This window comes from Myotis myotis, unplaced genomic scaffold (assembly GCF_014108235.1).
Source record: "Myotis myotis isolate mMyoMyo1 unplaced genomic scaffold, mMyoMyo1.p scaffold_m19_p_3, whole genome shotgun sequence".
Taxonomy (NCBI): Eukaryota; Metazoa; Chordata; class Mammalia; order Chiroptera; family Vespertilionidae; genus Myotis; species Myotis myotis.
This window is the reverse complement of record NW_023416335.1, coordinates 206758760-206870949: the sequence shown is the minus strand read 5'-3', so window position 1 is coordinate 206870949 and position 112190 is coordinate 206758760. Positions and strand designations below refer to the sequence as shown.

General features: G+C 56.1%; 6 protein-coding genes and 1 non-coding gene across 15 annotated transcripts; 3 read left to right on the top strand and 4 right to left on the bottom strand.

Moving 5' to 3' along the window:
- Positions 1-436: 436 nt before the first annotated feature.
- LOC118650382 (pyridoxal phosphatase) lies at positions 437-6720 on the bottom strand. Its single transcript, XM_036298829.1, has 2 exons — positions 6077-6720; positions 437-1804 (listed from the first exon to the last, which is right to left on the bottom strand). The coding sequence occupies exons 1-2, from the start codon at positions 6636-6638 to the stop codon at positions 1488-1490; spliced, it is 879 nt and encodes a 292-aa protein (XP_036154722.1). The 5' UTR covers positions 6639-6720; the 3' UTR covers positions 437-1487.
- Positions 6721-8351: 1631 nt separating this feature from the next.
- On the bottom strand, positions 8352-21803 carry SH3BP1 (SH3 domain binding protein 1). Of its 6 annotated transcripts, none has more exons than XM_036298822.1 (18): positions 21472-21611; positions 20285-20333; positions 19952-20056; positions 18760-18836; positions 18347-18458; positions 18184-18260; positions 17554-17698; positions 17109-17177; positions 16889-16979; positions 16072-16217; positions 15286-15397; positions 14872-14953; positions 14711-14791; positions 13505-13621; positions 12578-12675; positions 12060-12213; positions 10766-10860; positions 8352-9203 (listed from the first exon to the last, which is right to left on the bottom strand). In XM_036298822.1, exons 1-18 carry the CDS (start codon positions 21528-21530, stop codon positions 8791-8793), a joined length of 2082 nt encoding a protein of 693 aa, XP_036154715.1. In that variant the 5' UTR covers positions 21531-21611; the 3' UTR covers positions 8352-8790. The 6 variants fall into 6 exon arrangements, with proteins under 6 accessions (XP_036154715.1, XP_036154718.1, XP_036154720.1 ...); XM_036298826.1 differs by lacking the exon at positions 21472-21611 and adding an exon at positions 20627-21415 and having other exon boundaries at positions 8791-9203; XM_036298825.1 differs by lacking the exon at positions 10766-10860.
- LOC118652265 lies at positions 14247-14350 on the top strand. Its single transcript, XR_004966530.1, has one exon. It is a non-coding gene; the product is annotated as a U6 spliceosomal RNA (small nuclear RNA).
- Positions 21478-23984, top strand: LOC118650383 (wiskott-Aldrich syndrome protein homolog 1-like). The gene is made up of 2 exons (XM_036298830.1): positions 21478-21877; positions 23208-23984. Exons 1-2 carry the CDS (start codon positions 21505-21507, stop codon positions 23369-23371), a joined length of 537 nt encoding a protein of 178 aa, XP_036154723.1. The 5' UTR covers positions 21478-21504; the 3' UTR covers positions 23372-23984.
- Positions 23985-28068: 4084 nt separating this feature from the next.
- On the bottom strand, positions 28069-46221 carry GGA1 (golgi associated, gamma adaptin ear containing, ARF binding protein 1). 4 transcript variants are annotated; one of them, XM_036299806.1, is made up of 18 exons: positions 45854-46034; positions 44898-45226; positions 42315-42399; positions 40935-41010; positions 39975-40073; positions 38875-38998; positions 38352-38452; positions 37593-37673; positions 35787-35927; positions 35630-35711; positions 34422-34529; positions 33605-33757; positions 31716-31780; positions 31105-31271; positions 30501-30691; positions 29484-29653; positions 29162-29272; positions 28069-29070 (listed from the first exon to the last, which is right to left on the bottom strand). In XM_036299806.1, exons 5-18 carry the CDS (start codon positions 40056-40058, stop codon positions 28960-28962), a joined length of 1689 nt encoding a protein of 562 aa, XP_036155699.1. In that variant the 5' UTR covers positions 40059-40073; positions 40935-41010; positions 42315-42399; positions 44898-45226; positions 45854-46034; the 3' UTR covers positions 28069-28959. The 4 variants fall into 4 exon arrangements, with proteins under 4 accessions (XP_036155699.1, XP_036155700.1, XP_036155698.1 ...); XM_036299807.1 differs by having other exon boundaries at positions 44898-45127; XM_036299805.1 differs by lacking the exon at positions 44898-45226 and having other exon boundaries at positions 33605-33706; positions 45854-46221.
- Positions 46222-63844: 17623 nt separating this feature from the next.
- On the top strand, positions 63845-65219 carry LGALS2 (galectin 2). Its single transcript, XM_036299048.1, is given in 4 exon segments — positions 63845-63915; positions 64731-64783; positions 64786-64859; positions 65015-65219. Coding segments are annotated over 4 exon segments (339 nt in total). The 3' UTR covers positions 65156-65219.
- Positions 65220-65979: 760 nt separating this feature from the next.
- On the bottom strand, positions 65980-74374 carry CDC42EP1 (CDC42 effector protein 1). Its single transcript, XM_036300052.1, has 3 exons — positions 73149-74374; positions 68078-68826; positions 65980-67181 (listed from the first exon to the last, which is right to left on the bottom strand). The coding sequence occupies exons 1-3, from the start codon at positions 73781-73783 to the stop codon at positions 66517-66519; spliced, it is 2049 nt and encodes a 682-aa protein (XP_036155945.1). The 5' UTR covers positions 73784-74374; the 3' UTR covers positions 65980-66516.
- Positions 74375-112190: the final 37816 nt, after the last annotated feature.

The window sequence follows — 112190 nt, the reverse complement described above, 5'->3', positions numbered from 1 at the left end:
AGCACCCTGGATGCCCGAAGGGGGGTGCCCTAGTATCTCACCCCAGCACCCAGAGGGTGGGGACCCTCAGTCTCTACCAAGAGGGGGCTGCAGCCTTCTGGAGTCAGCCACAAATTCAAACCCTGCCTCAGCTGATCTCCTTTCTAGACGTGCACTCTTGTGAAAGTTAGCATCGCATTTCCAACCTTCATCCCTAAGATCTTCCTAAGAGGGGACGCGTGATACAAGCTTGCTGGGTTTCTGAGGGACTGAAACAAATTCCTACGTAAGGACACAGCGGGGGATGAGCCCCACAGCGTAGGCACTAGGCAGAGAACACGCTGGAGCTGGGACGGCCCCCTTCGCCCAGGGAAGGCCGTGAGGGCGTTTTGGGGAGATGGGGCTCAGCCAGGGGCTCTGCCTCCCGGCCCACCTCGGACAGACATGAACCCACAGAGACACTCCCACTCGCACTTTATTAAGTCCGGGAGGACTAGTCACAACAGGGGTGGAGATGGCAGGGAAGGCCCAGCCCCCACCTCCACCATCACCAGCACATGATAATAAATAAATAACAGGCGGGCACAGGGGAGAAGTGGCACAGCAAACACTGACGGCACAGGGAGGGACACAGGCGTCCCCACTCGAGTTGTGGCCACCATGAACACTGGACCGTGATCAGCGGAGGGCGGGCTCTGGGCTACAGAAGCCCGCAGAGCCACTGAGTGGCCCCTGGTTAGCAGTCTTGATGGCGGGGAGGTGTCTTTAGTATGTGGACCTTATATCGACAGAAACCTGGACCCCTGCCTCATCCAGTCAGACCAAGATGGTCAAGAGACCACCGTCTCTGACGTCTGTTCTAACCAGGACCTAAAAGACCAATGGGTCATTATTACCTGCACTACTGGTCTACCCAGGGTCGAGGACGTGAGAGGGCCGTTACCATTTAGCCTTCTGATTGGTCCAGTCAGGCTCCAGAACATCAAAGGGTCATTGTTACCTGGGCTCCCAACTGGTCTACTCAGAACCCAACATCAATGAATCACTATGACTTAGCCTTCTGATTGGTCCATTCAGGGCTCGGGACAATACGGTTTGTGGTTCCCTAGACCTCTGATTGGTCAAGAGGAACCCAAGGCCAGGACACGGGGAGCAGGTAGAGCTCTGGAGGCCCCAGGGAGAGGTGAGGAAGTTAAGAGCTCAGGGTTGGGGGAGATCTTCAGTGGCCATCAGGGCCCAGATTTCAACAAGGGGAAGTCACAGGAAATAAGGCCACCTTGGCTGGGTCATGCCAGGGCAAACCAATGCGGCAAGGGCAGCAGCCAAGTGTGCTCAGCCACCCCTGGGGGTACAAGGGTTCTAAAACCTTCCCTGGGTCCCAGCCCTACCAGGGTGTGGAAACTGGGGCCGGAGAGCCAGTGGCAATTAATGCAGCTCCTGGCCCGTCACCTCCATCTATGGGATCAGGGTGGGGCAGGGGTGGGGCTGCGGTTACAGGTCAGGTGGGCTCAGTCCTCCAGCCCATCCATTAAGTCTGCGATGCTCTCCACATAGTAATGGGGCACCAGGTCATGCTTGCTGGCCGCCAGGTAAGCCTGGGCGTCCTCTAGGCGAGAGACGCCCGTGAGCGTGAGCACAGTGGTCATGCCACAGCGGTGGCCGAAGAGGATGTCGGTCTCCAGGCGGTCGCCCACCATGAGCATGCGGGCAGGGTCCAGGCTGAAGTGCTCCGTGATGCACTCGAACATGTAGGGGCTGGGCTTGCCCACCACCAGGGCCTGGCGTCCCGAGGCGGTCTCCACTGCAGCAGCCAGGCTCCCAGTGCCTGCAAGGAGACAGACTCGGTCAGTGTGGGGAGGCTGCCGGGAAGGAATCCAGGCCCTGAAACCGGAATCGGCAGGGAGGCCGCTTGGCATGGGGGTACAATTAGGCACTGGAGCCCTGGTGAGGTGCTCAGTTGGTTAGAGTGTTGTCCTGATCCGCTAAGGTTGCAGGTTCGATTTCTGGTCAGGGCATGTACAAGAATCAACCAATGAATGCACACATTAGTGGGACAGATCGACGTTTCTCTCTTTCTAAAATGAATTTTTGAAAAAAATTAGGCACTGGAGTCAAAAGGCCTGCTTCCAATCTTAGTGTAGTGGTGAAGAGGCCAGGCTCTGCAACCAGAATTCAGACTCATCTCCACCTTTCTCAGGCAGGCTGTTTCACCTGTGCCTCAGTTTCCCCCTTCCCTAATATGGCACTAATCTCCTGGGGGTATTGTAAGGAGCGAACGAGCCACTGCACGTAACAGAGGCTCACCGTTTTACCCTGGCAGCTGTGTGCCTTCGGAAAAGGAAGACCCAAGGAAGGCCTTCCTTCAAAGAGGCGCTAACGCAGCCTCACGGGGCAAGTGCTCTGGAAATGGAACAGCACTTCCCAGACAGCGTTGTGGTTATGGCGACAGGAATGTGCGCTCCTGGCATGGGAAACTGGCGCAACCCTTTTGGAACACAGCAGGGCAGAGAACCGCTCGCACCTCTGACCCAGTCAGCCTCCGCCTGGACAGCGGTCACAAGAAGAGAATTCAGGCTGGAGACAAAAAGCTACATGCCTGACGATGTCTGTGGCCACAGTAACTAGAATACCCAAAACTGTGGGCCACGCCCAAGTGTTTAACAATAGGGGGACTGTTTAGAAAAGGACAGACCCACTCCTGGCCATCTGCCCCACACAATGAGTCCACTGTGCCCCTCCCACAGGCACATCTTTGTGCCAGAATGTTCTGCCTTCACACTAATGTCCCTGAACAAATGAGGATGATGATGACAGTAATTACAATTTACTAAGCGCATTTTAAAGTGCTGGGGCTGGGCTGGTGCTCACGGAAGCCCATTTTACAGATGAGAAAGCCGATGCTCAGTGATGCTAAGTAACTGGTCCAGGGTTGCACAGCTTAAAAAGTGGCAGATAAATTGCTTTCAGGTGGGTATGCATGTGTTGGCTCAGCTTCTACACATTTGGGAGTCCCGAATGTTTCATTTTCAGGAATTCTGTCAGCTGGTGGTTAAACAAAGCCATTGTCTAAACTCCACTTATATAAAGTTACAATAAAACGAATGTTTGAAACAAAGGCAATTCTCAAAACTCATCACCTCCTAATGATTTTACCATTATCTGTGCTCCTAACATGATTTATAGCTGTACCAATGGAAATACGATGTAATGGTGTGCACACATCTTCCCAATTCCATGTTCAGTGACTTCACATTGGTAGCTTGAAAATCTGCCATGGTGGGAGTATTCACCCCATGGACACTGGCAAGTGGTATAAATCAGGGTGCTGCAGCCCTAGCCAATTTGGCTCAGTGGATAGAGCATTGGCCTGTGGACTAAAGGGTCCCAGGTTCGATTCTGGTCAGGCTCAATCCCCAGGAGGCAGCCGATCAATGATTCTCTCTCATCTTTTTTTTTTTTTTTTTTTAAATATATTTTATTGATTTTTTACAGAGAGGAAGGGAGAGATAGAGAGTTAGAAACATCGATGAGAGAGAAACATCGATCAGCTGCCTCCTGCACATCTCCCACTGGGGATGTGCCCACAACCCAGGTACATGCCCTTGACTGGAATCGAACCCGGGACCCTTGAGTCCGCAGGCCAATGCTCTATCCACTGAGCCAAACCGGTTTTGGCCTCTCTCATCTTTGATCTCTCTCTCTCTCTCTCTCTCTCTCTCTCTCACACTCTCTCACTCTCACAGACTCTCTGGAATAAAAAAAAAAAAAAATCAGCGTGCCCCAATTTACTACACATTATCAGTTGGTCTGACCCCAAGGCTCTGGCCGCCTACCTCCCTTCTCACAGTGAAGCCAAAGGCTCAGAAGGGTAAAGTGGCCCCAGACGAGGAGGAACTTCCCCTGTGTCACAGGACTGGGCACACTGGGAGGTGCTCCCTGACATCTGACTTAGAACTCGCCTGCTTGTTTTCATAAGAAGTGGGTAGGGAAGAAAAGCCATTTGCCCCCTGGGTGAGAGATTCCTTCTAGGATGGGAACGGCTCAGCTGAGTCACCCCAAACTATTTCTCTCGGCTCAAGAAAGTTCTCAGCTGCCGGCTTCTTCCTTTCCTACCAGGACAGAGCTGATCACCCTTGGTCCCCAGATCCCATTTCACCCACTCAGCTAATACTTACTGAGCCCAACTACACACCAGGCACTGTGCTAGGCACTGGGACGGAGCCGTGGACACAACAAAGAGCCCTACCCTGGGGGAGCGGGCTTCCTAGCTGGGGAGTCTATGAACTCAATTCTGTCCTCAGACCACTATGATCCTCTTCTCTCAACATCCTATAATCCAAGACTGTCACATGTTTTGGTGGTGACGTATTCCTAAAACAGCAGGCATTTCTATTTGGCAGCTGGAGTGGCTGCCACATGGTTACAAGGAGACCTATAGGGGGAGGAAGAATGGAGGTGAGAGATGGGCATTATTTCAGATTTTATGCATAACAGAGGCCTTCATTAATATTTACATACCACTGTCTCAAAGCTGCATCACTCAGTGTGCAAACGTGACAGCAGCGCTGTATTTCCTGTCTTTGTTAAGCCTCTGCCTCCCCCTCTAGGCTGTGAGAATGACCAGCAAGGCACGCCAAGTGGGTGTTGAGACGGAAGTGGCAGGCACGGGCAGGGCCTGGTCTCCTCCACGCCACCTTTCCTGAGTCCTGGGGGCCTCTTAACCCACAGCCTTAACCTGAGCCTTGAGGCCTCCGGGGAGAGATTCACTTTTCATAGCATGGCTTAGGGCCGGGGGGAGCTACTGGGGCGGGGCAGGGGGCGGCTCAGCTTGGATTTATGGGAAAACTGAGGCTGACGTGGCCATGCAGCAAGTAGGTGTGCAACAAAGACAGGGAGGTCTAGAACTACAGATCCCCAGCTTGGAACTGGTTCTGCCACGGCCCAGGCCCTAGTCCATGTTTCCTCCCCTAGCGCCGTCCTGTTCTGCAAGATGTCTCCTCTAGGAAGCCTTCCCAGACCCCTAAGCTCCAGGCTCTCCCTGCCACCCCATCATAACACACACCCTCCATGAGTACCATCCTTGCCCCGCCAGGATTTGGTACCAACAACTGCCAGGGTCAGTCACCAGCAAGGAGGAGGTGATGGGAGAGCTGTCCCTGCCCTCAGCCTACTGACTGATTGGGGTACTGACTTGTCCACATGCTCACTACTATCAGTTAGCCTCCGCTACCATCCGCTCTTACCTAACTGGAACCTTCCAAGATGCAGGACCCCCCGCCTGCTCCTGCCTCCTCTGCCGGTCTGAACACCCAGATGACAGCAGTGAAGAGCGCCTTGGATGGAGGGGGTGGGTGCTGGGTGGCCAAAGATCCAAGTTCTAGTTCCCTGAACTCCTGGGCAGCTCACTCCCCCTCTCTGAGCCTCAGTTCCTTTAACTGAGAAATGGGACAATAACCCCCATCTCCAGAATAATTTGGAAAGTAAATAAGAACAGATACGGAGATGCTGTGACATGACAGCTCTGGATACAACTTACATCATCTGAGCACCTCTGCCCACAGATCATTCTTCACTCTGATGAAACTGGCATGGTTAGCATTCCCATTTCACAGCCAGGAGAGCCGATCTGAGGTTATGTAACCGAAAAGATTACAGGGCCCTGGACTGGAGCTGGACTCAGGTCAAACTCCAACCACCTTCTGCGCTCCTGCACACCTGCCCCTGGACATGGTGTCCCAACTCTCCCACAGCAAGACGATCCTTCCGGGTTTTGTCCTCAAATCTCCGACCTCACCCCAATGGCGGGTGAGACAAAATGACAGGATTCCTCGGGGCTGGTTCAGGAAGGATAGGGCTGGGAGTAGGGGTACGTGGACTCCGTGTCTGTCACACAAGGACACCACTGCTGCCCCTTACCGTGTGGCGGCTGCAAGAATGACCAGACCTTGACACGAAAGCACCTTGGGCTCTTTCTGGCTTGTAGCTGCGCTAGCAATGCTCCAGTCCCCTGCCTGTCACCTGGAGACGCCCCTTCCCCGACCCTCACCTGCAGGCAGGGAGGTGAAAGCCCAGGTCGTCCACCCACCCTCGCGCTCACCAGGAGTCCGGCTGCCGTCGCTGAGCGGGTGCCACGGGTCGCGATCGGTGGCCACGAGCAGACAGTCGGGGTCGCGCAGGTGCGCGCACGCCTCCCGCAGCTTGGCGAAGGAAAAGTGCTCGTCGTAGCCCACGAGCACGGCACGTACGCGCGGGGCCGCGCCCGGGTCTTCGCCGGGGTCCCCGGACAAGCGCAGCCCGGCAGCGCGCAGCTCGGAGCGCAGCCCCTCGCCACCCAGCACGAACACTGAGCCAGGCGCGTCCAGGCGCTGGCACAGCAAGCGCGCAGCGCACAGCGCGGAGCTGAAGAGCTGCTCGGCGTGCAGCCCCCCAAAGCCGAGGCGCGCGAAGCGGAGGGCCAGCTCCGGCCGCGCGCGCCGGCTGTTGTTGCTCACGAACAGCGCCGCCTTGCCGGCCCGCGCCAGCCGCTCCACCAGCTCCGGGGCGCCCGGCACAACGCGCTCGCCGTTCCAGAGCACCCCGTCGCAGTCGAACAGGACCCCCTGCGCCCGGCCCAGCACGTCGCGCAGGGCCGGGCCGCACAGCCGCTCGCAGCGCGCCATGCAGCCAGCTGGCTGCCCGCACGCCCGCGCCGCGCCGCGCCGCGCCGCGCCGCTTTCTCTCCGCGGGCACGGTGCGCTCGCCCGCATCCCGCTAGCCCCTCGCACCTGCCAATAGGCGCGCAGGATGGGCCAGGGGGTGGGGTTACGGCCTGGCCCGCGGCCAATAGAGGCGAAAGTTAAGGAGCGAGGCCGCGAGCAGACAGAGCTTGGAGAGAAGGGCACCAAAGGGTGGGAGACTGACGCTCCTCTTGGCCAATAACGAGTTAGAAGTAGAAAATGTGGCGCGAATAAGCCCTGCGCCCCTCAGCCAATCAGAAGCTTAGGAGAGCGGGTTGCTAAGAGGAAAACAGATGCTAAAGGAGATGATACCTTTGGTCAAATCTCCTTGCCCTCTGAACTGGTAGGATGGGGAGAGAGACGCCTGGTGTCTTCTTGAGCGCTGGGGCCCTTGGCCTACACCAGTGATTCTCTAGGCTGGCTATACTGTAGAGTCGCCGGGGGCACTTATTATTTTTAGATATAATTTACCTACAGTAAGATGTATAGTTCTTATGTGTAAAGTTTGATGACTTTTGACAAATGCTTTTTAAAAATACCAATACGTGGTAGGAACCCAGAGAGTCTGCTTTAATTGTTTGGGGGGTAGCCTGGCATTTTTGGTTTTTGTTTTAATTATCAAGGATTCTACTGTGAAGGGTGAAGAGGCTCTGGGCTAGAGGCAGGCTGTCACCAAGCACTCCAAGGAGGGGAAGGAGCCAGAGCAGCAGTGGCCAGGCCCAGGGCAGTGATGGGGTGACCCAGCTGCCTAGGCCCCCCTCGGGGAGGGATGTCTGAGAAGGCTCTGAAGACCCGTTTCCCCTCCAGGAGCAACGGGTGCTCCAAAGACCTGGGAAGAGCCACGTCCTATAACCTAAGACGATATTTCCTGTTCCCCAATGTCCTGGCCTTTGTCACAGGTGCACAGGTGTCTCCATGGCTTGGAATGTTCTTCCGTGACTTTCCCACCTGGTCAGCCCTGGAAAGACTCCCCTTGGATATATCACTTCCTCTAGGAAGCTTTCCGGGACCTCCACCCTCCAGATACACACCAGTCCGGTTAATGGCTTGTGCCTAATTAGGCCAGTGTGGGCTTCCAGTGTCATGGCACTTGATTCAAGTCATCAGTTCTGCCTGTCTGTTCCCAGGAGCAGCTGGGGCTGTGTCAGGGACCTCGCCCAGGTCTGGCAGGGCAGCCTCTGGGAAGGTTTGCAGACAGATCCATCCCTGCTCCTGGGGGAACCTCTCCACCTTCCCTGGGAGCACCGCAGATCTGGGGGCCCGGCGTCAAGTGGGAGGGCGGTGCTCAGGCCTTTGCAGGCGTGTCTCATTTAGTCACCAAGACAACACTTCTGCGGTGGAAGCCGTCACCGGTTTCCCAGACGAGGAGACCAGAACACTGAGATATTAAGTCCATTGCCCGGGATGTGAGGGGCAGGCCCAGGCTCTGGAATCAGTCAGACCTGGGTCCTAATCCCAGGTCCATGCCTCACGCACCGTGACCGCGGCAGTCATGTTCTCAGCCTGTCTCCTCACCTGTAAGAGGTCATGGGATTTACTGTCCAGGGAGAGGGTTAAATGGAAACCATGCACAGAAAAGCAGTGTGCAGCCCAGAGTAAGTGCTGAAAAGCTCCAGCCATTATCCTTTCAGACAGGAAGAAGGAAAGGAGGCAAAGAATAGCTAAATTTCCCCTTTATGAAAGTGGCTTCTTTATTTCGAGTACAGAAAATAAAGCTATCTTTTGGGCAGCTGCTCCAGTTTTGTCCAAAATAATTTATTTACCTGCCTTACAAAAAAATATGTTGTCAAGAGAAAAAAATCGAAGTCCTAGTAGGAGCAGGCAAGCTCTCCTTCCTCCTGGTGCTCCCCTGGGACCTTGCCAGAGAGTGGGGGGTGGGCTGAGCCCAAGCCCAAGGTGGATCCAAGAGGAAAAGGACTGGAAGTGGAGGGCTGTCCTGAGCCCTCCTTGCCGTGGGGGCCGACCCAGCAGGCACCGAGGCACTTGTAGGCAAAGGCTGGAGGCCCCCACCTCTCGGGAGGGGTGAGGGCTGTGTCCTGGGAGGACAGGTTGGAAGGGAGGGGACACTGAGGGCTCTTGGGGAGGGGCCACCCGTTCAGTCGGTCTCTGAGGCAAGACTCCTGGGCCGAGGCTGAGGGGGCACAGCTGTGGGAGTGGGGGTGCCGTCTACAGCCTCAGGGCCCCCCGCATCCTCTGTGGCCTCCCCCAGGTCCACCTGGGCAGGCATGCTCAGAGAGACCGGGCTGGGGGAGGCTGGACCTGGGGAGGTCTGGCTGGGGGAGGCTGGTGAACGCCGGCTCTGGCGCCGGACAGGCTGGGGGGGCATGGGGGGCAGTGGGGGTGGCACTGTGGGGGCCCGGAGGCTGCTGCCAACCAGACGGCGAGGCAGAGCCCGAGGGATCACAGGACTGCCAGAGGCAGGGGACAGGGATGGGGCTGGAGGGGAGGAGCGGGTGCTGGAGACCTGGGGCGGTGGCATGGTGGGCCGGGCTGGTGCTGGGCGTTTGGCTGTGGAGGAAGGAAAGGGGCAGTGAGGTGTCCGTATGGCCTGTGGCAAAGCCCCCCAGCTCAGTCCCACCTCAGGACCTTTGCGTCTGCTGCTCCTTCTGCGGGAACACTGTGCATGCGGCTCCTCATCACAAGCCTCTCTACGAGTCCCTTCACTCCTTCAGCTAGAGAACTGCCCCCGACCCATCCCATTTTCCAGTTCTATTTTCTTCACAGAGCTTTTTACTCTGAAATGATCTTGCCTGTTTTTTATTTTACTTGACTATTGCTCGCCTCTCCCACTAGAACATACACGAAGTGCGGCCATCGGATGCGTGGCTGCCTAGCACAGTGCCGGGCACAGAGCAGGTGTTCCGCACAATCCTGTCGCATAAGGAAATGCTGCCTGTCCCCGGACACTTGGGTCTTGCTCACTTCCTCTCAGAAGCCACCAGAACGACCCGCCCCAGCGCACAGACCCCACTGCGCGGGTCTGACGTCCCACGGCAGCCAAAGGACTGGCTGGGCCAGGAGGTCTGGACTCTGGTCCTAGCTCTGCCTCCACCCACTGAGGGATTTGCACAAATCACTTGCCCTTGGGGCCTCAGTTGTCTCATCCGTAAGATGGGATGATTCTTCAACCTCCTAGGCCAGTGGTCGGCAAACTCATTAGTCAACAGAGCCAAATATCAACAGTATAACGATTGAAATTTCTTTTGAGGGCCACATTTTTTAAACTTAAACTATATAGGTAGGTACATTGTTATTAACTTAATTAGGGTACTCCTAAGGCTTAGGAAGAGCCACACTCAAGGGGCCAAAGGGCTGCATGTGGCTCGAGAGCCGCAGTTTGCCAACCACTGTCCTAGGCTGACGTGAGGGCCAGCTCAGGTGATGCTGACAGGCCTTTGGCTTGTGCTCCAGTGAGGAAATGTCTCATTGCCCCGCCTCCAGGAAAGGTGGCTAGACGCCCGCCTCCTGCAGGGAGGTTCCTGTGTGACCCACCGCTCCTGCTGGTCTAGAGGCTCTGCAGCTGCTCCACCTACTCCCGGCTCTACACTGTACCCCCGTGGAAAACTCTAGAACCTCCTGGGCTGGGCAGGGCCTCACAGGACTCTGCACCTGAACCTCACCTGCCTGGCTTTCAGCCAACTCAACAGGTGCGTATCCCAAAGCGCTCAGAAGGAGGCCCAGGTCTCCTCCCACACCAGCACTCCCCCTCACTGCGCCGAACACTGTTCTCCCTCTTCACCCTGTGACTTTGGGCTTCTTCAGGACCCCACTGCCCCCATGCTCACGATGGCCGACCTTTATGGAGTATTTACTGCATGAACCAGACAGCAGAATTTAATTCTCCAAAGAGCCCTACAAGGTAGGGACAGTTATTGTCCACGGAGGCGCAGGGAGCTGGAGTCATTTGCTCAAGGTCACCGAGCTGGATTCTGAACCCGGCGTGTTAGGCAACAGACTGGCTCTGAGCCCCCTGGCCTCCTGGCCTCCCCTCGATGCCTGAAAACAGGGGACGGTCTGGATTGCCCACCCCTGGCCACCCTCTGACCCTGCTCCTCCCACGGCCAACTCACTCCTCCGAGCCATGTCCTCCGCTGGGGCTGCTGCCTCCGGGGGGCTCCTGCTGACCTTGGGGGAGGCCGGTCTCGGGGGAACCTCGGACTCTGTCCTGTGAGGGAAGAGGAGGGTCAGGCGTGGGCTTGGCCATTTCCCAGCTTCTCCTGGAATCTCAGGAAGACTCCCAGCCCTCGGGCCGAGTGTGGGTCCTCCCGTGGCTGGGTCTGGGGCCCGTCCCCAGGCTGCCCCTGCCCCCGACGCCTCTGGCGTCGGGGGCAGGGTTTGCATCCAGAGCCCCTGGCTGCTGTGCGACTCAGCGCAGTGTCCGTGGTCCCCTGTGGGGCCAGGAGCGCGGGAGGAAGCAGGGCCTCCCCTCCGCTTCGGCTCTCAGCCTCCTTGTGATACTTTTTAAAAAACATACATTTTTGTTGATTTCAAAGAGGAAGGAAGAGGGAGAGGGAGAGATCAAACATCAATGAGAGTCATTGACCGGCTGCCTCCTGCACGCCCCACACTGGGGATTGAGCCCGCGACCTGGGCATGTGCCCTGACGGGGAATCACAGCGTGACCTCCTGGTTCATCGTTCGGCTCAATGGCTGAGCCACGCCAGCTGGCCTCTTTTTGATCTTTCGGATGTTCTGGCCACTGGAAGCCAGAGAGTGGACAAGAACAGAGGGGGGTCTCCTGCCTGCCTCCAGGTCTCTGCTCAGTCGGCTCCCCCTCAGGAGGCCTCTCCTGAGCCCGGGGCTGCAGCAGTCCCCCCCAGGTCCCCCCCCACACACACCCGGGCCCCTCTCCTGCTGCTCTCCGGTGCAGCACGCAGCCCTGCCTGACCTTGTTGACCTTTCCGGGTGCACTTGCTGATTCTCTCTCCGCCCCCGGAGCACAAGCTCTAAGGGCAGCTTTGTCTGTCTTGCTCACGGGAGGAAACTCACGGTTTGGGCCCAGCAGCCCGACAGCCGCACGATCCCTGCTTGGCAGGGAGGCACACGGGCCTTTCAGATTTCAGGGATCAGAGGGAAGGCGGAAGGTGCTTGCACATTCCACAGTGACCAGCTCTCTAGTCCCTACGTCCTCGTGGCCTGAAACAGTGCCTGGCACATAGGAGGTGCTCAGTAAACAGCCATACAACGAACGAGGAAACGTGTCAGAGGCCGAGAGGAATATCATCTCAGAGCCTCCACCCACCCACTCCAAACCGGGAAACCTGGTATTTGGGATAAAAATGCAACAATGACATTTCCTAAAACGCTGCTGGAAGCCGCGTTGGTGCCTTGGGACAGGGGCCGTTCATACCTGTGAGTCCTTACCTTTCCTTGAGAGGCACTGGGGCCAGGGTAGGAGCTGGGGCCGGGGCCGGGGCCGGCACGGCAATGGCTGGAAGCTCCTCAGAGGCGGGCCTATCGCTGACCTTGTCCTGGGGGGTGGGGGCTGGGAACAGGCCGGACACGTTGAAGTTGATGTCTGCAGACAGAAGGAGCAGGCCTTAGCTTTCAGGGTCTCCGCCAGCCCCCTTTTCCCCCACTCCCCCTTCGCCGCCCCCCCCGCCCCCCCCCATGCAGCCAGTGCCGGGGCCGCTTTCCCTATTCCCAGAAATTGTCTGGACCACGATTCGCCTTCCCACTCCCACAGGAGCCTCAGAGCACCAGGAAGCAGGCGGGATCACCCCCATTTTACAGATGAGAAACTGAGGCTCAGAGTGGAGAAATAACTTCCCCCAGGCCTCGTGGGGAGTGCATGGGGTTGCCAGGACAGAAGCTGGTCTGGAGGGCACCGAGCTGGGCACAGAGGGCACGGAGGGGCACAGGCACACAGCCAGGGGCTTCACCTCCAGGGAAGAGGGTGTCAGCGTTTTGTATCAGAGCTTCCACCACGCCCACCACCTGGATGGACGACACTGAGGCTGCATCCAGCTGGGCCTGGTCCCTGGGACAAAAGGGGGTGAAAGTGAGTCACCACTTAGCAAAGTCTCAGTGGCCCCCACTCTGCCTGGCCCGTGCTGGCCGCTGGGAGCACAGGACCAATCCGTCACATCCAGTCCCTGTTCCCAAAAGCTCACAGACACTGTGGACGCAAACATGTCGCTCACACACCGAACTCCCGTCCTTCACACACGACGGGCATCGCCAGTCGGTCCCGGCAGCTTTCCCCACTTCTTGGATCGAGGCAGCCTCGACCAAGGAACTGCATTCAGCAAATGAACGGCACCCTTTGCCCTCCACAGCCCTGGCACTGGCTGCGCGGGTGGAGGCGGGGGCGCTGGCGGAGACACTAAAAGTTAAGGCCTGCTCCTTCTGTCTGCAGACATCAACTTCAACGTGTCTGGCCAGGTGAACAGTCATGACCTCTCACATACAAGAGCACTTTACAATTCATACAGCATTCCTCCACTCATTACCCACTGAATTCCCACAGCCAGAGTCCTCGGGCTTTGCGTAATTTCTAATTTACAGATGAGGAAATGGAGGTGGAGAGAGGGTCTTACTAAGGCCTGTCTCGGGAAGGTGGAGGCAGGGCTAGAACCAAATCTCAGGCTCCCAGCCTCCCCAGCACACCATTACTGTCATTACCCAGAATGCTATCTCCAAAGCCCTGTGGGTCCAGGATCCCTTTGGGCTGCTCTTCATGGAGCCTTGAGAATAGGAGCTGCTCAACCCATTCCAAGGAGGAGGAAACCGAGGCCCAGGAGAAAGGCAAGCAGCAGGTTGTTGGGGGGGGAGGGGGCTGCCACCGTCCCTCTACCACGGCCGCTCACCCTTCTTTCTCTGGGGGCCACAGCAGGTTGGGCCCCAGGACGATGGCGATATTGCTGGGTGTCATCTTGTTCACCTCCTGATCCTCGGCCAGACGTGCCAGGAACTTCATCAGGTACCTGGGGAGACAGGAGATGGGCTGGGGCCCGGGCGGGGCAGGGGCTACCAACACCCATCAACGTCCCCCGAGACGGAGCCTTTCCCAGCATGGGGTTGCCAAAGTGTGGCCAAGGCAGCACACAGGCTGGTTAGAAATTTCTGATAGTTAAATTAGCTGACCTACTGCGCGCCACCTACGTGTCAGGCGCTGAGCTAAGTTGAGCATCTATGGGGTTGTTATGCATTCTCTAGCCCAGGCACCGAGAGGCCAGTTTGCCTGCTCAGGGCCACACAGCCACAGAGGTGGATTTGAAGCCAGGTGGTGTGGCTTCAAAGTGTGTGTTTAGTTCAGTGTCTAGTATTAAAAGTATGGTTAGTACAGCCTGGCTGGTGCTGCTCAGTGACTGAGTGTCAACCGATGGGTCAGGAGGGCTGCCGGGGTCCGAGGCTATAGTCTGCTTGAGACCCCAGCGGTTTGATTCCTGGCCAGGGCACAGGCCCAGGTTGGGAGCTCAATCCCCAGTAGGGGGCGTGGAGGAGGCAGCTGATCAATGATTCTCGTCATTGATGTCTCTGTCCCTCTCTCCCTCTCCCTCTCTGAGATCAATTAAAAATATATATATCTTAAAAAATCTGACTAGCACCGCGCTTGCTTCCCCAGCACATATGCTAAAACTGGAACAGCACAGAGATTAGCATGGCCCCCGCGCAAGGATGACACGCACATTTGTGAAGTGTTCCATGTTGAAAACAAAAAATAATAGAAGAATAAAAACATGACTAGTACATTTAAGCTGTGTTTTCAGAAATACAGTGGTTCTCAACCTTCTGTCCCTTTAAATACAGTTCCTCATGTTGTGACCCAACCATAAAATTGTTTTCGTTGCTACTTCATCACTGTAATGTTGTTACTGTTATGAATCGTCATGTAAATATCTGATATGCAGGATGGTCTTAGGCGACCCCTGGGAAAGGGTCGTTCGACCGCCAAAGGGGTCGCGACCCACAGGTTGAGAACCGCTGGCTTAGACCAAGGAGGTAGGACTCAAACCCAGGCCCCAGAGTCCCGCAGGGCCTGGCTTTGAGGGCCGGGGTGGACCTGGGCTCACCTGAGGTTACTGAAGTTCTCCGGGGGCAGGCGGCTGCACACCTCCTGGAGGGCCTCCAGCCGGGCTCTGGGCTCCTTCAGGCTGGGGAGGGGGACAGCCCAGGTGAGACAGCCCAGGGTGGCACCTCTACAGCCTCCTCTCCCCACACCCCCCCACCTCACCTGGCTGCCTTCATCCAATCGTCATAGAGGTCAAAGGTCATCAGGGGCTCGGGCAGCTCCCGCAGATAGGACTTGAGGGCACCTGAAGTGGTGGTGTGAGCTCAGAGGCAGCCCAGGGCTCCACCTTCACCCCAGTACCCAGCTCTCTCCATCTGTGAGGGCCTCTGGTCCTTGTGCATACTAACATGTGTAGGTCTATCACTTCTTGGGCCGTTTAGAGAAAATGATGAAGGCTAGTGATCTTGTTCTCAGAAAAGCGTACATACACTTCAGGGGGTTCATCACAAACCCCGCTTTCAGGACCCCTATGTTTTCTGGGCAGATTATCAGGCCTTAAAGCAAACTTTCATGGGATCATTTCAGGCAGCTGTGGCGAAGGGATATGGGGAAGGGGCCCACCCTTGGAGCAGGTACCTGCTACGGCATGGGGGTCAGAGCAGAACTCCTGCAGGTTGCGGGGGTCCGAGGCCATCGTCTGCTTGAGGCGCTTCAGCACCGAGGCCCCAGCGGCGAGACGGAAGAGGCCCTGGGGCGTGAGAGGGACCATGTAGGGTCACGGAGGGGTGGGTGGGACAGGACACCCTGGCTGGAAGGCCCTGTGTCACTCATGGCTTGGGGAAGGTGGCTGGCCCTCCCTGGCCCTGTGTCCCCACTGGTCTGGCAGGCAGAGTGGACACCAGGGCCCTTGGATTCTGAGCAAGGGGGAGGTTGGGAGGGGCTGGGGCAAGTCGTGGGGAGACAGGCGTCTGGTTAGGGGAGGAAGGGAGGCCCTGCAGGATGTGTGGAAGCCTGCCTTTGAGTAGTTCCACCTCCTAAGGGTCTGTCCTCGGGAAAAGAGCTGATGGACTAGCAGCACTGAGGTGCAAAGGACGGATGAGGGCCGGTGCAGCCATGACTTCACTGCCCCCTGCTCATGTGCTGCTGGGCACGTCTACCTCTTGATCGCCGCCTCCCCTTGTAAAATGGAGCCACTGAGGCCTCCTTCCAAGGGTTACTGGGATCATTAGTTCCTGGTGCTAAAGGCTTACAGCCTGACCACATGAGCATCACTAAGCGGGTGGTACCACGTCAGCAACAGGAGGCCATGCCTTCTCCCAGGGCCTGCTCTAAGGGCAGATGACGGGCACAGCAGCAGCGGGGGGAGGTTTGGGACAGGATGTGGCCCCGTTGCTCCACCCCACCTGCCCCAGTGGGTCCCACCTCTTCCTTCACGCCCTCAGAGAGCAGCATCAGGACGCAGGCCTCGATGGGCAGGGCGATGTCGCGGCCCAGCTCTTGCAGGTGAGCTCCCAGTGACACCCCATACACCCCGGAGAAGGGGGCGGCCGTCATCGAAGGGGAGGGCTCTGCAGGGACAAGATGGATCAGCGGCCCAGAGTCCTTCCACTCATAGGCAGCCAGGAGCACCCCCAGACATCCTTAAGTGACTGCTGCTTTGGCTAACGGTGCCACCTCCCACCCAGCCACCCAGCCACCCAGCCACACACCCTGAAGCCATCCCACACATCTCTCGAATCTGCCCACTTCCACTGCTTCCAACCAGTTCAGGCGCCATCAGTTCCCTTCTGCCTCTTAACAGGTCTCCTGGCTCCAGTTCTGCACCACCCCACCCCACCCCACCCTCCACCCTCCACCCTCCATGCAGCAATCTCTCCACCACAAATCTAATCGCGCCCTCCCCTGCTCAGAGCCATCTGTGGCTCCCTACTGCCTTTCAGGGATAGAGTGCAAGCTTCTTAACATGCCTGAGCCCGTGGGGGTCAGGGGTGTGGGGTCGGGGCTGTCTATGTCAGCCGTGGGCAAACTACGGCCCACGGGCCGGATCCGGCCCGTTTGAAATGAATAAAACTAAAAAAAAAAAAGACCCTACCCTTTTATGGAATGATGTTACTTTGAATTTATATTAGTTCACACAAACACTCCATCCGTGCTTTTGTTCCGGCCCTCCGGTCCAGTTGAAGAACCCACTGTGGCCCTCGAGTCAGAAAGTTTGCCCACCCCTGGTCTATGTCCTCACCTGCTTGGCTGTGGTTCTCCTTCAGCTCGGCCAGGGCCGTGTCCAGCGAGCTCAGAGACTTGCGATGGTAATCGGCCTGAATCTCCATGAGCTGCGGGGACAGCGGGGAGTGAGGGAAGCGGAGCCTACCTCCACCAGAGTAGCCCCTTCTCTCCCACTGGCTCCCAGGGGGCCTCGGTGGCCTCTGGCTCTGGGTGGCTGGAGCCCAGTCTGGACTCACGCTTATGAAGTAGTTGGCATAGGAGTCCTCCTTGGTGGCAAAGTGGTACAGGTCAGCCAAGTACTCGTCCTTGGAGACAGAGGGGGGAGGGCTTATGTCAGTGAGGCTGGGGCCCAGGGGTGCGGTGAGGCTCAGGGGGGCTAGTAATTTGCTCCAGCTGTGCGCGGAGGGTCCCAGCCAGCTCTCCGCTCTCTGCCAAGGTTAGCGTTGGGGACAGCCCACGGGAAACTCTTGGAACTCCTGAGCGGCTTTTGCAGCTTCCAGTCCTCACCTGAGTCCCCATACCCTCAGCACAGTGCCTTGTGTCAGGCACCATTCATTCACTCACTCCCTTAGCAAACACACCAAGACCTGGGTGAGCCCCCACTCTTTCCTCATCTATGAAATGAGAACAGTGCCCACCTGCCACCCCCACCCATCCAGGGAACCGCAAGTGCCCCCTCACCTTGCACTGCTCCACCTTCCTCTTCAGCTCCTCCTCCTCCTCCTTCAGCGTCTCCACCTTGTTGGCCGTGGTGGTGTGGCCGTAACTGCCTGGGCCTCCACCCAGGCCCTGACCGCTGCCTGAGTTCTTAGCTGCCTGGCTGAGCCTGGGGATGATCCCAAGGTGGAGTGGTCACTGTCCCCATCGCATGTCCAGAGTCAAGTGTCCCTTTCATGTGCGTGAACGCAGGATTTGGGGATTTATAGGTGCAAATCCCAGAGCTCCACTGGGCCTGGGCCATGAGTGCTCGGGGGCGCCACCTGGTGGTAGGCTTGGTGGTCACAACCATCCAACTCCAGAGTAGAAGGTTGGGGCCCTCCTGCCATCCAGGGATCCCCTGGGATTGTTTATGACTATCTTAGGCTTTGGGGTCACTGCAGCTGGCATAAGCACGTGCACACACACATGCACAGAGACACCCTTACATGTACCCTCACATATGTGTTCCTAGGACCAGGCGTGCACACCAGTACACACTCCGCACCCAGGGGCCCTGCATTGTCCTCTGTTATGGGAAGGGCCTCGGAGCCCTGTGGCCACCTCTGTGGGCCGACCTAGGCATGGGCCCCGCCCAGACGCTGGGGCTCCCACCTGCTCTTGAGGGCATTCCAGTCGGACACCAGCTTCTGCAGGCTTTTCTTGTGCTTGAGGATGGCTGGCAGCTCCTCCTAGGGCAGGCATGGGGGCGGGGATGAGTGGGCTGGGGAGGTGGGAGCTGGAGGCTGGGGAAGCTGCGGGCAGGGGTAGGGGTCACCTCACTCAGCCTGTTGAGTGGCTGCAGGACATCCCTCTCCAAGGTCATCTCAAACTCGGCCAGGATGCGAGCCAGCTGGTTCTGAATGGCACAGCTCATCTCCAAGGCCTTCCTGTGGACACAGCACCCAGTGGGCCCAGGCTCCCACAGCCCCTCTCCCCAATCTAGAAAGACTAGGTGGGGCTTCCTTCCTCCCCATCGCCTCCTGCCCCTTCGATCTCTCCTTCATCCTTCAGCCCAACACCCTCCCAGGCCTGGCTGCCCTCCCTGGCCTGGACTCTGTCCTCAGCCCAGACACTCCCCCTACCTAGTCATCCTTCCACTGTGGCTGCCCTCCCTGCCCCGGACCCCCTCCCAGCCCAGACCCTTCCCTGGCCTCTCCAGTGAGAGATGAGGCCTCTGTCCGTGCTCACCCCATGCTGGAGTCAGGGTCCAGCTCCTTGAAGCTCTCGGCCATCGTGGTGGACAGAGCCATGAGGGGAAGCTTCTTCTGCAGGGAGGAGCAGGGTGGCTGTGAGCATGAGTGTCTGTGCCGCCTACTGGGCCTCCCTTCACCCTCTCAGAGTGTCCCGGGGGGCAGAACCCCACCGAGGCACTGGGCTCGGAGGTGGGAGGAGGGAACCCAGGAGGGCCACAGTCACAGGTGAGAGTGGAAGCAGGGTGATGACAAGGCATGGTGGGGTGACCTCTCCTTGGGGCCATGGAAAGAGCTCCTATCCCATTCCCAGAAGCCACTTGAAGGGGGTGGAGGGAGGGACCAAATTCCATCACGGACTAGAAAACTAAGAACAGAGGCCACGGGCCTGCCAAGGTCACACAGTTGGAGGGAGCGTGGAGGAGCTGGAAACAGGCCTGAGTGGCTCTCCCCCGCCCCGGGCACAGGTGGCTGCTACGGCTACCATGACACGCAAACCCTCCACGCCCCTATGGCTCCCCTGTCCCCAGAGCTCTGGCTACACTCATTGTTGACTGATTCCAAATATGCCTGAGCCATTCCCACCTGGAGTTACAGGCAGCACCAGCTTTGGTCACGAGGGTCAGGGTTCAAATCTTAGTTTGGCCACTTACTGGCTTGGGTGGCCTTGCGGGAGCCTCTTTACCTCTGTAAGTCTCCATTTCCTCATCTGCACAAGAGCTTTAATTAGCAGCCTCCTCCTTCCATTGTCAGCATTGAGCAAGGCATTGCACTGACACATCTTAGCAACACACTAACAGTGACCAGTCCATAAATGCTGCTGCTGACAAATACCACTGAGTATCGCTCAAAATCCAGCTCAAATGCCACTTCCTTCAAGAAGCCCTCACAGATTGCCCCAGTTGAGAGGGCCTGCTCCATTCTAAGGCCTGATTGGACAAGGAGTTCAGGTGCAGTCAGAAATCTGGCTCTGGCTCAGGGGATTGGTGCAGACGGGGGCGGGGTCAAGAAGGGATGGGGAAGACAGAGGGCCTCACAAGTGGGGTGCCCAGGGGCCTTGGGAAAGAGCAGTCTTCACCCCCTTGGGGCCAGAGGCTCAGACCGGCAGGGAGACCCCAGCCCCCGACATCACTCCCCCATTGGACAGAGGTGTCTCAGCTAGGCCCCTCCTCCCTGGGACCCCCACTCACCACCCGCTTGTCCATATCCGACCCGCTCTGGCCCTGCAGACAGGCCTGCAGTCGCTTGTGGACATTGTGGGCTGCTCGCTTGGCTGGCTCCAGCCGCTGCTCCACCTGGGAGGGGCACGGGGTTATGGATCCCGGGGGGTTATTGCCCCCTCCCCACTGCCCTGTTCTTTCCCAGAGCAGGATCCCCTTTCCTCTTCCCTCCTCCTGGGGACCCTACGGCCCACAGGTTGGGGAATGACTCAACCGAGGCCCCCAACTGGCGTCCCTGCCCGGCCCTCTGGTGACAGCCTGCATGGACCTGCCTTGCTACCCGCAGCTGGCCCAGGCATGTACCTGCTGGAGGTCCTCACCCAGGAACTCGGCAGTCTCCGTCTCCGGGGTGCTGATGGAGGGTGGGGGTGGAGGGAGAGCTTCTGCTGAGCTGGCCCAGATTAGGACCCCCTTGCCCCCCCAACAGAGCACCTGAACCCCAGGTGCTTCCAGCACCCCTCCCAGTTGGGGCCCGCCCTGGGTGGCCCGCCTGCCTTATCCCAGTCAGAGCACATTCCATGGGGATAGCAATAGGATACATGGCTTTTCCTCCTCCGCCCAGGGCTGAGTCCCGAGAGAGGGCGGATGAAACCAAAGGGGAGACTGGGGGAGCCACCCAGAGCCCAGCCTCTCTCTTCTGCTGACCTGAGGAGAGGAGGCCTGGGCTGGCCCCAAGAACGGGAAGTGTGTGGGCTTGGGTTCTTGGGCTGTCAGTCACACAGGACTCTGGACTGTAGTAGTGGGCAGGCCCTGGGCCCCTGCCCGGGACACATGGGGACACAGGCCCAGCACAAGGTGGCCTGGCTGCCCAGGCCCACACAGGCATCCGGGTTGTGTGAGACTAGAACCAGGTCTCTGGGCACCCCGTCCCCTCCCCTGGGCCCAGAGATGGGAAGCACCCAATGCAGGGGGAAGAGGAGAGAAGACAGGCCAGGGGAGCTCCCCAAACTTCCGGCCACCACTCCACCAGCTCGGGGGTTGGGGTGGGAACAGGGCGGCCGGGCGCCGTTTCCACCTGAGGCTGGGAAAGCAGAAGCAGGACAGAGAAGCGGGCCTCCGGCTGGGGGAGTGGGGCACACGGAGGGACAGGAACAGGCTCTTCCCACCAGCCAGGGCCGTCTCCTCCCCTCCCCCAAGGTCTGGGGCCCTGACCGCCCCTCCCCCACCAGACAGCCAGAGACGGCTGTCCCCATTGCTCAGAAGGGACAAGTGAGACCAGGGAGGCGCGTTCACTCTGAGGCCCATGGAGGCAGAGGAGAGACTCAGCATCTCCGATCCTCCCTGCACCCCTCTCTAATGGGGGGTGCCCCTTCCCTCAAAAGCCAGCGCCTTTCCCTCTTGCTCTAGCTGGGAGGTGGGGTGACGTTCAGAGGGGAGGCGGGTGGCGGGGCTCTGGTTAGCAGAGGTCCAGCTGCCTCCCCCGCTCCTCCCCCTTCCCTCGGGTCCAGCGGGGGTGAGCGCGGGACAGGAGGGGACAGGCGCACACTCACCGTCCCAGACTGCCCGTGTGGGCCAGCTGCCGCATGCGATGCAGCTGCCGCTTCATCATCTTGGGGGCGGGCTGGCGGCGGCGGGGTCACCGCGGGGGTCGAGGGCCGGCAGCCCCCGGCCCAGCTGCCTGTGCCCGCAGCGCTCTCGCCGGGCGGGTGGGCGGCGCTCTGCGCTTCCTGGGCCAGCGCGCTCCCGCTCCGCTCGCGCCCGCCTCCCCGCTCGCGGCTCCGCCCTCGGCCCCCAGGTCACTCCTCTCTGCAAGTTTGGGTTCTCGCTCGCCCCGTCTGCCGGGCTCCCCGCGGCCCCTGGCCGTCCCGGAGAGTGTCGGTCCGCCGTCCGCCCCGTCCACAGGTGTGTGCGCGGCTCCGCCTGGGCCGCCTCACCCAGTCCCGTGGCGGGAAGCAGGTAAGCCGGCTCCTGCCACCGCGCCCGCCCCAGGTTCCTGCCCCACCCACCGGCCCGCCCGCCCCGGGTATGAATAACCTTTGCACCCCACTCAAAGGGAAAAAGGGTTCCATGCTTAGGAGACGAGGCCTCTCTGACCTCTGGTGTGGCTGGACCTGCCCAAGGATGCTGCCCTGGACTCCCCCCCCACCCCCAAGGACCTCCCACCAGCCAGGACTCAGTCCCCTCCCCTCCCCCAGGGTCTGTGGCCCAGACTGCTCCTTCCCTGCTGGGCAATCGGCTGGGGTCATCTGGCTGCTGCGTGCCCTTGGATAAGTCCCTGGAACTCTGGCCTTGATGTCTCTGGTGGCCTGATGAGCCAGCTGTCCTGGCCCAGTCTGATAACACAAGATATCTCTGCCCGCTCCTCCAGCATCCATGCTCCTGCTCCCCTCACCCCTTTAAAGGGGATGTGTGCCCCTCCAGCCACAGCCAACACTCCCAGAGTGCTTGCCACCAACAGTTTTCCTCCATCTGCCCTTCTCTCTGGTACGGGCAGTGATATGGTTGCTGCTCTGCCCCTCCAAACACAGTAGCAGTTACTAGTATATCTGGTTCTGCACACGAAACAGTTGGGCACACAGTAGGTGCCCCATAGCTACCTGCTAGTTAACACAAGATGAGAGCCTTTGGGAAACAGTGGGCCCTCCTTACTCGGAGCCTCTGCACCCCTTAGACATCAGGAGCTGGGGGGGGGGAGGGGGGGGAGAAGGGATAGGCGTAGGGGAGAACCCTGCACTTTGATCTGCTGGAGTTTCAGTTCAGTTTGAGGATTACTTGAGCACCTACTTGTGTGAGTGGGCAGACTGGGCACTTCTCCAGGGCAGGACCTCAGCCTCAGGCATCTCAGTGCCCAGCACGGGGCCTGGCTCCCAGTGGGCACTTGCTGGACTCTGGCTGCCTCTCCACTCCTCAGAGGGACAGCCAGGTAGGCCTGGGGGTGGGGGGTGGGGGGAGGTGGGACACGGAGAAGGAAACCCTCAGCTGTTGCTGCTTGAACCAGAGGCTCCCACCTGAGTGAGAGAAGCTGGAGGCCCCTGGATCAAAGGCTCAGGCCAGGATGAGGAGATGTCACCTGCCTTGCCCCAACTGGAAGCCCCTGGAGGGGATTCTGGAAAGGGAGCAGAGCTTGAAGAATGCCTTCATGAAGGGAGACGTGAGTCCAGTGTAGACCTGGCTTCTTAAAATGTGGGGCTGGGTTGCAATGTCTGGGTTCTAGTCCTGTCCTTTCCACCTTCCTCACTGGCCAGAACCCAGAACTTGGTGGTGGCTGTTTTCCCTCTCTCTGCAGCGGGCACAACCTACTGTGTGCAGAACTGGGGAACTGAAGACTCCCGAGCCAGCAGCTTGACACCAGGTTACCACCGTCCTGCCGTCTGGGAGGTCTACAGGCTACCTGGTGTCCCCACCCTGTTTCAGCTCCATCTGCAGCCTGGACCACACTGGGGTCCCTGAGGAGAAGGCCTGGCTTCGACTGCTGTCCCTCCTAGACTTGCCCAGGCCTGAGCCCCAGCTCCAGCCTGGGGAGCCAGTCCATTGGGCTGTAGCAGCAGCTGCTGGGGAAACACCCTGAGCCGTGTATAATCAGGCCACGTGAGCACCAGGCTTCCCTCCCATCCAGTCTCCACAGGAACGGCACTTGGCTCTTCTCTGTGCAGCCTGGGTGGGGTGCCGTGCCTTTTGGCTAGGCGAGGGGTACAGTTTAGGGTATATTTAAGTTCAAGCACACTTGGATGTTGCATCACAAAAGGTTGGAAGCCCCAAAAGTTGAAGGATCACAGGCTGTTCCTTCAAAGGATGTTGTAACCAGAGATCTTTGGACTCAGAAGTTTCCATCAGTGGGTGTTGAAGTTGTAGTTTTAGAACTGCAGGTACAGAAGGGGACCTGAGGTTGCCAGCCCACCCCTATTCCAATCACAGGACCTTTCACATTGCACTGCAAGGGTTTTTGTTGCTGTTAATCTTCACCTAAGGATATTTTCCACTGATTTTTAGAGAGAGTGGAAGGGAGGGGGAGAGGAGAGAAACATCGATGTGAGAGAGACACATAGATTGGTTGCCTCTCACACATGCCCTGACCAAGGCCAGGGATCAGCTTGCAACTATAGTATGTGCCCTTGACCGGAATCAAACCCTGGACCCTGCAGTCCTCGGGCCAATGCTCTATCCACTGAGCCAAACTAAACTAGCGAGGGCTGCAAGGGTGTGTTGACCTTGCTGGGTCTCCTCTCCAGGAACCTGAGTCCTGTCTGGCTCCTGCTGAAGCCTCCGCAATCTGCTCAAAAAACACAGCTGACTCGAATCACAGATGAAGATTCTGCATCAATGGACACTTATTTCCAGCCCAGCAGACAGCAAGAACTGAACTTAAGGGTGTGCATGGAGCCAGCCGGCTGGGCTCGGCCTCTCACTAGCTGGGTGGCCTTGGGTGAGGTGGCTTACCTCTCTGAGCCTCAATGCCCTTGGTAAAGTGGGACTTACAACAGCAGCTACCTGCTGAGGAGTGAAAGAGTTAATATGTTAAGTGCTTAGGACGGTGCCTGGCCCTGTTTCCCATTCAGCCTGCAGAGCCGGGAATGCCAAGACCCTGTACCCCCATTCCTGCCTCAGTTGCCCCTAAACGTGTCCTGCTGCCCTGGGACAATGGCACTTATTGTCATGTACAGTGGGGTCTTGACTTACGAGTTTAATTTGTTCCAAGACTGAGCTCGTTAACTCAAATTACTCTATCAACTCAATGCAAAAAATCGGCCCAGAGACAGCTGGTATCTCAAAAAACTCGTTAGTCGGGACACTCGTAAGTCAAGGCCCCACTGTACTTAGCCCATCTTCCAGTGAGGTTGGTACTGCCCCCATTTTACAGGTGAGCAGACTGAGGTTCTTGTCCCAAGGTTCCTAGCTGGGTAAGTGGTAGAGACCAAGTTAGAAAGCAGACCAGACACCAGATCTCCAAAGCCCCCATGTGCTCTCCTGCTGTGTTAGAGGGACCACCTGGAGACCCAGAAATGCTGGCCCCTGCCCCCACCTGAATCCCTGTGGCTGCTTTGAGCCCAGAGGCTCAGTACAGGCTGAGAAAATGTGACAGCCTGGGAAGTGTCTGCTGTGAAGCTAGAGCAGGATGTGGGCAGGATGGCGAGTGGCTGGGGCAGTGCAGTGGTGGTAGCAGGGGTCATCTGTGGGGCCGCAGGACTGAGCAAGAATCTCTCATTTTAGACACTTTGACATATTGTTTGTTTGGCCAGATCAGTGCTGCCCTCTGAGTGGAGGCTTCCACCCAGAGCAGTGAGGCATGTGGTATGATTGCTGGGGCTCCAGAAACTTCCTTGCCTCCCAGGAAACACTGGGGTGGGGCTGGGGCACAAGGCCTCCAGCACAACTCGATGGCCCTAGAGCCTGCACCTTAACCCCAGCCGCAGAGGACAGCAGCCGACAGAGGTGTGTAGGCTCAGAAGGCAGGTGGCCATGGTGTGGGCCCTAAATGGGGACACCAATGTCCCTGGAGGATGTGCTAAATAAAGTACATGACAACGTGTGGCCTTTATTCATTCCGAGCCTGTTTCCCATTTCACAGGGCAGCTGTGAGGACTGAGGGAGAGGCTGCTTGCAGCAGGTCTAGTTTGCCGCCAGGCCTCGGGCTGGCCCGTCACCTGCCTGCTGTGCCTGTGCCCTGGCCAGGAGGCCCGCAGCGGCTGGGGGCAGGTTCCCCAGGCGAGCAGCAGCCTGTTTCTCTTGGCTGCCGTGAGCGGATGAGCAGTGTGCTGCGGTTGCTAAAAAAAAAAAAACACACGAGCTGCTGCCTCCAGCCCCACAAATAGAAGTGGAAGTGTGGCTTCAGGTCTGGGAAGCCCCACTGCTCCTGGGGTGGCGGTGGGGTCACCCTTCAAGAGGCAGAGCCCACTCCCTTCCTGTGCCCCCCATTCCAGCCCACGGACTCCAAAGGCTCTGGGTTTCCTGCGCTGGGCTCCCCGCCTCTGTCTGAATTGACACACGGAACTTGGGGAATGATTGCTCCAGGGAGTAGAAGCCAAGGGTCCCCTCCTCTGACTAGGACACCCGCCCCCCCCACCCACACACACACAGACTCGGGCCTTGCTGGGCATCTCACATCCCCTCCCGGCTCTCAGCATGTCATGCTGAGCTCCTGGCTCACAGGTTCCATGCCAGGCTGTGAGCTGAGGACAGGGCAGTGCCTGGCACAGGGGCTACTCAAGAGGCACTTGCAGGACGGACAGACATTTGGATGAATAGACTACAAATGAGGGAAGGTGGGAGGTCTGAACGACTGAAGGGATCTCCCTGTCCCTAGAACATCTGGGTCATCCCAAGCTGACAGTCTGGGATATGGGTTTTTTTTGGTTAATCGAGGATATCTTTCCATTGATTTTTAGAGTGGAAGGAGGGGGAGAGACAGAAACAGCGATGTGAGAGACACATCAGTTGGATGCCTCTTGCAGGTGTCCCAACTGGGGCCAGTGATTGAGCCTGCAACCGAAGTACATGCCCTTGACAAGAATCGGACCCACAACCTTCAGCCCACTGAGCCCAGCCCTAATTAGTTGGGCTGCTTGTGCATGCAATCTTCTTTTGCCCAGACTATTCAGGGTCCTTACAGCTCACAGGGTCCCTCTCACTTCCTTTTAAAGCAGGGGCGGGGAACCTGTTTTTCTGCCAGGGGCCATCTGGATATTTATAACATCTTTCGCGGCCATACACAATTATCAACTTAAAAATTAGCCTGCTATATTTGGTCAAACACTTAATTAACTCGCCCCTAACGTTTTGGCAGGGCCAGACCTAATGATTTCTTGGGCCTTCTATGGCCCGCAGGCCGGACGTTCCCCACCACTATTTTAAAGCAAGGAACCTAAAGACCAGGGAAGCAAGGGCCTTGCTCAAAGTAACACAGCGAGCCAGGGAACCCACCGGAAGCAGCCCCCGGCGCCAGCTGCAGTCACACACATCCCCGCAGCCCGCAGCCTTCCTGGGCCAGCAGGAGACTCAGCTCCAGATGGTGCCTCTGGGACCCCGGGGCCTTGCAGGAAATAGGGTTGTTTCATTTAGAAGGAAGGACCTTCCAACTAGACTGTCTTGGAGACATCACAAGTCAGGAGCTCTGCCCGGGTTGGGGGCAGGAGGAGGAGGGGGGGGGACGGGGGGGGGGGCAGCTGGGAGGGCATGTCCAGGGGATGCTGGAAGGCTCTAGCAGGTGAGTGGAAGTGCCACTTTTGTCCCCTCGGCAGCATGGCAGGTGAGGATTGCCCCTCTGCCCTTCAGTGTCCCTGCCACAGGAGCGCCCCCCTGCCCAAGCGTTGCTGGGGAGAAGCTGGGGAGTCGGATGTGCAGGGCTCTGAAAACCAGCGGGCTGGGCTGTTCTCCAGCACATTTCAATAGTATCTAAGGAAGGGGCTCGGTGGCCAAGTTCAGACTGGGGAACACTAGGTTAGACAAAGTGAAACTGGTTGCTTAAAGCAGGGCTTCCCATCATCTGCTAGGAGCAGAAATGGCGGGCAGCCTTCCCCAGACTACTGAACAGGAACTCTCTCCTGCAGAGCAGCGTGGAGCTACTAACCCCTCCCGCTCAGCTCAGCACCGGCTCTCTCAGCCGCAGCCTCTAAGCCACTCCCGGGGCCTGGACCCCAGCCTCCCAGTGAAGAGAAACTGCTAACAGCAGGGGAAGTGCGCTGCAGCGGGGAGTGGCAGGGGGCCAGTGCAGGGTCCCTGGGCCTCTCCAGAAACAAGCTGCAACTGGCGCTTTGCTTCCTGGGAGCAGCGTCTGGGGAAAGGGAGAAGCAAGGCCGAGGCGGACCTCCGGGGCGGGGCTGCAGCACAGTTGTGTTATGAGAGCTGAGTGCAGCAGGAGGAAGTTGTGAGCAGCCAGGGCTCCTGGCAGGCCCGGAGCAAGCAGAGTGAGGGCTGCTCCTTTCCAGCTGGGACGGCTCTGCGCCCGCCGGCCACAGCCCTGAGCCCTCTCTGGTGACTCAGCACTGGCCACAGGCCCGTAAGCAGGGCCTCTTCCTGTGCAGGGCTCAGGGATGGTGGGGAGAGGAACCATGGCCTGAGCGCCAAACGCAGAGGCCGAGAGGCCTGCCGGGTAGCCCTGGGACCCCTCCTGTCTCCGTTTCCCGTCACCTCAGAAGGGCTACGAGAGCTGGTCCAGGAAAAAGGACATTTTATTTCCATAAATACTCCTGCTCTCACTCACACACTGACCACTCCTGCCCATAAACAGATGGACAGAGGCGAGACACCCACAGGAGGCCCAGCAGAGGCCCAGGAATGAAGGGGACTCTGAGAACCAGTGCAGGCCCTCCCTGGGCCAGAGTCCTGGGGCCCCCAGTGGGGCCACCTGCCTCTGGCATTACCCTTGGGCCAGCAGTTGCACGGCCCCCACAGCTCCTCAGGAGGCCTGAGAGCAAAGGGGCCAGGCCTGTAGAGGGAGACCCCCAGGAGGAGGAGGAGACAGGTGGGGCTCCCCCAACTGGGCCCCCTGAGATGGTGACCACAGGGCCACTCAGAAATAAAAGCTGAGTCAAACCACACACCAGAGAGTGCAAACAGCTGGGGGTGCAGGCCTCACCACCCACAGTTACCCAGTTCCTATGGAGGAGGCCTAAGCTGGTTCCTGGCTCCAGCGTGGCTCCCAGTTATGGCTGGGCCTTCCCATAAGGCATAAGAGACGGGCGGGGATGACCCCCCCCCCTAGGCTGGGGTCGGGCTGGGCCTGAGGTCCCGGCCCCTGCCCGGCAGCCATGCTTCACCCAAGGACCCCAAGTCCTTCCAGGGCCACAGCGCTCCCCTGCGGCAGGCTCCCACCTGTGGTGAAGTCCCCAGCAGTGCAAACCCAGGCCCAGCCTCCTGCTGGGTTTGGCTCAGCAGGGGAGGGGTTACGGAAGGAGGGGGGCACAGGGGTGAGGGATGAAGCACCAGGCACAGGGGATATGGCCATGGGGACAAAGGGTGTCCTCGGCCACCACAGCCTCCTGCCCAGGCTAGCCAGTGGCCAGTCCCGTTGCCCCCTCCTCCTCTCCCCTCCCCTCTCTGTTCTAGAGGCTCCCCCAGGTCTCGGGCGGGGGGAACTGGTCCACATCCCCCATCTCGTTGTAGGTCTGGTCGCCCATGGTGAAGAGGAGCTTGTAGCGGAGGCGAACCTTCTCCTGGGGCAGAGACGGTGAAGGCAGAGGGTCAGAGGTGGAGAGGAGGCTGCCCCCACCCCACAGCAGTGCCCCATCCCAGCTGGGCCCTCACCTTCTGGGGGTTGGCGAGGAGCAGGACCTGGGTGATAGCTGAGGGGTGGACGATGGGGTTGAACGCCGGCAGCTCTGTGCCTGAGGGTGGCTGCAGCTTCACTTTCATGACCTGTGGACAGGAGGGCAGGACGGGCCCAGCTAGCCCTGGCTTCTCCTCTCCATCCCGAGGAGCCAAGCCCAGCCTGCCCGCCAGCTCCTCTTCGGGGGGTCCTGGGGCTCTGTCCTTTGGTTCCTTTTTACCCCGAGTCCCCACTCCCAGCTGGCCCCCGTCTAGCCTGGAGCCACCCGGCCTTGAGAGGAGGGAGGTATGACAGTGTCACCTTGGGGACAGCTGACTGGAAAACGATGTTGCGGATGGGCTGGGGGGCGGTGCTCAGCATAGAAACCACCACCACCAGCACGTCGGAGCGCCCAGGCAGCGGGTCTCGGGCGAAGTGGAAGAGGACCCGGAAGCCATGCTGGTCGTACACGGTCACCGGCAAGATGCTGCCTGCAGGGGAGAGGGGCAGAGGGCAATGGGTGGTGCTGGGCCCGAGCCCAAGCACATCGACCAGCTCCCCACACCCGGCTCACATCAGGTCTTCCTGCTCAGCTGGGAATGAACCCACAAACTTAGGTCCTCGCCTCGACCCTGGGCAGCAGTGCAGCCAGGGGTATAGACTGATGCCCAGGAAGGCAGGTGAACGTGCCGTGTCATGGCGGAGGCAAGACACCCAGCCGGGAACGGAGCCCCATGCAGGGCTCTGCCAGTCCGTGCACGGCTGCTGGCTGGCATGCTGGGGTGAAGTGGGGTCCTGTCTCACTGTGTGACCCTGGTCTAGCCACTCCGCTGCTCAGGGCCTCCCTACTGGTAAGATGGGGCATCACTACCTACCTCCCGGGACACAGGAAGTGTGACGCCCTTGGCCACGGATGGACGAGGCTGGGCATCTTTATCTGTCTGTGCAGGGCCTGTGCTGCTGGGGGCCCCTTATTGCTCCCAGGCGGGAGAAGCCCAGACCCAGACCTGGATCTTTATCTCAGTTTGGTTTTGTGATCTTGGGGAGACCCCAAACCTGTGTCCCGGGGGCCAGCCATCGGAAGTCTGCTGCCTGGGTGAGCCTGGAGTTTATATGGCTGTTCTGGGCCACTCTGGGATGGATGAGGAGACGGCTGCGCAGGGTCCTGCCCAGAGCTCCTTGCTGAGCCAGGCAGGGCAGAAAGGACTGGGAAGAAAGGCCCACTTTCCCACCTGTCCCCCAGAAAGAGCTCCTGGAGGGGCGACGCGGTGGGTGGTGCTGCTGGGCCGTGAGCTGACCTGGCCCAGCCTGCACCCGCACGTGCCCCGCCCTACTCACTGGGTTTGATGGACTCCAGGGGCACAGTGATGTTGGCCAACGAGAGCTCAGTCTGTGTGGGCTGCTGCAGAGGCCCCAGGGGCTCAGGGGACGTGCTGTGGAGGCTGGCGGCACTGGCGCTGGGTGAGCTGCCGCTGCTTTTATTCTGCAGGTCCCGGAGTGTGAGCCGGGGGGCGGGCTGCTGCTTCTCCCTTATTGGAGGGCGGTGCATTGAGAGGTGACTCTTCGGTGACCAAGAGACCAGGGGCCCAGGGAAGATGGGCTTCCTGACTGTCCCTGACACCTCCCTGTCTCTCTGGCCCTGGTTTCCTCACCTTAAAATGGGCAGCTCTCCCAGCCCTCCCCCTCCCGTCCTCCTCACTGTTGGCCCTCCATCTTTCTCAGGTGCTGGGACGCCTGAGTGGGGCACAGGTCCCCTTTCTCTCATAAACTCCATGCCCTGGGACGGGCCCAGTACCACCCTTGCACCCAGTGCAGTGCTTGGCACAAGGCGGTGCTCTGCAGCCACTGCTCACAGGAACGCACTGGCACTGGGCCTCTCCCTGCCGGGTCTGGTTGTGGGACAGAGAGGGCTCCCCCCATGCCAGCCAGGGTGTGCCCTCACCACCGCACTTGTTGGGACTCCGGGGGCAGTGACTGCTGTAGCAGGGTCTTCCCCAGGAGGTCCAGGTCATCCAGACCACTGCTCGCTGGCAGGGATGTCTGAACGGGGTGCCAACTGTCCGTGCTGGGTGCTGGAGCGGGGGCGGGGGGTTCAGCGTCATTAGATGACTGTCGGGCATACAAAGGACGCAGGTGGGTGAGGTGGTGCTGAAAAGGAGGCCCCTTCCCCTCCCTGCAGGTGACGTCTGGGGAAGAAGCAGCAGGGATGGGACCACCTTCCTGCCAGGCCTGACCCCTCTCACTGCAGGGTCACTAGTGGGTCAGGCCTGGTCTGGGTTCTACTCTAGAAGCCTTCACATTCCAGGGACCTCAAAATCACCCTCAAGAGAACAGGAATAAGGAGCCCCCACCTCAACCCAAGGGAGGCCCAAGGCTGAGACTGGCAGGGAGGGGAACCGGAGGTAAGAGGACCGCCTGCCGTTCTCCACCTGGGGATGGAGGCCTCAGGCCCTGGGCCGTCCCTCCCGCTCATCTCCTCTCATTGCTCTCCTGGCTGCCTGACCCAGGTGCTCTGCTGCCAGGAAGGGTCAGGCTAGTTCCGGGCCCTCCTACCTGGAAGCTGTTCCATCCAGCACCCTCCAAGCTTGGGCCTGAAGGTGGTGTGGGGTCACTCAGGCCTGCAGGGAAGCAAGAGGGAGATAAAGGAGTTGGATCCCTGAGCAGAGGCGAGAGACATGGGGCTCCGGTGTGATAGGTTGGGGTCCCTGGCTCCTACCCTCCCCGCTGCACTCCTTCCTCCGAGAAGCTCAGCTCAAAGGGGAAAAGCCCACGTCAGCACTCTCACAGGGAGCCAGCCACAGAGCAGAAGGAGAAGCTAACATCCCACAGCCTGTTCCCGGCCACACATGCTTCCTCTGCTGCTGCTCAGAAGCCCAGCCAACTACAGATGTCAGGACTTCCATTTGCACCACCAGCTGGCAGCTGCTGCTGGTGGTGGGGAGCAGTGCAGGAGGTGGGAGACACCAAGTGGGGTTCCTGACCTCAAGGTCCAGATGGCCAGGGGGCAGCACCCTGCCGACCGACTGCAGGGATGCCCTCTGAGTGTCCGAAGGGCGCTGTGGGACAGTGAACGGGGCCTGGGGCCCTGGGCCTAGCCCAGAGTCGGAGCAGCCGGGGCAAGGTGCTGGCTGGGCAGTAGTGGCCCATGGGCACAATGCAGGTGGGCTGGGGCAGACTGTGAAGGCCCCATCCGCCATGGCACATGCCAGCAAGGCTGGCTTGCTGGTGCCAGAGAGCTGTGGGCGCTGTGAAGGCTGCTGATCGGTAGAAGGCAGCAGGTCCCCAACCAGTCTGACCTCTGCCTGCCCTGGAGCCCACTCTGGCCAGGTTCACCCAGACTTCACCGACAGAAGACAAGTTATCCTGTTTCTAGCAAATCCTGAACAAGTGAGGGCCGGCCTGTGACAGGCAAAGGCAAGCGCAGGAAGCTGTGGCTATCGGCTCCCTTCCGCAGGCCACACCTCTGACACCACGGTGGTAACTGGTAACGTTTCCTACACCCCCTGATGTGTCAGGCACTTCAGCCCTGGGTCTCACTTAATGCTTAACCCAGCTTACAAGGCAGGAATGTGGTTCTCATCCCTCTTTTAGGGATGAGAAAACAGGTGCTCGGAGGGGCTAAGTAATCTGTCCAAGGCCACAGAGCTGGAAAGTGGCCGAGTCTAGACTTGGCCAGAGCACGGTCTACTGGCTGGAGTTTGAGTACAGCTCTGCCACTCAGCTGTGTGACCCCTCGCTGGTGACAACCGCCCTGTGCCCACAGCAGCAGCACCCACATCGGAGGACTGTTGTAATAAATGCGATGCACGCTGTCTGACACACAGGAAGTCCCCACTGCCTAGCCTGGCCCCCCTCACCCTTCCTGCTGCAGAACCGTTTAGGAAAAGCCCCCTTTGTGGTCCCAGAGCTGGGCGGGGGCCGCCCTGGCACTGCTGGTTCCTGTTCCTACATTTCCTTTGCCTTTGAGAAGAAACCAGAGGAAGCTGGAGGCTCAGGCCTCTGCTGAAGCGACGCGGGGACAGGAAGTGCACAGCACACCTCGCTTCTCCAGAGGTGGCTTGCCACAGCCACTCACTGGGGGTTCGGCCACCCACAAGCGGGGCCGTCAGTGGCTGCCGCCCACCCCGCTCTGTGAGACAGGGCAGGGCCTCTGGCTCTGAATGAGAGGGGCAGGTGGGTGTGTAAGCGGCCCTGTGGGCAGACCCTCCCAGGAAGGGTACGCTGACATGCCCAGAGAGGGGAACTGAACCTGGCCCACTGTCCCCCTCGTCTCACTCCTCACCCCAAGTCCCCATTCCCTTTCCTGGCTGGGGAGCTCCACAGCGTTCAGGGGAGGACTCACACGCTGACCTGACCAGGCTCTGCAAGCAGCTCGTGCACAGGCACCAGCCCCGCCTGCAGCTGAGCCTGCCCCCCCCCCCCCGGGCCCGGCCCATCCTCACCCAGAGACATGAGCTCATCATCAAGCAGGGAAATGGAGGCGCTGGGCTGCTCGGAGCTGCCCTGGGTGACAGGGCAGGTGGGCACGGCTGGGTAGGTGGTGCCTGAAGGAGGGAGATCCAGGCCTGAGAGGTCCAACAGGGCCGAGGTGCTCCCTGGGTGGGAAAGGAGAGTCAGGCAAGTCCTGGGGAGGACGCTCAGGTTCTCAGAGTCCATGGGGGTTGAGGGGCAGCTGTCCCCCCCCGCCTAATGATTCCCCTGCTTCCCACTCCTTGGCCACACGGCCCCTGCCCCTAAATCTGCCCACCGAGCCCTTTCCTCAGCACATGCTATTCCTTCTGTCTGGAACAGATTTGCTTCTACTTGGTGAACTGCCTCCCACCCTTAAGGCCCTGCTTAAACTCTACTGCTTCTGCATAGTGCCTCCCCCTCCCCCTCTTCTGTGGGTCCCAGAGCTGGCGTTTTACCCTTATTCAATCAGCCTGTTTGTGTGTCAGACCCTCCTACCACTTCTGATGATGAGACTAAGCCTTGGGGTGTCATCCAGCCCTGCACAGAGGTGTCCGAGTTGTCAAAAGGTCTTCCTCCTTCTGCCTGTCCTCGCCAAACCCTCGGCTCCCTCCCGCTTCGTCCCACATCCAGACTTCCATTCCCACAGCTGCAGGCGTGGCACAGACTCTCTCCCTGGGGGCCTTCCCCATCTTAAGGGGCCAGGGTCACCCTGGTGGTCACTGCTAGCGGCTCTGGGACCAGTGCACCACCCTAGACGCTGTCCCCTCCAGCCTGGGGGCCCCTTCCCAATCTCCTGCGCCTCCTCACCAGGGATGGAGCCGGCAGCAGCATCTCCGTTGACCTCCTCGCCCCGCACCAGCTGCTTGTAGAGGTTGATCACCTGGGTGAGGTTGTCGTTGGCCTGCAGGATCTCCGCTGGAATGGGCAGAAAGGGAGAGGCCAGTGTGAAGGAATGTGGGGCCTCTGTGGGGAGATGAGCAGCCCTCGTGAGGGAGTGGGGCGGCGGGCATCCCATCTCATCTACTCAGACTCAGGCCCTCGGTCACCCTTGTCCACTGCTCCCTCCACACTGCCCCGTGCCAGCCCCTGCACTCAGTGCACGGCCCCGCTCCAGGCCTCCACACGGCTCTGCTGTCGATGCCCCAGATCTCGGCGTGCTTCCTCCCTTCCTGCCTTCAGGTCTTCACCCAGGTCACCTTGGGGGGGCCTCCTCTAATCCCACTTGTTTTTCTCCATGTCTCTCAGCACCACCTGACAAACTGCCACTGCTCACGTGGGCTTACTGTCTGTCTCCTCTCATTAGGCTACAAGCTCCATGAGGTGGTGGCGTGTGTCCATTTTGATCACTGCCACATCCCCGAGGGCCTAGAGCAGTGTCTGGCACACAGTAGGCCCTTGTCAGTATCACCGCCTGGGGAGCCAGGGCTTTGAGGGATCTGGACAGCGAGCCTCTTGGTGGAGACCAGGTCCCCGGCCCATGGGAGGCGCTGAGAGGGTACCCAGACCGCCGCCCAAGAGGCCCTGCTGATGTGGTAGCAGAGAATAGGATGAGAACCTGATTACGTGGCCCTAGCAGAAGCCACAGGCTCAGCTCTGGAACTGCCCAGCCTGTGGGATCCGCTCTCAGTTTGTAGCCCTTACCAGGGAGGCAGTGTCTGCAGGGAGAACCCTGTTCCACCCTGGTTCTGCCTCTGTTCTGTGATCTGGGCAAGTCACATCCCCCCCTCCCAACCTCCTCCCCCGGCCCAGCGCTAGCTGTGAGATGGCGGCAATTTTCCCTCCTGTGAGGCTTGTGGGCAGTAAATGAGGTGTCTGTGAAGGGGCTTGGCCCAGGGTCTCTCAGGATATCAGATCAGCTCCCCGCTTCCTTCTTCCTCAGCTAGGAGAAACCCAAGGTCAATGCTGGAGAAAGGGGCCCCCTGGTGGTAGCTCCTGCTAACTGCAGGTACTCAGCAGGCCCTGGGAGAGGTGGGGGAAGTAGATAAAGGGATGAGCCAGCTCTGCCTGGGGCTCACCTAAGGCCTCGTCATTGTCCTCTGTGTCACTGGCCAGTCGGAAGAGTGTGGGTCGCATCCGCTCACAGCGCTGGTAGAGTTCCTGGGGGCAGTAGGGTGGGCAGGTCAGGGCTGCAGGCTGGCTGAGTGGACTGGGACAGGGTGGAGACAGGCACACCTTCATAAGGTCCTCACTGCTCTGGGCTGCAGCACCGCCCTGGCTGTGGCTCATCACCATCTCCGTCAGCAGTTTCACATTGTTGTTCACCTCCTCAATGGCACTCACCCGCTTCGAGATCTTCTCCATCCGCTTCTGGTCCTAGGGAGGCATCGGCAAACGCCCCTGAGAGCTGGGTCAGGCCTAGCCCCGAGCCAAGCACTGCCCACACCACTCTGTTCCCAGGGCCTGCTGGCTGGGTGTCAAGGCAGACACTGCTAAGAGCCCCTCATGCCCGGAGTAGGGGACTCTGGTCCAAGAAGCCCTCAGCCAACCCTCCTCGTTTCCTCTCCTCCTGCCAGTGCCCCCTGGACCCAGGTGTCTGCATGGGCCCCTAAGAACGTCCTAGGCCCTCAGCCAGTCTCCAGGGATGGCCCAGGAATCTGGGTCTCTAACACACTTGCCAGGTGATTCTGGAGGACCAGGGCCCAGACCTACTACACCTGTGGTTCTACATGAGCCTTGCCTTCCTCGTGTTTGTCTCTTGAAAGGAGGTTCTGGTACCTGAGAGTGAAAGACCTTAATGGCCATCAAGTGCAACCTGGAAGCCAGTGCAGTGACCCCTGCCAATGTCGTTAGTCCTGGCAAATGGATGGGCACTCATCCTTGAAAGGCGCTGCAGGAAGTGCCCCTGCTACCCAGGCCAACTCTCCTTACTACACACGTTCCTCCCTTGTGGCACGAAAGGAGGGCTTGTGCCGTGCCGTCTTGGGATACGTCACTCTCCTTGGAGGGGCCACCCTGCACTTGCTCTTGGCTGTCAGAGCAGCCTGACTTTAAGAGACAACCCAGAGCTTCTGCCCTCTGAGTCTCCAGACTGCAAACTTTTTTGAGAACTTGTCTTTATCAATAAAAAAATGTTTCAGCATGCACCCATGGTACATGTATACAGATGGTCCCCAACTTATAATGGTTCAGCTTACAACTTTTTTACTTTATGATGGTGTGAAAACGATATGCATAAATTACATGGTAGTCAAAAATAGGCTTTGTGTTAGATGATTTTGCCCAACTGTAGGCTAATGTGTGCTGTGAGCATATTTAACCCTTTGAGTGCCAACCAATATCCTAGGAACTATGCTAAAATTGCCAAGGCATTTTTGCTGATTTTACAGCAGTTTAGGAAAAAAATTATGAATCGCAAGTAAATGAAGTTACATATTCAATATCTTCCACAAAATCGTCATCTTCATAGCAAGAAATGACATATTTAGCGATATCATCATCAGTAATAAAAGCAGACTTAGAACTGGACACTGCAGGAGGAGCGAGGTCGCGCTCCCTGGCACTTTTGGCGAAAGACAGGAGGAGCGCGGTCGCGCTCCCGGCACTCTAGGGGTTAAGATAGGCTAGGCTAAGCTATACTGTTTGGTAGCTTAGGTGTATTAAACACTTTTTTGATTTAAAACATTTTCAACTTACAATGGATTTATGGGATGTAACCCCATTGTAAGTCAAGGAGCATCTGTATTTATTTATAAATTAAACATACATTATTCTCTCTCTCTCTAAATGTAGTAAAGCTTAATTTATTCCTAATTTTTATGGAAAAGATCCAGGGAAGGTGAACTTGGCTGCTGGGAATTCTTCCCCCTACAGTGGTCCTGGTTCAGCCCACTGGGGTCCCGCGGTCAGCCAGCTCCTCCACTGCTGTGACGGCCCTTCGGCTGGGTCACTACGGAATCCCTCCTCGGCACATGCACCCCCCTCGCAGCCCCGCCGGACAGCCCCACGCCCCTCCTCCCCGTGCTCTGGCTCGGCCATCACCTCCTGCACCATCTCCTTGATGAGTTTGTTGGCCGCCCGGAGGTCCTCCGGGTGGGAGCTCTTCAGCAGGCGGGCCAGCATCTGCGAAGACAGGAGGGCATGGCCACGATGGCAGGGAGTGGGCCTGGGGTCACGTGCTGGCTCCCCACTTCCCGGCTGTGGGATGTTACCTAAGCTCTCATGACATGGCGAGAATCTACTGACACCTGATGGGGTGGCCACAGGACAACTGCGACACTGCGCATAAGTGGTCACCACAGTTCCCGGCAGAAATAAGTTCTCAACAAATGGCGCAAAGCCTCCTATTACCGCTGTTAGCGAGCCTTTCTGGGATGGTGTACAAGAAGCTTAGCTGTGGTTACCCTCTGGGGCTGGGCGAGGTAGGCAGGAGCTTTTACTGTGCATCTTACCTCCTGTGCAGTTTCATTTCTTGCCCATGAACACATGCTTCTTTTACAAACAACGAATGAAATTACGTTCAAAGGGTGAATGACATAAAGACATGCAAACTCCTGGGCAACCTATGAAATGCCCTCAAACCAACCCCACGGACACCAGACACTCTTGTGTTCACTAATGCAGGGCACCGTATGGGGAGTACTCAGCATGCAGGAAGTGCTCGAGAAACAGTGCCTGTCACCCACCACAGCGGATGCTCATCTTCAGCCTCTGCTTCAAGGGCAGGGCAGCCAGGGGTTGGAATTCACTGACCCCCAAGTGGGCCCTAGAGCCCTCGTCTACCCCTCCTTGGAGCCTCACCTTGGATTTCTCCTCATCTTCGAAGATTACATTCTTGGACCGAGGAGGAGGATGGGGAAAGATGGCATCATCTGGAAGCTTGGGGTCGGACTTCACTATCCCTAGAGTAGATGGGTGGTGGGAAGGCTGTCGGAAGGGCCCAGGCCCAGGGGCAGGGGTGCGATGGGGCCGTGGCCAGGTAAGCACAGAAAGGACGGGGGAGGCAGTCCTTCGCCAGCATGCTGGCTCTAGCCTGGTGGGCCAAGGCCTGCTCCTGACCTACCGTTGAACTGCACGGGGAAGAGTGGGCACCCATATTTTGAGGCCACTCCATGGGAGCCACTCTCTGAAGGGAAGCCTGACCCAAACCCACCTTCTCTCCACCCAAGCTAGCCTCAGGCAGGGCAACAAAAAGGCCTCACTGGCTATGTTCTGGGGGAGTTAAAGGGCAGACCCATGACCTTGCTGCCAGAGCTCCAAAGTAGCGGGCGCCCAGGAGGGGAGGAGTGGGAGGGGTGGCCAAGCCCCGGCTCCGGGGCCTCACCCTGCTTCTTGAGCATCTGGTAGGCCTCGGCAATCTTCACTTCCTCGGGCAGGCCGACCGTCCAGCTGTAGAGCAGCTCTAAGATCTTGTTCTTCACCTTCTCTGATGTCCGAGAGCCCAGGTACTTCAAAGACCAAGGGGAGGGGAAGCCCTTGACGTTGGCTGGCTGTCTTCTCCGAACTCCCTCGGAAAGCTGGGCTCTAAGGCCCTCACATCCCACCCAAGCAGCCTGGCACAGACAGACTTCACCTGCTAGCTCTGTCACTCGCTAGCTGTGCTAACGCTGCATGCCTGTTTCCCCACTGTTAAGTGTGGATGGTAACAGTGGCACCACAATGAGGATGCAGAGCTTATATGGCTAAGGCACAGAGCCCAGGGCCTGCTCATGTAAGGTTTAACTCTGTGACCTCAGGAAGGAGCTGCCACCGGACTGACTAGGGCAGGGGCAGCTGTGGACACGCTCGGCCGTGGACCCCACGCAGCCCCCCAGAAGTACACTAGGCTAAGGGAACTGGCTCTCACACGAGTCACCTTCTGGGAGGAGAATAGGGGGGCCAGCCGGATCATTTAGCCACTCAGGACAGCAGGTCTGAGTGAGGACGGGCGAAGGGGGTAGGGGCACCAAACATGTTCATGACCCATGGGAGGACTCCTCGGGCAAGCTGGGGGCGTGGCCCATCTGGAGCCAGCAGGCTCTATCACTCAGGTTTGGGGTCTCAGCATCCTAGGCCTCAAGGGAGCCACTCTTGTGAAGTGGGGACAGGTGGGGCGCCATGGCCAGGTCTGCAGGGAGATCTCAGAGCCAGAGCAGCTCGTGCTGGAGCAGCTGTGTGCACTCCCTGCAGCTGTCTGCCCCTAAGTACCAAGCAGCTCCCGGGCCAGCCGCCATGTCAGCGGAAGCACTCTGCCTAGGAATCAGCTGCCCCGACTCGGCGGTGTGAGGGGGACCAGGAGAGAGGGTCTGTGCTCCTGCCGGTGAGATTGCTAATGGGGGCTGAGGCAGGAGGAGGAGCGTGAGCCCCAGGAGGAGGCCCCAGGATGAGGTGCAGTCCGTCACCCATCAGACGGCACAGGGCTGAGCTTGGGCTGGGAGCACCCACCTTGGGAGACACAACCTTGATGAGCTCGTTGAGAAAGCGGAACTTGCCCACCTCATCGTGGAACCTCTTGCCGCAGCTCTTCATGCACGTTTCCAGCACCTGGGGGAGGCAGCCCAGAAGTCCCGGGTTTGTAAGGGAGAAAGTGACTTGTGAGGACAAGAGGGTTCGGAGGTTAAGAGGCCCTGAGACTGATCGCCACCTCCTGGCTTGGCCATCTCCATACCATTTGTAAATTATTCTCTTACTATATTCCTTTGATTGTTTTTTTAAACTTAAATAGGCACCATCTACCTTAGCCTTATTCTAAGCTATATGTCTGTGAAATCATAGGACTAGTGTGTATTTGAGAAACAAAACAAAAAACTTAATGTGTTAAAAATAAAGACATAACTATTAAAAGAAAACCTGTTTATTACTACCACCTAAAATCAGTGTGGGTACATAGTCAGTTGCTACATGGCCCATGCTCGGGGGCTGCAGTGCACCCCGTACTCTTCTGCTATTGGCAAGAAACCTCGGGCCCGAGCCCAGGCATCACTCCTTGTACTCCTGTGTCTGGAGATCACTGAGGAGCTGGGCTGGCTCCGCAGTGCACCTGGGAGCTTGCGGATTCCTGGATGCAGGTACTGTAGTTCTGACCCAGCAGCTCTGGGTGGTATGTTTAACCAGCCTCCGGGAGAGCTGAGGCACAGCTCGGGCGGAACCTCTGGACCAGACGACCCTAGGGGGCTTCCTCCCCACAAGAGACCTACCTGTGCAGGGTCTGGGACAGGAGGCCAGCCCACTGGTTGCTGTGGGACCCTCAGGGGATGGCCCAGACCCCCATTCTAGGCCATCTTGGCACAACGCCCTTGGGCCCTGAAGAGTCTGATGGGACCCCAAAAACCCCAGTCTTGGCCTCCCCTGGTGCTATCCATGTGGTTGGCAGTTGACCAGCACCCTCTTTCCCCTTCTCCTCACCGTCAGGGCCTGAATCGCCTCCCACTCCTGCGGGGACTGGATCTTGTGGGCCAATAGCCGGGTGGCAAGTGGAGGCCTGGGTGAGAGGAAGAGACAGAGCTAGAATAGCCACACAGCTCAGGCGCCCGGGGGGGCAGGGGGCTGCCTCACTCCCTAAGGCCGTAGCCCTCGGTGGCTCCTGCAGGGCAGATGCAGAGGCCCAGCTCCCTCTCTGGATCAAGGGCAGGGCTGGAGACTGTGGCGTGATGGGGTAGGGCCAGGCAGGGAGTGCAGGCTGGGACCTTCAAAAGGCATGAGCTCAGCCCCTTGGCCAGCTTTACAAGAACTATGACCTGCCGTGTCCTTGGCTCAGCATAGACACAAGTATGGAGAGATGACACAGCCTTCAAGGGCCCAGGCTGGGAGCAGAACAAGACAATGTACCAGGAGAGATGGGCAGACATAGCTCCCTGGGAACTCAAGGACATTCTAGGGGCAATCAGAGCAGCTTCATGGCGGAGGCGGTGGTATCGGCTACCAGATCCTAAAAGACCTGTCACTAGTGACAGTAACAGCTACCACACACTGAGTGCTTATGGTGTGCGCGGTGCCGCACAAGCACTTTCCTGCCCAAGCTTCACCAGGGCCCTCTGAGGTGGGCGGCACCTGCGCCCCACTTTACAGTTGAAGGAATGGAAGCTCAGAAGCATTTAATTACCTGCCCCACTAACAGGGGAGGGGAGTCGCCCCCAAGCAGTCGTCATGCTGTCTGCATAGCCTCCCCGAGTGGAGTGCTGCACTGGGGGAGGAGCACATTGAGCTGTGCTCCCCAAACTTCAGCATCACCTGGGAACCCACTAACATATCTATCCTAAGACCCCCGCCCGGCATCTAGTCCAAGTCTGGGGCAGCCCCAAAATGTGCATTTTCACAAGCTCAGGACTACCATTTTCTCTCTGTGAGATCTTGGGGCAACTGCTGAATCCCCATAGCCTCAGTTTCTTCACCTGTAAAATGGGTCCAGCAAGGCTGACCTCAGAGATTGGCTCCTAAGCAGCACTCAGTACCGAGTGCCCACTACTGTCATTAATTTGTGAGCACATTAGCCCTGGCCGGGTAGCTCAGTTGGTTAGAGCATCATCCCAATACACCAAGTTCGAATCCTGGTCAGAGCACATATAAGAATCAACCAGTGAATGCATAAATAAGCGGAACACCAAATCGTTGATTCTCTCTCCCCCCGCGCCCCCTCCCCCAAATCAACCACTAAATAAAAAAAAATATTTGTGAGAGCATTAAGAATGGAAACGTCTCTGCCCGAGGCTAGCGTCTGCGGTGTGCACAGCAGGTACACAGCGGATTCTGCTGAGCGTGAGCAAAACAGGGAGAGAGACCACCTACCCCTCAAAGTCCTGGTTGAGCTGCTCACAGAAGCCGTTGATGCTGGCCCAGTTCAGCTCCTTGTTGAGGGGGTTCGTGGCTCTGTCTGTAGGAGGAGAGAGGGCCAGTGTGGCTAGCAAAGGGATCCCTGCCTCTCACTCCCTGCCCCAGCAGCGGGGATTGGTCAGTGGGGGGCAGGGTGTATGACTGAGCACACAAAAAGGCCAGTTGCCACAACTTCAAGGCCGGAGGGCTGATGTCTCAGTCCGGTCCATGGACAGAAGGCTGCCTGTCCACTGGCTTCCCCTTTCGGCTTCTCCCTGAAGGGCCCCGCTTTTAGAGACTCTCCCACTCCCCACTGCCCGCCCCTACAGCGGTATGATGCCATGCCCACCACTCCTCTGTTCTGCTCCTGGAAATAGTGGCCCCACGATTCTCACGAAATTTATGCTCAGAGGAGACCCAGAAGCAGGAGAAAAATAAACGTCTAGTTCCTCCCTCAGGAGTCCGCCTGGCTGGCAAGTGGGCCAAAGGAAGTAGGTTCTCAATACAAGGAGACAGAGGGAGGCAAAGGAGCCCCAGGAACTGGAGAGGGGACTCAGTTGAGCCCGGGGCCAGGGGCCAGGGGAGGCTGCCTGGAAGAGGCAACGCCAGCAGGGAGTGGAGGGAGTTACAGGCTGGGTATGCATGCCTCTGAACAGCCCCAGGCTGTGGGAGAAGAGACGGAGATAGCTGAGCACCGGGCACAGTGTGACGGGCCTTGGTGAGGAGTATGGCTGAGGCATCCCCTCCTCCAGGAAGTCCTTGCTAGCTCCCACCCATCCTCAAGTTGGTATTGCTGCCTCGGCTCTTTCTTCTGTGTCCCTCAGCCCTGACCTTCACCACAGGCCCAAGCTGCTACGGCACACATCCAGCTGCTTGTGTACCTGCCCATCTCCCCTGGCAAACGAATGAATGAGGGCTCAGCTGTAGGCAGGCAGGAGTGGTAAGGAGGGGGTGGTAAACAAGGCTCCCCGTCACCTCCCTTAACTCCCACATCGGTTAAACCACCGCCAAGTAGGTCACAGCTTCCCCAGGCCTCCGTTTCCCCATTTGTAAAGCTGGCTGGAAATACAGACTGGGTTGGGATGACGAAATGCTTCACACAGGACAGAGCTGTGGGGCAGGCAGAGGCAGATCCGCGCTACTTCCCCAGAGCCTGTCTCCGAGCCTGAGCCAGAGCCAGCGCTGTGGAGGGAACACAGCCCGAGAGGTGGGACAGGGCAGGATCTGGGGGCAGGAGGCGGCTGGAGACCCGCCCGCGGCAGCTGCCCACCTGGGCTCCTGGGCTGTGGGAGGCCCGGAGCCCTGGGAGCCTAGTGACTGGCAGCCATTCATTCAATTCATATTTATTCGATAAACACTCTGAGTGCTGGGGCCACAGCAGTGAACAAGACACAATTCCTGCCCTCCTGGAGTTCACAGGCCAGCAAGAGACACTGACTGCTCAGATAAACACCCCACACAGAATACTGTACGCTGCTGTGAGGTGCTATAAGGAAAAACAGCAAGGAGAAGGCAGAGAAGGTGGGGGGCGGGGGGCAGGCTACTCTCTGGTACAGCTGAGCAGATATCTGAATGAAGCATTTTCTCTCTGGGTATAAATCTGTTCCAGGAGTCCTCCAGTCCCTTAGAGAAATGAAGTCCTGCTGACCACCCAGCGTACCAGGAAGAGACACCCCCCATAAGCGTGGTCATCTACTCCCCCTCCTAGCCCCCCAACATGGCCAGAGGCTGGGGAACACCAGCCTGAGAGAATTGGGCTATTACCCATTCAATGACACCCGCCTGGGGGAGGGGGGGGGGGACCCTGAAACAGGAAGTCCCTTCCAGTGTCAGACATGTGAGTCTGAGTGTGGACAGAGAGGCTGGTTCTAGAGACGGCTCCTGAGTCAGAACCCAGCAAGGAAGCTGCGCAATCATGAGCCATCAGCGTTCTCCCCTGCATCCCTCTCAGAGTGAGGGCCTCTGGGTCCCAGGAGATTGGACCAAATTCTCCGGCCCTGGCCCCAAGCCCCAGGCCTATTACCTCTGGGAGGAAGGAGAGGGCACCTTCCCGGGCAGGACGCAGGGAAGAACACCTCCAGGGAGGTGTGACTTTACCCTGTCACTCCAGTGGTGACAAACGTCATCGTTTACCCATCAGAGGCTACTTTTAACCTCTAACCAGCAAGGGAAGAGCTTGCAATTTTGCTAGGGCACAAAGGGAAAGAAAGAGAGAAAAAAATGTTGGTCCCAATTTATTGGGGCCCAGCCTACTGCCCAACCAGGAGTCCTGATTCCCCTCTGTTTCTTAGGCCACACTCTTTGGTCTCCCAGAAAGTTCCCATTGTTGCTAAACCTGACACTGTTTCCTATCAACAGACCTCAGGTCCTTCAGCTTCGCGTCACATCTGTCAGCCAGGGACCTGCCCATCCCCCCAAGTTGCTGCTGCGACCTGGACACTTGTGGCGTGCTGGAGCAGTCTCCATGGCGGCCGAGCGCCTCCTTTCCACTCCCTCCCTCTCCCCCTGCCAGAGGACGGTGTGGTTCTGGGCTAACCTCAGGGGGTCAACCCTGCTCACCCCTCGAAGCTTCCTGCTGTGCCCGAGGCCGAGGTGCTGAGCTGAGCGTAGACCCAGAGGCCTCCCCGAGGCCCTGGCACAGGCATGGGTCCAACACTAGCCCAGGGAGAAGCAACCCACAGCTTTCTGGGGCAGAGTCCGGGAGCGGGCTGTGAGAGCCAGGAATGTCAGCACTGCAGGGCAGGGAGCTCGGTGGAGGGCTCAGGAGCCTGGGCGGTAGGAAGCAGTGTCTGAAGATTCGGAGAAAGGGGTTCAGGGGCCTTTGGAGGAAGTTCGGCAACGGCTGGGAAAGGAGCCTTGGGTGGAGGTGCAGAGGCTGAGGGGCTGGGCTGAGGGGAGTGATAGAAAACTTGAAATTACTTCTGGAGTTAGAGATGGGCCCTTTCAAGCCTGTAGGGTTTGGGGGTTTTTTACTGTGTGGCCAGAGCTTGGGGGATCAGATGGATCAGGGGGTCCTCCCTTCCTAGGCGGGGGAACCAGCAAATCTGAGAAGTTGCAAGCTCAAGGGAAAGGACAGGAGGGAGTCAGGACGTGCAGGACCAGGGAGTGGAGGACTCGGGCCCCACAGGGAGCAGGGTCCTTCCCTCCGGGGCCTGAGGTGCAGCCCTGCGCTCGCTTGCTCCTTCCCGGGACCCCAGGAGAGGACTCGGTGGAGAAGTCGGGGCCCGAGTGGGTCGGAGGCTGCTTTCTCCGTCCCGGGGCTGCTGGGTGCAGAGTCGGGCGCAGCTCACTCTTCCCTGAGGGTTGCTGCCCCGGGATCGGATGGGCAGTCCACCCAGTTGGTGGGTCTCCCTTCATCTCAGGGTCGCAGGTACCAACTCGGGGCACCGCCCCTCCCGGGACCGGGGCGGGGCGTGAGGAGGGGGCGCCCCGTACCCCGCCCCCGCCGGGAAGGGACCCGCCTCGGGCCCCCGGTTCCGGTTCCGGCCCGGCCCGCGCCCCTCCCGGACACTCACTGATTCGCGCCTCCAGAGTCTCCGGCTCCATCTCGGCCTCCATCCGCCACGGGCCCCCAGCCTCGGCACCGCCCCCCGCCCCCCTCGACTCTCGCGGGACCTCCTCGGTACCACCCTCCGCCGATTAAAGGGGCAACGTCCGCCCCGACGCGCAGGAGCGGCGCACACGAGCGCTCGGGAGCATAGAGATCCGCGCGAGCTCCGCTAGAGCGTCACCTGCTCCCTAGCCCCACCCCCAAGCGGCGTGACGTCACGGGCGGACCTGCCGCCTGACTTCTTGTTCGCGCGGCGCTCAGGCGGGAGAGAAAGCGGAGGAACTAGGGGCTGAGGGGGGCACCATGGAAACCTCACGGTACGCTCTAACTCGTCCTGCGTCACGGAGACGCCCGTGACCGCGTCCAAAACAACGTCCTGGGGCCATGTTTCTGAGGGGCTCCGAGGTCACTTCCGGGACTCTGAAGTCACAGCCGGAGCCCTGAGCGTGTACTTCCGCTTACTGCCAAAGTGGGCGTGTCCCTTAAAGGGGCCATGACGTTCGTTGGCTGCCTGACTACTGTGAAAATCGGGAGAAAGCCAAGTTTGTTGATTGCTTGCAGTGGTCCAGGCATTGTTCTAAGCGTTTTTTTGCACACGAATGCATTCACTTCTCACAACAAACTCATGAGCCAGATAGTTTGCCTGCGATCTCACAAGTGGCAGAGCCTGACCTCAGCACTATTTCCTGCATTAATTCTGCAATCATTTGTTGCACTCTGCATTTCCTTTGCTCTGTGACGGACGTTGGAAAGGCCAGGCCAGGTATTTATTACAGTGTGATGGAGGAAGCCCACGAGGTATAGATAACACCGGAGGAGCCTCTATCCCAACGGGGGTGGGGGATGAGGGGAGTCTTGTCTGGGGAGGGTTCACAGAGAAGCTGATAAATTTAACTTCAAGACAGATTTCTCCACGTAAACCTGGTGCAAAAAGATATTCAGGTAGACCAACCCAAACGTTTCAGGGCACACAGGGAGAAAGAGTATGGCTAGTTCAGGGAATTGAAACTATTGCAATACGGCTCCAAAGGATGTTGGCCCGGAATTAGGCCGGGGCGAGATCGCGCAGGTCCTGTGTTTAGCTTTTTTTTTTTTTTTTTTTTTGGTAAGCTATGTGGAGGTGTCACGGGTGGTGACAAAATCAGGCTTTCGTTTTAGAGATGTCCTTGCGGCAACAGTGAGCGGAAGACACTGGAGGGAGCTAGTCTGAAATCAGGGCGGCAGAATGACAGACTTCCCAGCCTTTTCTCCCTCCACTGACGACCCTCCTCACCTGCTCTTCCCACCCGAGGCGGGGACGTGCGGTGACGTCACGCCCAGGGGGCATCCGGTGCCTGGCTCTCCTGGGTCTGTTGCAGCTGGTCGCCCCCTAGCGGCCCAGCGGGGAAGCGGCCCGGCCCGCGATGCCCTCTGCAGCCACCCTGTGCTCGGGAGGGTTAGAGCGCACGGGGACGAGGGAAGCTGGCCAATCCAGTTCTGCTCGGCTGCGGCTTTGAGAACGACCTCGAGTCACCTTGCAGAACGGCAGAGACCTCAGATGGGAGACCAGGAAGCGGGGGGTGGCGGGGGGCCGGGAAGGGGGGGTCGCGGGAAGGTGGCGGGGGGGGGGCGTTGTGCTGGGTCAGTTTTTTCCCTAAACTCAACCATTCAGCTGACCAGGATGATTTTCTCAATCTCCTCAGGCCATTGAAGTTACACAGGAAAGTGCTATGTAAGTTTATTGCATTTCTCAATAGAAGTTGTAGCATCATATGAACCTAGAGCGCTTTTCGTTTGTTTCTTTTTTTAAAAAAGTATATTTTTATTGATTTCAGAGAGGAAGGAAGAGGGAGAGATAGAAACATCAATGATGGGAGAGAATCACTGATTGGCTGTCTCCTGCACGCCCCCTACTGCGCAATCCCGGCATGTGCCCTGATCAGGAATCCAACCGTGGGCGACCTCCTGGTTCATAGGTCCATGCTCAACCACTGAGCTCACCAGCCAGGCATCGTTTTTTCTTCTTCTTCTTCTTTTATTTATTTATTTTTATTTATTTATTTTTTTAATATATTTTATTGATTTTTTTACAGAGAGGAAGGGAGAGGGATAGAGAGAGAAACATCGATCAGCTGCCTCCTGCACACCCCTACTGGGGATGTGCCTGCAACCAAGGTACATGCCTTTGACTGGAATCGAACCTGGGACCCTTCAGTTCACAGGCTGACGCTCTATCCACTGAGCCAAACCAGTTAGGGCTTCTTCTTCTTTTATTGCTAAAATGAATTATCACAGAAATAAAACAACCGCATTTACCGCATTGGTTTGGGGCATCTACACAGCCAGGAGTCACTTTTTGAAGACAGCGGAGATTTCATTTCACCTGGTTTCACATGCTGCCTTCACTGCTTTCTCAATCAAATGGTCCAGGGCAGTGGTCGGCAAACTGCGGCTCGCGAGCCACATGCGTCTCTTTGGCCCCTTGAGTGTGGCTCTTCCACAAAATACTGACTTCTGCGCATGGGCCACGAAGTTTCAATCGCACTGTCCATGCGCGCCCGCCCGTGGTATTTTGTGGAAGAGCCACATTCGAGGGGCCAAAGAGCCGCATGTGGCTCGCGAGCCGCAGTTTGCCAACCACTGGCTCAGGGCAAGTCACTCACCCGCCCTGTTTCTCAAGCTTCTTATCTGAAACCTGGTTGTGAGAACTCAGTGGGAGGGTGTCTGCAACACATGACCCGGACTCACTTTCTCTGCTGAACTTCTCCACTTTCATCTTCGTGTTTTTGTCTCTCTCCCCAACCAGAATGAAAGCTCCATGAAGATAAGGCATTTCATCTGTTTGGTTCACTGATGTATCTTCTTTTTTCTTTTTCTTTAATTGTTATTTATTGATGAGAGAGAGAGAGATATCAATTTCATGTTCCACTTATGTATGCATTCATTGGTTGATTCTTGAATGTGCCCTGACCGAGGGTCGAACCTCAACCTTGGCATAACGGACCACACTCTAACCGACTGAACCACCTGGCCAGGGCCCGTACAGGTGTATTCTAAGTGCTGCAGAGGAGGGCAAGATCAATCACCGCTGGGGCAGAGGGAGGGGTGAGAGAGAGGAGGCGCCCTGGAGCAGGGAACTAAAGAGGAAGGAAGAGGAATTTGCTCCCTAAGATGAGGGGACAGTGTGTGGGAAGTCAGATCTTTAGGAACCCAGGAAGTATGGCACACTGGAGGGAAAGGTGTGCATGGCAGGAGAGAGCAGAACTCGGTGACCGTGGGCAAGTCACTTCACCTCTTGTCTTAGTTGGCGGAGGATTAGGGATAACATGTAGAACACCTAGTATACAGGTGCGGAAAGATATCTATAGCTTTTACTGGTATACAGTAAGCGCTCAATACAGGCTAAATAAAGAAAGCTCCAAATGGTAATTACTATTGTTATATTGGGAGGGGCCCTCAAGCCTATTCCCTAGGTTTGGGGCTTTGGTTCGACTCCTTTCTCTGTCCTTTCCCCCGAAGCTTATGCCTGCATGGCTCCTGTCCTCACGTCTCCCCTGGGAACTCTGCACACTAGTGCTTTGTCTTCCGCTCTTCCCAAGGGAGAAGGACTCTGCGTCCAGCAGGAAAGACTTGGATCAGCGCCAAGGAAGGACTTCCTTGGGAGGAAGGGGACAGGGCGTGTTTCCCGAAGTTCTGAGAATTCCGGAGCTGGAAGGAGTCTTTGCGATCACTTATCTAGTCCAGAGCTTCTCATTGCACAGGCTTCCAATGTAAGACAGTGCTTTACATCTCAAGCAGGGAAACTCATGTTTCCTGGGGCCTGAATTAATCACACAGGCAAAGTCCCATATTTATTTACAGTGGGAAAATAAATTCCTGTAAATTACAAACTTTAAAAAGCTGACATGTACCACAATCATAACATCAGAACAATAAGACAATTTTACTTATCTAGCTGACAAGCCACTAGAATGCATTTCCCCCTGCAATTTGGGCTGCATACTCTTCATATAGCAGTGATTATATTATCTTTTCTCTAGGAGAAAAAAAAAGTCAGACTTCTAGTCTGGTTAATCAAAAAATGTTTTCTATGCCCTAGTCAGTTTGGTTTAGTGGATGGAGTGTGGGCCTGTAAACTGAAGGGTCCCAGGTTCAATTCCAGTCAAGGGCACAGGCCCGGGTTGAAGGCTCGATCCCCAGTGGGGGGTGTGCAGGAGGCAGCCGATCAATGATTCTCTCTCATCATTGGTGTTTCTATTTCCCTCTCCCTGTCCCTTTCTCTCTGAAATAAAAAACAACAACAACAACATACATACATATATGTATGTTATATTTTTAAAATGCTTTCAACTTTAGAAAGGTTTTTCTCAGCTTCATAATCTGTTACTGATAATGTCATGTGAACCTTAAATTTTTAATGTCAAATTGGGGAAAGCCACATTCTCTGTGCGGTTTCCCCAGGAGCTGCCGATTTTGTCAAGACAGAATGTGTTGTGCGCTGACACACAACCCCGCGTCCTGACCTAGAAAACGTTTGACGTCACGCACAGGTATACTTTCTCTTTGCGGTACTGCTGCCGGTCTCTGTCGCTCAGTTGTTCTGCACACGATTCCCAACAAAAAGAACCTGCTGTGTGGTGCATTGGTAACTGCATGTGCTGTGTTACTGATCGTCTTCCCAGTGGCGAGGAGTTCCGTGGTAACTAGGCGCCAGTGGGAACTGAATCCTCCACCTGTCGTTTTCCGCGTCTGAGACTAGCTTCCGGCTCCGTGCAATGCGGACCTTGGTTCTCCTCCATTGGCCACATCCTTCCCATGTCGGGAGCCTGGGGCGTATGATGTGCCGACATAGTGACGTGACCTCTGTCCCTGCACCTTTATGTCAGGACACCAGGTGAACCAGCAGAGGGGGTGCGAGTGATAAGAGTATTTCTGGAAACCATTCTTTATTATTTTTAAAAAATCTATTTTTATTGATGTCAGAGAGGAAGGGAGAGGGAGAGAGAAACATCAATGAGGAGAGAGTCATTGATGGGCTGCCTCCTGCACACTCCCTACTGGGGATCGAGTCCGCAACCAGGGCATGTGCCCTGATGGGGAATCGAACCATGACCTTCTGGTTCATAGGTCAGTGCTCGACCATTGAGCAACACCGGCCAGGCTGGAAACTATTCTTTAGATTAGGAACCACCTAACTATTCCTAGAAGTAACTACACCCCAAACTCAAACTAAATGATTGTCCAATTCCACTCCCCATTCAATGGATCTCAGATCAGTGGGACCCAGGCTTCAGAAAGACAAAAGATCTTTGCTGACACGGAACAGCCTCCGAGATATACGGGTCCGAGACTGAAACACGGCGCAGAAGGAGCCATGTGCTGGGCACGCTCTCACCGTGCGGCACAGAGAATGCTTGGAACGAAGCGTGAGGCAGGGCTTGCCTCTTGTGGCGTGGCGGCCGGGGAGACTAGCTGTTCCTGCAAAAGCCTTCTGACTTTTGTGAAGTGTGTTTTAGTCACATGCATCTTAATTTTTCACTTTTTTGAGGTAGATGCCTAGCAATTGACAAGCAATTTTTCTTCCTGATTTAGACTGTCCTCTTAGTGGCCAGCAGGAGGCAGCAAAGGCCCTCTCTCTCTCTCTCTCTCTCTCTCTCTCTCTCTCTCTCTCCTCTCTCTCTCTCTCTCTCTCTCTCTCTCTCTCTCTCTCTCTCTCTCTCTCTCTCCCTGTAAACTCGGTGACCGCACCTGTGGCTGGCACCTGACCCCAGAAGGGGGCTTACGGAAAACAAGTGAAATCAGTTGGCGTAGGAACTCCAGGGAGGCTCTGACTTTTAAAATAGCTTTAATGAAATATAATTCACGCATTTGAAGCGTACAATTCAATGTTTCTTGGTAAGTGTGTGTGAGGTGCCTTTGAGTCAGCCCCCACTCCTGCCCACCCTATGAACGAGTGACGTCCCCCATGGCCAGTCCTCAGCAGCCCTGCTCAGCGCTGAGGACGCCTGCCTGTGGCTTCTCTGATGGAGCCAGTCATCTCATCCCTGGTCTCCCTCTGTTCCTGCCGCCTCCTGTTTTTCCCGGCGTTATTTCCCTCGCCAAAGAACCCCGCCTGCTCAGGATGTGGCCGAAGTAGGGCAGCTTCAGTTCTGTCGTTTTTGTCTCCACGATGTTTCAGGCTCAGGTTGCTCTGGGACCCACCTGTCCATCTTCCTGCCAGTCCAGGGTACCAGTGGAGCTCTCCTCCAACACTATCTACTCAAATGAGCAGTCTTTTTCTATCAGCCTTCTTCACTGTCCTGGTATCCATACATGGTCATTAGGAATATGTATATCACACTATTAATTTTTCACAGTTGTAGCAAAATTAAATGGCATAAAATTTTGTTTTAACCATTTTAAGTGCACTATTCAGTGGCATTAATTACATTCACACTCTTGTGCAACCATCACCATCTATTTCCAAAGTTTTTCATCATCCCAAACAGAACGTCTGTGCCCATAAGACAATAGCTCCCCATTGCATCACCCCCAGCCCCCGGTAACCTCTAATTTATTTTCTGTCCCTATGAATATTTCTGTTGTAGATATTTCATGAACGTGGGATCATACAGTAGGTGGCTTTTTGTGTCTTCCTTCATCCACTGAGCATACTGTTTTCAGTGGCAGGCGTCAGCGCTTCATGCCTTGTTAGGGCTGCACACTATTCCATCGTGTGTATATACCAATTTTGTTTATGGATTCACCTGTTGGCAGACACTGTTCCCACCTTGTGCCATTGTGAATAACGATGCGATGGACACTGGTGTACAAGTATTTGTTCGAGTCCCTGTTTTCAATTCCGTGTGACTCCCTTTAGGAGGGAAAGTGCTGGGTCCTATCGTAATTCTAAGTTTAGCTTTCTGAGGAACTGGCAGATGACTCTCCATAGTGGCCGCATCATTGGACATCCCACCAGCAAGGTATGAGGGTTGAGAAACCTAGCAGGTGTCAGCTGCTTGCCAGGAACTGGACACCCTCTGGTAAGCCGATGGTGCGACCTCTTATTCTTGTGGGCTGGGCTGAGGACATCAGGGCTGAAGAATGGGGAGGGAGAGGGGGAGGGGCCTCACAAGGGCCCAATGCTTGGGAAACGTCCAGCAAATGCCAGTCGTTAGCCATGAACGACAGAATAATGATACGTGAGCACCTGCCATGTGCCAGGTTCTGTATGCCAAGCCCAGAAGAGACCCTAATGTTCTGTGTTCTGCTTTTTATAAGTGGCAAGAGGAATGTTTCCCATAGAAAGCACCTCTCTAAAAATTAAACAAATAAAGCAAGCCCTTTTAAAAAATATGTTTTTATTGACTTCAGAGAGGAAGGGAGAGGGAGAGAAAGAAGGAAACATCAATGATGAGAGAGAAGCATTGATCAGCTGCCTCCTGCACGCCCCCTACTGGGGATCGAGCCCCCAACCCAGGCATGTGACCTGACCAAGAATTGAATGGTGACCTTCTTCCGGGTTCATAGGTCGATGCTCAACCACTGAGCCACACCAGCCGGGCAAGCAAGATCTTTCTCTTTTGTGATGGCCCTGGAGTGCCCTTCCTCGGGAGGGCAGACCCCAGCCCTGAGCCTGGTCCCTCCTCCCAGGCCTGGGCCACCCAATCTTCCTGTGGGCAACAAAGTCTGCCGCACCTTCATCGCCTGCTCACAGTTGATGGGCTAATCTATTGGGGTGGAAACATCTGGATTGCAACCCAAGGGCAGGACCATGTCCGCCTCAGGGCACAGGGTGTCTCTTCTGCACATCACCCAGCCTGAGTGTGTGTGCGGGCAGGTGTGACCCTGAGAAGGAGACTCCTGGTTCAAAGGGCCCAGATAATATGCTGGGGGAGGGGGAGGTTGGGAGGGGGCGAGAAGAAGTGATGGGGCTCCGAGTCCTTAGATTAGAGCCTCTGAAAATACCCACCCTTCCGGGCTCTATGATGAGTGCTCCCTGCTGCTGATCTCAATGCAACCACCCAGGCATCCATCCATCCATCCATCCATCCATCCATCCATCCATCTATCCATCCATCCATCCACCCATCCATCCACCCATCCATCCATCCATCCATCCATCCATCCATCCATCCATCCATCCATCCATCCACCCATCCATCCATCCACCCATCCATCTATCCATTCATCCATCCATCCATCCATCCATCCATCCATCCATCCACCCATCCATCCATCCGCCCATCCATCCATCTACCCACACACCTTTGCGTTAGAACCAACATGAGAAGGTCTAGCCAAGAACTGGGGATGAGTTCTCAGTGGAGAGGACAAGGACACAGATTTGAAACTGGAATGAACTTGGTGAATTCAAGGGACAGAGAGCAGCTTGGTTAGGGGGCAGGTGGGGTAAGAGGCTGCAAGGCGGACAGGGCAGGATTAGGTGGGCCCTGTCAGACCAATGGGGAGTTTGGATTCTATTCTAAGGAGAGAAGAAGTTACTGGAGGGTTTAGAGCAGGAGAGCAGGTGTTGACGTTTCCATTTTACAAAGATCTCAGGTGGTGGAAGGATTGTGGGAGCAGGAGTGGAGAAGGGACAGCTAAGTGGCTGTGGCCCAGCCCCCCCCCCCCCTCCAAATTCCTTCCTCCCCCAAGGCCTCCCTCCAGGCCTAGGTAAGGTGAGGATGACCCAAGAGCTCCAGGGGACCTACTGATACTGGAGAAACACCAGCTGGGAGTGCAGCCAGCAGCTAGGGTTCAAAGTGGGGCCACTGAACTTGGAGATCAGGTTCAACAAGGAAGATCCCTGGGCTGCGGGAAGCAAGGGCTCTGTGGAAGCGTCCAGGACAGATGGTCATCTGGGCAGAGCTGCAGAAGCAGGGCTGGGCATCCGCTCTGGCGGACTGAACATTCACCCAGGCTTAACAATAATATTTAATGACAGCGAACATTTATTCAGCACTGAACATGGGTCGGCAGTGTGCTCAGAGCCGCACACACATTCTCCCTTAAGGTTCACATCTGCCCCGTCTGGTGTGACAGCTCCAGTCCCAGTTCCCAGTTTACAGGCGGCAAATGGAAGCCCAGAGAGGTTAGGACTCAGTGGTTCTCAACCCTCCTAATGCCACGACCCTTTAATACAGTTCCTTATGTTGTGGTGACCCCCAATTTCATTGTTACAAATTGAACATACTTAAAGCATAGTGATGAATCACAAAAACTATGTAATTATATATGTGTTTTCTGATGGTCTTAGGCGACCCCTGTGAAAGGGTCGTTCGACCCCCAAAGGGGTCTCGACCCACAAGTTGAGAACGCTGGGTTAGGTGAATTGCCCTAGAGAACCCCCTCTCCCCCCGCCCCCCCGGGCCTGAGGCTAACACCCCCGAAGAAAGACTCTGGGGACAGGAGGGATTTGACCTGCACGGAGACTGGACAGCGCAGATCACGAGCCCCAGCTCTGTCCAGGAGAGACAGGGCCCCGAACTGGCTGGTGTGAGTATCTGGCCCCCTTGCGCTGGAACATCTGGCTGTCACCAGCATCTTTCTTCTCTCTCCCCCATGACCTGGTCCCAGGCCCCCCAGGCTCTGGGAAGGTGGACGCTGGCTTCCCAAGAAGACTTGTCCTCCAGGGGCAGGGGCAGGGGCAGGGGCAGGAGTGTGCTCACGGCCAGAGCTCAGGCCATTGGATGCTGGTCCCGTCTGCTGCTCATTGCAAACTCATCTGGGTGTCCGCATGGAACCTGCCTTCACATCTCAGGTTACCCATTTAGAAATTCTCTCCCCAAAGAAGGAAGCAAAGAATAACACATTTTATTTATTGTTGAGAATCTATTATGCGCCCCTAGGTTACATAAGTTAACTTTTTAAATAAAAAAAAGTACCCCCTCCCAAGGAAGGTACTATTATTAGCTCCCTTTCACAGATGAAGACACCAGGTTCCAAGTGACTTGCCATGGCTCCTCAGCTTGTAGGCAACAGAGCCAGGACTTGACAGTCACCATTCTGATGCCCCAAACTCAGTGCTTGCTTCCTTTCTTTTTTATAAATCTATTTTTATTGATTTCAGAGAGGAAGGGAGAGGAAGAGAGAGAGAGAAACATCAATGATGAGAGAGAATCACTGATTGGCTGCCTCCCGCACGCCCCCTACTGGGGAACGAGCCCACGACCCGGGCATGTGCCCTGACCGGGAATCGAACCCTGACCTCCTGGTTCATAGGTTGACGCTCAACCACTGAGCCACACCGGCCAGGCAAAACTCAGCGCTTCCCATGCCCCGCTGTTCCCTGTCATCTCTGAAAGAGGATGTTGGGGAGGGGTGAGCTGGGGTTTGCAGGGAGGGGTGGGCAGAGAGGGAAGCGGATGCGACTGATGTGTTGATCTGCTTGTTCTTTGGAAGGAAAAGGACAGGAGAGGAGATAGGCAGGGATCTGAGAGACCTCAGGACCAAATCCCCCAACAGCAGGAGGCCAGTGGGCAACAGAGACCAGAAACCACAGCCTGACGTACCCACTAGGCACAGCGGGTGGGCACAATACCTGGGACCCAGGACACTTTAGGGGCCAATGAAGTGTTTTAAGGTCTCATAAAATCGGAAGAAGGAAATGAACTGAACTTCGAGGTTGAAGAAAATGTCCTAATATGTAACCATAACATATTCATTCGATGCAGGTGTAAAATACAATTACATACATGTGTGTGCATGTATGTGTATGTAGAATATATAAATAGTTTTGAATGCCGGGAGGCCCCCAAACGCAGAAGTACCTCTCCAGGCACAAGAAAGCCATCATGGGAGGTTGTGAGAAGAACATGCCACAGGCCCGAGGGCTCGGATGCAGTGCCGGGTGGGGGTGCTGCCTCCCTCCCAGCAAGCACAGCGGGGACAGGGGGTCCTGATAGTGACAACAAATAATATCTGTTAACCAGTGACCAAAGGCCAGGCCTTATCTCCCTCAGCCCTCACCACACTCACTGTTCTCAGTGGAAGCTGGAGGAGACCGGACTCAGAGAGGTTAACTAACTGGGCCTGAGGTCACCCAGCTGGTGCCTGGAGGAGCCAAGATTCCGGTCCGATTTCCTCCACTCGAGGCCTCCCTCCTGCCCTGGGAGCCTGGTGCTTTCTGAAGCCTTCCACTGGGGTGCAGGAAATTGTTTTCTAGTTGATTCCTGTGCCCACGCTTGTCTGCCCCGCTGGACTTGGTCTCTTTAAGGCGTGCCTGCCTATATTTTATACTTTTTTACTATGGCGGCCCTCACACCCATGCATTTGAATAAAGTCATACGTGTCTGTGTTACACGAGGGAGACCCGGTGTGGCCAGCTAGGGGATGCCTTTCCTGGCACCCAGAGGCGTTCACACCAGCAGCTTTGTTATGGCTGCTCCTCACCATTGCCTCTTAGTGCAGCCTGGCGGCTCATGGACAGTCAGTGAGGGCCCAGCATGAAGTCCTGCTTCTGTAGCTGCTTTATTCACTTAACACTGTACCATGAGCAAGCAACACGACCATGGAGGGCAAAAAATGTGACTAAAAATTGTATTATTTATTGATTTTTTTAAAAGAGAGAGAGGAAGGGAAAGAAAGAGAAACACTGATTTGTTGTTCCACTTATCTACCCATTCATTGGTTGCCTAGTGCATGGGACCTGACCAGAGATCGAACCCACAACCTTGGTGTATCAGGACGATGCTCCAACCAACTGAACTACCTGGCTAGGGCCCCCAAAATGTGATTTTTGATGGCTGCATAATAGTTCATTTATATTTTTGTAGTATTATTAGCTTAGCTAATCCTGTATTATTGATGTTTCATTTTCCAACTTTCCCCCAAAGACTACTAATACTATTATTTTTGCTAGTTAACATTGATTTATTAAGCACTTACTATGTTCTGAGAACAATTTTCTGATCATCTGGCTTGATTCAAGGGTAACGTTTGGAATACTGATTAGAACATCCCAAAACCTATCAGAAGTGGCCAAGGTGGTAGTCAGAGGAAAATTGATAGCCTTAAATGTATTTATTAGAAAATAGAGAAGAGGAAACATGAATGAACAAAACATTCAGCTTGAGAAACTAGAAAAAGAGCAATAAAATAAATGAAACACTAAGAGAAAAAGTTAATGAGCATAAAGGAAGGAAATAAAACCAACAGTTAGTTCTTTTAAAAGATCAATAGAGTAGCATGTCTAAGGACATGCCCAGATCGCACATTCTCTAGTCAAGAGGGCTTCGTGAATATTATTTAGTGTATTGGTTATTTGCTGCCGTGGAACGAACTAACCAGAACATAGGGACTTAAAATAAGAAACATGTTTCTCACAGTTTCTGTGGGTTAGCAATCCAGGTGGGACTTAGCTGGGTGTCTTCTGGCTCAGAGTCTCCATAAGACTGCAATCATGGTGTTGGCTACACCAGTCACCCCAAGGCTTACTTATGTGTGGGCGATCCATTGCCAAGTTCATCACATGGCTGTTGGCAGGCGTTAGGTTCACTCACATGGCTGCTGGCAGGCCTCAGGTTTTCATTGGCAATTGGCTGGAGACATCAGTTCCTTGGCACATGGATCTCTCCATAGCACTATTCATGACATGGCTTGCTTCCTCCAGAGAGAGAGAAAGAGAGAGAGGGGGAGAGAGAGAGAGAGAGAGAGAGAGAGAGAGAGAGAGAGCGCCTTTTCATCACCTAATCTCAGAAGGGTCATCCCATCACTTTTGCCATATTCTGGTATTCTGTTCGTTAGAATAGAGTCATTGAGTCCAGCCACACTCAGGGGGAGCCAGTCATACAAGGGTGTGAACACCAGGGGGCATCTCAGAGGCTGCCACTACCCAAAAGGCTTAAGGTCCTTTCACTAAGTGAGGGCAGTGCTACATGCCTTGATAGTCATCTGAGCAATGGGCGGTAGACAAGGCAGGTTCTGCTACTTACTAGTGTATACGTCCTGGGAACCTCTGTTCCCCATCTGAGAAATGGAGTCATAATAAAGACCACCTTGAGACTGTGTTGAGCCTGTGATGAGGGCTGGAAAAGTGCTGTACATGGTTCAGAGGGAGGCATTAGGCATTGCTAAGAGAATAGGGTTGGAGATGTGAGGGTAGGTGATTTTCTTTTAAAAAAAAATATTTTTATTGATTTTTTACAGAGAGGAACGGAGAGGGATAGAGTTACAAACATCGATGGGAAAGAAACATCGATCAGCTGCTTCCTGCACATCTCCTACTGGGGATGTGCCCGCAACCCAGGTACATGCCCTTGGCCGGAATCGAACCTGGGACCTTTCAGTCCGCAGGCCGACGCTCTATCCACTGAGCCAAACCGGCAGGGCGATTTTCTTTCTTTTTTAAAAAAGTATTTTTATTGATTTCAGAGAGGAAGGGAGTGGGAGAGAGAGATAGAAACATCAATGATGAGAGAGAATCATGGATTGGCTGCCCACTGCACACCCCCCACTGGGGATCGAGCCCGCAACCCAGGCGTGTGCCCTGACCAGGAATCAAACTGTGACCTCCTGGCTCATAGGTCGACACTCAACCACTGAGCCACGCCGGCCGGGCTAGAAAATGATTTCCCTTCCTTCTTCCTCCTCCCTTCTCCTTCCTCCTCCCTTATTCCTCCTGCCTGTCCTCCTCCCTCCTCCCTCTTCCTCCCCTCTTCCTCCCTCCTCCCTCCCTCCTCCTCCTCTTCCCTCCTCCGCCCTCCCTCCGCCCCTCCTTCCCTCCCTCCCTTCCTTCCTCCTTCCTCCTCCCTTCCTCCTTCCTCCCTCCCTCCCTCCCTCCTCCCTCCTTCCTTCCTTCCTTCCTCCCTTCCTCCTCCCTCCTCCCTCCCTCCTTCCTTCCTCCCTCCCTCCCTCCCTCCCTTCCTCCCTCCCTTTCTCTCTCTCTCTCTCTCTCTCTCTCTCTCTCTCTCTTCCTTTCTTTCTTCCTAAATACCATTCATTGATGTAAAACTTACACACAGAAAAGTACACAATTCAGAAATGTGTCCCTTGTCTTTAAACATTTTTTTTTGAAAACAAGTGAACTTCTAAGTTTTTTCACTTTGTGCGCTTTCCCAAACCTTCTCCAGGGAGCTAGAATTACTCTTGTAATCAGAAAAAGACCAGCTTTACAAGGTGTAGTTTCTGTTGATCGGAGAGTTTCTGTGTGTAAAGCATTTGAACACTCCTTATCTTGCTTGGGCCTCCCCGTGGCCCTGGGAGAAAGGCCGAGAAGGAATTCATTTCCTTGTGGAGAAAACGAGGAAACGGCTCTCCTCTCGGGGTGGGGGTGGGGGTGGGGCGGGCAGGGGACTGCAGGTGGTGTCCTGTGTAAGCACCGGGCAGCGAGCCACCCTGCAGCTCCTGGCACAGGAGGGCCCTGAGTGGGCCAGCCTCCCGGCACCGCCCAGGGCCCCCGCCAGCTCCAATGGAAAAGGCTCCGGCTCGCCAAACCAGGGCTCTCGAAAAACCCTACTCTGGGAACCCGCCCTGAATAAGTTGTCAGATGCAGCCAACCTTTCTGTGCAAATAGATTTAATGCAGCAGCCGATGTAATAGCAGACATTTAGGATTAATGTAAGTATTGAGCAGAAGGAAACGGGTTGAATAAATCTAGGCCTTGGAAGGTGCCATGAACATACAGCTCTGAAATACAGATTTGTGGGCGTTCACGTTTGCTGAATGAAGGAGGCTCAGCTACAGGGGGGTCGAGGATATCAATCCATGAAAAACCACCAATGCCAGCAGCGTAAGCAGGTTTTTCCTGACGGTGGGGTGATCAGCGCTGTTTTTCCCCTTAATTGATGGCTCTTATTGCCTGTGGTGAGCATGTCGATAAGCAATAGAAGTTAAAAAAAACAAGAATAGAAGTAGAGAGCCAAGCATGTAAAGCCCTAGCAACCCCAGCCTCAGCCCTCTCACTCCCTTCTCCACTTTTTAACACTTTGTTGTAGATACTTCTAGATGAGTGTGTGGGGTTTTTCTCCCATCCACTGGGTACTGCTTTTATTTTATTTATTTTTAAATATACTTTTATTGATTTCAGAGAGGAAGGGAGAGGGAGAGAGAGATAGAAACATCAATGATGAAAGAATCATTGATTGGCTGCTTCCTGCCCGCCCCCTACTGAGGATTGAGCTTGCAACCCAGGCATGTGCTCTTAACCGGAATCGAACCCGAGACCCTTCAGTCCGCAGGCTGATGCTCTATCTACTGAGCCACACTGGCCAGGGCCACTGGGCATTGCTTGCAAATGTGCAGCCCCGGCCGGTGTGGCCCTGGTGGTGGAGTGCACCAGGAGGCTGCAGGTTCTATTCCTGGTCAGGGCACATGCCCCGGGTTGTGGGCTTGATCCCCAGTAGGGGGGTGCAGGAGGGAGCCTATTGATGTTTCTCTCCCCCACCCCTCCTCTCTCTAACAAAATCAATAAAAACATTTTTAAAAACTTCCATGTACAATCAGAAAAGTCATGGGGTAAGGGGAGGAAACAGAACAAAAGACTTTAAAGTGAATTTTGACATCATAGACAATGAGCAACATAGAGCGTCTTTACAAAGCGCGTAGCTCTGTAGCTCTGTGTGAGGACGAGGACGCAGGGCTCAGGGACGCTGGGGGGCCTGCCAAGCTCACAGCGTGTGTGACTGCCTCCTGACACCCAGTCCCGCTCTGTCCCCGCTGGGGGAGCCTGGAGGATGCTCTGGGCTGGGTGGGCTGGGCCCGGTGAGGAGCCTTCTGGCTGCTTGTTCTGGGGACCTGGGAAGAGGGGACCAAAGTCCCCATTTATGGCCTTGGGGGAGTTAATGTGTAATATTCTAGGAGATAAGCTGGACCGGGAGGTGAGACCCTGAGCCCAGGCCTCCAGGCACTGCGAGTGGCCTTTGGGAGCCGCTGCCATGTCGGTGAGAATGCTGGCTTCTCCGCCATCCACACCTTCACCTGAATGGGGATGGGGAGGGGGTTGCGAGGGGAAAGTGCCACTGTCTCTCTCCAGGCCTCAGTTGCCCCGCCTGTCCGTCCTTCCGTCCGTATAGTGAGGAAGTTGGGCAGATGGTCTCCCAGCCCTTCAGCATCCAGGCCCTCTGCTTCCTCCACCACCGCGCCCAGCCTGTCTCTTCCCCTCTCTGGCCTTAGTTTGCTCATCAGTAATACATTTCTTTTAAAAATATATTTTTATTGATTTCAGAGCAGAAGGGAGAGGGAGAGAGAGATAGAAACATCAATGATGAGAGAGAATCATTGATTGTTGGCCCCTACGGGGGACCAAGCCTGCAACCCAGGCATGTGCCCTTGACTGGAATCAAACCTGGGACCCTTCAGTCAGCAGGCCGACACTCTATCCACTGAGCCAAACCAGCTAGATCCAGTAATACATTTTTTCATTTTCTTTAAATTTTATTTATTGATTTGAGGGGGGGGTGAAGGGAAGAGAGAGAGAGAAAGATTTGCTGTTCCACTTATTTATCCATTTATGCATTCGTTGGTTGCTCCTTGTTTGTGCCCTGACAGGGGACCGAACCGGCAACCTTGGCATACCAGGACGATGCTCTAACCAACTGAGCTACCTGGCTAGGGCTGCTCATCAGTCATATTAATAGCAGTGACAATAATAACTGCTAACACCTATTGAGCTTTATGAAGACGAAGAACCGGAGGCTCGGAGATTAAATTGTCCAAGGTTATAATCTGTCAATCGCAGGGGGTGAGTGGAGGAACAGTGAGGTTCCTGATCTTTTGATTTCAAGCCTGGCGGTGCCTTAGCTTGCTGTGTGGCCTGGATGAGTCACTGCCCTCTCGGAGCTGCAGAACCCTGTGTTTGGGGACTTGGATCGCAGACCACCCTTTCTGAGCACTGGGTGGTGTGTCAGTTTCCGTGTCGGCCATAACGAATGTCTTCTTTGACAGTTTTGGAGGCCGGAGGTCTGACGTGGAGGTGTGGGCAGGGCCGCACTCGCCCTGAGGTCTCTAGAGGGGGACCCTTTCTGATCTCTTCCAGCTTCTGGTGGGGGCGTCCTTGGCTTGTGGCTAAGCTCTCAGTCTGTGCCTCCGTCTTCACGTGGCTTTCTCCTCCGCCTGTGTTTCTGGCTCCAAATTTCCCTCCTTTTATAAGGTCACCAGTCCTATTGGATTTAGGGCCCACCCTAGCCAATCGCACTTGATCTTAACCTGCTTACATCAGCAAAGACCCAATTTCCAAATAGGCTCCATTCACAGGGTCCAGCTGGACCTGATTTTTGGGAAACCCATTCAAGCCAGTACAGGTGGGGTGAGAGTGTGGTGTGATGGAGGGTCCAGGGCGGGAGGGATGCTCTCTGCCTCTCAGGGAGGACCCTTGGGCCCAGACGCTTTCCCGACTTTCTTCTTCTCCTGGTCATCTCACCCGTCCCCTCTCTTTCCTCCCTCTCCAAAGACCATCTAGGCCAAGTCTCATATATTATAGACTAGAGGCCCGGTGCACAAAATTTGTGCATGGGGGTATGGTCCCCTCAGCCCAGCCTGCATCCTCTCCAATCCGGGACCCCTTGGGGGGACACAATCCTGGACCACTGGTTCCTAATCGCTCACCTGCCTGCCTGGTCGCCCCTAACTGCTCCCCCGCACCTCTCCGGTCACCCCACGCAGCCTGCTGTTCAGTCGTTTGGTCGTCCCTCACTAACCCCCCTGCCGACCTGGTCGTAGGCAGCCATCTTGTGAGGGTGTGAGGGTTAATTTGCATATTACCTTTTCATTATATAGGATGGGGCAACCGAGGACCAGAAAGGGGCACAGCTGGCCTCAGGTCACTCAGCCAGTTAGGGACAAAGCGGGCACTAGGCCTGGACCACCCACACCCCACCCCAGCTTTGCCTCCCATTCTCTCTCCGGGCCTCAGACTTTGTTGAGGGGAGACAGGGATGCTGGGCCTGTACAATCCCACAGCACCCCTATTGCCCAGCTGCACCCCCTGAGCCTGGCTCACGGTAAGTAACCAGAATGAAGGTCGCCCCTCAGTTTGCTGAGTCTGTGCCAGGCCTTGTCTATGCGTGCGGCTTCACGCACACGGTCTCGAAATCTCCCAACCAGCTTGAAGGTGGATGCGCTGCCCAGCCCGTGAGCCAGGTGTCTCTACTGAAAGCTAAACCCCAGGACCCACCCTCTTCACCCAGCTGAGGGGCAGGCCAGCCTTTAGCCACGTTAAACCAGAGGCAGCCACCAGGGGGCGCCAAGTGGCTTCGTTCGCATCCTCTCCATCAGAAGCAGATGTTTATCCACCTGGAGGGTTACAGCTCAGCACCAGGCTCCTGTGTGTGTAGAACGTCAGCACTTCTTGGAACTGACCACCATCACCTTTCGGTTGGGGAGGGGACAGGCAGGTGCACGGGAAAGGGGCCGAGAGAAAACGCACCCCTTTTCCCTACTTGGGTCCCTCCAGGTTGCAGGGAAGTGGGATACCGCTGGCCTGAGACCTCCCACGCCCAGGGACTCCGAAGGTCTAACCCCGGCTTCTGTAGTGACTGCCCCCAGGAGTCACACAACCCTGATCGCATACTTCTCGGGACAGGGAGCTCCCCGCCTTGCTTGACAACTGTTTATGGTCAAACTTGATAGGTCTTCAGTAGCAAGGACAATTCTCTCCCCCACGATGGACACTCTCAGCTGCAGACACCGGCCCTGCCAGTTACCCGTCCGTACTGCAGTCCTGTGCTTCTAGTGCCATGTGACACCCACTGCCAAGTCGGACCGAGTTGGCACCTCCCTTGTTTTAAGGCACAGACCTCCATAAACAACTTTCTTCGGTGACTCTTCCAGCTTGTGGTTTACTAAGATCCTGCAACGCAAGCTGTGTTACCCAGGACTGGCCCCTAATCCTCCCCCAGCCCCTCTGTCTCCCTCCGTGCCCTCCCCCGTCCCCCCATCCACCGCAGCTTTGTGACTAATCCGGGCCAGGGCACAGAGAAGCTGGACCTGCATTTCAACCCACCATTGTCTGCAACTCACTGGAGGGCAGCAACTGGGAAGATCACTTGTGCTTCAGCCCAGGGTCAGAGGTCAAGGTGAGGTCACAGGGGAAAGGGGCCTGAGGACAGTGCCAAAGGGAGAGCCCAGATGGTAGGGAGCCCTGGGCTAGACCGTGCTTGAGCCACCGCGCCCTGCCTTGGCCCATCTCCAGGGTGCCTCCTGCCTCCCCGACACCTGTCCTCCCCTGCAGTTCACCGTGACCTTCGAGAGTGACAGATTCAAGGTGAAGCTGCCAGACAGGCACCGGTTGGCCTTTCCCGACAGGCTGGGCCACGGCCACCTGAGCTCCCTGAGTGCCGAGTGGGTTCAACATCTCCTCCTCCAAGCTTGACTGAGTGGGCGGGCGCTCACGGGAACGACAGAACCCTCGCCCCGACTTCCCATCCTGAGCTCCTTCCCAGTCACACGGGCTCAGCAGCCCCTGGGTCCTGGCTCCCCACCTGCACTCCCTGCCCCTCTGACCCCTCTCCTCCCCCAAGGCTAAGGCCAATTTAAGAATCCACCTTTGTCCAGCTGGTGTGGCTCAGTGGCATGAACCAGGCGGTCACTGGTTCAGGGCACATGCCCAGTTGCAGGCTCAATCCCCAGTAGGGGGTGTGCAAGAGGCAGCCGATTGGATGTTTCTCTCCCTCTCCCTTCCTCTCTCTAAAAAAAAAAAAAAAATCGAAAAAAAAGAGAATACCATATTTAAAAAAAGAAAAGAAGAATCCACCTTTCTCCAGTCTTTCTGTGGCAGAAACTGGTTAGTGTTCCCCATGCATTTTAATGATAGAGGAGGAAACTGAGGCACCAGGGCATAGGACTGCCCCGCCGGAGTTGGGACACCCTTCCGAACACCTCTGAGCACCCACTGCCGCCTGCCCGCCCGCCCTGTTATCACCAGGGCAAGTGCCGAGCTGCCCCGTGGGATTAGAGGCAGGGACGGATCCAGGCACCTGGGCCAGGGGCTGTTCCCGGAACTGCAGATAAGGGCTCCCACCTGGGCCTCTTATCGCAGGAACATTCCTTCCAGCCTGGTTACTCATTACCCTCTCGGCCCCTGAGTGCGCTGGGGCCCTAGGGGGTCCTTGGCTTCCAAACCCAATGCTGAGGGCATGGAAGCAGGTGGAGCCGACACCGTACTCCCAGGTCCCCAAACATCGCGCAGGAACCGGGTCTCACAAAGCCTTTTTAATCGGAACCCGGAGGCAGGTCTGGGGTGCACAAGAAGGTGGGGTCACACCTGATTTCACCTCGAGGCTTCTGGGACAAGGGGGGCTTGGGGTGGGCACGTTGGGGAAGCTCCAGGATGAGTGGGCAGGCGGCCCCTTTGGGAGGAGACAGAGGCCCTGTGTGGTATGCTCCCTACCCCCCACCCAGCAAGGACAGCTTCCCCACACAAAGGCGGCTCTGTGAGGCCGGCCCTCCAGCCGGTGGGGGCGGGGCCGGAGGCAGGGCCACGGGGTCCAGAGCGGCAGTGGGGGGAAGCAGGTCAGCCCGGCAGGGTCCTCGGGAACACCCAGGTCCCAGCACCGGCCTGGCCTCGCTCCCATGTCTGTCCAGCAGAGGCGTGGAGGGTTTGGGGGCAGTGTGGGCTCTCCATCCCTCATCAGCAGGACCCAGGTGTCAGGTGAGGGCGAGCTCTGCACCTGGGCTCTTGAGGGCAGTGAGTGGCCGGAGGCTGGGCGGGGTCCTGAGCCCACGCTCAGCTGCTCACACCTTGACCTCATCGTCCTCCTCAGCGTCGGCGAACTCGAAGGTGTTGGCTTGCACCGTGCTGGGCACAGGGGCCCGGCTGCCTGCCTGGGGTGCTCCCCACTCTTCATCCAGGCTCTCCCAAGAGGCCCGACCCTGGGGCAGCACCTTCACCAGCTCCTGCCGAGCATCCATCTCAGTGTAGTGGCGGCTGCCCCGGCTGCCACTCCAGCCGGCTCCCCAGTGCCTGCCAGGGGCCATGTCAGCAGGCGCCCGGGGACACTCACCTACGGGGCTGGCCCTCGCCTCAGCCACTGGGCCAAACCCAGCAGTTACCCCATTGGGGCAGCGTCCACGGGGTGGAGGGCTTGCGGCAGGGGCTGGGGGGCTTGCGGCAGGGGGTGGGGGGCTTGAGGCAGGGGCTGGGGGGCTTGAGGCAGGGGCTGGGGGGTTTGCAGCAGGGGCTGGGGCTGGAGTCTCAGCTGCAGAGCCTTCTGAGAGGCTCATGACCCCCAGCAGCTCACTGAGGAGAGATGGCCCAAGGTCGAGGTCCAGGCGGAAGGACTGGAGGGAGTCAGAGCGGCGAAGCTCAGGTTCGGAGGGGAAGGCACTGTCATGGTCTCGGTCACGAGGCTTTTCCGGGCGAGCCACGCGGGAGATAGTGCAGAACCCAGAGTCCAGACCTAGAAGGGAAATGGGAAGCGGGGTCAGGGCTGGGGTCCCTGACCAGCACCCGGGGAGGGGAGAGCCAGGAGCCACCCCGCTTGCTATGCGCCCTCTGTCTAGCAAGTCCCTCCCCGCTCTGGACTCAGTTCCTCCCATCTTTCCAATACAGGGAGCCCAGTAGTCGCTCATGTGGTCCTGGAAGCTGACAACGGACACGATCCTCATTCCCATTTTGCAGATGAAGAAAGTGAGGCTCCGAGGGGAAGGGCTTGCCCGGGGCCACAGTCTGAGGCGGCAGAACCCAGCCTGAAGCTCAGATCTCCCCCAGTCTCAGTTCCCACTGTGACCTCGGCCGTGTCCCTGCTCTCCTGGCGTGTGGCTGATGCTGAAGGTGGGCTGGTCACAGTGATGAAACCAGCAGCCAGGGTCTGACTGCCTAGAAGTCACAGACTCAACGGATGCCTCGGGAAGTCCAGCCCCTGGCTCCAGCCCTGAGTGGGGTTCTGAGCAGAGACCCGCAGCGCAGCGGGAGCACTGGAGGCAACCGCTGGCGGTGGGGCAAGGCTGCGGGGCAGGGAATGGCCACGAGGTGGCAGCAGGAACCAGAACCCTGGTTCCCAGGTGAGCTGCCCAGTGGCACCAAGACAGCATCTGCCTCTCCCTCCCCACCAAGCAGGAAGGGCCTCTGGCGTCTGTCCACATGAGTGGTTGTCCAGGTTTGTCTGTGTATTTTGGGGAGACGGCTGGTTCCCACCCTCTGACCCCTCCCCCTCCACGGTCTGGGGTTTGGGCCTGACCTCCATGGTGAGACCGCACGACTATGGGGAAAAGAGCTCACTTGGAGGCTTGGTTGAACCATTCAACCCTCTGGGTCTCAGCGTCGGGAAAACAGGCAGATCGCCCAGGCGCTCACCATAACTGGAGTGGCCGTCCGCGGCGCTGGCGGGGCTGCTGTTGAAGCTGAGCTTGCTCACCATGAGGCTGTCGAGGCTGTCGTAGGCGGCCTGGTTGAGCTGGGGCAGGGAGATGGCGTTCTTGATGATGGGGGAGACGGCGGGCGGAGCAGGCGAGGCCGACGGCGGGGAAGCTATCCGCCGGGGCAGGGCCCCCACCCTGCGCACCTGCTGCAGCTTCTTGGCCAGGAAGCTGCGGGGCGAACGGTGGGTGCCCCCGGAGCTGCCCCCGTGGTTGCTGAGGAAGGAGGTGTCGCCAAAGACGTCCCCGCCTCGGCCTACGTGCATGGTGTGCCGGAAGTCCCCGAGTGGGGGGCTGATCATGTCTGCAGTCAGCCGCCTCTTCCCGTGCGAGCTGGACACCCAGCCGACGGGTGAGAGCTTGCCCAGGCTCATGGTGGGGGTCCCTCTGCCCCCCTGGGGGCCCGGCATCAGCTCTGGCAGGTCACAGGTGCTGGTCCATGCCCAGCTGGGGCCCGGGACAGGCGGTGGGTCCGTGGCAGGTCCCTTCTTCTCGGTGTAAAGGGTGGACGGAGGCTGCTCCTGTTTTCCTAAGGTGCTGCTCCCAAATGCTGAGGCTGTGGGGGGCCCATGGCTGGTCTCTCCCTGAGGCCTGGCTCCTGGCCCCGTGGAATCAGCTGTCAATGTTCTGTCCAAGGACAGGGTAGGCACGCCTAGTGGACAGCCCCTCTCCCGTCCAGCTGGAGACCTGAGAGAAAGACAGAGAGGTGATGGGAGGCCTGGGGACCCTGGGGCCAAATAAGAACCGCCAAAGAGAACACGCTGACCGCTGACAACAGGTGTGGGGAGCACCGACGAAGTGCTGACCCTCACAGAGGAGGACACACGGTGTGAGCCCATGGACAGGAAACGGAAGAGCAGGCAAAACTGGGCAACGGAGGCAGACATCAGAGTTGGGGTTGCTTTTGAGCAGGTATTGACTGGGAGCACAAAAACTCACAGGGCTGTACACCTCCACTGTGTGTGGTCATTACACAGGGCCCATTGATAAAGCACCTACTAAGTGCCCATGACATGTTCATCACTCATTTAACTCACACAACAGCCCCCAGGGAGCACTCTATTAGAGGGGAGAAATGAAGGCAAAGAAGTGAAATGACTTGCCTGAGGCTACACAGGAGGAAATGGTGAAGCAGGACCCCCTCCACCCAGATCCCTTGAACCCCAAGCTACACTGCCTCCCGCGGGCGGGTTGAGCAAGTCCCCCGCTTCTCTGTAGGTTAAATTGTCTGCCAGTCCGAGTGGTCAGGAGGGAGGGGGTGCCTGTCAAAGCCTTTGTGAATGGCTGTGTAAACAGCCCACGCAGAGGTTCCGAAGGACCCTCCGCCTTCAAGGTGCTTCCTGAGAAAAGGATCCTGTGGTCAGAAGTGGCTTTTTCCAGATGTCTCCTGCCTCTGAGGCTCTGGGAAGGCCGGCAGGAAAGGACTTGGTCATAGTTTGTCTCAGTGATGTAGGAGTCTTGTCATCAGGGAACGAGTTTAGGAAAAGCTCAGCTGGCACCAAAAGCCATTATCCCTTACCCACTGCCTCCCCTCCTGATGGCACCACAGCCCCAATCTTCTCTGAACTCCTCTTGGTCTGACCCTATCCCTTCTAGTATCTTAGAAAGCGGCGGCTGAAGGACACCTACGGGCCTCTGTCTGGTCCGACCTCTGTCTTCCGGGGGCCCAGAGAAGGCCAAGCTTGCTCAAGGTCACATGGAGAGAGCTAGTCGAGACTTGAACTCGGAGCCTCTGACTCACAGAGCCTTTGACGGGCTCCCGGAGCCCAGTCTTGTCTCTCCCCAGATTGGCAGCGCACGCGGAGGGTGGGGCACCTGTCTGGATTTTCCTGCCTTCCTCCTTCCCAGCACCCAGCTTGGTCTCCGCACGTGGCAAGCGCTAAACCAATACCGGTTTCATCAGGAGATCTTTGTGCCACAGGATAACCTTCGTGCTGAAAGATCACCCCTTGCTCCCTTCCGAGTGAGGGTGGGTGGGGGGTTCCGTGGCCTCACCATGCGACCTTGGGCAAGTCACTTACCTCCAGGTGCCTGGGACTCCAGCTGGCAAACACTGATAATAGTCTTTAACAAGAACACCTAGATCCCGGTCTCAACTTTTTTTTTTTTATAACTTTGCTGCCACCTCCAAGCATAAAAATCTCAATACTGCCCTTTGAATGTTATTTGAAATTCAAAATAGGTTAAATAACAAGATAAAAACAAAGGCGGCAATAAAACAAAGCTTGCTTTGTTTTCTGACTACATTCTCTTTCCTTCCCACCATCTGATCCTCCCCCAACCCTAACTCCTCCCCTGGGGGGGCGGGTTGTTCTGAATCATCCCTTTCCCTGGCACCACTGGCACCAAGAAGTCCGCGTGGAATGTTTGCTGTGGTTGTGAGGCGCGCTGCCGTTGGCCAACCATTACGTGATGTCATCTGATTCCCCGAGGGCTGGAGGGTCAGCCCACCTCACAGGGAGAGCCGAGGTTCGAGGGAAGGGGCTTGGCGCAGGTCACAGGGCAGGTACATGGCATAGGCCAGGTTTGCCTGCTCTGCAGACGAGGGATGAATGTCTGGAAGAAGACACTGGGGTGGGGGGATCACTTTGAAATGTCATGTGGAGGGCTTACTGTGTCTGCTATGTGGCCACACACACTTCTCTCCTAGCCCCCCAGCTTCCTGGCTTCTTTTTTTCCTATTTAAATATATTTTTATTGATTTCAGAGAGGAAGGAAGAGGGAGGGAGAGAAACATCAATGATGAGAAAGAATCATTGATCAGCTGCCTCCTGCACGCCCCCTACTGGGGATTGAGCCCAAAACCCAGGCATGTGCCCTTGGCCAGAATCGAACCTGGGACCCTTCAGTCTGGGGGCTGACGCTCTATCCACTGAGACAATCCGGCTAGGGCCTTCCTGGCTTCTTGAAGCAGCTGCTCCTCTCAGCCAGAGGGGCTCCTGCCAAACCCCCATGGCCACTGGGACTTACGTGGGAGACCAGCTTGTGCCCCGATCTGGTGATGATCCCACCTCCCAAGTGCCTCTGGGCACCTCCTGCCACTGCAGTAGAGAGACCCTGCCATGCTGTGGGGCCAAGGGCAGGACACCGATACCGGAGACCTGTATTTCCCACGTGGAAAACAAGACCAGCACTGAGGCTGGCCCCTCCTGGGAGCCTGTAAGAGGGGAAGGTGTAGTAATCAAACCCCAGACGCTGGGCCAGGGTAGCTCTAGGTTCAGATCCAACATCCTATACCAACTTCTCTCATTTCAGGGACTCGTGGTGGCAGCTGTTGGGCACTCGACGCTGACCACAGGGCATTGCTGGCGCTCGGGCGCCCCGCCTGGCCCGGGAGTAAGCAGGGCTCTGGGTGTCCTGGTACAAGTGCTACCTGCTTTCCTGAGCCTTGGAATACTACCTGCTAATGGTCACAACATCCATTTCAGATGAAGAAACAAGACACAGAAGGGAATTAGCTTGCCCAGGGCCACAGGCAGAAAAAGCGGAGTGGCTGGGAGCGTCCCAGGATTCACCCAACATCCGCAGTAAGTGCCAGGGGAGGGTGTGAGGGGGAATTGGAGGGGACCCTGGCCAGCCGCCCAGCCTGGGAAGGGCATGCCGGGGAGGCAGGTGGTGCAGCTCTATACATTCAGGCAAGACTGGTCACCAGCAGCCTCCGGGGCCCAGGAATCCTTACATTTACCCACAGAGGAGAGTCAGGCCCTAGCACATGGCAGGCGTTTACTCAATGGTGGTAAAGACCGCAAAGACCAGGTCTGAGGCCCCAGGCGGGGACCGTGTACTAGGAGCGGCCAACAGGGGCCGCTGCGGAGACACATGTGGTGGAAGGGAGGCCGGGCGCGCGTCTGGATGCGGGGGTGGCCCAGGCGCGCTCGGGGGCGGCCGCGCTCAGCTCGCCTAGGAGTCACCCAGGCTGCGCCGTCTACCTCGCATCCTGGAGGCCAGTCGCGTGCACCAGCCCCCTCCCTGCTGGGTGACACGACCCCAACCGATGGGCAGCGGGACCCTACCTTGGTTAGGGCCCCTGGAATAGGGGGTCAACTCCGGGGGGGGGGGGGGTAGTTGGCTTCTCAAAGGCCAGCCGCTTCAAGGTGGACAGACGTGGAAACTGAGGCCAGAAAAGAGTAGCAAGCTGTCTGAAGTCTCAGCGGGGACCCGGGCTGGGAGCGGGGTGTGTGTGTGTGTAGGGGAGTCGCTTCCAGCCCCCTCCACCCCAAGTTAGAGCCAAGTCAGTCCTCCCTGGGCGAGGGGAGGCTGCGGGCCGAGCCCCACAGGCCGGGTGCATCCCCGCGCGCTCCGGGCCGCGGTGGCCCCGGGTCAGCCCCTGGGCCTCCCTGAGCCACAGTTTCCCCGTCTAGACCGCGGGCTTCAGACTTCGCGCGTCTTGCGCGGTTGGGACGGGAATAGACTATGTCGAGGGCAGCGGGATTGGAAGTCCGGGAGAGACTTCAGACATAAAACATGCCCCGGGGCAGCGGTTAGAACGCGGAGGGTCGCTCCCGGGGGTGGGCAGGGGACAGCCGGCTGCTTGGCCCGAGGGGAACCGGACGGGATGACCTCATCCGCTGCTCGGCCTGGAATGCAGCGGCTGGGGAGGGGGCAGGGTGCTCCGTCCATCTCCCCAGCGCTCCCCCCATTTCCCGCTCTCCGCGCCGGCCTCCAGGAGCCCGGCATTCCGACACACGGCCCCCTCCCCGTCCCTCCCCTTCCCAGGCAGGAAGGAGCTTAGACGGCGCTCTGCTCGCCCCCTCCTCCTGCCACCCCGTGTGCCGTTCCCCCCAAATCTCTGCCCCCCTCTCCTCCAGGCGGGAACATGGCAAAACCACCCCAAATTTGAAGTGTCCCCGCGCTGCTCCATGCCCAGCGCTCCAGGCCTTCCTTTTGGCACCCGGGCGCCCTCACCGCCCCGGCCCGGAGAGCCTAGGAGGGTGCAGAGGCTCCGGGGCGCCGGGTCCCCCCGCCGCGTCCCCGCCCACCCCGGGACCTGCGGGCCGGCTCGCGGTTACCTTCTCTCCGCGCCCCGGGGCTGCGGGTGGGAGCGGACGCGGTGGCGGTGGCGGTGGCGGTGGCGGTGGCGGCAGCGCGTCCCGGCGCGCAGCTGGGGCGAGTCGCTGGGCCGGTCTGCGCCGCCCTGGCTGCGGGCTCCTCGGGCAGGCTCCGGGGCGGGGGCGGGGTGTGGGCGCGCGCCCTCCTCCCGCTCCCTCCTCCCGCCCGCGGGCGGGGCCGGCCCCCTCGGGGCCCCTCCCGGGCACCCAGCACGCCGCCCCGGCGGCGGCCAGAGCTGGAGGGGGAGTGGCGGGGGCGCCAGGCCGGCCGCCCGGGCAGGAGGAGCCGGGGAATGTGCGGGTTGTCCGGGCTGGGCGACTCGGGGCGTCTGCAGCCAAGCCCTCCCTGCCGCTCTGTGCGTGACCCAGGGGCGCTCTGCCCTCGGCGACTCCCTCCTGGGCTCTGCAGCCACTTCCTGCGGGGCGTTGGGGGAACTGGGATGCCTGACCTCGGAGGCCTTGAATGCCAGAGACCAGCTTAGGCCTTGAGTTCTGCCAGCTGGGGTGGCCACTCCCTTTCTCCCATTCCTTTCAATCCTATAGAGGCCCCGCAGGTGCCAGGGCACGGACTTGAGCCCGACTGGGGGACAGGCCATGGCAGGCCGCTGAGAGTGGTGTGGTCTGGGGTGGTGGTCTCAATGACATGGACCCTGAAACCCAGCGGCGTGCCTGCCTATTCTGCCCTGGCCATGGCTGACCTTTTCAGAGCCTCTGTTTCCCTACCTGTAAAATGGGCTGATTAAAGCAGGCATCAGCTGTTATGTTACTAAGGGCTCTGCCCTGTCAGCACCTGGGAGTCTTGCGGAACAGGTAAATGAGATCACACCTCAGATGGATGGGTCAGAAAGCTGGACTGAGCACCCTCCCCCGCCCCTGAGGTCAGGGAATCTGCTGTGCATCCGCCGGTGCCTTACTCAAGGAGGGAGATAGATCTCCGACTCCCGCTTCATGTTTTTTTGTTCCCCGCTGCTGCTCCCCGGGACTGTGAGCTCCAAGGACAGGCAGGAAGTCCTGGGCACCGTCCTTGCACAGAGACCCCACCAGGCTCTCGGGAGAGGGGAGGGCTCACTGAGGTCACCAGAGGAGGTAATACCCCAGTTGTAAGGGATACATGGGCAGAGGGAAGGGCAGTGAAGTGCCCACACACCTGGCAGGAGAGAGCAGCAGCCAAGGGTTGGAGCCAAGGATCCCCAGGAAGGAGGCAGGCGTGGCTGGAGGAAGCGGTCTGAGCACCGACCTGGCTGGGGCCGAGGAGCCCTGTTTACCCACAGGTGGAGGGTGGAGGAGACACGGTGCGTGCAGAGTGCTGGGCTTTGTCATTGTCTTCCTGAATCCTCCCGCTGGCCGCCAGGGGAGGGGGTTATTTGCACAACTGGAAAACGGGGAAACCGAGGCACAGAGAATTCCAGCACTTGCTTAAGTGGCACAGGGGTACGACTGAGACTCCTGTCCGTGCGCTCTTTTCCTGGGGTCAGGCTTTGTCTCAGGAAGGATCGGGATAGTCTCAGAGGTGCCGAAGAGGAGGGTGAGGGAGGAGGGGGGTTGCCCCGAGGGCCAGTGGTGGTGGGCACAGTCAAGGGCAGGGGTCCTCAAACTTTTTAAACAGGGGGCCAGTTCACTGTCCCTCAGACTGTTGGAGGGCCGGACTATATTTTAAAAAAACAAACTATGAACAAATTCCTATGCACACAGCGGCGGCAAAAGCACCCGGCGGGCCGGAGAAATGTTTTTGGCGGGCCGCATGTGGCCCGCGGGCCGTAGTTTGAGGACCCCTGGTCAAGGGCTGGGAGAGAAACTGGGCCAGGTCTGAGGGGTTAACGTTGGGCCAGGTGTGCAGCCTCACTCACCGAGGCAGGGATGGGACCAGCAGGCAGCGTGATCACGTGTGCGGGTTTTTTTGTTTTGTTTGTTTTTTTAAATCCTCACCCTCCGATATATTTCCATTGCTTTTTAGAGCGAGTGGAAGAGAGAAGGAAAGACAGAGAGAAATATGGATGTGAGAGAAACATATCGATGGGTTTGCCTCCTGCACTCACCCTGACCAGGGCCCAGGCTGGGGAGAAGCCTGCAACCGAGGTACGTGCCCTTGACCATACTCGAACCCGGGACCTTTCGGTTCACAGGCTGATGCTCTATCCACTGAGCCAAACCGGCTAGGGCAGGTGTGCGTTTGAAAGCTCTTGTGTGAGCACAGAATGGACTGGACGGACGGTGACGGAAGCATGCCGGGAGCCGGTCCACCCTTGCTGCTTGACGCAGTCGCTGCAGGGAAGAAACATCTGCACAGCTTATGTTTCAAGGGACCTGGCGTATATAACATATGTTTGCTCCCCCTCGTAGCGCTATGTGTTTTAACCAGGACCACCTCCCCAAGAAAGGTTGTTTCCCCAGGTTAGGGGTTAACAGGACTAAGGAAGAGAATAAATCAGTAAATCCCCCTAGTGTTACAGAAATACCATGTACTACTGATGAAGAACTTGGACTAAGACTGTTGGCAATAAATTTGGGACTTGTTGGGCCCACATCCCCAGGGGTCTGCCCACCAGGGAAAGCACCAAAGCCTATACCCCTGGAGACCCACGGACACAGGGCAGTCCCAGGGAAGGCAAGCAGCGAGGCTGGGAGGACATAACCTTTACTGGGTAGGAGAATCTCCTTCAGTCACTTCCTTGTAGCCTATTAGTAGAGCAGTGACCTTGGAATAGCCCTTGTAATGGAACACAGAGATTAACCTAGACAAGATTAAAATCAACAGAACTAGATAGAGACAGGATTTTTGGCTAAGGTCAGATAAGAAACTATGGAAATGAAATAAGGAACTGTAGAAGGTTACCCAAAACATACCATGATGTGATTATAGAGGCATGCTTATGGGATCAAATGGTATAAATATAGATGTAACAGGACAATAAAGAAAGAACCTCGCCATGATGATCACCTGAACACTGTCTCCATGTCCTTCATTCTTCGCCAACTCCGTCCACACCTTTGGGGACCCCTGGACCTGCTGGGGCTGGACCCCAACAGAAGCAGGGACTACTAATAGCAGGAGTAATGCCAGCGTTTGTTGAGCATCAGTGCGTACCTGGCCCTACAGCCTCTCCTGTGCGTCACCACACTGAATCCTCATGGAGCCCATCGGGACGGTACCGCCTGCCATCATGTCCCTTTTGCAGAGAAATTAAGTGACTCGCCCAAAGCCGCTCGCTGTGGCAGGATGTCCATACTTCCTGGTGTGCTCAGTACAGTTCCAGATGATGCCTACTGTCCCAGCGAGATTATTAATAGCACTTCCTTTCCCTCTCAAAAGGTGATCTGGTCAGACAATAAATTAATGTCACTCTAGTCAGAGGGTCCTCAGAGCAGCTGGCAAAGCAAGCGTGTGCTGTGATGCCAGAGGCTCAGCACCCAATCCTGGCCGTTGGCTCCCCAGCCGTTGTGTGACCCTGGGCAAGGCACTTAGCCTCTCTGAGCCTCAGGTTTCTGGTCTATAAAATGGGTATAATTCCAGTGCAGATATTGGCTACTTGTGGGTATTTACTACTTCTTGCGAGCCCCAGAGAGACAGCTGAGAAAGTGGTCTTAACGAAAATGGTTACAACCTGCCACAGACGCACTCCGTCCTCTTTAGCTCTGGTCCGGGGGTGGGCAGGGGACCTTCTACTATGTGTCAGATGCTTGTCTGTTAGCTCACCGTGAGGCAAGCTGTGAGTCAGGAATCCTTTGCCCCACTTTACAGATGGGTAAACTGAGGCTGAGAGGAGCGCTCATCCCTGGTTTCCGGATAGGAGTATCTCTCCATGCAGGCTGCGTTCCTGTTCCTGGCTACACTCTTTTTTTTTTTTTTTATAATATATTTTATTGATTTTTTACAGAGAGGAAGGGAGAGGGATAGAGAGTTAGAAACATCGATAAGAGAGAAGCATCGATCAGCTGCCTCCTGCACACCCCCTAGTGGGGATGTGCCCACAACCAGGGTACATGCCCTTGACCGGAATCGAACCCGGGACTCTTCAGTCCCCAGGCCGATGCTCTATCCAGTGAGCCAAACCGGCGAGGGCCTGGCTACACTCTTGATTTAAGGATCCAACTCAGTTTTTCCCTCTGGAAAATGGGAGAACGGGAGGGTCTGGGCATCCCTATGAAGGCTGTAGGATGGGCAATTCCCATTTTCCATGGTTTCCTCCTCCCCCAATTTCCTGTGGTCGCCCTCCTTCCTCTGAGGCTGTGCACAGGAACGCAGGGGTTAACCCTGGCAGAGCTGTAATCACAGTGCAGAATGCAGAACAAATGCCTGCCAGCTGGGGACTGGGAGCTGAGAGGTGGGACTGGCTGCCTGGAGCCAGGAGCCCCCATCTCCTCCCCTGTCCAGGAGGAACAAGGCCCCTCAGGCCATAGTCACAGAACTCAGCTGCCCCCTCAACTCTCCCTTGAGGCTGGGTGGGCCGAGGCCTGGGGCTTATGGGAAGGAGTCCTCTGTGGAGCTGAGATGAAGGGGGCAGGGCACAGCTAGAGAGAGGAACTTCCCCCTTGGGGACCCAGAATGCCAGTGGCTGCCCACCAGGCTGCAGTGAGGTTTGGAGTGGGGGCCTTGAGCTGAGCGAGTTGTCTTGGCCACATCCACCAGCCCCCAGCCCAGCCCTAGGGAGCATGTACCCTTTCCACCCCAAAGCCTGGCTGTGCTTTTGGTCAGTTTATGCATCTTGCCATTGATTTCTCTGCCCAGTCCTCTATCTCATAAGTGTCCATCCACCCCCAGATGCAATTGCTAATCCATCCATCTACCCTGCCCACATGCCTATGTATTCATCTACCCGCCCCTCTACCCATCCCTTTAGCCACCCCCTTACCCATCCATCTATTGACCTATGACCCACCCATTCAATCATCTACCCACTTACCCACCCCTCAGCTCACCCACTGTTGACACCCCTGTCCATCCATCCATTCACTCCCACCCACCCATCACCTACACACCCATGTATCCTTCCACCCTCATCCATTTTACCTACCTATAGATCCACCCACCCACCCACCCACTCTCCCCATTCGGCATTCCTCGAGCTACTGCCCACACCTGCCCACCTAACCCCCTTCCTGACCCCCGCCATTCACCCACTCACTTCCCTGTCCATCCCGTAATGCTCTTCCGTGGACTCACCTGGCCTCTGCTGACCCACGCTCCGTGCCCTCACTTTTCTCACGGGCGGACACCTCGCTCACCTGCATCGGTGGCTCACCCTTGGGCAGAACATCCTTGAAGGCTGTTTTGAAAGGTCACCTCCTCCTGGAGGCCCTCCTTCAGAGGGAGCCTCTCACCAGCACCAGTCCATTCTCTCTATTGGCACCTGTTGCCTGTGCAGGCGTCAACGAGACAGTGATGCCTGTGCTCCGGGCACATCTGGGGAATGAATGGTCACAGCCAGCAGAGGAAGGGGGTCCTTGTCCCCTAAACTGACTGCACCCACCACGAGGGCAGGTGCGTTCCTCCTGGGACCCCTCCATGGACATGCTGCATGGGCTGGACTCCTGGCAGAGGCTCAGCCAGGCCTGGGCATTGCAGCGGGAGGGGGCAGTGCCGGTTTCTCCGCGAGGGTTGTGCTGCGGTCGAGTTCCCCAGCTGGGGGAGACAGGCAGTGGGCTAGGGGGGCTACCCCTCATGCTCCCACCTCTACGACCCAACATGCATTTGCAGTCAGACAACCCCAAGTTCAAACCCTGGCTTTGCCTCTCATTAGCGGCGTGACCCCTGGACAAGCCACTTCCTTGCCTGGGCCTCGTTTGCATCGTCTGTGATGAGCCATGAAGTTCACTGCCTGACCTGTGGTTAACGATCAAGGAAGGGTAGCTATTATTATTACTATTGTTATCATTTTCCTTCCCCCAGGAGCTGAGTTCACTTCACACACATTAAGTAAGTGCTGTGGGCCAGGGCTGGGCTGGGTACCTTGTGAGGAGGCAGCGGTAAGAAATGCAGTCCCCGCTTGCAAGACAGAGGCCAGGATATTGGTGGAGATGAAGGGCCAAAATAGTGGTAGAAGGGGCCGGGAGGCAAGGGACACTGAGGAGATCCAGAGAGGCTTCCTGGAGGAGGTGGCATTTGAGTTGGGCCTTGTGTCTTGAGGTGAGATTGTTCACAGGTAGAGCAGGCTTCAGGAAGATGATCTGGGCCAGCTGGCGTGGCTTAGCAGTTGAGCATTGACCTCTGGACCAGGAGGTCACGGTTTGATTCCCTGTCAGGGCACATACCGGGGTTGCGGGTTCGTTCTCCAGTGTGGGGTGTGCAGAAGGCAGCCGATCAATGATTCTCTCTCATCATTGATGTTTCTCTCCCTCCCTCTCCCTCCTTCTCTGAAATCAATAAAAATATATATTAAACAAAAGATGATCTGGGAAGTGTCTTCTGTGGAGGAGGGGAAGAGGCCTTGAACATGGTCCTCTGGGAGGTGGGGTGTGGGGGCGCTCTCTGTGACATGGACTAGGCTGGGTCACTGTCCTGCCCCCAGTGATGGCTGCCCTTAGCGGCCACAGACCCTGGGGTGCCTCAGGGTCCTTGGTAGGGGTTTCCTCATTAGCAGAGGCCAGGCAGCACCCTGACTTTGAGAACAGGACCATGCTCTGAGGGAGCTAGGGATGGAGCCCAGGAGCCCCTACAGTCAGCCCCTGCGATGTGACCTGGGCAAGTTATTAACTCCCCTAGTCGGCCTCTACCAGTAAAATGGGGCCAAAGACAGGACCTGCCTCAGAGGGCTGTTGGGGGTGGAAGGTGTGCCAACTGCTTGGTGGGCAGTTTCAGGGCCTCAGAGGGCTTCGGGGGACATGGAGGCCCAGAGAGGGTAACACTTGCGAGGGTAGCACAGCGAGTCTGCAGTGGAGCTGGGAGCCCTCAGCTGCTGCCACACCCCAGGGTGGCCTTCGGTGTGGGTGCACATCTGTTGAGTGCCTACTGTGTGCCAGCTCCCAGCCTAACAGGACAAAGCAGTCTCGCAGTTGAGGCTCAGACAGAGCATGGACAGAGCATGGCAGGGCTTCCGGGAGGGCTGCCTGAAGGAGGCTTCGCAAACCAGAAGCTGTGAAAGCCAGGCCGGCACAACCAGTGTGTGTGCCTGGCATAAGGGTGTGTGTGCCCTGGCGAGTCGGCCAGAGTGGTGACAGACACTGGGAGTCTGGGCCCTGCCCGGGGCTGACTGGGGTCCTGGAGGCCAGGTGATGGCAGATTAGTCCTGGCTGTCCAGTCCGGCTGTTTCTCGAGGTGCTGCCTGGGTGTGAATGGGTTCTTGGGAGGTGTGGGGTCAAGATGGGAGTTAATCCCAAGGGTATTTTGGAGGGTGTGGCCACAGGCCCGCAGGGAGAGCCTGGCTCCCCGAGGCAGGCAGCTGTCGGGCGCCTGATGCCTGAATTGCCTCTGGAATTCCAGGCTCTGGGAAGAGGGCTGGCCGCCTGGAAGTTTTCTCAGCGAGCCTTCCAGCTTCCAGCGGCCTGGGCTCTGGTTGCCTCACTGCTCCACAGGGAAATGGGGGTGGGGGAGGGCCCCCCAAACCCGTCAGGCTCTTTCTCCTGGAGAACAGGACAAGAAGTTGGGTGGGGGCCGAGGAAGGATGCGGGGTGACCCTCCAGGACAGTCAGATGGATAGATGGAGGGGAGTTGGGGGTCTGAGGCCTGACGCTACAGGGGTGGGAAGGGATAGTGCAAGGGGCAGGGCCAGGGGACCCTGTCACCGCAGGGTGATGGGGCCGGGTGCTCCGGAGCTGGGCCTGGCGTCCAGGAGCCTGGATGGAAGGGTGGTGGGGAGGGTCCTCCAGATCTTTGTCCTCAACGTGAGGGGAGCGGGGTGGAGAGAGGAGGGGCGAGGGGGGGACAGGAAAAGTGTGTGAGGAGCAGAAACAATGGCCTATTCTCTGCCGTCCAGCCTGGCTCCAGAGATAGGCCTGTGGGCTGGAGGCCAGCCCTGCCTTGCCCTGACCATCTCCAGTGTGGCCTCCTCCAGCAGCCCAGCCCCTGGGGCTTCACTTGGTCATCTCTGGGTGGGGTGGGGGCTCCTTCCTCTCCCCCCTGACCATGGGCTCATTCCTGGGCACGCGGGGCCATCTGTTTGTTTTCTTCTCACAAAAGCCAGACCACTTTGGTTGAAGGTTTTCACAAACATGATCTCCTTCGTGTGGTGAACACAGAAATAGCCTGCCTGCAGCTCCTGCCCGCTGTTCACAGAGTGGGGCCCATCCCGGAGCTCCTGCCCGAGTCCCGGGCCCATCCCGGAGCTCCTGCCCGAGTCCTGGGCCCATCCCGGAGCTCCTGCCCGAGTCCTGGGCCCATCCCGGAGCTCCTGCCGGAGTCCTGGGCCCATCCCGGAGCTCCTGCCCGAGTCCTGGGCCCATCCCGGAGCTCCTGCCGGAGTCCTGGGCCCATCCCGGAGCTCCTGCCCGAGTCCTGGGCCCATCCCGGAGCTCCTGCCCGAGTCCCGGGCCCATCCCGGAGCTCCTGCCGGAGTCCTGGGCCCATCCCGGAGCTCCTGCCCGAGTCCCGGGCCCATCCCGGAGCTCCTGCTGGAGTCCTGGGCCCATCCCGGAGCTCCTGCCGGAGTCCTGGGCCCATTCCCAGTCACCTGGCTGAGTCCTGGGTCCATCCGGGTCGCCTGGCTGAGTCCTGGGTGCACCCCACTAAACCTAACTCCTAGCCCCGCCCCCCTTCCTGGATTGATGAGAAGAGGAAGGTTATAGAAGTGAGGGGAGCTGATGCTTAAATAACACTCAGCATTTCCTAAGTGCCAGACCAGAGCTTGGGCTCAGGGCTCCTTCTATACTTGCGTTGGTCTAACCCTCACCGCACCATTGTGCAGATGAGGAAACTGAGGCCGGAGAGGTAACGTGACTTCCTCAGCCTCTCACAGCCGGAGTGGTCCTCCTGGACTGCAGCCCAGGCCTGTGTTGCCCACAGTGGCCGCTGCCTGGAGGGCAAAGGCTTGGAGGTCACGAAGGGGCCATGATCCCCGTCTCAGGATGTGGGGGGGACCCCACACCTTGCACTCACATCCCCCTGGGGCCAGAATGGCTCAGAAGCATCCCTGACTGAGGGGTGTTGCCTCTACTTACACCTCTGTAGTTTATTTATTTTCTTATACCTCTTTTTTAAAAAAATATTTTTATTGATTTCAGAGAGGAAGGGAGAGGGAGAGAGAGAGATAGAAACATCAATGATGAGAGAGAATCATCGATTGGCTGCTTTCTGCACGCCCCACACTGGCAATTGAGCCCGCAACTGTGGTATGTGCCCTTGACCGGAATCGAACCCAGGACCCTTCAGTCCACAGGCTGACGCTCTATCCACTGAGCCAAATGGGCTAGGGCTTCTTACACCTCTTTAGAGATGGGGCGCTCACCCCCAGAGGACAGCCCTGCCAGCCAAGAATATGTCTCTGCAATGGAGCAGAAATCAACTCATCGGCTCTGCTCACCGCTCCACCTTCCACCTGCCGGGGCTGCACAGATGGCCCCAGCTGTCCCCCCTTTCCAAGTGTCTGTGCCGGGGTCAGAAGGCCTGGTCCCCGCTAGTCCCTGCTGTGGGTCTTAAGCAGGTTTCGAAGCCTCGCTGTACCTCATCTGTAAAACGGGAAAGATCGCGCCTGAGACCAAGGGCAGCCTGGGAAGGAGCGCCACAAACCCGGGGGGGGGGCCAGGTGTTCAGACTCCTCGTACTTTTCTAAGCTGTTTCACGAACTGTCACCTCACAGCAAGCACTCCTCGGCCCCTGGCCACAGGGCACAGCTCTTGCCTTTGGACTCGGGAATCTGAGCCCCAGCTCGCAGAGGGGGACGCAATGGCTTGTACCATTTCACGTGTGGAGACGTGACTCCGGCCACCCTCCGTGGGTAAGTGGACCACCTCACAGGCCAGGAAACCGTCGCAGAGGGGCGGAGTGGCCCAGGCAGCACCTTTCCGCAGGGTGATTGACCAACCACTCCTACCAGGCCATTCATTCCCCTGTCAGACCTGCAGGGGTTAACCCAGCTGCCTGGTGCCCAGACAAGCAGGAGGGAGGGTCTCGTGGTGAGGGGTGGGGAGCGGGCCGCCCCCCTCTGGGTCTGACTCCAGCTCGGTGAGCCTGGCCGGTGGGCCTGGGCCGGCCGGCCGCTTGAGCCCCTGCCAGCCTGGTGTTGACTCAGCCGCCTCTCCTCGGCCAAGGCCCGCCTGGCCAGAGCTCCCACAGGGAGGGTCAGCGCATTCTTCTCTGGCTGGAGCTGGGGGTGGCTGGCACCTTCTGGTGCAGTGTGGGGGACAGGTGCTGGGGTGAGGCTGGGAAGCTTTTTGGGGGGGGGGTCAAGGTGGGGAGCACCACAGGGTAGAAGGATTAGCCTGGGAACTAGGCTACTTCAGCATCGGCTCAGCTTTCTGTTAATGAGCTTGGCGATCTCAGTAAGACACCACCACATCTTGTGTCCATCCGCCTCCCTGCCTCAGTTTCCCTGACCATCAAGCGGATACGATGATAATAAGCCTGGCCCACCCTGCCCCATAGCTTTTGGGAGGATCAAAGGAGAAGAACGAGTTGGGCAGGAGTGAACACCCTTTGTAGTTCAAGGACCCACACACAGGGGCTGGCCAGCCGGCCTGGCCTTCTCCAGGTGGAGTAAGGGAAGGGGAAGGGATGCAGGGGCAGCTCTCAGCCGTGACATCCCTGCCTCCTCCCTAGGCTTACACAGTGACAACAACAATAAGAGTCTGATGGAGATGGCAGGGGTGGGGAGATCGACTGGGGAACTTACATGCACATATGCACAGCCCATGGACACAGACACTAGTGTGGTGAAGACTTGGGAGGGGCTGGTGTGGGGAAGAGGGGGTCAATGGGAGGGCAAGGGGGAAAATAAAAAAACCCACAAGGGGACATTTGTAATACTTTCAACAATAAAGATAATTAAAAAAAAACCCACGAGTACCAACTCCCAGGTGCACAAAGTCCTTGAGCGTTTACAAAATCCTTCCATACCCATTAGCTCAGGCCACCCCACCACCCCCTACCCCAGGGCCTTTGCACTGCTCTTCTTCTGCCCAGCACACTTTCCCCACAATGAGTGAAAGGTTACCTCCTCCTCATCTCAAGCGTCACCTTCTTAGAAGCCTCCTGGACCACCTACCTAAATTAACTTCTCCTTCCCCACCCTTTGCCCCACTCCACTCTCTTCTATGCCGACTGCCATGATCTTGTTTAGGTAGAACCATGTCCCCCAAGGGCTTTAAGCTCCAGGAGGGACCATGACTGCCTTGTTCACTGCTGTGTCTGCAGATGGACCATCGCCTTCCATAGTATTATTGTCCTCTCTTATAGGGAGGAGCCTGAGGCCCAGAGAGGGTGCATGACTGGTCCAAGGCCACAAAGCCAGGAAGGCATGGAGCCAGGTGGGGGCTCTTTTCAGAACTGCCCTGCACCCGCACTGCCTGCATCCTCTGCAGGGCCCTTCTGTCATCGCCACCAGGTTGAGCCAGTGCCTCCTTCCTTACACACTCGAGGTGCTATGCACCGACATCTGTCCGATTCTCTTTACAGGAAAATAAGATCCTGGATTCAACATACAAAGTGTGGCTGCGACCCTAGCGGGCCTCTGGGTTAACGCCTCCGGCCAGTGTGGGGGGCATCCCAGAGCCGCCTTACCCTGCGCAGGCAGGCTGGCCGGCCCAGTAGCTCTCCCAGAATTGCATCGGCAGCTGCCGGGTGGCCGGATGCCCCACCCCCCTTGCCTCTGGGCCCTGAGCCCAGGCCCAAGGCGGATCTGTGGCTGGCACTGCTCCTTTGGGTTGGGGTGGGAACACCGCAGGGATTTTAAAAATAAAGGGCCTTGAGACAGTGGCCTGGCTCAGCCAGCTCTGGGGCAGGGTGGGGGCCAGACAGGGACAATGGGATGCTGAGGCTTGGAGGCTGTCTACCCGCAGGGAGCAGCCAGGCCAGGGGAGCCCTATTCTCCCCTGCCAGCTAACAGCATGGCTCTCCCAAGAACACTCCCTCCCCACCTATATAAACAAAGGTCTGGCATATTTACCGACCACCTACTATGTGCCAGGCCTCAGGACCGCAGGGTGGGACCCTGGCCTCTAGCCTCTCTTTCCCCCAACTGTGCTGCTCTCCCCGCCGTGGGCCCCTCTCCTTACCCAGACGCAGGGCAGATGCGTTATGAAGTGCCTACTGTGTGTCAGGCGAGCCTGGCCTCTGTGCGCTTGCGTTTTTCTCCTCTGCACTCACAGTCCCTCTGGCCTCTCCCATCTCGGGCTATTCCCGTCTCCCTCTCTCCCCTCTGGCCCAGCTAACAGGAAGCAGCCGGAGAGGTCAAGGGCCGCTGGGCCTCCAGAGCCCAGCATCTGCACACACATGGGCCTGTCTGCAGGGTGGGGGGGACTTCCTGTTTATGAGAAGCACAAGGACCCCCGGGGCGGTGCCTGGGACAGGCCTCCTGGCAGCCCCTGCAGTCTAGACCTCAGTCCCTCCCACAGAGGCCCCCCCATATCCCTACAGGCCCCAAGCAGCCAGCTCAGCCCCAGGCTGCTGCCCTCTCCCTGCCGGGGAGGGTGGGAGGGAGGAGGACGGAGGAGTCTTCGGAATGGCCAGGAATGTGGGAGTCGAATGTCCAGAATGTCCGCAGGAAGCATCCAGGCTCCAGAGCCCAGCCCCCCCTTGTCTGGGCGCCCTGCCCTGCTTTGGTGGGGGAGGGGCTGAGGCTTAGGGAGGGAAGGAGGAGGCCAGACCCCATCCTGCCCAGCTGGGCCCACAGGCTTCTTCTCTGGCAGGAGCAGCGCTGGCAGCCCGGTCTCTCATCGGTGGGGAGAGGCGGTAGGTCTGTAGCTCACTCCGGCAGGCAGCCTTGGTTCTGCCTTTCTCCTCCGCCTCCACGCCTCAAGGCCTCCATGCCTCACTCTGACCAAGATGTTAACTCAAACCGTAAAGAATCCCTCCTGTTCAAAGCCTCAGATCCAAGCAGGGGCAGGGGCAGGTGGAGGGGTGGGGCTGGCCAAAGGTGCAAGCAAACAGCCCTGTCCTCCTCCCCCTCCAGGCAGCGCTGGCCATTCCTGTGGTTGCCTAACAGGTATTGACCAAGGGCCTGAGGGTCAAGGCCAGCTGGAAGAGGCCAGGGAGAGAGACCTGTCTCTCTTCCCCTACCTAACCCAGAAGGAGGTGAGCAACACCTGTCTTCTGTCTCCCCTCCATATCTCATGCTCCCAGAGTACCTGGTGCTTGAGGCAGTCACCTCCTAGAGGGCAGTGCTGGTGAGGAATCAGCTAACACAGGAGGTAGTCAAGGAGGGCTTCCTGGAGGAGGACACCCTCTCAACATGGAAGCCTAAAATCGTGAAAAGATGTGTCTGCCCCAGGAAACAGCCTTATTTAAACGCACTGCATTTCCACAGAAAGGGGCTGGAGAAAGGGGCAGGTGAAGGAGTAAGAGGAGATTTGTGGGAGTGCAGGGATGGGGTGGGGTTGGGGGAGGGGGAATGAGGTCATTTGTCCTCAGAGCCTGGGCTTTCTGTGGCTCTGGAGCGCCCCCTTTTGTCCTGGGCCAGAGACAGAGGGAAATAGAGTAGGGGAACCAGTGACTTAGTGTGGGTGTGTGGACACCGTGAGGGGAAGGGCCTGGAGACTGGGACTGGGACCCTCCCTGGCCTCTAGCTCTGTGAAGCCTCCCAAAGCGAAGGCTTTCCAGCTCCCGAGAGGCCTGCTCCGGGATGGAGCATCCACGCACGTCCCCAGGGCGCTGGGCTGCTTGCACAGGCCACGCTGTGGTGGTGAAGAGTCCTGGCTCTGCTATGTGACCTGGGCAAGTTATTAACTCCCCTGGCCGGCCTCTACCAGTAAAATGGGGCCAAAGACAGGACCTGCTTCAGAGGGCTGTTGGGGATGAAATGAATTTAGCAAAGCACCTGGCGCTGATGCGTGCTTATTCCAGTTAACAAGGATTGTTATTAATGGGGAAAGGGAAAGTTGGTTTTCCTCCAAGGACATGCAGACAGGTGGGTGGAAGGTGTGTTACGAGAAGCGTCTTAAAAAAAAAAAAAGGCTTGATCCTCAGCCCTGGGGATTCCCAGACTTGCCTGATCCAAGGGACCCCTTGGGCTCTCGTTAAAAATATCAGCTTCCCACCCCACTCTCTGTCCTGGCAGGTGTGGGTGGGACAGGCCTCGGGGACTTATAAGGAAACCCCAGGCTTCTAGAGACAGGTGTGGGGAACATTCCTCTCTGATGACAATGAGGATTCACTCCAAATGCTTCCTCCTTGGGAACCCATTCCTTCAAAATACCCTTTAAAAAGCTCTTCTTGCCCAGCCGGTGTGGCTCAGTGGGTGAGCATCGACCTATGAACTAGGAGGTCATGGTTCGATTCCAGGTCAGAGCACATGCCCAGGATTCGGGCTTAATGCCAGTGAGGGCGGAGGGGGGGGTGGGCATGCTGGAGGCAGCTATCAATGATTCTTTCACATCATGGATGTTTCTCTCTCTCTCCCTTTCTCTTTGAAATCTATAAAAACATATAAAATAAATAAATAAAAGGCTGCTCTTAATTGAGCATTCACTGCCTACTCTAAGCCCTTTCTATGTTAACTCCTAGGATCCTTACAATCTTACTCTGTGCAGGTACTTAGAGTTGCTCCCATCTTACTGATGGGGAAACTGAGGCCTGTGGAAGTTAAGAAACCTGCCCAAGGTCACAAGAACGCTGTGATTGACTTGTTGGGAATCAACCTGGCATTTGAACCTGGACTTGGACCCTTGACCATTGGGTTGTAATTTCCCCACCTGCCATGCGCCCCTCCAGGTGGCTTGGGGTAGGAGCTGGGAATCCATACTTACCACCCCTTTGTCCTCTAAGGCTGTGGCCCTTGAATAAAAAAAATGGCCGGCGTGGCTCAGTGGCTGAGCACCAACCTATGAATCAGGAGGTCACAGTTTGATTCCCGGTCAGGGCACATGCCTGGGTTGCTGGCTCAATCCCCAGGGTGGAGTGTTCAGGAGGCAGCCAATCAATGATTCTCTCTCATTATTGATGTTTCTATTTCTCTCTTCCTCTCTGAAATCTCTCTCTCTCTCTCTCTCTCTCTCTCTCTCTCTCTATATATATATATATATATATATATATACACACACACACACACATACATACACTGGGGCCTTGACTTATGAGTGTCCCGACTAACGAGTTTTTTGAGATACCAGCTGTCTCTCGGCCGATTTTTTGCATTGAGGTGATAGAGTAATTTGAGTTAACAAGCTCCTTAAGGAGCTTGGTCTTAGAACTAATTAAACTCGTAAGTCAAGGCCCCACTGTATATATATATATATATATATATATAGACTGGTCCTGCTGTAACACCCCCTACCCCCACCCCCACCCCCACCCCCGGAGAGGCAGAAAGTGGGATTGGACTTCCTGTGTCCTACTTACTTCCTGCGGGTGGCCTCAGGGACTTCCTACTCCCTGAGCTGGTTTCCCTGAATCTAAAATGGGGTGCAGCACCTCCCTGGGTGTCATCAATGAGTGGCCCAGACCAGGGTTTGGGAACGGTTCAGGCTGTGGGTCTTGGAGACCTGGGCAGGGAGAGGGGACAGTTGCTCAAACTCACCTGCACTCTGGTCAGGCCCTTTCCTGGTGTCAGGGAGACTCCGGAGGCTGGGAGGTCTCACAGGGATGGCGACGCTGGGGGTGGCAGAAGCAGGGGAGCTGGCTTCTCCCTTCCCGCCTGACACCCGAACACGCCCTGGCTGGGCGGCTTGTGATTCACCAGCTTTAAGCCCTAGTTTCATCTGTAATCAGGAAGTGGGCCACTAGAGAGCCTGGGGCATTTTCTGGGGAGCCCAGTGCCACCCCAGAAACCTGGGAGGAGGGGCTCAGAGGAAGAAGAGGGAAGAGAGAAGGCGAAAGTTCTGGCTTCAGAAAATTTGCATAATTTATTCTTTTCTTTGCCGGGGATGAGAGATCCTGGGGACCCGAGGGCCCTGGAAACCGTTCCCTCATTCATCCTAGTTTATTGAACCCCTTACATTGTGCCCGTTTCCATGGGCCCAGCGAAGCCAAGTGAAGTTTTCCAGGAGCTTCCTGGTGGGGAGACCACCATGTAATCGTGTTTACAACATTCAGAATCCACGGGGAGAGTGATCAATGTGGGGGTGGGTGGCGGCCTGGATAAGGGGCGGTTCCACAGTTCTGAGGCCCCACCAGGAGGAATGGGTTCAGAGTCTTCGGTTCTGCTCCCATCTGACCCTGAGTTTCCCCACCTGTGAACTGGATACAGTCACGGTGCCCTTCTCCTGGGGTTCCTCACAGGATTTAAAGGGTTAACACCTCTGAAGCACTTAGAACAGCACCTGCTGGGTGGTCAGCCTGTGACGCAAAGGCCCAGAGTTGCAGCTCCTCGGTGGGGTGGGGGCAGCGGTGGGACGGGCATCTGCGGGGCTGTCACTCCTCTGGGACAGCCTCAGGGCAGCAGGGAGCTTTGCAAGGCTTGTGAGCAGAGAAGTGAGGTGGAGGTCAGAGCACCAAGGATACAGAGCGGGGATGGCCATGGAGGGGAGGGGCAAGACCGGGGCAGGGAGACAAGGGAGGAAGTGGCACGAGGGTCCTGGCGAGAGGTGGGGAGGCCTGAGCTGAGGCAGCAGGAGACAAGGACTGGCGGGAGGATACATAGCTGAACCGACAGTGATGGTGCCGTGACCGAGCAGACGCAGTGCTGAGGCGGAATCCAAGGGTGCCGGCTCCCACTGATTCAAGATCTGCTCATATACTTAGAAGAGGATGTTCAAGGAGGGCCTTGGAGAGTGTATCAGAGTTCCCCAGGGAACCCGTGAAGGGACAGCAGCCCAGGCAAAGGGCCACCAAAGGCAAAAGTTTAGAGGCGGGAGAGTCTGTGTTTGGAAAGGAGCGGTGCGGGGGGTCAGGAGTTGGGGGCCCATTGGGGTGGGTGGGGGCAGCAAGCTAAGCAGCAGGAAGAGAATGCGAACACCTGTATTCGCTTCCTGTGGCGGCTGAAACAAATCGCCACCAACTGCGTGGTTTGAAACAACAGAAACGCATACTCACGGCTCTGGAGGCCAGAGCGTGACATGAAGCTGTGTCGCGGGGCCACGCTCCCTCGGGGGCTCCCTCGTCCCCCCCCCCCCCCCCCCCGGCTTCCGGCGGTCCAGGTGCTCCTTGGCTGTGGCTACGTCACTCCGATCTCTGCCTCTGTTTCCCCCTGGCCTTCCCAGTGTCAGCGATAAGGACACTTGGCACTGGGTTTAGGGCCCGCCAGGGATAATCCAGGAATGGCTTACCTTGAGAGCCTTGCCTTAGTGACATGTGCAAAGGCTCTTTTTCCAAATAAGACCCCATTTACAGGTTCCCGGTGGACCTCTCTTCTGGGCCACCATTCAGCACAGCGCAAGATCCGAAATCTTCATCCCAAACGCCGATCCCAGATGGAGAGCATTTGCCCTTTCCCCTCCTCTGGGCCTCCCAGCCCGTCCGTTACTGCCTCCCTGAGCAGCACCCCGAGCTCACCCTGCTCCCGTCCCATGGGTGTCCTTGTGTGCACAAGTAGCTCCCTCTCCACCCCCTCCCCAGCTGCCCTCGGGTAACCCTCTGAGACCGGACCTCGCCGGACGTGCGGGGAACGAGCGCCACCGCGCGTCCGTCTTGGCGCAGTGCGGACGGAGGTTCCCGCCAGGTCGCAGCCCCGCTGGCGGCAGGTGCGGGCCACGCGCAGAGCTCTCCGTCCGCTGCCCGCTGTCCGCCCGCCACTCCACGGCCTCAGCATGAAGTGGGGTTATTACCACCCCATTTTTACAAAACGGGGAGGCCCCGCTCGGAGAGACTGTGACATGCAAGACTCACACAACCTTCCACTCCCATTTGACTCCATTTGACTCCAAAGCCTCACCTCGCTACCCACCAGCAGAAACCAAACACCCAAACACGTGCGCGGCGTTGGGCGGGACCTGCAGACGCCTGCGTGCTGCCCGGCTTCTCGGGCCTCCGTTTCCCCAGCTGTAAGGGGGCGGGTGCACATGAGACCCCTGCCTCCAGGCGCCTTACCGTCCTCAGACCCCAAGAGAAACGCCAAGAACCCAGCCTTTTACTGAGGTGCGCTGTGGACCTACTTGCTTCGAACGTTGGCCTCCCCCCCATCCCCTAATTTTTTAGGTTTTCTTTTCTCTAAACGGTTTCATATGTGTGAACTATTTGATCATTAAAAAAAAAAACATACTGCCCGGCTGGCATGGCTCAGGGGTTGAGCATCGATAGACCTGTGAACCAGGAGGTCACGGTTGGATTCCAGCCAAGGGCACATGCGCAGGTTGCAGGCTCCATCCCCAGTGGGGGCCGTGCACGAGGCAGCCGATCAATGACCCTCTCATCACTGATGTTTCTATCGATCTCTCCCCCTTCCTTCCTCTCTGAAATCACTAAAAAGATATTAAAAAATAAAAAATAGACTCCTTTTACCCAGACCTCCAGTCCCCTCCGAAAGGCAATTAGCTGATGGCAGTTTCATCCACACTCTTCTAGGGATGATGTGCGCATAGCACATACATGGGTACACGCACCCACACAGGAATAATTACTGCCCCCTCCTCATTTTTTTAAGAACAAAAGGTGGCATGCAATACACATTTCTGCACTTGCTTTGGTCACGTAATGACATTTTTGCATTGACTCCATGCGATTACATATAATTTACTTTGGGGGTTACAATATTCTATTGAAATACAACACATTTACACACAAAATATGTAAGAGTATACAAAGTAACACCACATGGAACCAGCACGCAGGTAAAGACACAGAACACAACCAGCCCCCCTTGGGGCCCCCTAACTCCCTGCCAAGGAACCACTGTCCAACCTCTCTGACTTGATCTGGTTTTGCTGTCTCTGTGGAATCAGGTCTCTTCTCCTTTCATTCAACGTCTCGTCTGTGGGATCCATCCGCGCGGTTGCCTGTAGTTGCACAGTATTTATTCGCATGGCTGTGTGGTAGTCCGGTCTGTGACTGAACCAGATTTTATTTTATCTGTTCCGCCCGGAATGGCTATTTGGGAGGTTTCCAGGTCTTGCTTATTACAAACTAGAGGCCCGGTGCACGAAATTCGTGCATGGGTCGGTCCTGAGGCCTGGCTAGCGATCGAAGTGCGAGTGTCTGGCATGGATGCGCAGGTCCCAGCTGACCTCTGGGCCCTGGGCAGCACCTGGGCCCCCGCACACCCCCCTCTGCCTGAGTCACGGCTCCCAAGTCCCCAGGCAGAGATGCAGTGAGTGCGATTGGACGCCATGGGCCAGGGCTCAGTGTGGGCCTCTGGGATTCCCAGCGGTCCTGCATGGAAGCCGGGTGGGCAGCGCGTGCTCTCCTGGCCAGCCTTGCAGACCTGCTCCTGCTTGAACCCACAGGGAGCCCGACCGGCCCCTGCAGTCCTGGTGGGTGCGGCCTGGCTTACCTGAAAGAGACCATGCGGGTGCAGGGTGGGCTCCTTGCAGGCACCCAGCACCTGAGTGCAGGGGCTTCCCTATTGCTTGAGCCCTGGCATTCTGGGGGAGAGTAGCAGGGGGAGTGAGAATGAGCTCAGTGGATACCCGCATTCTCACTGCACCTCTGTCCCTGTCACCCCCACCCCAGGTAGCTGGCGAGAGGTCAGAGCCCCCTGCCCTGGCACCACAGGAGGTTGTTCACTGCCACCCACCCCCAGTTCCTGTCCCAGCCTGGGGCCCCAATCAGGTGATCAGGGCCTGCTGGCTGCTGGTTGCCATCTGCAGGGCAATTGGTAGGGGTCAGGCCTCCTGCCCGGCTCCCTCAGCTCCTGGGAGTCGGGCAGTGGCCCCACCCCCTGCTGCCACTGGTGGCCCCCCGCTTGCACCTGCCTTGGCCTGGTGCCACCTGCTCACCTGTTTCACCATCCTGCTGTAGTCCTGCTCTTGTCAGGGCCCATGGGGGCCGGCAGTGCCTCTACTGCTGCCCACTGCCAGCGCCGTGTAGCTGACACTGCCATGTTCTGCGCCGCCCCCTGGTGGTCAGTGCATGTCATAGCGAGTGGTCCAATTCCTGGTTGAGGGGACAATTTGCATATTAGGCTTTTATTATATAGGATAGTGTGGCTACAAACATCCCAGTGCGGTGTGTGTCTTTTGCCGAGCACGCGTGCCCATTTCTGTGGGGTGTGTACCTGGACCTAGACTCGCTGGGTCCGAGGTCTGCCTACGTTCTGTTTCAGCAGAAGCTGCCAGGAGGTCTTCCAAAGCGATGGTAACGCTTGACATTCCCGCCAGGAAGTTCTGGTTCCTCCACATCTCAGCCACAGGTGGTCTCTGCCTCCTTCACTGTAGCCTTCTGGCAGGTGTATAGTGCGAATGTTGCAGTGTGGTTCTCATTAGCCTGGTTACTAGCGAAGCTGAGCCCTTCTTCATGTTTAATTTTTTAAAAAATGTATTGATTTGAGAGAGAAAAGAGAGAGAAACATTGATTTGTTGTTCCGCCTATTTATGCATTCATTGGTTGGTTCTTGTATGAGCTCTGGCTGGAGATCAAACCCAAAACCTTCGTATGTCAGGTTGACGCTCTAACCAACTGAGTACTCAGCCAGGGCATTTTGCAGGTGTTTACTGGCCATTTGGGGTTTTCTCTTCAAGTATTTTGCCCATTTGTCTAATGAGGAGCTGCCTTTTTCATGCTGATTTGTAGTTCTTTTATATTCTCAGTAGAAGTATTTTGCTGTATGTATGTGTTGCAAATATCCTCTCTCACTTTGTGGGTTGTCTTTTTTATTTTTTTAACATAGTTTACTTAATATAGGCCCATGTATCTCTTTAAAAAAAAAAATGGTTAGTGCTTTTGTTTTCGGTTTAAGAAACCTTTGCCTGTTCCAAGATCATAAAGAAGTTTTCCTCTGAGGCTTTATTGTTTTAGTCTTTCACATTTAGGTCTGAAAAAATATTTTTTCTTATGGTGTGAGGTAGGGGTTGCAGTAGACTGAAAACAGGCTCCCAGAAGATGGGCACATCCTAATCCCTGCAGCCTGTGAATGTTGTTACCTAATGCGGGGAAGTGTTTGCAGATGTGATTAAGTTAAGGATATTGAGATGGAGCAGTTAGCCTGGATTTCCTTGTTGGCCCCTAAATACCATCACATGTATCCTTATAAGAGGAGAAGCAGAGGGAGACTTTATGCGCACACACGCGCCCCCCCGCTTCGCCCACGTGAAGATGGAGCAGGGAGAGGCGGAGTGATTTGAAGTTGCTGGCCTTTCCATTGGACTGACACAGCCATGAATCCAGGGATGCCGGCAGCTCCAGGAGCTGGAAGAGGCAAGCAACGGTTCTCCCCTACGGCCGCCAGAGGGAGCCTGGCCTTGCCAGCACCTTGATTTGACCTGTGATCCTGATTTGGGACTTGCGGCCTCCAGAACTATAAAGGTACAAAGTTCTATTGTTTTAAGCCACAAGTTTGTGGTGACTTTTTTTTTTGTACAGCAGCACAGGAAGCTACGACAGGGGTCATGATACAGTATGCTATCCGGTTGACCAATATACGTCCTACCCGGTTGACCCAAAACTGTTCACTGAAACGATCATCCCTCTCGCGCTGCTCGGCTCTGTCGCTTGGCCACAGTCGGGTGTGGGCTTGTTTCTGGACTCGGTTCTGTTCCGTTAGTCCGTTTGTTCCTGAACCAACACCGCACTGTCTAAACGCCTGCACTTACCATCGCCTTGTTTCTGGTACAGTAAGTTCTCCAGTTTTGTTCTTTATTGTTGTCTTTTACATAAACGGCCTTTCCTTTGCGTCGCCATGTAAATTTTAGAATCAGTTTGTTAATTTCAGGGAAAAAACACTGCTGGGATTTTAATTGGGGCTGCATTGAATCTGTAGAGGTATTTGAGGAGAATTGATATGCTTATAATATTGTCTTCTAGTCCATGAAAATGATACATCCCTCAGTTAATTTAGATCTTATTTAATTTCACACAATAATGTTATTAAAATTTTTAAATTGAGATATAACTCACATATTTACAATTCACTTGTTTAAGGTATACAATTTAGTGGTTTTTTTATAAAGCTGTATAATCATGGCCAGTATCTAATTCCAGAATATATGTTGCTCCCCAAAAAACTCATAGTCATTAGAAGTCATTCCCTATCGCCTTCCCCCAGCCCCCGGCATCCTCCAGTCCCCTTTATGTTTCTGAGAATTTATCTAGTCTAGATAGTTCATATCAGTGGAATCATACAACATATGGCCTTTTTGTGTTTGGCTTATTCCATTCAGCGTAATGTTTTCAAGGTTCACCCATGTTGTAACATGTATCAGAACTCCATTTTTATGGCTGAGTAATATTCCATGACACACACTTTTTTCATTCATGCATCAGTTGATGGTCATTTGGGTTGTTTCTACTTTTGGGCTTCTATGAATAACTAGAGGCTTTTATGAATAACTAGTGGGGTCCCTTGGCCTGGCCTGTGCCCTCTCGCAATCTGGGACCCCTCGGGAGATGTCAGACTGCCGGTTTCGGCCCAATCCCCACAGGCCAGGCTGAGGGACCTCACTGGTGCATGAACCTGGGCACTGGGCCTCTAGTATGCATATAAGATCTTTTGTTAATCTCTTCCCGCCCTTCCCCTCCCCCCTTTTTAAAAATATATTTTATTGATTTTTTTTTACAGAGGAGAGGGATAGAGAGTTAGAAACATCGATGAGAAACATCCATCAGCTGCCTCCTGCACACCTCCTACTGGGGATGTGCCCACAACCAAGGTACATGCCCTTGACTGGAATCGAACCTGGGACCTTCCAGTCCACAGGCTGATGCTCTATCCACTGAGCCAAACTGGTTAGGGCTCTCCTCCCCTCCTCTCTCTGAGATTCATCAGTCTGTTCTATGTTTCCATGTCAGTGTGTTGAGCGTCTGCCCCCTGGTGGTCATTGTGCATCATAGCTACCAGTCCAATGGTCAAATGGTGGCTTAGGCTTTTATATATAAAGCTATGGCTATGAACATTACTTGTGGGTTTTTGTGTGGATGTATATTTTTAATTATCTTGGGTATTTTACATCTGAGGTGAGATTGCTGGATCATATGGTAACACTATAGGTAAACTTTTTTCTTAATCCTCACCCAAAGCTATTTTTATTGATTTGAGAGAGAGAGAGGAAGGGAGGGAGAAAGAGAAAAACTTCGATGTGAGAGAGAAACATCTATTGGTTGCCTCTCACATGCATACCGACTGGGGATCAAACCCACAACCTAGTTATGTGCCCTGATGGGTAATTGAGCCTGTATCCTTTTTTATTTTAAAATAAATATATTTGTACTAGAGGCCTGGTGCACGAAATTCATGCATAGGGGTGGGGGAGTCCCCCAGCCCGGCCTGAACCCTCTCCAATCCGGAACCCCTTGGGGGATGTCCAACTGCCAGTTTAGTGGGATATCCCTCTTGCAATCTGGGACCACTGCCTCCCAAACACTCACTTGCCTGCCTGATCACCCCTAACTGCTCCCCTGCCAGCCTGATTGCCCCTAACCGTCTCTGCCTGATGGCCTGATTGCTCCCTAACTGCTCCCCTGCTGGCCTGATCACCCCTTAACTGCCCCCCCCACCAGCCTGATCACCCCCTAATTGCCCCCCCATCAGCCTGATCACCCCTAACTGCCCCCTCGCCAGCCTAATCGCCCCTAACTGCTCTCCCCTGCCGGCCTGATTGCCCCTAACCACCTCTGCCTTGGTGCCCGCCACTGTAGCTTTGTCTGGAAGAGTGTCTGGAAGATGTCTGGTCTAATTAGCATATTACCCTTTTATTAGTATAGATTGATTTCAGAGAGGAAGGGAGAGGGAGAGAGAGAAACATCAAGGATGAGAGAGAACCATTGATCGGCTGCCTCCTGCACGCCCCTCACTGAGGATTGAACCCACAACTCAGACATGTGCCCTGACCTGGAATCGAACCATGACCTTTTGGTTCATAGGTCGATGTTCAACCACTGAGCCACGCTGGCCAGGCTCATAAAGGTTTTTTTTTTTTTTTTATTTTCCTGGTGACTACTACACAATAATATTTTGTAGTTTTCAGTGTGGGGGACTTGCCCACCTTTTATTCAATTAATTTGTAGGAAGTTTCTGTTTTTGATGCTCCTATAAATAGATTTCTAAAAATAGATTTAAGATTTCTGGGTGTAGTTTTAGGTTTACAGCAAAATTGAGTGGAAAATACAGAGAATTTCCATATATCCCTGCTGCCAAACATGCATCGCTTCCCCCACTATCAACATCCCATTGTTTCAATCAGTGAAACTACGATGACACACGATCACCCAAAGCCCATGGTTTACATTAGGGCCCACCCTTGGAGGGTATATTCTGCGGGTTTTGACAAATGTGTAAATGCACGCATCCATCATTGTGATACCACACAGAGCAGTTTCACGGCCCTAAAAATCCTCCGTGCTCCTCTTCATCCTCCCCCAAGCCCTGGCACCCGCTGATCTTTTCACTGTCTCCATGGTTTTGCCTTTTCCGGAATGTCACGTAGTTGGAATCATGCAGTAGCAGCCTTTTCATATTGGCTCCTTTCACTTAGTCATATACATTTGAGGTTCTTCCATGTCTTTTCATGGCTCGCTAACTCATTGGTTTTGGGTGCTGACTAATATTTTGTTGTCTGGATGCACCACAGTTTATTTATCTGCTCATCTGCTCAGGGACATCTTGGTTGTCCCATGTTTTGGCAATTATAAATAAAGCTGCCGGAAACATCCCTGTGCAGGTTTTGGTGTGGACTTAAGTTTTCAGCACGTTTGGGTAAATGCCAAGTACTGTGATTGCTGGATCAGATGGTAAGATTATGTTTAATTTCGTAAGAAACTGCTCAACTGTCTCCCAGTGTGGCTGGACTATTTTGCATTTCTACTAGCGATGAATCTGTCGTTCCGCATCCTCGCCAACATTTGGTGTTGTCAGTGTTTTGGATTGGGACCATTCTAACAGGTAGAAGGAATATCTCATTGTTGGTTTTTTTTTTTTACATCTGTTTTTATTGATATTAGAGAGAGAGGAAGGGAAAGGGAGAGAGAGAAACATTGATGGGCTGCCTCCTACACGCCCCTGAGCCTGCAACCCAGGCATGTGCCCTGACTCGGAATCGAATTGGCAGCCTTTTTGGAGCATGGGACAACATTCAACCAACTGAGCCACACCGGCCAGGGCTCTTACTGTTTTTTTAATTTGCAATTCTCTAGTGATATATGACGTTGAGCATCTTTTTATATGTTTATTTGTCACCTGTACATCTTATTTGGAGGTGTTCAGATCTTTGTTCCTTTTTTCAGGTGGGTTGTTCATTTTCTTATTGTTGTTTTATTTATTTTTTTATTTTTCTTATTGTTGTTTTAAAGCTGTATATATTTTATTTACTTATTAAATTTAAAAATATTGATTTTAGAGAGGAAGGGAGAGAGAGAAAGAGAGAGAGAGAGAGCCACCAACCTGCTGTTCCATTCATGCACTCATTGGTTGAGTCTTGTATGTGTCCTGACCAGGGATTGAACCCCATACACTGGTGCATCAGCTAGGGCTAAAGTTCTGTATATTGTAGATGTCAGTCCTTTATCAGATATGTTTTTTGGAACGTTTTCTCCCAGACTGTGGCTTGTCTTCTCATTCTCTTGACTGTGTCTTTTACAGAGCAGACATTTTAAATGTTAATGAATTCCAGCTCATCAAGTCTTTCTTTCATGGAGTGTGCCTTTGGTGTTGTATCTAAAATGTCATCACCAAACAAAGGTCATCTAGATATTTCTCCTATGCCGTCTTCTAGGAGCTTCATGGCTTCAGTTATAAAATGTTGTTTTATATCTGTGGCCAGTGGATAGAATACAGTTGGTTTTGTACATCAACCCCATCGCTAGAGACTTTGCTGATTTCACATAAATTTGTTGAGAGACGTGTGTGAAAGTCTCCGACCCAGGTCTGTCTGTCCGTCCTGTTAGTTCCATTAAGTTTTGCTTATATTTTGAGGCCCTGCTGTGGGGTGCATACAAGATGCCGATGTCTTCTGGTTTGAAATGTCCCTTTATTTCTGGGGAGGCTTCTCATCTTAAAGTCTCCTCGGTGACACTGGGGCAGCGACAGCAGAATTCGTTGGTTATTGTTTGTGCGGTATCGCCTTTTGTTGTAACCCTTTCTGTCTTCTATCAAGTCATGGCTCTTGTAAGTAGCATCTAGTTGGGCTTGCTGATTTTATCTAGTCTGATGATCTTATCTTTTCCTTGAAATATTTGGAGTAATTTTTAAAAAACGAAATGTTTCAATTTATCAGCATGAATTGACTCTTGGATATGGAAGATGAACCAGCTGTTTTCCACTCCCCCCGCTTCCTCCTGACCCACTTTCCAGCTGCTCTTGTTTATATGATTTTTACTTTGTTGAAGTTTATAACATTTAAATTCTGTGTTTTCACCCTAACTTCTTGTTTAGTTTTTAAAAAATATTTTTATTGATTTCAGGGAGGAGGGGAGAGGGAGATAGAAACATCCATGATGGGAGAGAATCACTGATTGGCTGCCTCCTGCACGCCCCCCACTGGGAATCAAACCGTGACCTCCTAGTTCATAGGTCGAAGCTCAACCACGGAGCCACACCGGTCGGGCTGTTTCGCTTTTATAAAATCCAAAATGAGTTTATTGGGCTGTTCCCCACTCACTTGATTCGGTGCTTTCTGGGCTGTTTGCTCCAGCAGGAGCACCTCTGCAAGCCTGGCCCGCCTCCTGCAGCGCCCAGGGCACAGCGGAGCAGCCGGAGCAGCCGCACGGAACCAGGAACCCCCTTGGTGCTGGGCCAAAGACCGATCATTTTACAGCATCCCGGGCACTTCACACCCATGACGCAGGGACTGGGCTCCGTACCAGGCGCTTCCTCATCTTCTCTGCTGGGGAGGGAGGCAGGGGATCCTGGCGAGAGGCACATTGTCAGGGAGGGCGTCGCCGCTGGAAAGACTTCGCTTGTTTAGTTTTTGTTGCTAATCCTCACCCGAGGATATTTTCCCATGGATTTTTAGAGAGTGGAAGGGAGGGGGAGAGACAGAGGAAGAGAGAAACATCAATGTGAGAGAGGTTGCCTCCCTCATGCGCCCTAACCAGGGCCAGGGATCGAGACTGCAACTGAGGTGCGTGCCTTTGACCAGAGTCGAACCCAGGACCCTTTGGTCTGAAGGTTGATGCTCTATCCACCGAGCAAAACTGGCCAGAGCTGCTCCACTGATTTTTTTAAAGAGAATGAAAGGGAGGGAGGGACGGGGAGGGGTGGGAGAGAGAGAAAAAGAGAGAGAGAGAGAAACATCGATGTGAGAGAGACACATCGATTCATTGCCTCCTGCATATGCCCAGGTTGGGGCGGAGGATCAAACCTGCAACCAGGTGTACGTGCCCTTGACTCGTCATCAAACCCATGACCCCTTTGGCGCGCAGGCCGGTGCTGTAACCGGTGAGCCACACGGGCCAGGGCTCGCTTGCTGAGTTTTAAATCTCTGTGGAAGTGGGTTCGAGGCTCACCTCAATTCTTTCCCACAGCTTCTCCATTTCTGAGTTCATTTATTCAGAGTCGTCTCTTAGTTGGCTGGTTGTCATTATCAAGTTGTTTTATGTTGTCGCTTTTAACTTATCGATACAAAAATCACTCAATAAAGATGTACACGTACAACATACAGCACAACCGAGTAAGACAACAGCGAGGCGCCCGTGGGCTCCCCGCTGGGCACGTGTTTGCTTTCGTGTCATCTCTCCTCGCTCTGTCTCAGAAACGTGGCTCCCCGTGGGATTGCCTTTAAACAGTGGTTTCCACTTCTCCTCCAATAGGTGGGCGAAAATGAAGCTGACCGCCTAAGGCCGTGGTCGGCAAACTGCGGCTCGCGAGCCACATGCGGCTCTTTGGCCCCTTGAGTGTGGCTCTTCCTAAGCCTTAGGAGTACCCTAATTCAGTTAATAACAATGTACCTACCTATATAGTTTAAGTTTAAAAAATTTGGCTCTCAAAAGAAATTTCAATCGTTGTACTATTGATATTTGGCTCCGTTGACTAATGAGTTTGCCGACCACTGGCCTAAGGGGGTGGCCAGGACGTGGAACTCGCGCCCCCCGACACTGGCAGGCGTGTAGGACGATGACACAAGCACGCAGCCCTCCGGAGCTGAGTGGATGCCGACCCTGTGACCAGGCGAGCTCACTCCTGGGTGTGACGCCAGCAGGAAGGCGTGTGTGAGTTTATCAGAAGGCGTGTACCTGACTGTTCGTAGCCCCCAAACAGGAACCACCCAAACGCCCATCAGACAGTGTAGCCACACAGCAGAACGCGTTCAGTAAGGAGAATGACAATCGACGAAGACACGTGCCCACGGGAGGAATCGCACTGTTACGTGGTGAACGGAAGACGCCAGAGACAGAAGAGGGAGTCCGTTTTGTGAAGAACAGAAACAGGTGAGACCAATGCACGGCCGGGGCGGCCAGAAGAGCGGCTGCCCCTGGAGGAGGTCCCGGCTGGGCCTGGAGACGCCCAGCGTCTGGGCCCGCGTGGTGGCCACCTGGGCGTGAGCACAGTGAAAATCCACTGAGCTCCCACCCAAGACCGTGCCTCTTCCCGTGTCTTCCCTGAGTAAAATGCTTTAAAAGCGTTAGGAAAGAGTTTTTAAAAACTAGATATTTTTATTGATTTCAGAGAGGAAGAGAGAGGGAGAGAGCGAGAAACATCAATTGATCGGCTGCCTCCTGCACACCCCACACTGGGATGGAGCCCACAACCTGGGTACATGCCCTGACGGGGAATCACACTGCGACCTCCTGGTTCATAGGTTGCTGCTCAAGCCCTGAGCCACGCCAGCCAGGCGGGGAAAGGGTTTGAGGCATAAGGTCGCCTCCACCCAGGGCCTGGAGACTGAATGCACCCTGCCCGGGCAGAGCGGGCTCCCTGGCTGACGCCACGATGGCCCAGTCGCCCACTGTGACCACATGCACTTTCTAGGAACGCCTGGCACAGTGTTTTCCACTCCACACACTCTTCCAGGACAGGTACAGTATACGCCCTGTCGTCCCCTCCCTCCCAACCTGGGCGAGCTTGTGACTGCTTTGACCAGCAGTGTGTGGCAGAGGTGGCACGGCTGACTTCCAAGGCCAGGTCGGAAAGGGCGCTGGCCTCCGCGGGCTCTCTTGTGACACGCGTCTTTGAAACCACCACATGGGAGGCTGGCTGTCCTGGTGCCACCACGGTGTGGAGACCCCGCAGCGAGACCCCAGAAAGACAGAGACGGCTGCCCGAGGAGCCCTGCTGTCCAGCCAATGGTTGCCCTTTGAGCTGTGCCGACTGATGCCTTGTGAGCAGAGACCAGCTCTCCCGCTGCAGAGTAAATGGTGGTGGTCTTATGCCGTGTCCTGGGGTGGGTTGCATGCACCAGCAGGTAATGGGACACCTGGCAACTGTTCCCCAGGCTTCCTCCGGCCCCTCCACTCCGGTCATGCCCACGGCACCCGGGCCCACTCCTCTAGCCAAGGCGGTAAAGGGCTCCCTGTCTGTGGGGCAGGAATTGGCCCCCCTCTACCAGGCCCAGTTTCTGCCCCGCCTCCTGCAGGAAGGCTTCCTGCCTGCATGTTGGTCAGTATTTAAGAGCAAGTCACTAGTGGGGGAATGGTGATCATGGGGAAGGCCGTGCATGTATGGGGGCAGGAGGTATATGGGAAATCTCTGTACCTTCTGCTCAATTTAGCTTTGAACCTGAAACTGCTCTAAAATAAAAAATCTATTAAGAAGAAAAAAGCAAGCTGACTCCCAAACCAGACTGAATCTGGGTTCAAATCCCCTACCTCTCACTTCCCAGCTGATTCCTTGGACGAGTTACTTAACTTGGAGCCTCAGTTTCCTCATCCATAAAATGGGGACATAATAGTGGCTCCTTCCCAGATCTGCTGTGAGGTTAAAGGGATTACATGTGGAAAGCACTCAGAATGAGCCATGCACGCACAGCACTCGGCCGCGTTGGCCAGACCCTGGGGTCCTGCCCTCTGGGAGCTTACTCAGTGTGTGAGATGCATCAGAAGCCTAATATGTATTACTCATTCATTTGTTCTACCCAGATCTCTGGAGTGCCAGCTGTGTGCCAGGCACTGGACTAGGCTCTAGGGGTGCAGCAGTGCTGGAGGTGGGCACCACCTTTGCCCTTGGGGGCCTTGCATTCTACTGGGGATGGAAGTAGACAAACACATCAGAGTCGACAGATTTCCCTGAGAGCTTCAAAGGGCAAACACAGGAAGTGGAGACAGAAAGATAGTTGGAGGACAGGGCAACCTCTCTAGGGAGGGTGTATTTCTAAGACTTGACGGTGATGGAGAAGCCAGTCTCGAGGAAAGGGGAGGGAAAAGCATGCCGGACAGAGGGGGCAGGACTAGTGCTAAGGTGCCTGTGGGGTTCATGTGTGCTGGGACTTAGGCGGGAGGCAGAGGAGATGGGGAAGCTGGAGAGGGATAGACTCTTCTAGAGTCATAGGTCTCCCCAGTAGAGCCCTCATGGATTGCAACAGCCAGCACTATACTGGGCACCTACCATGTGCAGCGCACCTACCATGTGCAGGACACCTACCATGTGCGGGACACCTACCATGTGCAGGGCACCTACCATGTGCAGGACACCTACCATGTGCGGGGCACCTACCATGTGCAGGGCACCTACCATGTGCAGGGCACCTACCATGTGTGGGGCACCTACCATGTGCAGGGCACCTACCAGGTGCAGGGCACCTACCATGTGCAGGGAAATTTATGTGTATGACTTCATTTCATTCTCAAAATATGTAGTCCTATCAGATAGGTACAAGTATCTTCCCCATTTTAAGGAGATGGAGGCTCTGAGACGGGGCGGGGGGGGGGGGGGGTGGGAGGGGGAGAGAGAGAGAGAGAGAGGTTTAAATGCAGGCAGTCTGGCTCCAGAGCCTGTGCCAGGCTGCAGCTTCATGCTATGTAGGCCACGCCCCCTGCATGTGGGGAAAAGGAGGCCCGGGACGGAGGCTTCAGCTCCCCAAGCCCAGGAACAAACAAGAGATGTCCACCGGTCTCCTTGCCTGCTGCAGGCTGCTCACTCTCTCAGGAGCGAGTTGAAGTCACCAGGCGCCTGGTTGGGACAGGGTAGCTCTGCCCAGGGCCTGGCGGCCTCCCTCGCCCCTGGGATGGGAACAGGCCTGCCCGCTGGGGATGCTGTTGCGTGAGATGGAATGAGTCCAGCACCCAGCATGGGGTTGCACTTCCCTCCTGTAGCCAGTGGGTCGATTATTCACCTGCCTTAGGGCAGGACCCGCCCACTCACCTCATTCCCTCTGCTGTGGGGCGGGTCTGAGTCATGGGACAGGGGAGCAGGGCAGGTGGCTGGGAATGGTACAAGTTCCAGCAAGTGAGAGGAATGAGGGGCCCTTTGGCAACATGACATGAGATTTTCCAGCCCTGGGCCTTTGCACTGGCTGTTCCTGCCCTCTCTTGCCTCTTCTTCTGCTTCAGTTTGTTTTTATTGTTAATCTTCCCCCGAGGATATTTTTTCACTAATTTTTTTGAGAGAGAGAGTGGAAGGGAGGGGGAGAGACAGACAGAGAAATAGTTCTGTGAGAGAGAGAGAGACATTGATGGGTTGCCTCCCGGGTGCTTCCCGAAGGGGCCAGGGATCGAGACTGCAACCGAGGACGTGCCCTTGACCAGAATCGAACCCAAGACCCTTCAGTCCGCAGGGCGACACTCTCACCACTGAGCCAAACCAGCTAGGGCTCCGCTTCAGCTTTCGACGTCTCTGGGTAGAGGTAAGGCTTCCCTCTTCTTACCACTTCAAGCAACTTTTGTTAAGAAGACGGAAGGAGCTAATTCTAGAAAACATTTGTACATGACATGTCCTATATATGAGGAGTCCTCAACACGGTTTGTTGTCCTCAGTCACTGAACACCAACTTCGTGCCAAGCACTTTACATAAAGCCATTCATTTAACCACACACAACCCCTATTGTGTCCACTTCTCAGTCCCGCCCAGGGTCACGGTCCCCCTGAAGGGGCGGGGCTGGGATTGGAACCGTGGTCTGCACGGTTCCGCAGTTGGTCTCAGCAGGCAGCAGAGGAAGGCACACGAGCCCGCAAGCCCTTGGCGCCCCAGTGACTCAGAGCAGGCAGGTCCCCAGCCTGCCCTTTCCCCCTGACTCAGCCGGCTGATTCCTCGGGCCTTTCTCTGGATTCCTCTGCTGGGGTGTCCTCCCCGGAGAGCTGGTGGCAGCTGGAGCTCCCATGGAGGCCCTCGGGGTGTCTTTCATCTCCTTGGGAGTCACCATCTTCTCTCAGGGGAGATGGGCATCTCCCTCGGGATGGGCGTCTCCCTCGGATGGCTGCATGGTGCAGAGGGGGAAATAGAGGCGCAGAGAGGACCAGTGATGTGACCAGGTGGCCGGGGGCCGGGCAGAGAAGCCCGGCTTCCACTCTGACCCCTTTCTCTGTCTTCTTCCAGCCCAGCCCGAACCCCCAGCCAGGGACCCCCAGGCTCAGCTCAGCTCCCAGCCCCATGGGGGCCCAAGGAGAGGCAGGCACACAGGTCTCTCTGATCCCAAAAGTGATGAGGGTGAGTCACCATTTATACTCGCAGCCCCTCCCCCATACCAAGGCTGCTGGGGTAGCCATGGGGGAAAGGGAGGGTGGAAACAGGCCCCCCCACCCCCCACCCCCACCCCCCACTGCCCCGCCTTCCTCCTGCCCCTGCAGAGTCCCCAGCCTGGAGGACAGCCTCTGCTGGCCGTTCCTTCCTGTGTCTGCCTTGGAGAGCCCGGGGCTCGCTCAGGCCCCTGCAGCCTCGAGCCTCAGTTTCTCTGATTTCTATAAATGATAGTATTTATTTCCCCACAGCGTTACTGAGCTGCATGAACATAGCATTGTATTTGTTTCCGTTGTACAACATAATGATGCATGTAGGTATCTATGGCGAAACGAGAAGCAATACGTGTAGTTAACATCTATCCCCTCACACAGTCACCAGCTGTTTTTTTCTTGTGATGAGAACTTTCAGGATTTACTCTCGGAGTAACTTTCAAATATCCATACAGCACAGTATTGTTAACTACAGTCACCCTGCTGCCCGTTCCATTCCCCAGACTTATTCATCCTGTAACTAGAAGTTTGTGCCTTTTGACCCCTTTTGCCTCCCCCCCCCCCCCCCCCCGCAACCACCGCTCTGTTCTGTTTCTGAGTGTTTTTTTTCTTCTTTTTCTTAAGAGTCCACACAGTATTTGTCTTGCTCTGTGGGACTTATTTCGCTTAGCATAATGCCCTCGAGGTCCACCTATGTTGTCACAAATGGCAAATTTCCTTCTTTCTGTGGCTGATGTAAGATGGTAATTTTTAAAAAATATATATTTTATTGATTTTTTTACAGAGAGAAAGGGAGAGGGATAGAGAGTTAGAAACATCGATGAGAGAGAAACATCGATCAGCTGCCTCCTGCACATCCTCTACTGGGGATGTGCCCGCAACCAGGTACATGCCCTTGACCAGAATTGAACCTGGGACCCTTCAGTCTGTAGGCCTGCGCTCTATCCACTGAGCCAAACCGGTTAGGGCTAAGATGGTAACTTTAAAGGCCCTTCTAGCCTAGACTCCTGTGACTGGTTACAACAGACTCCCCAGCTCACCCCCTCCCATCCCCAACCCCATGGAGTAGGTCCCAGGGACTGGACCTCCTGCACTGAGGTGCCCTTAGGGGACATGAGCAGCGGGGAGGAGAGAGACATCACATGAATTCAACTGAGTGTGCTCGTTTATTTATTTATGTTTAATCCTCACCTGAGGAGGATATTTTCCCCGTTGACTTTTAGAGAGAGTGGAAGGGAGGAGGAGAGACAGGGAGAAACATTGATTTGTTGCCTTTCTTTATGCATCCCGACCAAGGCCAGGAATTGAGCCTGCAACCGAGGTACGTGCCCTTGGCTGGAATTGAACCTGGGACCCTTCAGTCCATGGGCTGATGCTCTATCCATTGAGCCAAACCAGCCAGGGCATGGATGTGCTCATTTAGTCTCTAGCCCAGTGATGGCGAACCTATGACACGCGTGTCAGAGGTGATGCGCGAACTCATTTTTTTTTGGTTGATTTTTCTTTGTTAAATGGCATTTAAATATATAAAATAAATATCAAAAATAGAAGTCTTTGTTTTACTATGGTTGCAAACATCAAAAAATTTCTATGTGTGACACAGCACCAGAGTTAAGTTAGGGTTTTTCCAAATGCTGACACGCCGAGCTCAAAAGGTTCGCCATCACTGCTCTAGGCTGCACTCAGGCTGTGTGAGGAAAGTTTAGGCATTTGCCCAGGATCACAAAACACACGTTGTCCTGGGCTTTGAACCCTGGGCGGTCCGGCTTTAGTGTCGTGCAGCCCATCCGAAGGAATTCTCCCCAGTTCTGGGTGTATTCACCGGTCATCTGTGCTGGCCCTGCCACGTCTCGATAGGTGGGACCCAGGCCCTGCTCTTGGGGAAGAGATGGCCAGAAGAGGTGTGATCAGTCTGCCGGCTGGGCTGGGGAGCCCAGGTTTACCACCCACACCCACATTTACAGTTCAGCAGGAGAGAAAAATCAAGGCTCCAGTTCCTGGAATGTGATCGGAGGCTGCCGAGGAGGAAGGGAGAAGGGGCATCCTTGAAGGAGTGAGTGAGAAGTAGCTCCCGCCTCTGTGGGCTGTGTGGCTGGTGTGGGGGAGACAGTGATAACACAGCATCATGACTGATAAAAAGGAAACCAGAGCCTTGACAATGACCCCATGGCCTTCTGCTCTGTCCCTTCTCTGGCTTCCTCTTTTGTCCTCCTCCATTTCTCATCCTCACTCTTCTCGGAACATTCCCGCCCACACCTGCGGACCAAGGACGTTTCTGTGCTTGGAGTGGAAGCAGCGAGGGGGAGATAAAGAAAGTGAGGTGTCTGCTGGAGACAAGCGCTTTGGAGGAAATAGCACCCAGGGGTTGGGAGCGTGCAGGGGTGCTCTGCCTGTGTGGGTGCCCCTGACCAAGGGAGGTGACATTTCACGTGAGGCCTGAAGAGCTAGAAGGAGCCCTGCCTGTCAGCAACTGAGGGACAAAGGCCCTGAGGTGGAAAAGCTGATCAGATCTAGGATCAGAATGAGGCTGGTGAGTGAGTGGGGCAGTAGGAGGAGAGGGCTGGGGCAGCTGGCATTTGCATTTTGTTCCAATTTGGTGGGGAGATTTGGAGGGTTTTAAGCAGGAGAGAAAACTGTTCTTTTTTAATTTTAAATATATTTTTATTGATTTCAGAGAGGAAGGGAGAGGGAGAGAGATAGAAACCTCAATGATGAGAGATTCACCAATTGGCTGCCTCCTGCACACCCCACACTGGGGACGGAGCCAGCAACCTGGGCATGTGCCCTGAACTGGAATGGAACCATGACCTCCTGGTTCATAGCTCAACGCTCAACCACTGAGCTACACCAGCCGGGCAAAACTGTTCTGTTTTTAAAGGGATCCCTCTGGCTGCAGAGTGGACTGAAACCAGAGCCCCGTGGTTGGGTGGGTGGGTGGTCAGTGGCTCGAACCAGCTGGGTAAGAGGTGGTGGGACGTGGACTGGTTTGAGACCTGGGGACATGCTTTGCTATGAAGTAGGAAGAAGACTGATGTCCCTGTACCCATTTCACAGATGAAGGAGCTGCAGCTCAGAGGCAGTCCCTGCATAGAGGGACTATTATGCCCATTTTACAGATGTAGAAATTGAGGGGAAGGCATTTGTCCAAAGCGATATAACAAAGGTCAAATGTACATCCCTAGGGCACTTTCTCTGCTTCCAGCCAGTGGTTCTCAACCTTCTGGCCCTTTAAATACAGTTCCTCATGTTGTGACCCAACCATAAAATTATTTTCGTTGCTACTTCATAACTGTAATGTTGCCACTGTTATGAATCGTCATGTAAATATCTGATATGCAGGATGGTCTTAGGCGACCCCTGTGAAAGGGTCGTTCGACCGCCAAAGGGGTCACGACCCACAGGTTGAGAACCGCTGACCATTTCTCTCTCCAGGTGTGGCTGGGATTAGTCAGCGCTTGACGTTGCAGAAGGAAATTGAGGCTCTCAAGAACAGCACTCCTGGTAGTGAGTCTGGGATAGGACCCAGGGCCTCTGGTAGGAGTCTAGACCCCTTGTCTCCCTGCCACAGTCCCTGCTTCCTGGCGTGGCTGGAGCAGAATCCACAAGAGGACAATAATGGAGGTGATGCTTAATTGCGCATTTCCACCCTCAGTGCTGCAGATGCCCAGGGACCAGATGCGGATGAGGAGGCTCTGCTTTGTGGGGAAGCGGGTACATTCCCAGCTGCCTCCCGCGTGGCTCGATGCCCACTGTGGGGGAGTGTGTGTGTGTGTGTGTGAGTGTGTGTAACTGTGCATGTGAACATGTCAGTGTGGTGCCTGCAGGAGCTGCAGCTTCTTCAGTAGTGTTGGGCACCCAGGGGCACCTAGCCACCCCCTGCTAGGTCTCCAAGTCCCCTCACTGCTCCGTCCACTTATCCTCAGGCCCCGTGGTTTCGGTGCCTTCTCTCCGGGCCCTGCTTCGGCTTCTTGATGAGAAAATAATTAACCACAGTCTCATTCTCCACGGCTCCCACCCGGTTCCCCTGGCCAAGTTAAAAATATTCACAATGAGTAGGGCTGGGGTGGGAGGAGTACAAGAGGCCGAGGACACGGGCCACAGGGAGGCAGGGGTGTGTTGGGAGGGAGGCCTGGTGTGTGTCTGAGCGCAGAGCTCGGGAGAGGAGAAAGAGGGGCTGGGGCGAGGCTCGGCCGCCTCCCACTGCGGCCTCAAGGCCTCACGGTGTGAATCTTGCCCTGTGGGGCCTCTGCTTCCTCCTCTGAGAGCTGAGGAATTTGCATTAGACTTAAGTGCTTGCAAAGCATTGCCCCTGGTTGTAAACAGGTGATTCCCCCAAACAAAAGGTACCCACAAACTGCTGTGGGTAATTAAATTTGGGAGCCCACACCAGGATCTATCAAGTCAAACCACCATCTTTACTGCAGAGCTTTTCAGGACCTTTACTGGTTGAAAACTTTATTTTTATGGATAATGAATACGTCATTTAGTTCTGATGGTGTGGAAGGAGTTGGGGAGCGCACAGCGCTTTCCTGTGCCAGCTCTGCCCCCTCTGACCTCGCTGTCAGCGGGCGCCATGGCAGTTTCCAGTGCTGAGAGAGATGGTATCTGCTCTATCAGCCGATATGGGTATAGACTTTCTCATGAAGTGACCACGAGTTTCCCAAGAAGGAGGGAGGAGTCTCAATGCAGCATTTAACAAAACATATTTTTTAAAATTGATTTCAGAGAGGAAGGGACAGGGAAAGAGAGGTAGAAATATCAGTGATGAGAGAGAATCATGGATCGGCTGCCTCCTGGATGCCCCCCACTGGGGATTGAGCCCGCAACCCAGGCATGTGTCTTTGACCAGAATCAAACCCAGGACCCTTCAGTCCACAGGCCGACACTCTATATCCATCCAGCCCAACCAGCTAGGGTGGATGCAGCATTTTAAAAAGCCGGTTTGGGTCAGTGGATAGAGCGTTGGCCTGCGGACTGAAGGGTCCCGGGTTCAATTCTGGTCAAGGGCACATGCCCAGGTTGTGAGCTTGATCCCCAGTGGGGGGCATGCAGGAGGCAGCCGATCCATGATTCTCTGTCATCATTGATGTTTCTCTCCCTTCCTCTCTGAGGTCAATAAAAATATATATATTTTAAAAAAAACACAACAACTTACTTTGACACACCCCACTCCCAAGCATTTCTGGGTCCAGCATGTGGAGGAACATTCTTTGGGAAATGCGGGGTACCTGGTCCTATGTTCTCTGATGAGATTTTAAAAAACCCTCACCTGGGGATATTTCCCATTGATTTTTTGGAGAGAGTGGGAAGGAGGGCGAAAGACACGGAGAGAAACATCGAAATGAGAGAGACACATCAATTGGTTGCCTCCTGCGCGCACCTAACCAGGGCGACCGAGGTAGTTGCCTTTGACCGGAATCGAACCTGTGACCCTTCAGTCCACAGGCTGATACTCTATCCATTGAGCCAAACCAGCGAGGGCTCTAATGAGAGTTTGTGTAGGCGGGGAGTTAGCAGAGTTCTGAGAGTTCAGACTCTCTTCCCTGAGAAGGTGGCAGTGACCTCTGTCCTTTGCTGCGCACCCAGGGGCTGCCCTGAAGCTTGAGAGAAGGTACCAGAGCTGGCAGCCCATTTGGGGACACTGAGCCCCAAGAGGGCAAGCACTTGTTCAGGTCAGAAGCAGGTCAGAGGGCCAGCCAGAACCAGGACCCAATGCAGGGCCCCACAGCTGAGCAGGGCGCTAGAGGTGCCCTGCAGGGAGAGACCCCTGGGAGCTCTCTGAAGCCTGGGACCCTGGTGCACACTTCATTTCCTGGGAAAGGAAGAAGCACATGGGATTGTGACCGGCGTGGGCAAATGCACACAGTGGGTGATGTGCAGGTTGTGTAGGACCTCTGTGCTGTGGGAGCTCTGGGTGTGTCACCATGTGCCCCTGGGGTTGTGCCGGAGTGACCTGTGCACCTCCGTGCGAGGTCCCTGCCAGGTGCGAGCAGGAGCCTCTGGCGGGGGGTGTGAAGGGGGGGGGTCGTGTGTGTGTGTGTGTGTGTGTGTGTGTGAGTGAGTGTGTGTATGAGTGAGTGTGTGTGTGAGTGCGCGTGCGTGCGTGTGAGTGTGTGAGTGTGTGTGAGTGTGATTGTGTGAGTGTGTGCGTGAGTGTGTGCGTGTGTGTGTGAGTGTGAGTGAGTGTGATTGTGTGTGCGTGTGAGTGTGTGAGTGTGTGAGTGTGAGTGAGAGTGTGTGTGAGTGTGTGTGAGTGTGTGTGAGTGTGTGTGTGAGTGTGAGTTTGATTGTGTGTGTGAGTGACCGTGTGTGCGTGTGAGTGTGTGAGTGTGTGAGTGTGATTGTGTGAGTGTGTGCGTGA

Bases quoted from the DNA above. Each gene is read 5' to 3' on its own strand.
- LOC118650382 (XM_036298829.1), bottom strand. From the start codon at position 6,638: ATGGCGCGCTGCGAGCGGCTGTGCGGCCCGGCCCTGCGCGACGTGCTG. The intron at 1,805-6,076 runs GTGAGCGCGAGG...GTCTCCTTGCAG, and splicing joins CGACGGCAGCCGGACTCCTG to GCACTGGGAGCCTGGCTGCT.
- LOC118650383 (XM_036298830.1), top strand. From the start codon at position 21,505: ATGCGATGCAGCTGCCGCTTCATCATCTTGGGGGCGGGCTGGCGGCGG. The intron at 21,878-23,207 runs GTAAGCCGGCTC...CTCTCTCTGCAG, and splicing joins AGTCCCGTGGCGGGAAGCAG to CGGGCACAACCTACTGTGTG.
- SH3BP1 (XM_036298822.1), bottom strand. From the start codon at position 21,530: ATGATGAAGCGGCAGCTGCATCGCATGCGGCAGCTGGCCCACACGGGC. The intron at 20,057-20,284 runs GTACATGCCTGG...TGCCCCTCCCAG, and splicing joins TGGGTGAGGACCTCCAGCAG to GTGGAGCAGCGGCTGGAGCC. The intron at 13,622-14,710 runs GTGAGCCCAGGT...CTGTCTCCCCAG, and splicing joins GAGAACTTCAGTAACCTCAG to GTACCTGATGAAGTTCCTGG.
- GGA1 (XM_036299804.1), bottom strand. From the start codon at position 45,896: ATGGAGGCCGAGATGGAGCCGGAGACTCTGGAGGCGCGAATCA. The intron at 38,453-38,874 runs GTGAGGCCCCGG...CATCTACTCTAG, and splicing joins CCAGATGCTCAAGAAGCAGG to GGATAGTGAAGTCCGACCCC. The intron at 34,530-35,629 runs GTGAGCCCCAGG...TGCCCATTCCAG, and splicing joins GGACAATGACGAGGCCTTAG to CGGAGATCCTGCAGGCCAAC.
- CDC42EP1 (XM_036300052.1), bottom strand. From the start codon at position 73,783: ATGGCCTGTCCCCCAGTCGGGCTCAAGTCCGTGCCCTGGCACCTGCGG. The intron at 68,827-73,148 runs GTAACCGCGAGC...TCTTTCTCTCAG, and splicing joins CCCCGGGGCGCGGAGAGAAG to GTCTCCAGCTGGACGGGAGA. The intron at 67,182-68,077 runs GTGAGCGCCTGG...TTTCCCTTCTAG, and splicing joins GGACGGCCACTCCAGTTATG to GTCTGGACTCTGGGTTCTGC.